Consider the following 144,179-nt stretch of genomic DNA (forward strand, 5'->3'; position numbering starts at 1 on the left):
CTACGCACTGTTGCGGTAATCTAGCCAAACTGTGCCTCTCTGTTCCGTAGCTGCTCCTTTTCCACACTAAAGTCTTTACTGATGCGCAACTCTTTTTAAACTCATATCTTTAATTCACGAATACGATGCATAGGGATAGAAACAAAATATGGTAGGTATATTTCCCTACCCGATCTCCATAGCAACACTCTGTTATCGTTTCCGCGAGAGATGCATGTTGATGACGTTTATAGGGAAATATCATTTCCGTCGCCATTGATCGCATTTGGGACCTGGCCCCACTTGTATAAAATATCTCAATTTCAGATTTCCTCAAGCCCAGATTTTCCTCAGTTAATATCTCCTTGAAAATATCTTGTATGAAAATTCCACAAGGAATTTCAGGACATCCTAGCCGATGACTTCCTCCTGTTCCTTGAGAAAATTTTATACAAGCCGTTTTTGAGGAGATATCAGCTGAGGGAAATCTCGACTTGAGGAAATCTCAAGTTGAGATGTTTTATACAAGTGGGGCCAGGTCGTATAAGGTTCTGAGTTCAGCGTGTTCCGTGCTCGTAAGTAGGCCTGGTGGTTTCCTCTTTACTGATAACCTTGTTATCACTTCGTTGTAGTCTATTAGTACATCTATCAACACCTAACAATGTGAGTTTTAAATGCAGTACCTTTGATGTATATTTAATATCGAAAAAATATCTTTACACAGTCCCAAAGTCAAGGTCAGGATTGGATCGTGTATGTTAAAATATTAAGTTGTTCCTGCACAAATTGTCTACAATCACGACATGATCGTAATGTGGCGAAGGTTGTCGTGGATTGGAATGTATTGATATGTTTGTGTTTTAGCTGAAGTCTATATTCAGTTTAATAGCCCGTGTACTCCAGTGTATAATTTGTACTGGCAAATGTATAATATTAAACCCAAACTTGAACGTCAGTCATTCCACAAACACCAACCTGGGTGGGAAGGTAGCTTTTAGTTCATTTAAAAAATCAATGGTTATTTGTTAATATTGCCGAAATATTCCTATAAACCATTAAGCCTGTTCAATCAATTTGACACAGCTGTATTTGTCCAATGCATCATGCCTTCAACAGTCTAGAACAATATCATCGCTTTTGTGTGTCTTTAGCAGGTGCCTAATGTCAATGCCTTATCAGTGTTTAATGTCCGATGACATTTTGCCATGTCAGAGATTAAAATTAGAAGACAAAACTTTTTACTAGACCCCGTTCGGCATCAGAGTATATATGATTTTTAAAATCAATCGACACCTCCGTCAGTAGGAATGATAATCTGACAAATTTTAATCCGTTTTATCAAAATAATTTGGTATTTCAGAGTAACGCACATCAAAAACATGTCTTTACATCTCATCTTGGGAATTTGATTTCACTTTGAGTCAAATATTGAAGGAACCGGTCATGATTTCGGGTCGGTATACCATTCACAAGTGTCAAAGGGTCATCGACTCATTCTTTTTTACACGGTTCGTTGTTAGTGATCCGAGAATTCACAAGTTTTGTTACGATATTACAGATTCAATGTTGCAATGGTTTTTCCTGTCGTTTTTTAAAGAGTCCGGAACATGCAGGATCTCGAGAACACATGCGGGAGGTATTCAAAGGGAAGTAACTCTAGAAAGCTAGGGGTTCAGGTACTTGCTGAATGAGTGTAGTTCTGATGAAATTTCATAGTTATAAACTGTGGAGTTATCCTATTAATAACATAACTTTTGGTTTAATGTAATATCTTACAGAGAAGAACTTGATGACAGAAACCAGATGAACAGGACTTTGTTAGGAATCGGGAATAGTTTTTGCCAGGATTTTGGATACTGTATGGCATAACAGTGTATTAAAAGATCACAAACTTGTGCATTTCCATCAGATATCAAACAATTTTCACACGAAGCAATAATTCGAAAATAGAATTATTCAGCTAGGATATAAGTTTGGACATCAAATTGGCTTGGTAAGGTGTTCCTGAATATGCTAATTAAATTATCATCCTGAATATGCAAATCAAATTATCGTCCTGAATATGCAAATTAAATTCTCATCCTGAATATGCAAATATACACCTCTTGAATATGTCTGTTTCAAATTAAAATAAAATGTCCACAAAGATAACATAGCAGCTTTTTATATTTTTTATTGTAGAAATTAGCATACATATATACACAATGCCATAGCAACCATGTAGAGGTCAAAGGTCAGGGCATGTCTGGGGTCACTCAGTGCTTGTGAGCAAAGCAATTATAATCATAAGGATATTGATTTTTGTGGAATAAGCTTTGAAATTTTCATAATATATTACTGATGAAATATGCCTACATGTATGTTTCATGATTACCTTTCTGCATCAATATTAGTCCATGTCTATGTCAGTTATATATGGTATGAAACACGTACCATCTGACTGTAAATAAAGTTTCAAGGTAACACATATTTCTATAATCATAAATATATAATTGTCGTGAAGAAAAGAGGTAGAGAGTGAGGCGACTCCTTGAGAAGGACAGGACAAGCAAGACCTGGAATCACAATATAACCTCAATGCTTCAATTATTAAGATGACACTTAAATTATGTTTAATATAACATGGTAGTGATATATGAGATTTCTATCCTAACACCCCTAAACATCCATATTGGTATAAACCGCATGATTATAATATATGTGATTTATATCCTGACACCCCTTAACATCCATATTGGTACAGACCTCCCATTACTGATGGTTCTTAATTTAAGATTATAAGGGGCTGAAATGATTGGAGAATCCAATTATCACGGAATAATCATCACACGTTGGGATTTTTGAAGTGGGAATATGGGTCAACAAACATCGTAACATTCCTCTTCTATATATGTAAACTTAAAAAAAAAATATCTGTAAAATATTTAATATAAAGTATCAGGATTGAGATTGTGTAAATATATATATATATATTTATATACATAAAACCATGTTTATATGGTTGTATACAAGTAGTAGTTATTTCTAATAAAAACAGTTTGTGCATAGTCATTATATATATCAAGCAAAAAAGTCCACTTCGAAAAGCAAAGTCAAATCTTTATTTCGTACTTCATCATTCATTCGCATATAATATAATTTATTGATAATAATACCCTTCTGCGAAGGTCTATAATATAAGATTTCAAACACAAGATTAAATAGTTAGAACTGATAGCTATACAACCAATTTTCTCTCTCGCAATCCAAGAGAATAAAACTATAGAGATGTGTATTTTACTAGTTACAAGACATGTGTCATGAGAAGAGTTCAAATTAACAAACACCTTTTTTGTGACATTGATCAGCCAATATTTAGAAAATATAAAACTTGCTATGGTAACTTAATGATTCTAAACTTACCACATTAATTTTTTTTTTTGTACATTTCTGCTCGATCAAATTATTCCACAAAGTCAAAATATTTTCTACACCCTCACTTCTCATAATTGGAAGAAAGTCCACATTCTTCACCAACTAAACAAAGCACCATTTGTAAATGTACTGGACAAAAGAACAGTATTTAAACTTCATAATAAAATCTCTCAAAAAGCTTTAATAAAAATCTACAATTAAATTGGTTATTTCTAGCAATAACAACACATATCAACTAATGATGCAGATATTTATACAGAGAAATTGTACTATGGCAAGAGAAAGTGTTGCACTATTGTTCAACAATATTCCGAATGTCAACCCTCAGTATGATGTTGTACAATGTTGTATCATGTTGGATAGTATCATAAATCAACAAGGAACCTGTTCCCCCTTAATTTCTACAGTTGACAATTCCATCTTGTGATCTTGAAAGGTCTATGTGGTCCAAGAGGGGAGGAACTTTTCTCCTCACTGATATTTCATACATAAGCACACATTATTTGTTCAATGAGCATATTTCCTGGAGAAAACATCTATTTTTTTTTGGCATTCAGATGTTTAATCCAAATTGTGTAAAGCATATTATTGCACTTCAAAATCTAAAATATCTAAATGCTGAGGCTGGCAATAGAGATACATGTTTGGTAGAAATATTCAACAACAGAACTCCACACAAACATATTTTTCTATGCAGCTTGTTTTGGCTATGGTTAACAATAGGTCTATATCTGCTTCACGAAAATCACTGCAATTCCTTTCCAACATTTCTTGATTAAAAACATCAACTGCTCGTCATCTCAGCACTTTTACCATATATACAATTTATGACTTTTTTTTTAAGCAAATAAACATTATTTTCAATGTTGTAAGCAAAATGTCATTATACTCTGACATATATTTTTAATGTCATAAGCACAATCATTTTTTTAATGATTTCCTTCTAGATGACCTTGTTACTAGTTGACCTTGACACAGAAGGGACTGCCTGGGATGTGATCCGGTCCCCACTTGACGACTAACATATACTCTCCCATTTCCTTGACGATGTAGTTAATTTTGTAGACGCCACTGCCCTGGTGTTTTACACACAATTCCTCGCAAGGCCCCTTCGGTCCAACCATACCCACATACAAGATGTTGACACCTGCAATCAACCGATAATGACACTTATAACTTGATAAAAACATCATAGATTTGACGTGATACTTTATCATCATTTTTAATATGTATGTATATTAAGACGATATAAATCAAATTTCCTAAATAGATAAGTACTCCTATACTTGGAAACATAACTGCACTAAATAGATGTTTCTGATAAAAAATTTCAATGTTCAAACAAATATGAATATTAACCATAAAATAAATTTGAAAAAAAAAAAAAAATCTCATACAGAAAATGATTTTTTTTTTTTTGTGGTAAGATTAAAAAAGGACATGGACCATGCCATTATACGTACCAGCCATCGTTGTGTCGACGGTGAATGTGGACTGTTTGCCACGGAAAGCTTTCTTCATTCCATTACCCTCACATGTGACATTCGCAGCCTCTGACTGAAATTTGGGAAGGTTGGTGAATCTGCTCATAATGCTTGTCTTTGTGACGGTTTCCACAAGGCACGTTGACAACTCCTGCATGCTTGATGCCTTTCCTTGTCCTAAATATAGCAACATAAAAATAGGTCAGCCATCATCATGTCAACAAAATATCTGGCATCAAAATTTGTCAAATTTGATATTGACCTTTAACCTGATGGCCTTGACCTACCATCAGGTGACATCTCACTTGATTTCAGCCAATCATGCTTCATCATGTCATTGTAAATATTAATCAGTAACCTTCAGATATATCCTTTATCTATTCTTTTTATTCCAATTTCTACTGATAGTAATGATGACCTTTGACCTCTGAACAGGAAAAGCAAATAAGATCAAGTAACTCCTGTAAAGAAGCAATGAAAAATTGTTGAATGTTATCAATCAAAAGGGAAGACAACGAGCCCTGATAATAAATGGTGTTCCAGCGAGTTTCTGTGCACATGCATTACGAATCTCCACGGAAATATGGTCCAGGTTTTATCACCTAGGAACTTTGGTATTCAGTACTGACCTGTAATTTTTGCCTTAAATGGACTACCGGCGACGTAAGAACCAGCATATCGGATAGAGATAAGGTAATCTCCAGGGGCGGTGGGTTTGTATGTGAACTCATAACCCTCCTCTGTTTCCTTACACTCGAGTTTGACCTTGGAGGGTCCTTCAACTGTCACAGCCAAAGCTCCACTTCCAGCGTTACACGTATTCACGAAGAATTTGGCTGGCTCACCTGTAAGAATAACCAACAAGAAAATGAGGTCAAAACTAAGAAGAAATCTGCAATCTATCAAATACACAAAGATATCGTGACTTAATTGTAATATGTTGTAATCACACCTGGTTGGTAGATATAATCCTGTGATCAATAGCCTCCCTTGGATTATGTAAAATTTAGAAAAAGTAACAGATGAATCAGTCATTATTTACATCAAGAGGCTGACTCTTTGTACAGAATTTCTAAAACTTATTGTGAGATGAGTTTTAGGATAACTTGGTTTTCAGACAAAACCTACCAGTTGTTCCCATCCTAAGTCCATCTCCTGATACGTTTACCATGCCTGGATCGGCATCAATCTTTCCAATCATGATACGGAATGGGCTCTCTGGGATCTGACATCCGTCATAGCTGACAAACACCATGTGGGGACCATTTTCTCTTGGGATGAACCGAACAGCATATTCACCTATTGTAAACAAAAAATATTGTATTTTCTATGGCTACATACACTAAAGTATAAACACTTCACACAAATCACTTGTCAAAAATTCTTTTTACCTTCATCAACTACACAATTCAATTTAACAGCCGCAAGTACATCATGGGTACATGCTGGGCACTGTTTTCTAGAACGCAGCCATAAAATTTACCATTGCTACTCATAAAAGATCTGAAATTTATGAATTTCAGTATTAATGATAATCTTTGGTTGCTATAGGGTTCTCACAAAAAAATATAATGTTGTGCGACGAAAATCTTCCTTTTTGTTTTGATTGTGAACTTACCCTCATCAATTTCCTGGATAAAGCCCTCCTCCTCAGCACCAGAGGGGGTCAGAACCATTGCCTTGATCTTGCCTGGTTGGGCACCATTGAAGTGAACTACGAATGAGCATGGCTTGCCAATCTGTAACACAGAATAGTTAAAAAAGAACTGAAACAACAAGCTATCTTTAAAATGTTGTTCTTGGCACACATCAAGATTGTTTTGTCACAAAAGTTGACCTACCTAAAATATTTGCTTTGGTTATCAACATAAATAAAATACGAAAAATATTATCTTTCAAGCTGAAGACCAATAAAAACTTTTTGTATATTCTTGCGACAACAAGAGTCATAGGAGGAATAATGTCCATCAAATTAACATTATCTTGTTTTGACAACTCTGACAAAACTGTTTCTTCATGCCAGCAATTTTTCTTCCATAGCTTATCAAACACTTACTTCTCCAAATAGAAAATTGAGATTTTGCCAATAAATGAGAAATAAAAAATGGAACTTTTTTTTTTTTTTATAAATGTGAAATGAATTCTGATAACATACTCCTTGTCCCTTTGACTGGAGTGCGGACACGGACAGCTTGCGGGCATCGCCTATGCTTGGGGTGACGTAGACTCTGTATGGTGACTGGGGTATGTGTTCATCATTAAACTTGATGGAAACCATGTACTCTCCAGGCTCTGTCACTGTGTAGCTGACACCACATGAGCCGTCCTTACGATCATCAAAGTCAAGCTCAGCCTTAGAAGGTCCTTCTACAGCAATTGACAAACCGCCAGCTCCAGCCTCACGTGTGTAGATGTTAAACTCACCTGAATGTCAAGGTTGGTCAAATTAGTATCCATTAATAGTAAAAAATCGTCCAGAAGATATGCTACAAATCATTTACAAGTTTTCATTGATATACAAACTGAGATCACAATATTATAATCCGAAAATGTGCGACTCGGACCGAAATGCAAGAGGTTCATCCAGCTCTATACAATCGTCCTGGAGTCTTTCAACTGTAACGTGTAACAGGTCATTACATGAAAATATTAACTTAATGAGTATCAGTCCTTTATAATATAATGAAACACTTACATGGTTGGTTGATTTCCCCCTTCTCCAGACCAGGACCAGCAGCGTGCACCTTGTGAGAACCTCCACCAGCAATAGGACCTACTGTAAACTCAAATGGACTACCTGTAACAGAAAGCAAGCATGCTTTTAGCTCAGCAACGACACTGCCATATCATGCAATCGGGTAAACCTTCCTTGTATGAACAAACTGACTCCCATCTGTGCTCAAGATCAATAAATGATAAAGGGGAGATAACTATGGTGAACTGGGAGTATTTCTGAAAAGGGGAATAAATGAGGAATGACTTACAATAAAGGAAATCATTATTATAATTATCATTATTGATAAAGGGGAGATAACTATGGTAAATTGGTAATATTTCTGATAAGGGGAGAGAAATGATACAATAAAAACAACAACTGGAATTAATGAAGATGACAAAGATAAAGCTTTAATGAAGTAAGTTGATCATTTGTGTTAAAGGGGTACCTTGATGACAAATGGGCAAAACTGTACCTGGAATATGCATATCCTTGTGTTTCACACAAACGGTGTGTACTCCCATTTCCTTTGGAACAAATTTAATACTATAGTGGCTGTCATCTAAACTAATGATGTCACACAACTCTGTAACACCTGTTGGACTGGTTACCGACGCTGTCATATCAAAAGGACTTGTCCCTACAAATGTAAACAAATTCAGACGTTGATCCAATGTAATTCTTGTTTGCTGGTATAATGACGTTTTGTTAATATTTTCATTTTCCATCCATTTCCGTGAAAAATTCAATAATACAGAAATTTGTTAATTTTATGAGTCGCAGTACTCCGTTTACAAATAGAAAAACAGCCACCGTATAATACATACCAGTTGTAATTAGAATGCACACATTTGCATACAATTTATAAGTTGACTCCAAACAATACATATGAAAAATGATTAGAATACTATAGTTAATTATATAATAAATGATATCCAAGCAAATGAAGTTTTACTGAAGATCAATCACAGCATGTTAAAAAAATTGAGAAAAAATGAACACTGAGAAAAAAAAGCTTAAAACAGGATCATGCTGATTTTTCTGGCTGTTTTGTGCAATACCAATCACATGAACAGCTGATGGTAAAAAAAAATTAATTCAGAACTCATGATAGGTCAAATCATACATGCTAATTTTGCTAAGAATTTAATAAAACAGCACATTTCTTTGGAACATAGTGAATTCCTACAGAAAACTTATGTTGGAAAAGTCACAAGTCAAAAGGTCATAGGTCAACAGATCCATGCTGACATAAGAATCAAAAGTTCTGATCAGAAAGGTTATTTGGGTCAAAAGATCAGAAATCACAGGTCATAGTTCATAAAAGTTGACAACCTTAGAGTAAAAGTAATAATACAAATTGAAGGGAATATTTACTGTAAATGAACTATCCTTCATGCATGATCTACTTTTGCTAATTTTAAGATTGAAACAAATTCATGAAATTGCTGCTAAGAATTTTAGCTGTTGAAGATATTAAGTTTGCAGTCTGAAATGTTTTAGAGGAAGTTTCCCAAAAACAAATCTTCAGTACTTTTTTAATATCAGATTTTTTTATCTTTTATCAGGTAAGGTTAAATCCAAGCTGGGGTCAAATCCAAGCAGGACTTGTTGACAAACAAAAACACATAGGTGTAACACAACCTTTCAATCATTAATTTTTCCAGATGAAATTGTCACCACATCGGCTGTTTGGTGGACAATATACACGTATTGTGGGGTTACCAGAAAGGGGACTCAGAGAAGGTTTCGGGAGGAGGAGGGATTCAAATTTACAACAACAATAACAAGGCCTTAAGTTCTTCACCTTCATGACTACCCTACCTTTGGAAACATGAGTTTCTAATATCCGAAAGGCACCAATTTTGGCTAAGTATTGAACTACAATAAAACAGCAAACTTGTAGTACTAATTACAACACACAGGTGTTCATTGTAACAAAGAATATGAAACAGTCGCAACAGTTTTAAACAGTTGCTATAGTTACCAAGTACAACAAATTTGGATCAGTGGCTATGGTCACAAAAAATGTAATACAGCTGTCATGGTCACAAAAATATCGGGAAATATGTGAAACAAATGAAAACAACAACCTTGATTACAATAAAATTTTGCAACATGGTGTTTAATCAAGTGGTCCTTCTTGAATATAATGTTCATCGTGAATAAGGAAAGTTTTGAAGCAGACAGAATTTTTGCTTGGAAAAGTGAATAATTGTGTTACGTTTAGCTTTGTTTCAGTGCCAACTGCTAGCATTAATGTGAGAGTATTTCCTGTGCGTTGTGTGTTTGATAGCCGAAGTCTACTTACTTCCCATCCACCAACTGCCTCCAAAATCTTCTCCATCACAAACAACACACTCAATTATTTTACAAACTATTTATCATTCTAACAGTGCCTACAACTGTAAATGTCTGACAGGTGATGTATGAAACACAAGTGTCCCTGTTTACGGCTAAATGTTTCCATAGTAACCAAATAATCTTGTTCTCCATTCCTTGGTATCAACATCACGTTAATGAGGAAATTCAAACTTGAAAGAGGGTGGGTGGTTACCATGGTTTAATAAAAGTCAAGATTTCCTTAGGAAAATGGTATTTTCAAAGTTATTAATAGTAACGTCTTCAGACCTGGAAGATTTTTCCGACAAAATTCTTCAATGCTATTGGAACTAAAACTAATGTTATGATTTATCACTGAATCTTTCTATATACCAAAATCCTTTAATGTAACCATGCAAACATCAATGTAAAAACATCCATCGAGCTCCCTCCTGTTATCTCCCAAATGTATTCACATGCGGTTATAAATACATTTAAAGTTATTTTTAGATTGAGTGTACTTAAAATAAAATTTTTCAGGTTGGTTGATGTTGATAATATACCTGATATGCGATCTTACATTCACATTAGATTCATGGAAAAGCGACTTCAGATATACAGAGAAGTTGTACCCTGGTCGTGCTTACACAGAACAGTGATGAAAAAGATGCAACTCGAGATAGTTATATATATACTGCTCCTAACAACAAACAGTATCGCCTCAACCCCATTTTTGAAATATTTTAGCAATATCTGAAAGCAAAACACTTGATGCAAGGAGACTGTAAAACCAAGAAAATAAAACCCATTAAACTTAACCTGGCAGTTTTACATACAAACCTGCTAACATGACTTCACAAAGATTTGAAGAGTGGATGGTGCTAACAGAGAATGTGTTTTTAATGAATGAAAATGATGTAAACTTCATTCATAAAAGACTGATTGTATTTACAAACTTTCAAGTTTTTAAACATCAAATGAGTAAGTAATTGGACAAGCCATACCATTACAAATTTAAACACACATCTGCTATTAAATATACAACATCCTTTACTACACATGACTTAACGGAATTTTAATGGGGTATATACAAAAATGTTTTAATTGATCTTTAATGGATCTTTAATTGGTGATTAATGAAACTTTATGGCACACTAAGAAACTACTTCCCCTAAACATGTGCACTAGACAGTATTTATGTAGCGTTTTTTCTTCTTTTTTCACAGCCAGAGGAAGCATGGATATCTGCCAAAATTTCAGGAATGTTTGTTTCACAATACCAACATTTTGCTAAGTGTCTATCATCAAAAAACACAAACTGTTGAAGAGCCTATCTTCAAACAGAAAACTGTGAAATCTTAGAATTTAAATTTCAGAACATCTCAGTTGTGATTAAGATGAAATGGCAAACCAAATTAAACCACATTCGTCATGAACAAAAAGCCGACTTTCACAGGAAATATCAGGAGTTTTTGGAATTTTTAAAATTTTACTTCAATTAGACATTTGTGAAATTTATGAAATCACTTCATTAATTAAGATTTTTATGTTTTAATCATTAATAACAGCATGCAAGTGAAAAAAATATATTGTTAACTTGTCTGTCAGCAAATTAAGAGTAAATATTGAAGAGCCTGGTTAATTAATTAGACAACTAATTAAGAAACATCTTGACCTGAAATACAGGTAATTAGTCGCAAAACAGTAATAAAAATGCAGGTTATTAGTTAATTAAATTAGTCGTCTAATCTACAGTTATCTTATTATCTAATTCATCATGTTGTTTGACAGAATTGGCAAGAGTTACCATATGACAGCATTACTGAAATGTTAGATCAGAGTTACACAGGTGAGATTAAATCCTTACCGGGGATTTTAAGACTGAGTTCACACTGACTGCCAATATGAGTGATATCTGCAGCCTCTCTGTGGCGTGTGATCCTCTCTGTAATTCTGGAAGAAGACTCTCCCCCAATCTTCACTGTGTATGGACTTCCTGTTCAAACAAAATCAAAAAGTTTTGTTGTAGTTTCATTCGATCCAGCTTTTTCTTTTGTAACATTGGTCATTGTTTAATATTTCAGTCAATGATTCCTCTCTACTGCTGTATACTTATCACTCGGAGATGAAATTTTTCCATTCTGACGAATCTGGTAGCCATTTTTTTGTTTAAGAAATATAGAAATATATGTTTGAACTACCTTAATGATATGAACATAAAACAAACAAACAACTTAACTGTCAACAGATATATCTACCAATTATAATGTAGTGATCATAACCTATATAGGGGAGGGGGAGGAAGGGGGGGGGGCGACGTCTCCATGTGTGTTTGATCGTTTTTTATCGGCTAAGAAAATTTATAGATTTCACAATTCAGTTTGTACATAATAACTAAAAGCTTCTTTGTTGGTACAAAATCTGTTCATAGTTAGACACACAAAAATGTTACTGGAACATACTCAAAACAAATCATGTTTACAGATGTTTGGAACAAGAAACAGAAATATTCAGTTCTAAGAGATAATGATTTCTGCCACGCCTTCCCCATCTGATATGAGCTAGATATTTGGAAGATCAAATAATTGCTGCAATGGTTCAATGCTAAATAGACCTTTATTTGATATATTAGAAGTAGATCTCAATGTTTATGTAAAAATCACATGTACATGAAAGTATATTCTTTTAAGCATCATAGTAACAATAACCCATCTCCAATATTTCTATTCTATAGCCTCCTCCCCTACAGAGATAAAAAATTACACCAACAGCAACCAATAAAATGTCAGAATAAATTAAGTCCTGAACTACATTTTTAAGATAAGCGCCCCCTGGTGTGTTTCTATGACATAAGTATAAAACTGACTACAGCCAGACTATTCCTCCCTCCACTAAACAAGCTGATACCAATCTTAGTACAACCCCCATCACCAGTTGAAGATTTATATCAATAAAGAACTCCATATTTCCTCTAAATTAACAAAAACTTCTCAATATTTCCATTGTGTCTCTCCTAAATTCAACCAAATACTTTTTCAACAACATCCCAGTATTTTCATTTCCCCCCACTCCCCCCCCCCCCCCCCAAATCTTTTTTGGCAAGTTTTCTTGCACTTAATAAGAGGTTTTTCTCCACTAATCTGATGAGCAACATCAACATCAAAACAAAACAAAAACAAAGCACATATATTTTTGAGCAGATGTATTTAAAATGCTATATTTTACATCCAATTCCAATGAACCACTGCTGGTGTTTTTAATTTTCATTTTCTCATTTGACGAGTTCAGAGGCCACTGAAAAAGTTTTTTCTTTTTGAAATGTTAAGATTTTCAGTATATAAAAAAAAAATTTGACGGGGGTGAAGGGATTTAATTTGTGACACCCATGACTTTAACATCCTTAATCAACACAAAGATCACTTTGATGATCAAATCCCTGATATATCTGACTAGTGACTTGGCAGACGACCGATGTGTTTATTAATATAAATATCTTAGCTGTCTGTCTCATCTCAGAAAAAATTTCAAAATCTCTGTTCATGGAAGAAATAATCATGGCACTAAACATTCTTGAAAATATATCTTTACATCTTCATACTTAATCAAAACTGATTGGATGTTTCACACAATAACTATCCTGAAATAGGGAAATGAAAAATACTTTAACTTTGTTTGCGTCTACATAGGAGTCTAGCTGAAGATATAACCATTTCTAACATCTGGTATGCCGTACCTGAACATTACGCAGTGATTTTATCACCCTATCACAATCTGTAGATAAACTAATAATGAATTAATAGGGTATTCAGCAATTGTGAAAATCTGCAAATACTTTTTACATTACAAGACACGTGGAAAATAAATTTACCGTTGGATGACTGAAATTAAGCAAAGGGTTCGGGTGCACTTTCTTATTTCAAATAACAGTAGGCACTTTGATATGCTCTGGAACGGTAAATAGTCTTGAAAACGTGGTTTCAAGTTTTTATTACAAGTTCACTAATTGGCCTTGACGATAACTGAAATGATAACCTGTCACTTAGATTTCAGCATAAAATCGTCTGTTTAGAAAAAAAAACCTAGCGGATGATCAAAGACAATCGAAAATGTCACAGTGTTTAGTTAGAATCTTTCAACAATTAACATTTACCTGGCACTTGCTCGTCGGCGAATTTGATGTTAATGACATAATTTCCAGGCTCAGTTGGTTTGTAAGTTACACGACAACTTCCATCTTCATTGTCCAGACATTCAATGTCAGCCTTGCTGGGGCCTTCAATGGACAGACTCAGACCACCGTAGCCTAGCAACAGATATATATGACAAGGATTATTGTAACCTTGCAACAAATTTTATGATAATAGAATGACAATAGTGACCTAACGACAATAAAACATGACATTCAGGACTGTAACCTTAGCAACAATCGTTTTGCCATAACATAAAAAATAGCAAAAAATAATATTGTAAATGTAAAACCAGATTTGATGAGATAAACTACTCACCTGCATCCCTAGTATCCACAGTGAATTCATTAATTTCATTGGCCATTCCTGTCTGCAGGCCTGGACCACTGACGCGGACCTTGCTGGCATTTCCGAGTTCACTCTCGCCCACGTAGATTTTGAAGGGGCTGCCAGTGATGTGTGTTCCATTCCTAAATACATTGACTAAATGCTCTCCAACTTCATGGGGAGTAAACGAGATTCCTGAAAACAGAGGAAAATACTAATTCAAATGAACTTTCCAAAACAATTTTTCGAAGAAATCAATGTGTTAAAATCTTTTGGTCCAATTAATACTTTTTGCATATCACAATGACCCATATATAGTCACTGAGCTTTTATTATATTCTTCCTTATATGGAAGTCCATAGCTCTAAAAAGTGACCATTATCATTGGACAATTGGACTGTTAAGATTGGATTCAATATTTACCTAAGTGACCATTGGCTAAACGTTTGAGCAGGCAGGGTTCCTCGTTGCCCGATGGCGTTCTAATAGTGGCCATCAGACTACCAATATCAGATTCAGTGACCTTGAGTGATACCTCACTACTACGACCGATCTGGGCACGTTTCTTCACCTCAGTAGAGGCTGAAAAATCCAATCAAATGAAATTGGTTATACATTTTGATAAAATCTTATATCCGATAAAACAGGTTTTTACACCAGTATCGTAAAAGGAACAAAAACAATAATTAGTATGTGAGTAAGTTCTTAACTTTCTCTTACTGCATTGAAACTAAATATTTCATTTTACAATTAAGCAACATATAAGATTATAAGTTTTAATCACTTACGAGTGATTTTGGCGGTGAAAGGCGAACCAGAGATGTGTTGATCTGCGAATTTACAGGTAATGTTATACTCCCCAGGGGCTGTTGGTATGTAAGATACTGTGCAAGTGCCATTTCCGTTATCCTGGCATTTAATCTCAGTCTTGGATGGACCTTCAATGGCCAGGGACAGACCACCTGTAAAACAAACATAGAAATGATCAAGTTTGATACAAAGAATATCAGATGTGATCAATATCTTCAAAATGCTTTTTTATCATTTAAAATCATATTGAGTAAACAAGAGTCTTTCTAACAGAGAATTACAAAGAAATTTATCAAAATTTTGCATGAATACCTTAGAGTATTAAAAAAATCCATGGAAAGTATACAACACAGGAAAATATTCACTACAAAACCATCCAGGCATGCATTCCCACCATCAGATCATAGTGTAGTCCAGAACTTCAGACAGATCTAACTTAGACAGCCACTGTACATTACTGTATATAACAAAATAGCCAGCAGCATACACCCAGAAATATCCTTGCCCCATGGACATTTGTAATCAGTATCATTTGGCTAACTTCACAAAAACTCTTATTTGTTGGCTGGAAGGTATGTTTTCTTTACAAAGTATATCTCCAAACTAGTTCCTTCATATCTTCTGTGGGTTAATACACATGTATGTAGGTTTTCACTTATCTATTTCCAAAAACTAAATTAACCTGATTCCACTGTACAATTTTCTGAAGTAAGAACAGCTATTTGGGTCAAGAGATAATCTGTAAGATGGAAAAAACAAATTTGTTGCTTTTATCCTGAAATAAACACTCTACCCTGAGGTAAAAATTCTACCCTGAGGTAATTACTCTACCCTGAGGTAATTACTCTACCCTGAGGTAATTACTCTACCCTGAGGTAATTACTCTACCCTGAGGTAATTACTCTACCCTGAGGTAAACACTCTACCCTGAGGTAATTACTCTACCCTGAAGTAATCAATCTACCCTGAAGTAAACACTCTACCCTGAGGTAACACTCTACCCTGAGATAAAAATTCTACCCTGAGGTAATTACTCTACCCTGAGGTAAAAATTCTACCCTGAGGTAAAAATTCTACCCTGAGGTAATTACTCTACCCTGAGGTAATTACTCTACCCTGAGGTAAACACTCTACCCTGAGGTAATTACTCTACCCTGAAGTAATCAATCTACCCTGAAGTAAACACTCTACCCTGAGGTAACACTCTACCCTGAGGTAAAAATTCTACCCTGAGGTAATTACTCTACCCTGAAGTAAACACTCTACCCTGAGGTAAAAATTCTACCCTGAGGTAATTACTCTACCCTGAGGTAAAAATTCTACCCTGAGGTAATTACTCTACCCTGAGGTAAAAATTCTACCCTGAGGTAATTACTCTACCCTGAGGTAATTACTCTACCCTGAAGTAATCAATCTACCCTGAAGTAAACACTCTACCCTGAGGTAACACTCTACCCTGAGGTAAACACTCTACCCTGAGGTAAACACTCTACCCTGAAATAAACACTCTACCCTGAGGTAAACACTCTACCCTGAGGTAATTACTCTACCCTGAAGTAATCAATCTACCCTGAAGTAAACACTCTACCCTGAGGTAAACACTCTACCCTGAGGTAAACACTCTACTCTGAGGTAATTACTCTACCCTGAGGTAAACACTCTACCTTGAGGTAAACACTCTACCTTGAGGTAAACACTCTCCTCTGAGGTAATTACTCTACCTTTAGGTAAACACTCTACCCTGTAGTAAACACTTTTCCAAACTTAAAGAAAATATATTTAAACATCACTGAAAATGATGCAGCATTATGGTGTGTTATAGGGCTGGACAGGAATGGACAAGGTAAAGCAGTATACCCCAATGTTTGATTGTCATGAGACCACAGACTGTTATGACAACTACAGGAATCTTTTATCATTTTCACTTCCCTTTCTAGAGGGAACCTTTATCTATCAACCTACATTAGTCTTAGTTATCATCAATTCCAGTGTTCATTGAAATTTCCAGTTTTATTTTAGGCATATCTTTGTGAAAACTTAATAAAATTCCATCCTACGTTAATGTCTATTCCATCAACCATGTTGCCACCCTCTGTTCTAACATAATATCCATTCCATCAACCATGTTGCCACCCTCTGTTCTAACATAATATCAATTCCATCAACCATGTTGCCACCCTCTGTTCTAGTATAATATCCATTCCATCAACTATGTTGCCACCCTCTGTTCTAACATAATATCAATTCCATCAACCATGTTGCCACCCTCTGTTCTAGTGTAATATCAATTCCATCAACCATGTTGCCACCCTCTGTTCTAATAAAATATCCATTCCATCAACCATGTTGCCACCCTCTATTTTGATATACAATGTGAAGTTGCACTGTTCAAACTGTTACTTCAGTCATTTCAGATATAAATATCCAATATACTGTTTTCCGTTCCTGTTTTTTTTATTGCAGAAAAGTTTTGATATACCGATCATCAGACCCCCTTTCCCTCCCCTTCCCCCCTTCCAAAACCCATTAGCATTGTATAATAGAAGGTTCATTATAAAACTCTACATCAATGGGTTCACCAACCTATTAAGACTTCTGGTAAATTGCCCAGAAGTCAGAAATTGTAAACTCATAACATTATCTCATGCAGATTGCCTTTCTTGATACGGAAAATGAAATGCAAGGATTTGAATGAAAACTTGGGCTAACAAAGATAACGTTCATTAGCATAGGCTATGTATAGAACAAAACCTGAAATGATGATAATCATAATGTAGAATTATTTCCTGAACGAGATAAAAGATACAAAAGGCGGTTCCTTACAGAATCAAGAAGACTTAAGGGTGTATGCTATATTATACAAACTACATCCCTGATCTAACTAGAAACATTTTGTGTAATTGATATCCATTTTTGACAAAAAATTTCTATAAAATGAAAACACTAAGACATTAAGGCTAAGGGTATTAAAATTGTTGCTATCACAAAATGACTATATGTTTGAGCCAATAGGTAAAAATTGTGTAAAATGGAAATCATGTGGCTTTCATTTCCAGGGAGAAGTTTATAATCCACTACGTAACCTAAATCTTTAATCTGATGAATTTACACGAGAACCACAAGTAAAATGCCAGTGGATTCGTTTCTTATCACGTCTCTCCTCACGAATTTAACACTTGAGCTAGATTACAGACATACTGTGTGAAAAGTTTACCACACTTCTGTCAAAACTTTTAGTGTCCACCGAGATAAACAGAAAAAACATTTACCAATAAATGAAAAACCGCACCCCCCCTCCCCCTCCATATCTGAAGGAGAAATCACGCAGTACACCTCTGTTACTGTAACCATGGTGATGAGAGACTAGGAGAAGATAACTGCAGTTTTCTAAAGGTAATACAGTGCACATGTTAAAACCTCATTTCTAATAATCCTTGAGGTTACAACAATGGATAAGAAGTTGGCTCAGCCATAAAATAACCTCTGAAATGGTACTAACTTTAAACCTTCTAACACACGACTACCGAAGCTGCTTTATTCATATTTCCCCAATAGTAACCATTCACTCCATTTCATTTTCATTTTGTTTTTATATCATGTTCTATTACAAGACACACCTGCACCAGTATCCTTGGTTACAAGTTGGTGTAATGTTTGATATGACATACCTGCACCAGTATCCTTGGTTACAAGTTGGTGTAATGTTTGATATGACATACCTGCACCAGTATCCTTGGTTAAAGGTCTTTGTAATGTTTGATATGACATACAATGTACCTGCACCAGTATCCTTGGTTACAAGTTTGTGTAATGTTTGATATGACATACCTGCACCAGCATCCTTGGTTACTATGGTGAACTCTGCAGGTTCGTTAACCACTCCATGACACAGGCCAGGACCATAGGCAGTCACATGACCACTGTTTACTGCATCTACGTGGAACTGGAACGGACTTCCTGGATAAGTAGAAAATAGCCCGGTCACTAAATTAGAAATTGACATGTGATTGTAAATAACAATTTGTTGAAAACTGTTTGTATAAGTTAAAAAAAGGAGAAGGGAGGGAGGGGGCAGGCTGATTTTGCAGTGCAGTTTGATGACGGCAACTTTTAAACATAGGGGCGTGGATGACAATGACTATTGCTTGTTTGTTGACATGACCAACACAAGGAGGAAGATAAATCCTATATATACCTTAACCAATTAGATTTCTTGGCCACCCACACATTATAAAATATTCAGCACTTATTTTAGGCCACATTTAAGGACAACTCTGTATATTTGTTACAGTAATAAACATGTCTATTAAAGAGGATTAAACAGGTAAAGCTGTCAATTCCATAAAGTTAGGAACTTTTATTACAAATTGAGAACAATGTCTGCTATATATTAACATCAAAGAGTCCGGGATCCACAATATACATCTGCTAACTTTATAAGAAGGAAGGGGAGACCAGGAAATGCCATCCCACTTTTCCATACTATTACCATCAGGAGCCCCCACACTTCCTTCAAAAACAGCCAAAACAAACTCTCCCCTGTATCTTATAAAATAAATCCATCGACTCCTATATAACAAACATGTTTTAAAAGCCATCTTTACCTTCAGAAGACATGCCGTTAAATACCCAGTTGAACCTGCACTACATACCAGAAATTACAAAGCAGGATATGTTTGATAAGGGTTGATTTTGATATGACATGAACATTAACCATACTGCATTTGTTTAAAATTGACATTTCCAATTACTGTTAAAGATCTCCTGACAAGTCTGAGCAATCGTTGGCCTCCAGGAAATACCATTTCTTTCAAATTCAATCAAGACCCGATTAGCTGATTGCAAGAAATGTTACATCATTTGGCGTAATGAGAGGCCATACATGTACTACCTACCAAACCTGCTGCCAACGGAGGCGTCTCATAGGCCAGAAATGTTTTGGAAATACAGAAAAAGTCTCACAGAAACATCCTTGAGCTAATTTTGAACAGATATATCTCGTTTTCTACACATCATTTCATCCACTGACAGCTGCAGATGATTTTAGTGTGCGTTAACAAGTAAACAGTATGTAATGGCTTAACCACTGTTGAAAATATTCAACATTGCTGAACCTTATATTGGATTTAAGCTAAATGACCCAAACCATGTTTTTCGGTGTAATGATAACAACCCATTACATCATTATTCTTTCATCAGAATTATCGATAAGAAAATATTACATAATCTATTTACACAAACAAAGACTTAACTCATTTACAGCTTTTCTTACATTTGACTTCTCTTAAACAATCAGATATCTTTTTCTTTTAAGCAGTCTCAAAAAAAACCTGGACAAAATCAATATTTTTTTTCTTCCGAGAAAATAACTGATACATCAGAATATTTTCTCAACCAATAAATTAACAAAAAAAATAACTTAATATAATCTTGTAACACTTGTCCAGTGAAATCAGTCTTACCAGATATGGGCACACTGTTGTAGTTGACATGAAGTTCATGAAGTCCAGTATCCGTAGGTTGGTACCTAACTGTGACAGTGCCATCCTTGTTGTCCTCGATCTTTGGGTAGGCCTTTTCTCCCGATGGCATTATAACATACGCTGTAAACAACAAAAAGGGACATTGCATATATCGATTCTCCAACACGAATATTTTAAAATTCAAAAATTTCACTGAAAACTACATGTATGAACTGGAGTATGAAAATACACTGGGTTAAACTTAATTTTCATATGCCATAATATTACATCACTGTGACAACTTACCGTCTACAAAATTGAAGATCGGTCCTACGGGGATACAGAAATCTACGGGCTGGAAAAGACCTTGACACGGAAGAGATGCTTGAACGTTATCTACGGTATCTGCGCTCAAAAGCTGCTCTTCTACCGCACCAACCTGTCAACGAAGCACGATCATTTTACTATTGTCAACAAACAGTGGATCATGTAACCATAGCAACTGCTATCAATGTATCCTATTTTGTCAACATAATCAGATTCCAAATTTTCGCTCTCAAAAATTGCTACCATAGCAGTAACGATCAACATAGTGACTGTATGTTTATAGTCTGTGTCTAACGGTGAAAGTCACCACAATAGTTACCATGGTGACACTGATTCAAACTAAAATCATTTTCGATTTGCTACCCTAACAAGGTAAATAATCATTATTTGTTCAACCTGACATAAGCACAGCTTTGTCAGAACTGATTGAAATTCAAAAATTTTTAACCTCCTAAAAAATGAACTTTGACTTCGGCTTAAGGTTAAGGTACATTAATATTCATGTACACTTGTCAAAACACACATACTGTCATTGACAATCAGTGAGCATGCAAATCAATTACAACAAGGTATTTGGTATTAACTTTTTTTCAAAGTTAGTTAATTTACACAATGCACACATGTGATCAATGCAGTTATGTAACCTTGTCTACCAGACTCAACCGCAGACTTAGTGACTGGACAAAAAAGCCCAAATAAGCAAACAGCATTCCATGTATTCTAGTCAAATTTCATGCAAACATACGTGTGATATTTCAGGAAGCAATTATGAATAATGCACTATATGAATCCATGTTAATTTGACTTCAACGTTTACCAAGTCAAATTTTCATTTACCAACACTGTAAGGTTTACATTTGTATCAGTTCTTTGAGTGAAAATTTATATTTTGTCGTGCAAGCAACTTATTTCAGCGACTTGTATTCTACTTTAGAGCCAAACACTATACCATAGCGTATATATGCACACAGTGTTCTACAATTAAAATGTTGTGGCCACTATTTGGTAATCTACAAACACTACCAGCCAATGTTGGTTAGTTATCTACATAGCTTCTTGTAAGTTTGTCTTTAAAATCTTAAATATTAAATTAATAAGCTTTACACTGAATATTACAACCTTGACCTTGGTCGATCGAAATATCATTCAAAATTAGATATCTAAGTACATTTCTTCGAACTAGCATGGTCAAATTAGACAATTAAATCTAGCAGCGTTTTATCCTAAAATTAGATACAAGTAAATCTAGTGACTTAGTATCATTAATTGCGACATAAACAAACTATATATAGATCTATATATATATATATATTCTATTGCTATGCCATACATATTCTATAGCTATGCCATACCCTAACAATATATTCTATTCATGCTCTCTGTGACATCAGCATTGACACGTGTTCAGTTAAATACATACAAGTCATTATGTTAAATTATGAAAACACTACCAAAAAGTAAATACTGTTTAATTGACAATGGGAGAGAAATTTCTTTTTTCTTTTTCCGCTTCACCACCCAACGATAAGATATACAGATGACCGTAAAAACATCATTTGCAAAATAACTATTTATAAATATATATATTAAACAAAACAAAAATATTAGCAGGAAATTTAGAAACTTCATAGTATTTTATATGAAACAAACATTAAATTTCATAGGGTGACATTATCGACAAAAGTTTTAACGCAGAAGACTTGTATGTATAAAACAGACGTGATTGGTGGAGAGTTTTGCCGATGTTTAGACCTTACCTGCTGCTGTTGCTGGAGATATTCTTCATAGTCGTCAGGTTCTACAGCCTAGAGGGAAACACGCAAACAGATCTCCGTAAGTTTACAGAGACATGCACAACATGCAGGTGAGGTTAAATGCTTTGCTATCTCATAACAATGCTTTTTGATATTACACCAAAGACAATTTCATACGTCCAAAAATATTTTGTCCAAATTTTCAATATTGTAATCTTTTTATATTTCCATTGTAAATATTCAATATTGTACAATACATTACAAAGTTTTTTCACTTTTAATTTCTTAATATTTATTAATTTTGCCTCAGATTTTGATGTCTCCTTAAAATAAAATTCTATAATACAAATTGTACCCACTATACATTTTTCTTGAAAAAAGAAAAAAAAACCTCTCAACGCTTTGTAATGAGATATCTAAAGCATGTGTAAGCAAAACAATTTTTCTTTCTTTTTTTCTTTTTTTTTAATCTTTTAAAAAATAACTGGTTTTAACTGGATCATAATATAACCCATCACAAACATGTCAACAAGGATTAAACTCATTATTTATTTTGCCACTTCAGATACATTCAAAGGATGGGAAACATGCACACTTCAAAAAGTTGGGGGGAGATGGGTTTAGGAAATGAGAATGGTGGGTGAAATTACTGGAAAACATCAAATATTCAAGAAATCACTTCAGGAATTAAAAAACAAATTAAAAAAAAACTAATATCAACTAATCTACACAAAAATAAATCACCATCAAGCAAAAAGAATTTTTCAGCAATGTTCCATCTATATTCCTGGCAGGTTTTAATTGTCACCGTTTACATCCATTGTTTATGTGCATATCCATAGCAACGAGTAAAGTCCAAGTGACCTTATTTTCACTAACGACATGAAAACCTTGAGACCAGTATCAAGTAATCTGTAGCCATCTCCAGTTATTCCAGTTATTACAACATCCATTCAGCTCCGAAAAAAATCATTTTGATTCCTGAATTACATAACCTCAAAAAGTCACCATGACCTCTCGAATGACGTTCCCAAATATAACCACGACTTTGTGCACTTACTTGATTCTTCATTTTACCTTGACCTCCTAAATAACCAGATCTTCAAAAACTGACCTTGAACTTTAAAAAGTTGCAACACTACGATTCCAACATTCATTACTTGTATTTCATGACTTTGGCAGACAAAAATATTACCAAGAAATTCCTGAAATTCTCGCACATTTTAAACTGTATGATGGATTAAACAGATGTTTAATTAAACAAAGGATGAGCTAACTGTGAAACTAATGGAGTTGATAGATTAATTCACTGAAGTATCTTATCAAGTCTTACAGCCCAAACAACACATTTCATCTAAACTTGGCACTGTTGCTACTTCAGTACTGACTGACCCCTTCTATCCAATCAACCAATGTCTAAATTTGTATTGAAAGGTGCTATTCACATTAGCGTGTCTTTTGTACAATTTTCGAAAGTATCTTTACGCTAATTCTTTGGAAGCAGATCACAAGGTTTCAGTACAATTGTAAACAACAAACATTGCTATCTTGGGTCACACTAGTTATTTGTCAGACGAAGGTGACAGCGTAGCCATAAACATATCATACCTAATTTTGTTTGTGATATAATAATTATATTCAATTTGTGTTACTGTAACAGAGGTCATTATTTATTCCAATCTGCTAGGATTCGAAGCCGGAACCTCTGGCTCGCTAGTCTGACACTCAACTGAGAGTTCTCTCTGAGTGGTATATCACAACTTGTATTTTACTAAGGGTATGTTACCAACATGAAGAAATATTCCGAGATAACATTGCTAACTCGTGTGCATTACTTGGAATTTTGCCGGAACATGTAGAAATAGCTAAAATTAGCGAGGATGTTTATTTTTGTTTTTGCATAAAAATGCTGCATGAGCATGTCACCTAAAATAGAAAGCATATCTAAAGGAGGCTTCTTTGGAAGTTTGCCTTCAAAGATTTCACTTATTTTTAGTCTTTTGTCACGATTTCAATATCTTTATTCATTGAAATAGAAACAATTTTGTTTTTTATTTGGCTGTTGGCCTTAAAATTGTCAGTCTCTCTTTTAAAAGTTTTTGATTTAAGTCCACTAAGGTCACAAACTAAATTGTGCTGTAGGCATGCTTAATTTGAATTTTTTTTTTAGTAGAATTTGACAAGAAACTGAGAGAAAACAAAAATTCACAAGCTTACAAGAAATAGTTTCTGGTTCATATCATATATTTTAACCTGAATCACTCAAAACATATGTCTGTCACTTAGGCTTTAACAACAGTTAAATGAACATAAAATTTCAATCCCAAATAACCTTAACATACGCCAAAATTTTATCAATGATAATGGGGGAGCTTCCAGGTGTATTTACATCCTAATTCTGTCTACAAATTAGAAATTTCTCAAAATGAATATACAGAAAATATCAAAGTAAATCGTATTTTAGAAACAAATGGTACCAGTTACCTACAACTGAGTAAATTTCAGTAACATCCTCAAGCTACGTCTCCTGTTTTATATTTCCTGCAATCTTTCAACACTCCATTAAAACTGTTTGTCTTTTTCTGATGAAAAGCAGCCCACAGTTGATAAACAATCCTTCACAACTGGTTTGATAAAATTCCATAACACCTGCATAGAACTGAAACCTTCATCCAGAGCTTTTAATACCAGAGGGAAAAATAGCTGCAACACCTGCTCTCATAATAGGGTGAAGAAATAGACAATGCACCTGTCGCTGATGTTATCAGTATAGTATATAGTAATCCAGCCTCTTTACTTTCAAATTGCTTTTTTCATAACATCAAAATTCTATCATTAAGGACAAAAGACATCATCCAAATTCTTCTATTTTGCCAAAATGGCCAATAATTATTTCATTTGGTCAGTTTGGACATGAAATTAGTTTAAATCAATTCTTTGTAACAATGACAGCTTTTATTTTTAGAAAAGAGGTCAATCTTCTATGCCAATTACGAATGCTGAAAGTTCATCACCACATAAATGACATAGTAAAATAAAGGATTTTGAGAGAGAGAAGATTTTACTTCAAAGTTCATAACACTTCCTCTTCATCTACAACAGTTACTAAATAAATACTTTTCAATCTCAATAAGTTGTGTAATGCAACAAGACTTCTCCCAGCTTGTCGATCTGTCTGTATGTTATCGCTATTACACCACGATTTTCTGTGTACTTGCTGAAATGCCTCCCTGAAATGTTATCATTCAACCCCACGTTTTGGCCACACTTCATGAGATTGTGCTAAATTTAAGAACATTATACCGTGCACTGCTCTCTGTATTGTACGTGTAAATGTGTTTTGGCCCAAAACTTTCAATATTTTCCGAAGTGTGATAAAAAGTTTGTTCCATCAATCTTTCGCCAATTTGTCAAATCAATGTATCAACTTCTGTGAGGGTGGGTCTGTAAAGTACATTTGGTAATTAACGTAAATCAAAAAATGCTATGTGGATCTTGGTGATTAAGATAAGTCAATTTTGTAAACAGCATCTTGGAATATTCATTGGTATTCTGTAACATTTGACCCTGTACCTGGGGCTCAGGAAATCAGCATCCCACATCTACACCCAGCAAATCTCTTCATTATGTTTCTAATTTTAGTTATCATACCTCCATCTTTTGAAACTTCTCAACAAAAGTGCAAATGATGTATATTTATAAAATAAGGTCACATCTAACAGAGCTGCAACAAAACATGAAATAACGCTGGAATTATTTACCACGAATCTCCAACCAATCACTGACACCATCAACAAAATTAAAGACTGTCAGGAAATGACATCTTTTGTCTGGTAATATTCTGCAATAAGTCCATTAAATTGAATTATCAAGTAAGTGATGGACTTATTGTGGGGCAATAAGCATTTCCATTGAGCAATAGATACAGATTGGTTATGATGTAGTATAACTTGGTTATGATGTAGTATAACTTTTTGACAGATAAACACCAGATCACAATAATCATGTAACAAAGTATTTCATGGAGCAATGGTTTCACTGTCTTATAACAATCTTAGTTTTAATATTCATTTTCGTCTTTGCATTGATAACATACAGCTTAGGACAAAAATGGCAGCTATACTTTGGTCATAAGATTATCTTTTGATAGTAAGAAATTCAAAGCTGTTCCTACTGCATCTTTCTGTAAGTCATACTGAATCATACATAGTCTAAGATCTAGATTACATGAGCAGTACCGGGAAGGAAAGCCGAGTACTATGAGAGACTTCAGTGCCTGAAGGGTCCAGAGTGATGACCCCTCCCCATCCTACTGTTTACACTGGAGTTTGTTTTGGTAGTGTCGGGGATCAGGTTGGGTGGTATTTAATGATGTACAAATGTTTATGTTATTAAATAAATGGTTCTGGGAGCAGTGTTCCAGGACATTCTACACCCCACTTAGCATTACCAGGCCCCCAGGCTCTGTTGGTCCTACAGGGCAGAATTTAGGGGCTTGTTAATCCCTTCCATCACCTGTCAAGCACCGTGATTTGGTAGCAGGAGTAGGGGGAAGGAATAAGGAAAAAGAAATGGTGGTTTCAGAACTATTACCTCCTCTCCTCAAATAGTCGTAACTCGTGTTCCTATTAAAATTCTTACAGCGAGATGAAAGACTTTTTTATGAAGAAGAATACATCTAGCTTATGTGTCTGTTTGAAGAATGGCTACATCTGGGCTCAACATGGTTTTGGTGGAGTCTTCACATCTGAAATTTTTCACTCCCACCTTCCTGATTTGTTGTTATTTGATATTTTTTATCCTAAAATAACACTTTATGACAATAATCTCCCCCACCTTCTCCCAATGTCTTGCCAACCCAATTTTAACTTTCCCAAAAGTTGTTCTGTTAATTCAGTATTGTTCTGCATTGTGTTCTTACTCTCCTGATCATAATCTTATAATCTAATCATTTATTTATCAAATTCATTCATTTTAGTATCTAGACTTTCTGAAACAAGATTTTCCCTCATAATGCAGAAAACCAGACTCTGAATATCACCCCTAAAAATCAACACTTCCTTGCAAACTACAATCTATCAACTTCTATATATACAATAATCTGGACACCAACAGAACATTAAGGCTTAGTCCTGCTTCTGCTTCTTGGCTTCAGCAAGCCATTTAACTTCAAAACTTGCAGAAAAAATATCTCCCAGCAGGATTTTGCAGCCATACGATCCGAACTCCTTCAGAAGCACCATATACTAAATCTGCAAATATCGGCACAATTTATTCTGATGATCATAAAAATATCTGCCCTGATAAGAAATCAGTGTCTGATACAATCTATTGGCATTCTATCAATAACAGAGGGTAGTCAGTAGAATCAGTAGGAATATACCCTCAGTTTACACATAACAAACCTAAGTGTTGATTTCCATATTCAAGATAAAATTTCTATCTACTACATCCATTGGGATTTACAGCAGAAGATATTTCAGTTCATACACACATACGCCAAAACACTTAAGTGTACTGAGAAAATACGAATGAAACTTTTTGTTATAAATATCTGCAAAATTGTATCTGTGAAATTAATCACGACATTATTGTTGGTTGTTTTTGCTGGTAATGCAGCCTCCGAGACTAAAACAAAAAGCAGATAGGAATGGAGTTAACAACAAATCTGTCTTTCCAATATCTGATCTACACAACATGTATCACAAACAACAAAAACAACAACAACAACAGAACTGTGTATCAGAAGTCTGACTTAAACTTGTTAATTTCATCATTCTATACAATTCTGCAGATGAGCATGATAAAATAATGACTTCCCCCTGATGTACACTTTACAAAATAACAAACTCTCCCTGTAGATTAAATAAAATATGGCCTTCAAATTTTTTGTTGAATATGAACCTCTTAAAACTAAGGAAAAAACCATTATGATATATCAAATGTACCTTTAAACCAAGAAGAAGAACCAAAGGCCAACAAAGTTTGATGAAAAAACTGCTGAAGCCATAATATACAGAAAAACCTTTGAGAACATCTGCCAATTTGAGGGTATGATGTTATGCAGTAAGTAGTCTGCTGTGATGAGTTGTATTGATAGGAGGTACCCCCAACCTCTCTACTCCAGAGCATGTTTCTGCCTCTGTCTACATGATAAAACAAGGGGTCCCCCATACAGATCCTCAGATAACCAACTTACAGAGCTCACTCTAAGTGCTGTCAGCTTATTCAATATTTCAAAAATTTAAATCTTTTTCATGTAGTTTTAAATTCCCCAAATGCTTTTTAACGCTTGTTTTCTTTAAAATGTAAGAAAGGTTTTTGTATGCTGAAATCAATACTTATGTGCTGAGGAGAGTGACTTCTGGCTTTTACAAGCATGTTTTGGGTGAGAGCCTGGATCACTTTCAGATGTCAATATCTTGTTTGTTGTAATGTATATTTCAATCCATTACATAACAAGCATTATTTAATTAAATATTTAAAAAAAACATTATTGCCTTTTCATGATAAATCTTAATTCTGTATGTTCAGATTTGAACTTGTTATCACTATTGCAGAGACAACACATATAATAAAAAGACATTTGTATCTATCTGACCATTAAGTTTATTCCATCATCAACCACATGCATGACTGATAGAGAAGAGTTTCTTTAAGGAACAATAAATCATGCTGAAACTTAATAAGATGAATGTGAAATGTAATATTTATCTGAAAAATTGTGAGCAGTTTCGATAGATACCCACAAAGGTGGCGTTGATGTACTACATATCCCAGGAAGTGCCAAAAAACCTACATTTACCAGATTTGTGTAAATCACCATAGCAACGTATGCGTGGCATTTGAAATATAAACGAACCAATCCTGAAGTTTGTACACTGTTCAGCAAGATCCCATATAATTCTCCTTAAGTTCGTAAACTTTTACAAAACTAAAACATCTTACAAAATAAACCACACTTGAAAAGTCCTCTATTCTCAGTTTGTTTTACCTTTTCCCCCAATGCCATCAGACACTCACTACATCTTGCTTTTCAAGTTCAAATATTCCGGGTTTAAAGGATACTGTTGATAGTAATCACATCTTCTAAATATCATTCAGAATACCAGTATATTTTAAGTTAAACAGTTTACTTATGTCCTACCTTAGAGTTCAATATCACAGACACACTAATAATTATGATGAGAATAGCAGAATCTGTTTCTCCTAGACAACACAAATCACTACCACAGGGTTGGAGGTTACAACAATCTCAGAGAATGAAGTCTTCAGGGTGAAGGATTTGAGATTTCTTCATCTCCAGGTTAATTTTCCTATACTTTAAACAAATAGCATTTCTGTGACTCAAAAGCTTCCAGAATAACACGGTGACTGTTTCTTGCTCTAACGTTAAGCCTTATTTCCCAGTCTCTATTTTACAGTAACCTTGACCTAATTACTCCAAAAAATTGACCTATCACCTTTAACATTGACAGTTATCAGATACCATAGATCACCACCAGAAACATACAATTGTTGGCTTTTAATAAGGTCAACAGCTGTTACTCTGACTTCACCTCAGAAACTGTTCACCAGCTTTGTTAAGAATGATTTCTACCATAACGAAAATTCAGTTTTTAACCAAAAGATCCACATAAAGCTGGATAATTTCATCTATATCTGTAACTAGAATATATATATAAAATATGAAGGGACCAACTAGTTTTTTAAACATTTTATCATAGAAAAAAAGGTGGAAACACGTTCAATAAATCAACTTTACATCTGCAATGAATTACACAAGTTCAGATAAAAAGACAGAAGGGGGTAGGGGTTTTCAGTATTAGTGGTAAGAACCTACTGCCTATCACTATTTTTCCCTGCCTGTATTACATATACAGAGATGTTGTAATGCAGGATCAGTGTAAATAGGTCTTATCATCACACTAAAACTTTTCTCTGGAGGCAGCCTGGATGAGACTGAGGTTGTATCAATTCCTTGAGAGCAAGAAATTATTTACTTGCACGTCTTAACGCATGATTCATTGTACTGGAATATCAAACCAGCACCAAGGCTTTTTAAGTTTTATTAGTCACTTCGGTAAAACCCTAAAATTTATTTCCGGAGATGACTATCATTCCATCCCTGAAAAAAGTCATGAGACATTCACAAAATATGTGTGATTAATTTGATCTATGAATAAGTGATCTATATGATAAAAAATTTCCAAAAATGAGGTCTTTTGACTCAGCAAGTATCTTAAGATCTGGACCAACTTTTCCTTTTGGTACTTATTACATCAATGGGAAGGCAAGGTGTTTGAATACATGTTATTTATCATGGTAGGACTATAAAATGAATTCTTCATTTTTTTATCAGGAATATTGCTTATGACTCCGCTGTTTGTAATATTGGAAAAGTGTCAGCATTTTTTTTACAAATGTGAGGCAGAACAATCATTATTCAGATTTAAATATTGTTAAAATCTAATAATTTCATCAGAAAAAGAAAAAGAATTTCTTGAATAACATTTATCCTTCCACAGGAATTCAAGCAATAATTATCTTGATTTCTAAATAATGCGGTTATCTACAGTAAAGACTAGTACTTCTACAAGCTGTGTGAATGATGATTATTCATTACCGTGTATCAAATGACCAGACCGCCCAGACTCTGACCATACGCTACTGGCCAAATTTCAAGGGAAATTGTCTGGAGCTATGTAAAACATGTAAAATGTCCCTATCTTATCTCACCTGACTAAAACTACATCTACCACAATCATTAGAGTTAATCAGACAGTCCAGCTTGAACTTTTGACCCTTGCCCTGGTCAGTTTGACCATCCTAATATCATTTCCCCATTCATTCTGCTACCAAGATAATATTTACACATCTTCATAGACAAATCAACATTCCTGGTTGTCTACAGCTCTTACATACTACCTTACAACTTTATATTGTTTCAAGCACTTCAATGACCCAGATAATAGTTTCAAACACACAGAAAATTGAGTGCAAATACCAACAGAGCACACATGAAGACGTTTGTGATCCCTGGGCGCATATTCTCCTTAAGGTAGAATCCTGTTTAGAACAATTTTGATAAAAGCAGATACACATGTTACAGAGATTCCCTACCCCCATATTAAGACATAGCAGTGCACTGCAGAAGTTCCAAGTTGGCTGTGGTTCAATACATAGGAGACTCATTTACAAAAATCTGCTACCTGTAACATACTGTGTGATTGATGGTCTGGGTTACAACCCTGGATAAGGGTTAGAGAATGTATACACTTCATTTTATCCATGAGCTTTAAACAAACAGGTTCAGGAAATAATGTAATATTTTGTTTTCTTTACTATTTAGAAATATAGGTCACAAAGATGTATCAACAACAAACATGAAAACTCTGACAATGGAGAACATTTCTTTGATAATTTACTCATTTAGTATTTATTTTTATTAAACTTTTAGACGATTAATAAACACAACAAAAATTTAGAAAAAAATTATCTCAACAGGTATAAATGAAAATTAAAATATTTATCTTGTGTAAACGACTGCTCAACTCTAACAGAAAATCTGAAAAAGATTTCATTGTTCCAAAATCGAACTAAAATTTCATTGGTCCATAAATATGAACAAGATTTCATTGGTATGGAAATCTGAAAGATTTCACTCTGCGAGATGAAATTGGTCAAGAAATCTGTAAGATTGAATCGGTCTGATTTCACTGATCCATAAATCTGACCAGGATTTCATCAGTCAGACAGACTGACCGAAAGGACAGTGTCCAATGTTACAACCAGAAATGTTGTTACTACAATGCTGGTCTATGTCAGTCTGATGGCAGTTCTGATTGTGGTCCTAACTACTACACAACAACTGCTGGTGAATGAAAGGATAATACTGTACACTGACCATTCAAACGCAAGTCTTGGTATCAGATTGCTACTGATTGTAAGACATTTTAGATAGATAAGCCGATGGAGTAGTGTGTTCTGTTGGTTATCAATGGAATACGGCCCTGAGATATGTTAGTGTTAATCTACCCTGACCATTAGAACCAGACTCCTAAACAGCCTACGTCATCAGGGTCCTGGACATCCAGCCCCAAGGAATCAGAGATGTTATACTACAGATTATGGTGTCCAAGTATGGTGTGTTTGCAGAATTGTATGTAACTCATGGATAGGATAACAGAATCAAATTAGCCTACAACACAAGTATGTAGATTAAGGTGAAGAAAATCAGGTGATGATCAGGGACACAATGTTTCAATGATGCAGGGAACTACGGACTCCAAAATTCGTCTGTATTTATCAGAGAAACATCACTGATGCTGGGAACTAAAAAGAGCACATAATTGAACAACGATAAGATCACTTGCTGTGTTTTTAAAAACTATTTTACATTGTTTTTTGTATCCAATGGTTACTACAAAACTCTCAAGAATAAGTTATTATCAGGTTTCCTTAACACACAGTATATGGTTTACTGCTGATACAGATCTATAAACTGTAGAGACGGAATACCCTCCTTCATCCAAAACCATACGACTCAACATTTACCAAAATACCAACAATGTTAACTGGCTAGATCCCTGTCTTCATCTGACAGATCTTGCCCCTGATGTCCGTCATAGGCATCCCAAAATTCTCAAAAAACATGACACAAACTGTTGGACTATGCTTCACTTTGTTACAACCGTTTACTGTTAACACCTAAGAAAAGTTCCATTTGGCTGCCAACATGCGTTTCTTTAGTGCCCAAAACACTTCTAGCCTCACAAATGTCACATTTCTATAGAACAAGATCTGACACCTCATGCTATCAAACCGACTACCACAGTAAGCAGATTCAGACATTTTGTTGCGAATTCTATATATACTTGTAGTGACAACAGCACTCTTTGCTACATCATTTGGTCTACTAGTACAGTTTCCAGGAATAACGTTTTGATCAAGGCTAATGCCAGGTCTACAGTACGTTGCATGTTTTGAGGTTTTGTTTTATATGATTATATGCCAAGTAGTGTTTTCTGTGACATTAGTAGACATGGATACATTCTACTGAAAAGTACTTTTCCCCATCAAAAGATTGACACCAGAACCCTTAGGCTTTCAGCACCACAGGTTAACACTAAAACCCTGAAGATTTTCAGCCCCTCAGATCAACACTAAAACCCTGGGACTTCCAGCCCCTCAGATTAACACTAAAACCCTGAGACTTCCAGCCCCTCAGATTAACACTAAAACCCTGAAGATTTTCAGACCCTCAGATTAACACTAAAACCCTGAGACTTCCAGCCCCTCAGATTAACACTAAAACCCTGAAGATTTTCAGCCCCTCAGATTAACACCAAAACCCTGAAGATTTTCAGCCCCTCAGATTAACACTAAAACCCTGGGACTTTCAGCCCCTCAGATTAACACTAAAACCCTGAAGATTTTCAGCCCCTCAGATTAACACTAAAACCCTGAGACTTCCAGCCCCTCAGATTAACACTAAAACCCTGAGACTTCCAGCCCCTCAGATTAACACTAAAACCCTGGGACTTTCAGCCCCTCAGATTAACACTAAAACCCTGAAGACTTCCAGCCCCTCAGATTAACACTAAAACCCTGGGACTTCCAGCCCCTCAGATTAACACTAAAACCCTGAAGATTTTCAGCCCCTCAGATTAACACTAAAACCCTGGGACTTCCAGCCTCTCAGATTAACACTAAAACCCTGAAGACTTCCAGCCCCTCAGATCAACACTAAAACCCTGAAGATTTTCAGCCCCTCAGATTAACACTAAAACCCTGAGACTTCCAGCCCCTCAGATTAACACTAAAACCCTGGGACTTCCAGCCCCTCAGATTAACACTAAAACCCTGGGACTTCCAGCCCCTCAGATTAACACTAAAACCCTGAGACTTCCAGCCCCTCAGATTAACACTAAAACCCTGAAGACTTCCAGCCCCTCAGATTAACACTAAAACCCTGAAGACTTCCAGCCCCTCAGATTAACACTAAAACCCTGGGACTTTCAGTCCCTCAGATTAACACTAAAACCCTGAGACTTCCAGCCCCTCAGATTAACACTAAAACCCTGAAGACTTCCAGCCCCTCAGATTAACACTAAAACCCTGGGACTTCCAGCCCCTCAGATTAACACTAAAACCCTGAGACTTCCAGCCCCTCAGATTAACACTAAAACCCTGGGACTTCCAGCCCCTCAGATTAACACTAAAACCCTGAAGATTTTCAGCCCCTCAGATTAACACTAAAACCCTGAGACTTTCAGACCCTCAGATTAACACTAAAACCCTGAGACTTTCAGCCCCTCAGATTAACACTAAAACCCTGGGACTTTCAGCCCCTCAGATTAACACTAAAACCCTGGGACTTTCAGACCCTCAGATTAACACTAAAACCCTGAGACTTCCAGCCCCTCAGATTAACACTAAAACCCTGAGACTTCCAGTCCCTCAGATTAACACCAAAATCCTGAGACTTTCAGCACACATACACTACATACATATGTCATCGACAGACAAAGAATATAATAAGATCTCCATTAAAACCAACACAGAAAACTCCACAGTGTTACAGAAGGGGATCCTAAGATCAACACCTGCACTTATCTACACCAAAATAAAATCCAGCATGTTGTTGGAAGTCGAACATATTTTCACTTCCCAAATTGACTGGCTAATCTAACAGTACCAGGTGTGTTCCTAAACCCCTGTGATTGGATGTTACCCTTGGTGACTGTTTCACCTCTACGTTATGGTGTTTCAGACAAGTCAAGGCCATTGGATTGATATCAAAACATGGCATCTGTTTTTAACTTTTCACCATGTGTAAACTACACTAAGCTTAACAATTAACAATGGGTTGCAACAAAAATGACCTTGACCTTTTTTAGTCTGTCCATCACAGGAAAACGAAACAAAGAAATTCAACCTTATATGACAAAGGCTTGTTCTTGAAAATCAATAACTGACTAATATCAAACACAGAGGTACTCTTGGTTGAAGAAAAAGATCAAAAGACTGTCATTTTAAGAAAGCAATGCTTAGCATAAGTAAAGAAATTAATTCCAAACACACTGAATCCACATTCTTTACCTGAATCCACATTACACACCCATATCCTCATTCTATACCTGAATCCACATTACACACCCATATCCACATTCTATACCTGAATCCACATTACACACCCATATCCACATTCTATACCTGAATCCACATTACACACCCATATCCTCATGCTATACCTGAATCCACATTACACACTCATATCCACATTCTATACCTGAATCCACATTACACACCCATATCCTCATTATATACCTGAATCCACATTGCCTTTCTGAACACACATTGCCTTCTCATATCCACATTACATTTCTGTACCTACTCAGCCTTGTCTGTGGTGGATAGAGCTGGGCACTTACCTAAAGGTTCAGTGTAACCTACCTAAATCACTTCATCAAAGGTAAAATTTAATAAAATCTCCATTTTGTAGTTAAGTTTTATTTGAAGGAACAGCCAGCAGCACTGGAAGCATTAATTTGTCATAATCTGCATTTTATAGATCCATAAACCTATCAGATTCTCATTTACAGAAGAAAAACTGCCATTTAACATACACCACCAGGTCATAATTAGTGTTGCAAGGTTTTCAAACTTGAGGTCTGCACAGTGGAGCCATTTAACTCCAGGCACATCTTCCCTTAGATGTGAAAACAAACTCCACAAGGGGATACTAAACCTTTCATATTAATATACACAGGTTCTTTGATAAACAATCTGCGGATGTTTCAATTCCTCCGATGTCTTTCAAAGAGAAAAAAGAAAGAATGAACAATTGGGTTCATTAGCAACACTTGTGTAGGACACCCAGATCTGAACTTGAGTGTATCATTAGTCAACAACACTTGTGTAGGACACCCAGATCTGACCTTGAGTGTATCATTAGTCAACAACACTTGTGTAGGACACCCAGATCTGACCTTGAGTGTATCATTAGTCAACAACACTTGTGTAGGACACCCAGATCTGACCTTGAGTGTATCATTAGTCAACAACACTTGTGTAGGACACCCAGATCTGACCTTGAGTGTATCATTAGACTACATCAATTGTGTAGGACACCCAGATCTGACCTTGAGTGTATCATTAGACTACATCAATTGTGTAGGACACCCAGATCTGACCTTGAGTGTATCATTAGTCAACAACACTTGTGTAGGACACCCAGATCTGACCTTGAGTGTATCATTTGACTACAACACTTGTGTAGGACACCCAGATCTGACCTTCAGTGTATCATTCGACTACAACACTTGTGTAGGACACCCAGATCTGACCTTGAGTGTATCATTAGTCAACAACACTTGTGTAGGACACCCAGATCTGACCTTGAGTGTATCATTAGTCAACAACACTTGTGTAGGACACCCAGATCTGACCTTCAGTGTATCATTCGACTACAACACTTGTGTAGGACACCCAGATCTGACCTTGAGTGTATCATTAGACTACAACACTTGTGTAGGACACCCAGATCTGACCTTGAGTGTATCATTCGACTACAACACTTGTGTAGGACACCCAGATCTGACCTTGAGTGTATCATTCGACTACAACACTTGTATAGGACATCCAGATCTGACCTTGAGTGTATCATTCGACTACAACACTTGTGTAGGACACCCAGATCTGACCTTGAGTGTATCATTAGACTACAACACTTGTGTAGGACACCCAGATCTGACCTTGAGTGTATCATTAGTCAACAACACTTGTGTAGGACACTCAGATCTGACCTTCAGTGTATCATTCGACTACAACACTTGTGTAGGACACCCAGATCTGACCTTCAGTGTATCATTCGACTACAACACTTGTGTAGGACACCCAGATCTGACCTTGAGTGTATCATTAGACTACAACACTTGTGTAGGACACCCAGATCTGACCTTCAGTGTATCATTAGTCAACAACACTTGTGTAGGACACCCAGATCTGACCTTCAGTGTATCATTAGACTACAACACTTGTGTAGGACACCCAGATCTGACCTTGAGTGTATCATTAGACTACAACACTTGTGAAGGACACCCAGATCTGACCTTGAGTGTATCATTAGACTACAACACTTGTATAGGACATCCAGATCTGACCTTGACTAAACTTTTACACATGTATGGGACACATAACACAATGAATACTTATAGAGCACTTTTCAAGCAACAGATTTTTTCCAAAAAAGCGGATTTAAAATTCTTCAAGTTTTAACGATCAAACTTTGTATTAACATTACTTTTGTTTCCATACACTGAATTTTAGTCAGATAAAATAATCTACTTTGTCACTTAGGAAACATTCTGACGGCTCATAATCCGAACAAGTTTTCAAGTGAAGCTATTCAGTGCCTTCAGATTGACAAGTCAATTAGGTTTCACCATTTACTGCTGTGATGCATGACACAAGCTTTACTGAACAAAGCTGTCAATTAATTAACAACACATGGTACATCACTGACTTACCTAAACTTGCAATAAATTAACACACGGTAGGTAGAATGAGATAATGGAATCCCAAGTCTGTATCCTGCTGTTGCCTTTAACCTTTAACAAACTCCCTTTGCAAAATCATCCAACCATAGACCTTGGTACAGCAATGTCCAGGAATAAAGCAGAAAAATGACAGAACCCTTTTCACCAGGAAATTTTACACAAACACCTGACCTGAAGTTTGGTATGGCCAGAAAAATCTACATTGCTGTTGGTCCAATAACTCCAATAACAGTTTATATTCCAAAGTTTTCTCCCCAAACAATCACAGTGGGGAACTTGGTGGGATCGAAAGCTCCAAATAACATAGAACCAATCTGTACAACCGACTGACCTTGGCCTGTAATTGATGGGCCTGATAGGAGCACTGGGATGCTGTGATGTTTGTTTTTACAAAGATTGTCAATTGAAACAGGTGAAAGCAACATCATTTTAACATGATAGATAAAACATCTTTTAGGCATGGTAATGACAGACACCTCCACACAAACTCTGGCCATAATTTCTTACGGAGTTACAATCCGATATTAAATTTAAACAACATATAACATAAATATGACAGCTTGATTACACATTTAAAGAAAATTCAATATTATAAAGCTATTTTTTCCATCAGCACTCACAAACCATATTCCATTGAAGAATCAGGAAAAAAAATCAAAATTTGAAAATAAAATTGATGTAATTTCATAAATAGAAATGAAAAGAATGAAATTAATTGTAAACAAGAACAAAATAAAACGATTGTATAAATAATGTATAGACATAAAAGTAAATTTTACCTTAAAGATTTTACAACACTGTTAACACATCCAAAAGCCTGTAACACTGGTAACACACAACGTAGTAAAATATTTCAGGTCCAGAAAGTTAGCAGTGTACCTGAGGATAGTAACTTTACAATAATTGTACTTTGCACAGGAAATTTCTGTTTCCCCTGTCTTACCCAGTAAGAGAGAAGCTCTATCAGAGAGGTGTGCCCTTGGAGCTTTCTGATTGGAGGAGTTTCTGTTTATCTCATAACTTCAAAATTGTTGTCCATTTTAGTCAGTAAGAATTTCTTATCAGCAGTGTAATCTATCCATGGGGCCTAGTGCTGATGCCTTCAGTCAGACTGAGGGGAGGCAACTTGAGGAGGAGGAGGGTATAGGGAGGAGGGGGGTAAACAGTTAAATGGGGAATGAAAACAGTTGAATTCGGCAGTAGGGAGTGCAGCAAAAGCAGGGGGCAGAAAGTGATGATTTAGTGGGGGAGCAGTGATTATCTGGAATACATCTACACCAGGATCTGCGTAGCTCCCTCTACTATTCTTATCAGTCTATACAGCACTAACATCAACCATGGTGATGATTTTTACGAGCAAGAGGAATGTTATGATGCAGGACAGTTATAGCAAAACAGACAAATGAGGGGATGAAAAGGCAGATGAAAGTTTTTGTTTTTGTTACTGACAGATGAGTTGTTGATTCTACTCATCGAAAATTCAACCAACGCATATTGGGATGACAATGTTGCCATAACAATCTGCAGTCACTTTACAAGTATACAGTAAACACACTGATTAGCTGAACACATCTCAATCTTGTCAACATTTCACCTCACATAGTAACCATTCAAAAATTAAAATTTTCTTCATTAAATGATAACAATCTATGAAATAACCGATGCCACTGGATTTATCTTTTCTTTGTTTACATCTGATCGGAAGTAAAAGACGAAAGGAAAAAGTAACCGACACAACCAACAGTACAATCTGTAGACAATAAAAACCCTGCAACACCAAAACTGAAAACTTCATCTTTTTGTACGTACCAGAACAAAACACAAACCAAAAGATACCAGTGTAGTTTCAACTAATGGGCTGTTTCATCCTTAAACAGTTATTATATCACAGATCTGCTTTCTGCATTGCCGTCTGACCGAATTATTTTTATTTCTGTAATTTGTGTCATAAAGGCTGGCTGAGAGTTAGGTATCATATCAAACCATTCTTGATCCCTGTGATGGGCTCTCAGACACTGGCGCTCACTCCTACACTGGTGCTACAGTAAAGTAGCTAGAAACACACAGGTATAAGATAAAGCACTGCCTGGTGGCGAAGAGGCATCCCAATGTAACATAGACCTGTGATATATAGGTATATAGACCTGTGATATATAGGTATATAACCCCCAATATCATAAAGAAATGCATTATCCCAACTTACACTGCCAATACTATATAGGAATATCATACGCTTACTAATCATGACCCCTAAAATATTTTTGAACCTTAATTATTTCAGTGTTATTGTCTGTTTTGGTTTCCGAGATGTTCATTATCAATGAGAACCGGTCAGTATGTGATAAATTTGTTTAATTATAATTTCAATACTTTTATGAAGGTCAATTTAAACAGGTATCAAAAGTTTGAAAATTATTTTGACAACAGCCGTGTACCCTTTTCATGATTAACCTATTTCAGGGTGAATATTTGTATCCTTCTGAACTACATTTCTCTGTGGTAGATCACTCACCGATATTCCTGATAACATTAAGTAATAGAGTTTGGTAAGAGACTAACCCAGTAGAGAGGATTTACAAAGGATGAACTTCATCAGCAGTCAAAATACTTTTGCCTATATAATATCTACCATCACGATTAGTGAAAATATTTCCTTTGAAGAGCAGGTATTCATATTCATGGTTACACTGCTACATTTACAGCGTGATATCAAACTACGTATTTAAGAATGAAATATGCGGAGATTTCATACAAATGAGCTATATGAGGGTCTATCTATCATTATGAATTAAGTCACTGATTGGTGATTGATTTTACATATTTACCTGTATTTATGAGATACGAGGGATCATTCCGAGGAGAGATAAAGGAAATTTTACCCGTCTTGAAAATCCTTAGAACGTGCCATATTACGTTGGAAAATCCCATTCACTTTCTCACAAACCTTAAAATTCTAGCATAAAACTTCAACAACCTATAATAGAATTATCCCTGTATGCATATAAGAATTGTTACAATTTCTTTATAAATTAATTTCAGAGAAGAGCAGTCAAAAAGACAGTTTTAAAGATATACATATATACACATTCCTCTCCCCCCCTCCCCTCCCCCCCTCCACCTTATTGGCACATGTATACATTCTTTACACTAAAATTGACAATATCACTTCTACTAGCAAATTTGCACATGATTTGGATTAGATAAAAAACAATTTAGTATCTAATTAGGTTTACATAAATCAATTTTGACAGCGAATTTGAAATATTGTAGTTTTCATTATTAATTAACCATAAATCATTTATATTTGCCGGGCGAATCTGGGACGGAGAAATTTGGGCACTACATATTACATGTGTGAAGTAACTCTATCATTATCATTACAAAAAATGCTAGGTGTGTTGATCCTTGTATCAGAAAACGGACCTCCAATTGTTGTCCATTCTCTGTGTTAAATGCACTGCTTTATTTTCTGTAGATAACAGTAACACAAATTGCTTTATTCTAAATCAAATCAAGGAATACAGACAGATGCTGTTTAATTCAACAGTGATTTTGTGTGTTTGATCTATGGGGCACAGACCAAGTGAAGACCATCTTGAGTAGATCTCTTCTAACAAAACCGTTCACTTAAAGACAAACTTCTGATGACTATTTACAAAGTTAGCCTTTTGTTTGTAATTGCAGATGAGTCAATTAGATAATGTTCATAGATTCAACATTACATAACACTGCAGGAAAGACTACCGTGTTCCTTTTGTTCGTTTTCAAACAAATAAAAAAAATGAATGATCAAGAAAAAAGTGCACGCCAACGCAATATAATAACTTTGACAAAGGCCAGAATTGATATCCTAAGTCTGTTTAATACAAAAGCTACGGGAGATTGCTACATAAATCGGTAAATTGCATCAGAAAACGAACATAACTTTACAAGAAACAACAGTATAATCGGATATGCGAATCCAAGTGAACCCTTCATAGTTTAAATATTAACGAATCTGGGATATATTATCCCCGGAATTTGTTAATTATATCTGTTATTAAATTTACATATTGGTTACAACAACAACAACATTTAAAGCTCCCATGTGGAGGCTGCTGTTCTGTTTAAATAGCATCCCTAATCCTCGGTAATGTACTTTTCAATTTCTCCCAAACATAACTTTTTCTCCTCTATCATGTTTGGGTTTTTTTTTTACATTCGAAGTCTGCTCCAGGAGGCTCAAATTGTAATTTCTAGACATAAGGTTATGATCAAAACTCGCTGTAAATTCAAGATGAGCTCGATATTGCCTTGAAGTGGAAGCATATTAGGTTGGACAGTTATGCCATGAAGCTGTGGTACCTGTCTAATTGAAGGTCCCTAATCTACCTGAAAACGCTGAATCTACCAGTGAGCTCCTAAGTTAACTCTGCGGCACACTTCATTTCTAATCTGCATTTACAAATGTTTGGTGGTCTTCAACTAGACAGACAAACCTGCCTCATGTCTGCTTTGAACTAAAAACGATTTTATGGAGAATTGAATCTGGTACCTACTGAAGGGGGAAGGGCTCAATTGAATCTGGTACCTACTGAAGGGGGAAGGGCTCGGGTAAAGGGGGAAATAAAGGGTATCAAATGATATCAAACCTGTAACCCATCTAAAGTGAAATATTTCACAACCTTTCATCTCTATAGCAGGTTATACAACTTATTGCTACAGCATGGTATTGGTAAATACGTCTCCTCACCTTGATACTATTTTACTGGCAATGTATGTGGATTTTAATATACTTTATGTATCTGATAATAATCAAACCATTCAGCCAATTTTAGCGGGACTTTGGAGGTTGCTGGGATCAAATATAATATGACCTTGATATTTCTCCTCTCTGGGAATAAAATCATTTTCACTGCCTTTTTTCATGTTTAGTTGGCAGAAACCACAATTACTTAGATATTCCAATCACTTCTTGTTACAAGGTCTTTATGACCTCTGTATCACCTTGGTTACCGGGGTCAACTCCATGGTGATATTACCACTACGTCAGATATTACGAACTACTCCACTTATGATCAGACTTATAAAGAAGCAACGGGGAAAAAAATAAAAGAAAAGTTGAAATAAGGATTTTATATATTCACAAAAAAGTGTAACTAATGGTAGGAAAAAAAGGGGGAATTTTTTTAAAATTCTGAAATGGCAAAACCTTGAAAGTAAAAAAAAAAGTAGGGGGAGGGGAGTTACTTTATTTCTTTCTCATGCAGTTTTTTTTACTACTATTGGAACTTCTCTTCAGATAAAAATGAACCCAAATTTGCAACTAATGTTTTTATCCGACATCCCTGATACTGAAAATTCTAACCAATTTTCCCTTTTTAATACTTATCAAAATCACATCTTGAAAGTTTCAATTTTGAAATAAATGACCCAAATATTGAAAAGTTTGAGATTTCTTTACAGAAAAAAATATCAGTTAGTTTGCATCAATTGACACTGATTTTGAAAAGCTAGTATTTTTGGCATGCAACTAATCACATAATTAACTAAAAGATACTGTATCTCTAAGTTACATTGTAATACTTATTTCTAGTAGACGTGACAGCAGTGATGGCATGTCGCACACAAACTGTGACATATATAAGCAGATGTGATTGGTTATAGACCTAATTAAGTATTATATCCAGTTTTTTTATTGAAATCTACAAAATAAAGAAAAACGAATCCTTACCATATTCCGCCAATCACATGAATTGGTTGTGACCTTTTTTGGGGGAAAAAGAGAAAAATATAAAAAGTGTACCAGGTAAAATCCATTTAATTACTTAGAAACCATTACTCTTATAGATAGAGCTAGGCACTGAGGATATATAGGTTTATATGATATGCAGAATATAGGCAATGTTTGCATGCTGAAAGTCTCCTTGTTTGTACTTTCATGCTGAGATGGTCCCTGAGTTTGTATTTCCATGCTGAGATGGTCCCTTGCCAGTCTATGTCTTCACACTGACCAATATTTCCTGATATATAAAACATGCTGCCTTGTCATTGAAATCATTCTCTCTTTTTTTTGTATTTTTCATGATATAAGATAATATTTCCCATCAACATGCAGATAGCTTTTGGCATTGAAATACAATTTACCTCATTCATAAATCAACTATGACAGCCATTTTGAACCTGTTGCCATAGCAACAATAATGATGATAGTGATATTTGTTTGAAAATGCAAAGTTTACCTCAATACCAGAGGTGCAGACATTATAATGTAATAAAAGATAAATTCAGATGAAACAGCATGAGTCTAGAGCCATTGTAAATTACTTGGCAGAAAAAACAGACTTTTTAATAGACACACTTCAGACGAAAAACAGACTCAAATTTCCATCGTCTCTAACTTAAAATTCTCAGCCACACCTTTCTATAGATAATCAACCATCTTTAGTATTTTACGTAATACTGTGTGTCTTTTAATGAATTTGCCCTATAATTGTATTAATAGAACAACATGTTCAAAACTCCAGATCATAAACCATCCAATTTTCACTTGAACAGGGAGATGTATACAACCATCTTAAACCAGCTGATAAGAAAATGTAATATTTATAAGCAGGAAGAATATAGCGTAGTTGTAAATTTATCAAGTTTATCTTCCCAGTGAAGACAATATCGGACAAGTACAGGATATGATCCATGTTAGGCAATCAGACCAGATAGCAGCTCTACACGCCAGAGCAGCTTTCAGAAACATCCTCTGTTTAGTTGTGTTTAATACAGTATCTCAATCACCTCTTTTGACTGAAGAGCTCACATCAGTAGCCGTGGCAGCAGCTGCCAAGCATCATCTCTATCTGAACAAAAAATTAACATATTTGCTGACAGACAATGTCTTTTGCTGAAAGATCTAGACATTGAATTTGAGATGAAAATGTTGCAAGAAAAAAGGAGAGAGACAGAAATAATAAAAAAATACAGAAATTCTGGTGCATAAGTTTTGGCAATTTTACTCTGTACGTAATTAGATCGGTATCAAAGTTTGAAATTTCTACATTTATAAGACAAAAATTCCTCTCGTGTACCGAAGTTATCTCCTCCTATTTCTGATTATGAAGATAGCTGAGGTGTAATAGTAACTAATATTTGTGTGCACAACTAGATGGAAAATTGGCACAACATTCGCTAATCACTAATGGTACAGAGTATGATTTAATATTACAGAGAGCGTGCTACAGCTTCTAATGAAACGTAACATACTTGGAGAATTCTGATGTATCTGACTAAATCATATTTGTTCCTTACTTACAAAATTATCCTGTTGTCTGCTGATTACGGAATGCTATTAAACAGAAAATCTTTAGGATTGTTGAAATACATTTTCTTACTGATATTCTTCAAAAGAATTTGTTTCTATTTTAAATGATCGCAATTAATTATGCAGTGTGTAATCAGTTTATTGGAATCTTTGTAACAAAATGAATTTTTAACTGTTGTAATGAAATCCCGTGAAACTAAATCACACTTAATTACTAAAAGTACTCAAGCCTTCCATACAGTTATTCGGAAAATTTTCTCAACATCTTAAAATTTCAGCTTAGCAGTTGAAGGTTTTTGAAGGTATATATCTTATGTATTAGTGGGTTTGGCAAATCCAGGTGGTTTGGGAGGGAGGAGGTGAGGTGAGGTGAGGTCAGGGGTATTGTGAGTAACGGAAGCACAGTAACAGTAATGGAATTTTGTAATCGTATGAAGTATACTGTAAAAAGACAGCCAAAGAAGGGGGATAATTCCCCATACATGTTTTAATCATTAATCTCCCTGAAATCTTTTATCATATGTTGGCATCTAAGAAGAGAAGTCTGTTCTGTAGATAAGTGGATAAGACTCAAATCTATAGAATATCCCAATAACTTATATATAACATAGCTGATACACTGAAATGTTGAATTAATGCATCCATCTTTTTTTTACCCTATTTTTTGTTTAAATATTTAAATGAAGTGGAACAATTTTTGATAATATTACAATTTATATATGTCTCGTTTATGTTTTTTTTTTTTATAAATAAACAATTTTCCAGATTTGTAAACAAGATAAACAAAATTTGTTGGCTTTAAATCCAATGTTTCATTTCTGTTTTACATATTTTTGATAAAATTCACAAACACTACAGTAAATCCAAATTTTGCTTTTGTAAAAGGTTAGAAGATACATCAACTGAAGCCTCTGATATTTCAAGAATCTTTAAAATCCTTCAGATTCACTCCTAGACAAGTATCCACTTGAAATAAGTGAAACAGTACACTATAAAATCTACACAGTCTTCAATCATTCGTTCTATTTCCTCACACAAGCTTTTTCATCCATTTTTTAAACAAATAGTTCTGGACATAGAAGTGCGTTTCTTTCGCTTATTCATTCATTTTACAAATAGAATCTCATTTTGTGAAATTTTCTTTAAAATTCCTCAGATAACATTCTTGGCTTCCCAAATTGAGCCGATATTTCGGTGAATATTTGTAACTAAATTACATCACACCTGACTCAACGTGCGCACTGCCAAAACGATGTCTGCAGAAGCTTTTTACAGACCGAGATGAGAATCGACAGGAAAGTTGGCTTGTTCCCTTCATCTCATCCTGGGATAAATCAAAAAATGTTTACAAACTCCACAATAACTACACAAGACAATTTCAATTCATCTCATCCCTGTACCTCTCCTATCCTACAGCAGTTGTCAAAACATATTTAGGAACCATTGCAATTAGATTATAATGCTTTCTGAAGACAAACTTCTCCAACCTTCCCTCATAAAATAAAAACAGTTATGTTTTTTTTTTCTAACTACAGATTTAAGGAAAAATAAATTGACACAGAAAACACATAGTCACATATTTTATCTTTTGACATTTTTATTGCAATATCACCTTTTTTTTCTGTTAATTTCCTCCGATGTCAAGAAAAAAAATATGGTACTTCCTCTAGTGTTTGAAGGTTATGGCTTTAAACGAAGAGGGCTTTTTATGATAATCTTTTCTAAATCTGTACAGAACTAACCAGAATCAGCTTCACCAATAAGTTGGATACAGAATTTTTTTTCTGAAAATGCTTTAACAGTTAACAAATTAAACCAAAATGCTGTAATGCAGTAGGTTAACTATAATGTGTCCAAGATGTTTGATGGTGGAAACTGATAGCATGTGAATTATTTATTGAAAATTTAACCAATGTTGTATCCGGAAACTCATTTACTTCTTACATAACAGGGTGGGCTTATTACAAGACAATGAAAAGGCCTTTATAACGTTAATTCTACTAAAAAAATTTCACCATGAACATTCACTATTTACTATGAGTTCTCAAAAAAATTAGTAACTTCCATCTAGCTCCCACTGTAAAACTACTTCTTGAATAATAAAGATATTTTTTTTTTTATAAAAATCACTAAACTTTTAGTAAACAACCAAAGATTATCTTAATCGGGAATTCTCCAAATACTGATTTATTTCCAGAGAAATATTCCTCTAGTAAAATAAAGTCAGCTTGCCCTCATCAGTAACAGGAAGTCAATGTCTTTGTTCCTGTGGTAAAGATGATTCAAACCAATCAAAGCTGTATGTTTTCCCTCCATTTTCCATTACATTTTTTCTCCCCAACCATCTATCTCACCATATTGACATGTAATTTAAACGCTGAGGCGATGTTCACACCTACCCTTTACCAAACCATCTGAAACAGCTGTTCCCATATCTCTACAAACACATGATGAAATTTCCCCCAAACATCTAACATCATTGTCTTTAAAGGAAAAATACAGCAAGGTTAAAAAATTGTTTCTCCACAGATCTGCACGATTGAATGATATTTCAGAGAGTTATTGATCCTTTAATCAACTTCCAAGTTGCTTTGGTTGATCAAACAAATAGATGTTGGTTTCCCAAAGCAATTTCAGATACAAACATTCTGTAACCATGTCTACCACAAAAGGAAAAGAATAAAAAAAAATTTCTATTTAATATTTGTATAAATTGTGTCAACTTTTCTTTTTCAAGACCAATATTAAAACAAATTCCTTTATAATTAATCATATTGCATTATTTTGGAATTTTTAAAATCCACCCATCTTCTAATATATATACTCTGTAAGTAAGGTAAGTAGTAAACTTAAGTTTGGTATGTTAAACATACAAGTGACATTGATTTTTGTTTCACTTGTACATGTTCCCAGTAAAAAACGGTTCAACAACATTCAAAGGTTAATTACTGTAGAAGAAGAGAGTTTTCCAAGATTACCGCTCGAGCTGAGTGAAAGTGCCTTCTATTTACCAACCATACCTAAGAATTTGCGAGAAGAATGTCTGGAATCTATCAGAAAATAGAGGCATGTACCCAAACTTCAGAAATTGTTTGGACCTCAGTCAAACGGCAGACTTGTGGGGGTATTGATCTAGGTTGTATAAAAATAGAACAACTAGCTCTAACTTGGACAAGAATTCTCGATACAATATAATAGATGGCCCCCCGCTTCTCAGTATCACAACTGGTGCCAAGTGTCGCTGTTAAACATAAACTTGGTATGTTTTTATGTATTTTACTCTTAATGCGTTTTCTACCAAAATGTGTTTTACAAATCCTTATTTATCTGAAAGTAGTTTCAGACAAAGAAGTGCTTCACAATTCCTTCACGTAATTTTAGAATTAAACAGACCCAGAAATGCTCTGAATTTGAAAGACAATTGTTTTTAGGAAAGTTTTACCAATTCATCATCATGACTTTTAGGAAAACTTTTTTTCAGGCAAAGCTTTATCTTCCCTGAATATCGTTATTAAAGCAAAACATTTTAAGACCAAAATTTTATGAAGAAACAGTTTAAGGCAACAGTCAACCATATTTAATATGGAAAATGAATGAACTATGATAATCATCATTTTTCCCTGCCCCTTTTAATTTGCAATGGACCAGACCGCAAATATAATCTAGACGGTAATACCATCTGAGAACCCTGGATTTCCCACACAATTCAATTGTAATACAAACATACGCAAATTTGAAGAGTTATTGCCCCTTGAAAATGACACAAGCACCACTTACACTTTCCAATATTTTACATACTAAACTCCTTATATTCTGCAATGAATGAAAATGGACTCAAAAACCCTGAGCAAATTCTCATCAATGAGTGAAAATAAAGTGAAAATCCAAGAGTGATGTTTAGGCATAAATATACAATAAATGTAAAACAGATATTTACTCTAAACTGCTGGCATTTATAGCCATTTTGTTACCGGGGCAACAAATTTCATAGCAATTCAACCAACTTTAAAACAACTACAAATACTTTCTTTGAGTAACAACTGCAGAAAATTGATGGTTACATCAGAATATGTCAAGCCAGTACAGTTTTCAAAATAATTAACAAATACATTTATTCATCCTTATTAAACTGTTTGATTTTGAAATGGTGTATTAAAATATTAAATTGTTTTATCTGAAAAATTACTTATATATAAGTTTTCCTTTGATTATCAAGCAAGTACTTGGAAAACAGCACAATTTTCTTTCAAAGTTTATGTTCTTGAGCATATGGACTAGGTTTCTTTTTAATTTTACAAAGCTAAAATTTAGAACTTTTGATCAATCAAGTTATCCTTATTGTCAAAATGTTGATAAAACTTGACTCCTAACCTGAAGTTTTACAAATAGTTTTGATGAAATATGCAGGTACTGAAGAGAACATGTGACTAGACAGTGGTAAATCATTGGGTACTTCCAGTGATTATATAATGCTCTCTGTATCGGATGTGAATTCATCCCTTTACTTTAAGCGTAACTCACTCAGGATCTGGTTAACAGGAATGCAGGAAGCTGCATAAGCCTTTATGCTGCGAGATCATATATCACTATAGAAAAACTACACCTTTGTATAATCAGGTACACATGTTACTTCAAAAGAAAATCAATTAAAAAAAAGACATAAACCAAGGTCAGGTTAGAATTTTGTAAAAGAAAAAATGCATTAACAGCTACTTGTAAATGGCTTTCTTTGTGTAAAAATGCTGAGCTAAACTGTTTTTTTCCACCAAGAGTTCAATACGGCTATTGTTTCAACATTCATACCCATAAAGAAAAATCCTTCACCTCCTACCTCCCTCATTATGTGTCTTTTTGAACAGAATAAAAACACTGGAACTAGCCCATCCTTCTCACAATGAAATGATTAAATCAACAAACAGGTAAATCCAAGAGAAAGGCTAGACAAGATTTAATCAAGAGAAGAGAATTCTAATCACTAGCACTCTCGTTTGTAGCCAGAGTGTTTGTAACACTCTCCATCTTATATGTAACCAGTAACCTTGACATAGGATTCAAATCTACTGTAATACACCCAGTAGCAATACTCGGTAGAAGACAGAGTATCGACATAGTGAATGAGGAACTTTCCTCCCAACCAGACAAATAGCTGATAACATCAACGATGATGTTTTATCTGGCACTTCAATGCAGAAACTTCCTAGTTGTGCTAAATACAGACTGGACCCAATCTGTTCTGTAGCTATGTATTGTAGTAGTCTGTATGTCTGACCACAGGATTCCAGCCAATTACAAATCAATCCTGTTTTCTGTTACTCAGACACAAAGATGAAGGTGAACAGAGTAAGACTGATGACATCTGACAGACTAAGATTTGTGTAGGAGTGAAAATGGAATTCTGCGTATGCTACCATCAAAACAACAACACAAACATACCTCCACGACAAAAGAGTTCTCATTATTTTCTTACACTCTTGTGCCCTCACCAAATCTACAGCCATAACATTAACCATCAACACCAACACAGACAAATTTGTTGATCTTTTCTTATTTAATGAACAGAATAACATAAACATCTTGACACTTTCCTTCTGAACGTGATAAATAACCGCTGACAATATCCAACACTGCAGTGGCTCCCCCTGCCATGCGCTATCTACCGCTATCTATCAGAAACACTTTGACTCGTAATAATCACTGGAAAATTCGCCCCAGACAACCGCAGTGTTGTTTGCAGTTTAACTGCGACGCATGCTACAGACATCAGAGTGCATGACAAGCTACAACTAACATCCATCATTCCAACATAAATATATTTACAGCGAAAACATGCATCTAAACTTTGTATTACTATCACAGAAATCATGTGTAGTTAGGAATATTTTCTGCACAAGTTTCAAACAGAAATAACCTTATATAGTATGAAAAAGGGGCCAAAATAGATGGACTTTCTAGGGGATGAAATTGTCGGTCACTGACTGAAAAATATGGACTTTAAAATCTTTTTTTCAAATTAAAAAGACAATTCAGTGATCCAGATAACGTATCAGCAAAATAGCAGTAAGATTACAAGGCAAAGCTATCTATATCTGTATAATGTGAAGATTAATGATAGCTAGATCAGCAACACAGGACTTCTAATTTGGGTAAAACTTGTGCAAAGCATTATCCCACTAAAATCATGCTGACAGACACTCAAGACAAAATAACAAAACATAAGTTACAGCACCGTAATAAGCAAAATAAAATTTTGAAAAAAATAATAATAATAACAACAGTTGAAAACTTCACAATCAAATTGATTAACAAAACCTTCAAATAAATGAGCATTCTTTACAACAAAATAAAACTGTAGTTTTTAAAGCCATTTTCCTCGAAAAATAATTGATCAACACATTTAAAAATCTAAACAAATTACCCATCATGCCTCTTACCTCGATTTTGTAATCACCACCTGGGATGGGCTGACCACCAAACTTGATGTTGATTGTGTAGGCACCAGCGACTTGAGGGGTAAATAGAAGGCTGAAAGTACCATCAGGATTCTCCACGATGTCAATGTCAATGTCATTTCCACTTTGGCTGCGGATGCGACAGGTGACCTTACCGTCTCCTGCCTGTGAGGCGTCCACAGTGATCACAGTCTCCTTGTTGATTGGAACAAATTTGTTGTCCAGTCCCTCTGTAGCATTAGAAATTAATATCCATAAGTTGACCCATTAATTCTTCTTAATCACCTTTTCAGATTGTATTCAGGACAAGAGAAAGCTCAAAGTACGTTAACAGATATGGTAGTATATCAGAGGAGGTCTCCCACAAAGGTGGTGATCCCTAAACAGTGGTGTTTTCTTGATAATGGAGGTTTCTTCACAAAGATGGTCTCTTAACAGAGGTAGTACCTTGACAGAGGTTGTCTCTTAACAGAGGTGGTACCTTAACAGAGGTGGTCTCTAAACAGAGGTAGTACCTTGACAGAGGTGGTCTCTAAACAGAGGTGGTACATTGAAAGAGGTGGTCTCTAAACAGAGGTGGTACATTGAAAGAGATGGTCTCTTGATAAAGATGTCCATTAGATCTCAATGATAATATTTCTCTGAAGTAATATTTTTCACACTCATAGTTTAACATACCTGTGATTCTACATTTGCTGGCATCACAAGCAGGAGACATGGCCTTGACTTTGAAAGGTGAGTTGGGTACGTTTTTGCCACCAAACTTGACATTGATTTTGTATTGTCCAAGATCATCTGGGATGTAGGACACGGTGAAGGTGCCGTCGCCATTGTCCTGGACTACTGGGCTAATGTAGGAGTTATCTGGTCTCTGAGGAATCAAACAATATCAGTCAACTTATCAAACAATTACAACCCATGACAAAGAAATAATTTAAAATTATTATTATTATTAACTTGTTTGATCAATATGAAGACTTATGCGGTGTAATTAAGCCAATAAGAACAAGTGGTACCTCAAGCTAAATCTGTTAAAGCAGAATTAACATTAAAAATCATGGAATAAATTGGCAAACTTGTCAAATTTTTGGGTTTCAATTGATATCTTTCCATTTAGTTTCTATTCCTGTAACACTAGCTTATTTATTTACTGTTCCTCTGTGTTAAGATATCCCATCTGGACCTTATCACCACAGCATTCAAGTACAATTACATCTACACTGATGGCGCCAACAAATATTACAATGGTACATTATATTCAGTATAATGTTCGTGTCTTTTAACACGTTTTATACAATCAGTTTAAACGTTGGTGGATCTATGTCTAGGAGGCTGAAAAATCGCAACATTCTACAACTTTTTTGTAATTCCACCTTTGCACTGTAGCTACACAAAACATCAACATTATTCAAAACTTGAGACAAAAAACAGAAATCTTTTAACACACTTAAAATAATGTGTTTTTTATATGAGAATAGAATTTTCACAATGTTTATAATCAGATTTCCAATAAACGGATGTCCTTATTTGTTGATTCAACATTTTACCTGCATTTTATCAAGTGTATATTAAAGTAATTTCTGAAACAAGGGCATTTAGTAATATAAATTGAAACCAAAATCCTGTATAGCAGCTATTTTTATAAATACAATCTAGATCCTTTTGCTATACAAGGTAACCAAGTACTTCAGGCTTAGAGCAGTCTGCCAGACAATGTAGCAAAATGTTCCAAACATTTACATTTTCAAGAAATATTACAAGAAAAAACATTGACCAAAGTTTAAGACAACTGGGAATCAGAGCGCACATGACTTTATATGTCAACTTAACACCCCATAGTGTTAAAAATAGGTAAATGATACAAATAAAAACAAAACAAAAAAGTGTATCAAAACCCCAAGAAGCAATATAGTTTATAAAATAGTGTCTAATAGTATATGACCTATATATACTTATATGAAAAAAAAATCTCAGGTCATTTTTTTTATTATTATTATTATCAATTTCTTTCCATCAGTAGAAACAATCATAACTGAAGGCAGCACGATAGTGTTGTCTTAATAGTAAATCCACACCAAACCTTATCTTTCCTACTTCATAACTCTGGCATGGGGCCAACATTCTTAAAGTAATACCTAGTGTGTATACCATTCAACAGCTGGAGCTCCACGCCTCAGTTGTGATATCAGACTGACAGAGTCAGAAATCAGTTCTAGGTCTGCCAATGTTGGAAAGCTTTGTAATATTTCTAATTCTGGTATCTTTAAGTCATTATTACCCAAAAGTTTGACAAACACTTCCATGCATAATTACTTCAGAATTGGTCATGATTAATGACTGGTTTCTTTGAAAAAAACAGACAGTTAACCTTGGAGGAAAGATGAACCACTGATAGACAAACAAAACGCTGGTACTTCGCTTTACATCATCAATGTGATGGTAAAAGGTCAAGGAGGCCCATTAATCAATAGTGTTTGAATATGAGTAGACTTAATAAAGGGAAGCAACTCTGCTAAGTGTTTGCATATTTCAAAATTATGAATCGAAGGGAGACAACTCTTTAAAGCAATACTGAATTTTGATCATAAAAAATAGTCATGGGAATTTTCAATGAACAACCATTCTTCATAAACCAATTATAAAACCTGAATATGTTAGCAAAATAATTCTATCACAATTCTTAATAACAAAATTGAAGAAAACAATGTATAAAACCTGGATTTCAGTGACCGACCCATTTAGCATAAAACTAATATAATACTGACCATTACTGTGACTTCAAGGTCACCAACTCCGGCCTGGCTGGTGTCAATGGTGAAAGAGACAGGCTTGCTGGCATGGACGTTAGGTCCTACTCCAGACCCCGTGACAAGAACACGGCTGGGATCACAGGTAGGTTGTACTTGCATAGCAAATGGACTGAAGACAAAAAAGCACATTATTTTATAAACGATGATAAATTGGTGTTGGTTGAAAATAAGAAATCAAAATGTAACTATTAAGACACTGATATGAGAGAATATGTTTTTGTAATGATTGTATTGAAATTATCAGTAAATAACCAAGTTAAATACATATAACAGCTATAACTTAATATATTGGTCAGTGTATGTATTTGGTTCCAACTGGACAAATTGGAACTGTAGTTGCTGTTCACTAAATATATCTGTGGTTGCTACTGATTGTTATTATGTCTGTCGGATCTTACCTGCCTGGCACCTGTTGGTCAGCATACTTGACTTCAACTTTGCACTTGCCTTCCTCCTGTGGATAGTAGGTGGCGTTGACCTTACCCTCGCTGACAGGCTGTAATTCTGCTGGACGTTTGTTTCCTATAACCACAATTATGCATTAATCACATGTAAAATATCAGAATTTTTAATGAAAATGAATAAAAAAAAATCTTCTACAAAACTTGAATATAGATCTGGAAATCTTTTTTTACAAAAAGGTTTGAAAATTAGAAAAATAGGAATGACCAGTGGTCATTCTGACCTTGGTTGTCTGTGTAAGTGACCTCCAGGGGAGCCTCTCCGGCCTCAGTAGTGTCCACTGTGAAGGTAGCGGGAGAGCCTTCGCGAACATTCTTGCTGTCCAGTCCAGGGCCGTAGCACTGGACCTTGGCAGGATTCACTGGGTTTTTGATCGCTACGTTGAATGGCGACCCTAGAAAAAGGGAGTAAAAATTATAGTAATAATCAGGAAATGGTACTTTCTCATTAGTTGGTGTAAGGGAGATAAATCAAGCAAACCAAATAAAACAAAATGTGAATCTGAATATTACGCATAATGATATTTCTTCATTATTGTTAAAATCCTGAATGTTTCTGATAGAAAACTTCTTGGCTTGTAAGGTCCATATAAAACATGTAATGTTTTATCCACAGTCAGAATCAACTCTACCTGGGATGGGTTGGTCAGCAAAGCTGATGTTTACATCATAGTCTCCGGGCTTTGTGGGCAGATAGTCAACAGTGAGAGTTCCATCACGGTTGTCATTACAGTTAATCTGGGCTTCCACGGGTCCGTTGATAGCAAGACCAATGCCTCCCTGGCCAGCATTCTTAACATCAACAGTAAACTGCTGGGTATCACACGAGTATCCACCTTCCAATCCTGGCCCGTAAGCACTGACTCGGCTGGCATCGTTCCCTGGAACAGTGTTCACCTTGAAGGGGCTCTTTGGGATAGGCATGCTGTCGTAAGTAACATCAATGGTTGTGGGACCTGTCAATCAAAATAATCATCTGATCAGTCAATACATACAGGACCAAAAATCAATATTCATTTTTGATTTTTGAATTGATTTTTGAAAATAAAATTTAATGAAATAAACAAATTGATTTATTACTGCAACTATTGAAATAACAACAGTGTTCACAAAATACCATATAATATATGATTTGTGCATAATTTTTGAAAGAAATCTTCCTCATATAATAAAAATGTTCTGGAATTATTCAGCAAGGACATCAGCATTAGTATCATTTTACAAACAGTATATAAGTTAAACATTAGACCAGATTTACAGAATAACCGGAGATGATTCATTTTGGAAACAGGTTTATGCCTTGAAATGGTATGTTATTTATCAAATATGAAGACTGTGAACCTTGTTCCTCTGGAGTGTAGAGAACATTGTAGGTGCCATCCTTTTTGTTTGTGACGATGCTGTCATGCTTGGTTCCACTTGGGCTGGTGATGATAGCACGGATGTTGCCTTCACCAACAGGTGTGACGGACTTGGCATCAACAGTGAACTCCGAAAGGGATTCCAAAAATACACCTACAGAAGAAAGATGTCTTAATCATTAAAAAAAATTAATTAATTTAATTTAATTAAAATGAATATTATTTCAATACATATATACTTAATTGATTTATTTTATTAAATGAAAATTTTATTATGGAGGTCTTTTTTTATTTCTAATATTCAACTTCCCTGGTTGTATATTTTAATTAAGAAGTAAATAAAAGTTGAAGAAAAAAGATTCAACAAACAAGAAAAGACACTGTAGCTTTCCATAGAACTTGATTTGATAACATTGCCTTGTAAATTGAACTTTAAAGAATCTAATAAGAAAAATAAAATTCAAATTTGCAGCAATACTGAAGCATTTATATATATTTTGTGTATGGTTATGCAATATATATGTACATGTTTGTTCAAGCAGTAAATTAAGATGATAAATGTCAGGTCTCTATAAATATTACTGAGAATGAAATAATGTTTGAATACCATTATCTTGACATCAATAAAATTGAAATTTATTAGTTGGACTCCTCAAAAAAAATAAAATTTAATCTAATTTATTAAATATATTGAGTCACATAGAGTAAAATATCTACTGATATCATTTTAAAATACTATTATATTTATTATTATAAAGCATAGAGTTAAAACATGAGGTTGGTAAATAAATGTATTTATACATTTTGTGAATAAACTATAAATTTGCTGAAGCAGCGAAAAGCTAAAATATGTAATGTCTCATATTATTCCTCCTACACAATTTTTTTCAAATCTTCCTTTTTCAAAATTTCAGATGTAAAATTCAAACTTTTTTGCCAAAAGAATCAATGACCCAATTTTTGCTGACCTAAAGTTTGAAGGGCATGCTTAAACTGGGTCAGCTAAGTTTTCAGTTGGCCAAATCTGTAAGGCTTTATATACCAGTCTACCAGTAAATACAAAAGTGTCAAAACCAGAAAAAAGTTTAAATGATCTATACTTGAAGTATAGGAAACTAAAGCTGCATGATAAAGCTGCAAAAAAAATATGAAATGTATAAAAATTGGTAGTACCAAGGTACACACAAGTAATTTAATTCACAGCAAACACAGTTACAAATACACATACAATAAAGCCCTGTTAATCTGGACACTTTTTTAACATAAAAAGGTTTGGTATAAACCCAGGAAAAAAAAACACTCTCAGAATATTGATTTTTTTTATGATTATTAACATTGTAATTTTGAGTCTAGCAAGACAAGGTGTTATCGTTGTATCATATCAAATGAACACATGGTTTCAAACAGCAGTCACAGTTAAAAGGAAAAGTTTATTATCACTTCAGTTTCTGGCAAACACAATCACAGTTAAATGGGAAATTTATTTTCACATCAACGTCAGGCAAACAGCACACAGTAAAAGTTAAATGGGAAATTCATTATAATATTAGCAGCAGGCAATTAGAGTGAGCAATACGGGAGAAGTGTTAGAGCTATAGACTTCTTTGTTCACTCGGTCTTTCTTGATCCCGTCAAATCCTTATATCAAAATAAATAGAGAAATCATACATCTAAAAAATAAACTAAATCCATGCAGGACTCCCCCGCCAAATTTCACTTACAAAAATATATGTAGCCTTATATGTTGTAATAAATCCTATTTCTTGTCAAGTCGTTGGTATCTTGATTACAGAAAACAATTACCAGGTATATATCTCATTCCAAATGAAAGTAATTTCCCAAACCTGCCAATCATGTAAAATTATATAGAATGCATATCTTCAATAATATATGAAACAAAATAAGCTAGGCATGCGGTCAGCTTAATTCTTTCAATTTCTTTATCCCTTCATCTCACATGCACTGTGAACTTTCTGAAAGTCTGTACATTAATTGTTAAGAAGGCAAATGCAACCTCGTCTATTATACCAAAAAGACAAGCTACAAATACAAAAAGAATTTCAAGCTAGCTACAGCATATTTTAATCTCCCACCCCTCATGGTAAACCAGTCCTTAAGACCATACCATTTAAACAAAGAAGAGGGGTGTTAGAGGTGATGAAAAATGCTTGGCTTTGCTTCATTATAATTATACAGGCACGCAGGGAGTATTATTTGAGTAAGGAAATTCATCCAAACAAATCCATGCAATGCAATGCATTATGGGTAGGCTGATTACCGGTGGGATTAAGACCAGGTCCGTAGGCTGTTACTCCGCTCAGATCCATCTTTGGTCCGGGCTCGATCCTGGCAGTGAATGGAGAGTTTTTGATTGGCTGGTCAGCATAAGTGATATTGACCTTGTAGTCTCCTTCCTCAACAGGCATATAGGTGAAGTTACAAGTTCCATCGCCATTGTCAACACAATCGATCTTGGCTTCCTTGGGTCCTTCAACGGTAACACCAAGACCTCCAGGGGTAGTTGCTTCTCTTGTGTCCACAGTAAAAGTGCATGGCTGATTAGACTTTCCTCCTTCCAAGCCAGGTCCATAAGCTTTGACCTTATCTGCGACCTCTGGCTGGACATCAACTGTGAATGGTGACTTCGGTACCTCCTTTCCGTTATAAGCGACATTAACCTTGTGTGGTCCGGGTTCTAACATGGTTACTGCAGCTGTGTAACCCTGGGGGGTTTCCTTCACTGGAACCTCCTTTGTGGTTCCAGAGGGGGACAATACAGAAAGCTTGGCTGGTGTATCTGATTTACCGGCAGCAGTGGTTACTATATCAACCTGTCGTGGTTCTTTGACTTTCATCGCTAAAGCGTAAAGAAAATTAAAATGATCACATAAAGAATTTATCTTAATAAAAATTTGTTGTTATCAAAACAGATTTTTATTTATCTTCAGTTTCATGCAGTTTCAAAATAAAAATCAAACTTTATGTTGTTATGGTTTTCGTAGAAATCAATTTGCTATCATCGTCTGTTGGACACTTACGTTTGTCCAGTCCAAGTACGTTGACTTTACTGACATCGATCTTTGGTCCAGGATTAATCTTGACCTTGAAGGGAGAGTTGGGGATTGCCTGTTCAGCATATGTCACATTGACACTGTACTCGCCTTCCACCTCAGGGAAGTAAGTGAAATTACAGGTGCCATCGCCATTGTCTACACATTCGATCTTGGCCTCCTTTGGACCTTCCACAGTAACACCAAGACCTCCTGGGGCAGTTGCCTCCCTTGTGTCTACAGTAAAGGTACAAGGCTGGTGAGCCTTTCCTCCCTTGAGACCGGGTCCATAGGCCTTGACCTTGCTGGACAGGTCAGGCACAGCGTTGACAGTGAATGGGGACTTAGGGACCTCCTTGGAATCATAGGTCACTGTGACCTTGTGTGGGCCTGGTTCCTGTACACTAAACTGACAAGTGTATCCCTGAGGTGTTTCTTTTACGGGAACATCCTTCTTCTTGCCAGTTGGAGAGAGAACAGAAAGCTTTGCAGGCTGGTCTGATTTACCAGCAGCAGTTGTTATAATGTCAACTGGCCTAACTTCACCAACTTTGATTGCTATGGAAATGAAATCAGACAAACATTCTCATTAAGTAATCAATATAAAATTTCAGAAAGTGAAGAGAAAATGAAGTAAACAGACAGAATTTGAGAAAAGATGAGTTTAATAATATCCCTTCCTTTTTTTCATTTTTATAAATAGCTAAGCACTCCACACAGACAAACTTACGTTTGTCCAAACCAACGACCTTGACTTTGGTGGCATCAACCTTAGGTCCAGGCAGGATCTTGGCCTTGAATGGTGAGTTTGGAATAGGTTGTTCGGCATATGTGATGTTGACACGATATTCTCCCTCAACTTCAGGCACGTAAGTGAAGTTACATGTGCCATCACCGTTATCAACACAATCAATCTTCGCCTCTTTAGGTCCATCAATCGTAACGCCAAGACCTCCTGGGGCAGTTGCTTCTCTTGTGTCTACAGTGAAAGTACAAGGCTGATGTGCCTTTCCGCCCTTAAGGCCGGGTCCATAGGCTTTGACCTTTGCAGACAAGTCTGGGGTGACATTGACATTGAATGGAGATTTAGGGACTTCTTTTCCGGCGTATGTGACTGTGGCCTTGTGGAGGCCAGGTTCCAACATTGTGACTGAGGCAGTGTATCCCTGTGGGGTTTCCTTTACGGGAATGTCCCGCTTCTTTTTGGTAGGGGAGAGAACTGTGAGAGTGGCAGGTGTAGGAGATTTCCCACAATCCTTTGTAATAATATCAACCTGTCGTGGTTCATTGACTTTCATTGCTAAAGTAAGATAGAGTCAGAAAAGTAAAGAAAACAGAAAACAGGGAGAGAAAGTATTTTTAAAAAATCATTATTAAAATTTGTGCATCATATAAATAAACAGTGAAAGCATACAACATCAAAATTTAAAACCCCAACCAATTAATGTGTTGTTATCTTGCCCGACAACCTCGTCCTGTTAAGTCATTACTGAATGAAAAGTAAAATTGAAATCTACCACCCACGACATTTTGTTATGTGCATGTTTTTTCAGTCATAAATAAACTCGTAACCAACTGTATAAAATTTTAAATGTGCATGTATCACAACCTTGACCCAAAAGCTGATTTTAAACAAAAATACTTACGTGTATCTAATCCTACGACCTTGACCTTGCTGAGATCAATACTGGACTCAACGTTAACTTTAATGGGACTTTTCGGAATCTCACTGTTTGCAAAGTACACCTGTACAACATAAGTTCCAGGTGTCTTTGGCTCGTATTCAATTCTGAATGTGCCATCTTTGTTGTCCACGGTTTTGACGGGGACATCTTTTCCACGCTCGTCAGTCAAAGCAATGCTGATATCACCTGTAAGATATTGATTCTAATTTGAAATTTTACACATCTCCCTCATCATGATTTATCACATGTTGACCACTGAAATACCTGCTGTAGAATTCCACATAAGATCTTAAATGCTTTCAAGTGAGTTTTCAATACAAAAAAAAACTATTAAAACACTACATACAGATTTCTCTCTCACAGAGAACAGTACCAATTCTCACCGATATCAGGTGTCTTATAGGCAATATCAAAACAAGTTCTCAGAACAATCTTTATAAAAGTGGTCTACGATGTAGTAATAAGACTTATTCTCACCTGGACCAGCTGTCTTACAGTCGACAACGAAATGAGTTTTTACTCCTGTCTTCACTCCCTTCTCCACGCCTGGACCGTAAACCTTGACATTTCCGGGTTTGGACTGCTCTCCAACCATCACCTGTTGATATACATTACAAGGAATATGACACCATCCCTCTGGATCAAACAATCATGATACTAAAAAATTCCTTCTTTCTAGATCTGAATAGACTGTCAGGGATCTGTATACAGCCCCAGGTGAAGATTTGTTTCATTAATTACTGGTTGTGTGCCATGAACGGACTGTTGAGGATCTGTACACCACCCCAGGTGATGGTGATGGTGTGTTTTACGGGACCTGTGCTTACCCTGAATGGACTGTTGAGGATCTGTACATCGCCCAAGGTGATGGTGATGGTGTGTTTTACGGGACCTGTACTTACCCTGAATGGACTGTTGGGGATCTGTACACCATCCCAGGTGACAGTAATGGTGTGTTTTACGGGACTTGTACTTACCCTGAATGGACTGTTGGGGATCTGTACACCGCCCCAGGTGATGGTGATGGTGTGTTTTACGGCACGCTTGGTCATGTATTTACAGGAGTATGTTCCATCCTTATTGTCTTTAATCTGGACCTCGACAGGTTTGAGGTCAACATCTAAACATGAAATCTTCAGCGGAGCTTTGCCAGCCTTCTTGGCATCCACAGTGAACTCAGCCCAGGTGCTAACCTTGACTCCTGTCTTCTCCAGACCAGGGCCTTTAGCAATGACCTACATACAAAAGATTATAGCATCACTTGTAAATTCTGACAACAAGAATATAATGTACCTTATTTACTCAAGTATGCTACACATACTATTGTCAGAGTTATCTCCCTTCCTACAATTTACTTATTTATTTTTTTTTATTTTATTCATCTTATGAAATTTCCTAAACCGATTATAACCTTATGTTTCTGTCCTATGAAACATTTTGGGATATGTGGTGTGTTTTTGACTAAGATAGCATGATACAACAGAACAAAATACCAATGTTTTAAAAACTTTTTTTGTACCTTTGTGGCATCAAATTCCTTGGTTGCGGGTTTGATGGGCACCATGAAGGGAGACTGTGGGATATCCTCTTTGTTACAGAGCACATGTACGGCATATTCACCCTCGGCCTTGGGATAGTAGGTTACGTCAGCAGAGCCATCGTTGTTGTCTTTACAATCGATCTTACATTGTGATGGACCCTCAATGGAGAATCCTACAAATCACAGAACACACTTCTCTATGACTTTTACAGAACATTCAAATTCATTTAAATGAAACCAATTACTGAATTCTAATATATCAAGGATAGTTTTCCCATCCATCGCTGATGTACTATTAACATTATGTTAACATCACTGTCTTTATCCAGTGATAAGCCCTTGCCTGGTAATAAGCCCAGCCATATCTCATGACATTTTGAAAGAAAGACTGCCTTATCATTGCTCTGTAATAAACCAACACCCCGCCCCCTCCCCAATTTCAACCCCGTTTCCAACTTTGACTCAGAGTTCCATTATAAATGGTGTATAAAACAATAATTTTACCGAGAGCTCCAGTTTCGCCGTTGGTTTCCACGGTGAAGACAGCTGGTTGATTAACAACGCCTCCTTCCAATCCTGGTCCGTAGGCCTTGATCTTAGATACCTTGGTGGGGCCAACCTCGACCTTGAAGGGACTCTTTGTGATATGTTGTTCACCGTAGGTGATGTTGATGATGTACTGTCCCTTGACAGAAGGAACATAGACACACTCCCAGACTCCGTCCTCAGTCTTAGACTTCACTGATGTACACTTTAACTCAGCACCTCCTGGTGAACACAAAGACAAAGCTGTTAGTATTATACACGGCTGGAATGAAACCACTGACATATCAGTAAGATTATAATCCTTTATCTATCAAATCGTTCATTTTGTAACCAAATAATGATTTAACAGTGAAATTTGTTTATTTATCACTGAAATCAATATTTATTCTTTAAACAAAATACATTTATTTTTACAAACCACACACATTCTCTAATAAAACCTACCATTTAATGACCAACTCCAACAATTGTTGAAGACCATAACAATTCATCATAATTCCGTCTATGTATATGTTGAATAGAATATGTTAAATACAATATGTTAAATAGAAGAAAAAAGTCCAATCATTGATGACATGCCTGGTTGTATTATCTGTATTTTGAGCTCTGCGGTTCCTGCTCCTTTGGTGTGTACTTTGAATGTGGCTTGATCTTTAACACGGACTCCAGTAGGCTGGACACCACGTCCAGTGGCATAGCACATCTTGGCGTTAGAGGCTAAAATATATTTAAATTGACAATCTTAGAGTTTGATAAAGGAAATTGGTTTACAAAAATATATAATTGCAAAATTCTGCAAAATTCACAAATAACAAATAAACAAGTTACAATGATTATTCTCTGAAAAACGATAAACAAACCTACAGATGAAACTTAACATACAAGTAGACAGACAACACTGAAGTAATTTTTTATGTTATTAAGCACAGAAATGGTACACAACATCAAGAAATAAATAACAAAAAATGACTTGTTTCTTTGATGGTTCATGTGTTAAATCCACAAAGCCTATGTCAACAGGAAGATGGTGTAGTTACCATAGCAACAGTTTATTAAGAACATTTTTTTCACTTTTTTTTTTATGTGACATGCTTTTTTTCCATTTAGGAAGATTATGAACATGCTGTAAGAAGTGTTAACTTTACATCATTTTGTTTTTTTATCTAAAGATTAGTTATTTTTGATAACACTAATAACTTGGAAATAATTTCTCCTAGCACTTGTCCTAAATTAATGGTAGTCACTTGTAACTGCTACAGATGTATAAAATAAACACTACATGCTACCTATACCAAACATTCACGTGATTTGTTTTCCTACAAAGTTATCTAACAGAGTTTTCTATTCAATAAACAGGATACTGTCGTTTTTATGAATATAACGCACTCTGTGATGTAGCAAACCACACACATTCTCTAATCAAAGCATTGACATGCCGTGAAATGGCAGTTATTTGATATTATAAATGTCACTCCCATCAGAATTCTATATATACTGTCATCAATTTCCTAAAGTAGTATCCTGAAATTGATCTCATTCAGTACATCATGCTTGTATGAGGTCAAAAGGCATTCTGCGATAACCTACGTCAATCAAAATATTCTATGATATCCTGAAAAAAAATCCAAACCAATTTAAAACTGGAAATAAAAAATAAATAAATAAAACCACACAGTATAATAATGAACTCACACTTTGCTAACAATATAACAGAAACAAAATTACATAAAACAAAAATAATGTGTCAAATCATTCATTCACAGCTAATTACATTCTGTAACTTTCATCCATACCCCCAGTCATTTGCTCACTAATAACCCCCAATCTTTACTCATAAAAATCAGAATTTCAACCAGAAACAAATATTAGCCCATGTACATTACTGAATTAATTCCAACAAGAAAAAAAAAAAAAAAAAAAAACACCAAAAATTGCTCTCTAATAACCCCCCTCAACCCCCCCCCCCCCACAAATTGCTCTCTAATAACCCCCCTCAACCCCTCCCCCACTTATTCCCCACCCAATCTTTACATGTAAAATTCAAAATTTCAACCAGAAATAAATATTAGCCCATGTACGTTACTGAAATAATTCCAAAAATCTATACCAGCCAATATGTTGTCTTAAATTTACTTAATGAAGACCATATATTTTTTTTATTTATTTATTTCTGTGTTCAATAATAATTACAGAATGTACACCAAAAAAAACAGAACTAAACATGAATGCTAAAACATAAATAGGATGGAACATTTTATTACACTAACAAATCCAGAAAGGCATACATGTGTGAAAATTCAACTGCAACTTCTTTTTTAAGACACGACATAAATTCAGACAAGAATTCGTTGGTCAATCACTGTTACTTGATCCTATAAAATGAATATCACAGAGGTGAACAGTGTTCTTTACAACTGAAACTTTTGAAACATATTGAAACATATTTTTTCTTCAATTTAAGACAAAATGCAAAATAAACTTAATCATTTTCAATTGTTTTCAATCCTGAAAACAAAAAAGCTTTGAAATCACAAATATGCCTTTATCATAATAACCTGACACAACGTGAATGGCTTGCAAACTTTCACATTGTTCATCATTAAAGCAGATTTGATCACACTAGCAACTTGTATAGTTACCAGGGGCGGGCTGTTTACCCGGGGGCTGTTTAGCGGCAGGCCCTTTTCCAACTGTGAATTTAATATTTATTGCGAAACTATAACACAATTTCTCGTAAAGTTATGAAATCAATATTTTTAATGAAACTATAAACAGAACATCTTCTGCTCAATGAAAATGAAATGAACTTAAAATTTATAAATAGACTACTTCTAAATTTATATGATGAAAATGGACAACAAAACATCTCTGAGAGAATTAAAATATGAAGAATGAAGGATGTAGTGAATAAAGAACAATTACTCTTCTAACTCAATGCAGTAGTTTGAAAATTGTTCAATATTAACTAGAAAAGGTAAGATAATATCATCTTGAAAAGGATGAAACAAAAAATTAAAATTTCTTGTTGTAAATACTGATCAAGTATTGTGAGAGTGTTTAGTCAAGAAAAAAAAATTAACAGACATTTACTCTGTTAGATATGGTGTACAAAAACAAAAGAAAAATATATAAAAAGAAAATATATAAATATTTTGAACAAAAACAAAAACAATTTCAATATGTTAATAAGGAATTGAAAGCAGGACATGGAACATTTGTTACAATGTGTGTATGATCCAGGGGAGATAACCTCTGATACATACACAAAAGTAACGATTTTCAGAAGAAATAGTCTGAAACTGAACCTGACTTGGTCACCTTTCCCCGTCAATGTTAACATGGTGTCTCAGCTTTTTAATTCATTCACAAACCTAATTCTCTAACATAAGTCCATGAGTTTACTTCATGTTACCTTAATCAAAAGACCATGTCTTGAGAATTTTAACGAAAGCTTCTTAATTTCATATATAAATATTTCTCATTTCTAATTTATACAAGGACTCAAACATCCTTGTTAAAAGAGGTAGTTTATTTACCTGACTGGTGTTTTACTGGAACTTTTACAAGAAAAAATCATTTTGGAATCTTAATATCGTATTCACAATAAAAAAAAAAACCCAATTTATAAATTTACTATTTTTGGAACATAGTACACTAAAGTATTATAAGAGTTTAAAAGATGAGGGCTAAGTGTAGAGGAAAGTCTAAATGATTTACTTTAAAAGTTGTAATAAATCTGTTTCTATATCTTATCATAAAATGACACCCCACCCATCCCCACCCAACCCTACTCTCCCAATGCAAGGAAGGAGCTCAAAAGAGCAGGGCGGGCTTATCACAGAGAATGGGCATAGTGGCTAACAAATACTTTTTTTTTGTGAAAACCATCTTGAATTTGATTTCTTCCGTTTAAGTTTGCTATATGTTTTTCCTTATTACATCATCAACATATCAGAAAAAAAATATTGACGTATTAGCTAAAATATTACTATGGTATTTGATAAATTTAATTCATTAACCAGGTAGTTTTATTACATATGTTGATCATTAGATTTCAAAACGAGAGATCAAGATGGAAATCCTGTATTTCTGTGACAGTTTCAGACTAAATATCTTGTACACTGTTTCACAAGAAACTGACCAATCACCACACGTTATACTACACAGCAGTTTGGCATCATCATATTGTGACATCATAATCAAACAGTCTTTTCTAATTATAACTTCACAAATGAAATGATTGATGACACTTCTTTTTCACGTTTTTGTCGGAAAGACGTATGGTGATCTGTCAATTTGCGATCAAACCAACAACTAATATTTACCGGGTGCTTTGCCTGTCAATCAGGTTTTAAACAAAATTAGTGAACACATTCTGAACTTTAACAAGTTTTGAACAATCACAATATTCAAAATTAAACTTTTACTTAAAAAAGATATATATTTATGACCTAATATCCTGTTTAAAATAATTCCAAACTGATTCAAGAACAAAAACAATTTGTAATATTTAAAGAGATTCTTTTCATAATTTTCATTTTAAAATGTGTTAATGAATTAATAACAGTGAGAGATAATATTGAACAGAGCAACATTGGAGAACCAGGAAAATCCTGGACAAATTCTCCGCAACAACGAACAGGATTGAACTAGAAATGAACTAGAACAACACAGGGTAAATCATATTTACCAAGAGGTGCCGCACCAGGAGCGGCCTTGCTGCCAGCTGTGGATTGGTATTTCAAACACAAATAATGATTGATTCTAAAACCATGAACATGCAACAGGGACAGAGAAATAATAACTGATTCAGAGGCACAGACACTGAAACTGAAGTCTCCAGGATACTGGTACTAATTCATTCCTCTCCATATCAAATGATAAATCTGACAGAATGAAAAACTTTGGATGATTTTTAGCATTGAAATGTTGATTAACCTTATTGGTGCTGTGTTCTTGTTAACATCAATTACATCAGTAACAACTTATATGTTGTACTTTAACATAATTTTCTCTTAATTAATGAGTCTATCAATTACTTTGATTTCTAATTTTTCATAAAGCTTGACAATCATTTAAGTCAGGACTAATTCTCCAGAGAAAAAAAATGAAACACAAGGTCTTGATGTAACTGTTTCTGACTGGAACCTTGTTTCATAATTCTCTCTGCAAATAAGACATCATTTTTTGTATGACAAGGAAGGATCACACTAAGGGTTATCTCCCTTCCCGCAAGCTGGATAGAAAGGATAAAACTCCTTCACATGGAATAATCAGGATATTTGATATTGAGGTAAATAACAACAAGCCTGGAAAAAAAAACATTGATAAAAAAAGAAACATGTGTTTGGAGATGAAAAAGATATACCCTACAGGTACAATAATACAACTATAGTTTTCGGGAGAAAATGAAGAACCATAAACCATAAAACGATATAAAATTATAATTATGATAAATACATAATATCATAATAATTATAATAAATTGTAATAAAATCCATTGATGAATTCTCAATATCCACTGTAATTCTAAATGATATCTTAACATGAGATATCTGTTCTTGTGATTTTTATTTTCTTTTTTTTTCTTTACTTCTCACTTTGACAAATGGCTTAGGGTCCTTGATTGTCTCCCTTTGAAAGCCCTTTCCCTTGCTCATACCTGGGGCAACACCAACGCCATATGGACTGTTTGGAATCTGGTGTCCAGCAAAGTAGATGTTGACAGAGTGCTGTCCAGGCTCTAAAGGCACATATTCCACCATGTAGGTAGCTTCCTTTCCAGCAACAGCTGTAATACTGGCTCGGACAGTGTCCTTGCGACCGTGGCTGTCCAAGATGACTACATCAACGTTGCCTTTGCCAGCATCTGTAACACAGAAAAACTAGGTCATCAGCAATAAGGTCATCAAAAAGTAGGTCAAGACCACTTCAGTTGAGCTGTTTTAAGGTTAATAAATTGTAAATGAATATATGTTTACTCATTTCAACTTCTTTCATACAGATTTAGTCACTATACTTTGACTATATTATCATATCAGATACACCAAAATCATCAATTAACATGGATTACAAACCAAAATATATTTAAATATTTGATAATAATCTGTGAAAAGCTCCAATATTTTTAAGGAAATTATAACAAAAGATTTCATGTTCTCAACTCCAAGGCATAACAAGTTGAAGTAGGCCACAGTTTTTATATTGTGACTATTTCTCATCAATGATTCAAATTTCATCTTCAGCTTAATTTTACACGGTTACGAATCCAGGTATTTCGTTTTAACTGTCAATATCTTTAATTAATTTTAAAACAGAATTTTTTGTTGGATCAAAAATAAACAATTATATGCTTTCTGTAGTACTGTTAATTAAAATTTGTTATCAAAATCAAAGCACATGTTAACATATATATCACCATTTGTTCCCAGTTAAAATCAATATATCAATATTCTTGAAGAAAGAAAATGTCTACAATAAAAACACAGATTAGCTTATGTAAACACAATATTAGTACCCAAACACCAAGACAGCAATTTACATACATATGTACTTACAACATTTTACACAACATAAATACGCCTGTCATGTCTTGATATTTAGCAAACTTCAAATTTATTGTTAAATTTTCTTTCATTTCTATTTTTAAATGTTTTGATGGAACAAATAGCAATCTTAATTTGATTTTTTTCAAATTTTTTCAATTTTTTTCTTTTAATTTTATTTAATTCAATATATAAATATATATACAGTCTGAAAGAAAGAATGATTAATCCAATTATGAAATGAAAAAAATAATAACTAAATGCGTGTATGATAAAAAAAAAAGAAACAAAAAGAAAATATGAAATGAAATGAAAATTGAACGATGAATCGAGCAAAAATTAACAGTGATCCAACATATCATCTGAGAAATTTGATAAGATAATTTATTACCAGAATACGTCAGAGCTTTGTGAAAGGTGACATAACACTGATTTGAATCTATACTTTGAAGCATTTTGAAGTCTCTACAGATAACTACAGGCTGCATGAAGACAGCAATCAACGATTTTCTAACTGTTAGGATTATGGAAATGGGGAATGTTTATAAAAACACAACCACATGGCAAATAACATAACCAAAGATGCAGAGGAGGATATTTTTTATAGTGGTATGGAAATGTTTGGCATCTGTTTACCATAAAATCATATGGTACTTAAGGTGGCATCTCAGCTTCATGAGGTTATTCAAGGGGAGATAACTTCTTTTTTAAAATAACAACCAATAAGGTGATAATTGTGGGAAGAAAAGGCTACTGAACATGACAAGTGGTTTGGACAATAAATGGACATTTGAGCGGACAATCTGACTTCATACAGGACAATCACAAAACTTATGACATGATGTTACCGTGAAAACAATGACTGAAATGTGAAAAGCAAAACAAAAACATAAAATGCATTCAAAGCCTCCTGTCATCATGGTGAATTCATGCATCTTTTTTTTATTTATTCATTCATTTATTTATTTATTTATTCATTTATCTAATTTCAAATGTAAATTCTAACCCCTGATCAGGAGGCTTTGATGAGTGATGACAGATTACAACACTGATGGATGGAACAGCTCACTGAGACTTCTTTGTGCCTACAAAGTTACTCCTAATTTCCACCCAACCATTTTTTTTATTTAAGCTAATATATATGAATATATATATATATATTTTCTTCACCATTAACCTTATCTTGTTTTAAAGTCTGACAAATATTTCTGAGCAATCTAGGAATAAAAGATTATGAAACTCTTAAATTTCTCGAGATCAAAAAAAAACTTATATATAGAAATCTCAGTGACCATATATGATATTAGATGCACTACAAAGAAAATTTCAATGAAATACATATGAATATTATACATATTTACACATATGATGAAAGAGCAAGCCCCAGTACCCAGTATTACACATGGAGGAAAGGAAACGGATACAAACTGCTGTGAATGGTCACAGGTGCTCCAAGTGCACAAGTTCACTTACCTTTTCCTACCAATTTGGAGCCCCCTGCATCTGTTCATTGAAAGTGAGGAAAAAAGCAAAGGTGTGCTGAGAGCTAAATCATACTACGTACTAAATTAAGCCAATCACCATTAATCTGACAAAACTAAACATAAGATACGAAAGTCTGGGTCTACGAGGAAAGACAGGAGGAAAAAAAGTTCTGTTTCGTCAATTCTGGAACTTGGAAATTCTTTTATTTCAATAAACGTTAGGCTTTCCAATATATCAGTCCTAGAATCAGCAATAACACATAAGGTCTTGTCTTATCTAAATATGCCTAACATAAGGTCTTGTCTTATCCAAATATGACTAACATAAGGTCTTGTCTTATCTTAATACCACTAACATAAGGTCTTGTCTTATCTAAATATGACTAACATAAGGTCTTGTCTTATCTAAATATGACTAACATAAGGTCTTGTCTTATCTAAATATGACTAACATAAGGTCTTGTCTTATCTAAATATGACTAACATAAGGTCTTGTCTTATCTTAATACGACTATATGATAATGCTTACAATGTTTTCCATATTAACGAGATGTAAATGCTTTCACTATTCGTGTCGCAAGTATTCTCTGTTCTGTTTTTTTTTTCGTGTAAATTGTTCAAGATTTATAGAAAACTATAAGGACTTTTACAAAGCGGGGACATGTAAACAGAACATAATATTTAAGTGGATAGAACATTTTAGGATGAAGGAAGAATAACAGAACGAAAAAAATGTAAAATGAAACAGAAATGTCATCGTAAATCTTCAATATTAATAATATCGCAACTTTTAATAGTAAACACACTTCACAACAAACAACAAACTCTAGCAAGCTGTCCCTCAAATATCTAGAGGAATACAGTTAGTATCTTATCATATCAATGCCTAACTAAACAATACCTAAAAAGGTGCATTTAAAATTCAGCAACCTACAAGTAATCAAGTCTATTGTTTGAATCTTTACTATAAATATTATCTATAAATAGATCAAAGGTACTGCCTCATTCTATAAATATTGTCTATAAATAGATCAAAGGTATTGCCTCATTCTATAAATACATCAATATCAGTATAGCAACATTAATTAATCTATAAATAGATCAAACATACGTTATCCAATTCATCCAACAATATATCAAAATCATTGCATCATCAAATTTTGATCTATAAATAGTTCAGTATTATTGCATCAACGATTAATCTATAAATAGATCTACCTAATACAGCAGAGTCTAATCGTATTATGACTAAGAAAGCCACAAGGTTAGCTATTGAGTTTTCTAAAATTTGTCTTTATGAAATCACAAAATTCTGAGACGCTGACACTCAATACTATACTCACAAACCTGCACTAGCATTCTATAAATAGCAACTCATCATAACACATTCAGTCCTACACTACACATAACTGGACACTTACTCTTGGTGAAAACTTCGAAATGTGTCCTCTTTCCAGCAACAACTCCGGTTTTCTGGATTCCAGGTCCAGAAGCTGTTACCTTGGAAGCATCGCCAGCAGCGCCCTCTACCTTCACACAGAATGGACTCTTTGGGATCTCCTTATCTCCGAACTTGATGATTACCTATTGGAGAAATATATTTTACAGGTCAATCATCAAATTAACACAAAGCTGTATGTCCACACGAGAACAAGTTCTTACGACCATTCCTACCATGCTTACACATCATCAATCATTTCAATTATGACGAAAACTAAAAAACACTCAAAAATGTTAACACAAAAAAAGAATATTTAAACAGAAAGAATTCCAAAGGACTTTTTATACTCTAACTGTCCACCTTAAAATTATACAAATTCTCCCTGTCCTCTGGCATGTTATTTCCTCAATTGTCCATCAATAAATTTAAGAATAGATAAACTTGTCCAGCAATCACTAATAACACTTGTATACATTCAGTACTATAAAACTGGGTGGTCAACAGGACAAGATTTATTATGTTCTCCAGTCATCACTGTGAACCTAACAGTGTCTCAACAAAGGTCAAGGATACTGATACACCTAAATATCTACACAATGATATTTTATCTATGGTACTTTGGCTGGATCATGCTGGTCTTATTCTATAATTTTTTTATTATTTCCCAAGTCTTTTTTTATTTTTGATAACGGAGACAAAAAATTCTTATCTCAAATGTACATGTTTTCAAAATGCATTATGGCTATGTCATGAAAAATCTTTTATGATAGGTTGTTTCTAGAATAAACAAACTTGCTTTTTCTTCTTCTAGGTGGCATTATCAGTTGTCCAAAGAGTATTTATAAATGGAAGGGAGACAACTTACCCTGTACTCTCCCTCCATCTTTGGAGTATATACACATGAGTAGGTCAGGTTCCTGTCATTGTTGAAGACACACTCACACTGTTGAAAACAAAGAGCATTTATAAAACTTTACAATCAAAATACAAAAATTATCAATATAAAAATTTTATTCCAGTAATGATAATAAACATTCTTTTTCAAATATGAAATATTTCTTTTTGCAGAAAATCAATCATTTACAAATAAGAATCCTGAAAAGGATACCAACAAACAATTTTTGAATAATACTTTCTACATGACACAAAAAATACACTGTGACTTACGGTCTCCTTCTGACCCTTAGGGTTAATGAGGGTAACCTCCAATGTTCCTTTGCCAGCACTGAAAGTTTCTACGGTGAAACGTGCTGGGGCACCGACCTGGTTACCAGTGGCCTCGAGACCTGGGCCGTAGGCGCGAACCCTGTTTGGGTTGAGTCTGGGACGCAGAGGTGCACCAGGCTTGAGCTGGGCTTTGGGGAACTGGGACAGATATGTCATCATTGACAGCTCATCAACCTTGGGGTTGATCATATCTTTCGGCTCAAGCAGCTGTAAACAACAAATTTCATAAAACATGTAATTTCGTAATTTAGCGGCACACTTGTTCCAAAAAAACTATCTGCACACTTTCCCTAAAATGAAATGCACGATTTGATTAATACTCACACAATCCATGTGATCATTCACACCTGCCATTTTAAAATCTCTATTTTGTCACAAATTTATAAATTTCCGAGGAAAACTAATTACATTTATACACATTTGAATCATTACTATAAAACTCTGAATCGTCGTGACAGCTGCAAAGAAGGCAGAGACAGAAACTTTTGGAGAGATTTAACACTGATACAACTCCAGTAGGCCAATCTTAACATCAACGAAAAATTCTATACAAATACAGGTTTGTATTGTAGGTGCTTCATTACCCAAACGTAACAAAACTACTGTCATTGAAAGCCTAGTATACTTAAAACAAAATGTCAAGGTTTGTCTTTCCTGTACTTTTTTTTCACTGATAGAAAATGTCATTATCATATCAATTATGTTAATGACCCATGAACTTTTTATTTATTATTATTATTACATTCTTAACGTCCCATAAACACATAAAAGGTCGTTAGGGCCATCATACAGCAAAACACACAGCGAACTTTTTATTTAGTTTGAGAGAAAGATAAAATATTTTTGGTAAGTTAACCATACATTTTTAAATCCAGGCCAGAAGCCATTCAGTGGACAACTTGAAGTTTATTTGAATAGAGATCAAGTTTGGCACACTTATTTATATTACTTGTTTGTTATCCTTTCAGTTTTTCTAGAGTTGGTGAATGACACAAAAAAAATGTCTAATCTGTTCATTGATCAGTAAAACAATCATTGAACTAAGGTATTAAGTGAAATCAACACCCTGAACACAGCAGACAGGTATATGTACAGATTTCTGGAATCTGATAAGGACTGTTCACTCTAATCTTGTTTTACAATAATCACTCTGACTTCTTTTCAGAAGGAAAACATTTTCTTTTATTCCTATAATCATTGGATGTTGGTAAATGAAATATTCTTATTCAGATGGTAACACATTCAGGTAAGTTTTAAAAAAAACTCGGAATTACTCGGAATTATTCAATATTAACTGAAACAGGAAAATGACATCTAAAAATTCTTTTCTGATCTTACTTTTCCAAAACAGTTTGAACAGTTTAGAAAAAAAACAAAAAAACACCTTTTTTTCATGAAAAAGCAGTAATTAAAATTATCAATTAAGTTCCAAGATCAAACCTTTTTTTCTGTAGGTTTTACCTACATTTGTACACTATGAGTTATTTTTACTAACCTGAGGGACACACTATGATTTTATTTTTACTAACCTGAGGGACACCCAACCATTTTTCGGCTGCATCCATAGCTTCTTTTGCATTATCCTTCTTCTTCTTGGGATCCCAGTTGTCCCAGTCAGGGCAGAGACCTAGCAACATCAAGAAATATTTGTTAACCTTGCTGGGCAAACAATGGAATTAAGATGATAGTAATTTGGTGCCATTTAAGAAATTGAAAAAACTTCTTTTTTTTCATAGTCTGTGTATTTGCTTTTTTTGAATGCAGAGCAACAAAATTTCCCAGTGAAACAAAAAACCAAAACATGGCCTAGGGGAGATAACTACAGCTGATTTTTTTCCCTTCTTTTTTATTTTGTAAAGGGAGACGACTCTGGCAACTTTATCAGATATCTTTATGTTGGAGCATAAAAATTATCCTTTCTACAAACATAGATTTTGTTCAACATCTTTTATCTTCTTTTAAAACATTGCTTTTTTTGGTTTTTGGTTTTTTGTAGTCATCCACCTTATCAACCCACAAACCTGTGCACATTGTAAATTGCACATAAACTAAAATTTTATCCTCAAAAAACTAACCAACCAAAATGGTGTGCAGTCAAATTGATTGATAGACCCAGGTTTTGTGGCGTGTTAAACATTAAGAGTTGCTCAACAACATAAGACTGTTTCTGCTCAGGTGAAGTAATGGCTAGATCCTGCTGGTATGAAACAACAATTAACAGTCGCGCCAAAAGATGGAAAAGATAGACCACAAGCCAGGAGAGGGGATATATGTATAACTTTATATATACTCTTCTCCAGCTCTAAAATCCATGTACTCAAATTCTGTGTTCTTATTTGTAAAATATCTCCTCAACTTATCTTACTGAGAATATCAATATTTTTTTTTTAATTAAAATCTCAATTAGTTATCGTTTTCTGCAAAACATCCTCACCATTATTATAAGTAAAATGATGTAGTGATTACCCCAAAAATATCCTTTTCTGTATAACCACAGACTCTAAATTCTATCTATATGTAATATCATGTATTGTTACAAAGGGCCAGACAGGATTCATTATTTGCTGACACTGCAAGATCTCTTAACCTACAATAATTGGTACACATTTTTAGAGCTTGGCAGACTGGAACAAAAGTCAATTTTATCATCGAGTGGACAAACATTGTACCAGCATCAAAATATTAAATCGTAATTTTTCATCAAGTTCATGATATACAATATATTCAGACAAAATTTTAAAGTTACATACCGGGTCCAACAGCATCAACCAAAGCTCCGATGGCCTTTCCATCGTTCCAGTCGGTGGTGAAGTTCCGAATTGGCAGATCGGGTACCTTGCCCTGTACCCAGTTGAGAAGCCTCTGTTTGGGTGTGGGTCCGCCCTCTGATGGTCCTGGTTCCTCGCCCTCCCACATGGGCATTGAAATAGAGTAGTGGAGAATGAGGGTCCATATCAAACCGAGGATCAATTTCAGCTTATGGTCCACAATATCTGTACTGTCTGTAACAAACAAACAAAACTACTGTTTAGACACATCAATTAACATCAAACAGAAAAAAAATACATTGAGTAGATAAAGAAATTCATATCACCTTCACACTTCCCAAGTACATGATAATCAGAAAAATTCCCAATTCAGTTTTATATTTATTAAATTCATAATTATAGATACTTTGACTGGTATAAATCATTCAAACATGGACTGTCATCCCAAGTCTGCTTTTCTTGAAAATATATCTGATGATAATGTATTTCAATTTTACAATTCTCAACAATTCCCAAGAGAAAATTGCCACTACGGTATATGTATTTGAAACAGTTGATATTCAATGTAAAATAATTATCTTTAACAACATTTACTCTGAAAATGAGTCTGAATGTTGATTATAACTCCAGAACATTAATTATCAACATTCAACAACTTTATCAGGTATATCTACCAACTAGAAAAGCTTCCATATTTGGGTATTAATAGTTAGGTAACCCCACCCACTCACCCACTCAACCTCATTCCACTGACTGTACATCTAACCTACAAAGCAAGTAGATTCCTACATATCAGAGGTATGAGTCAAATGGTACCTAATGCCTTACAAGTGAAAAATACTTTCTTTAGGCAAATAAAAATTTTAGCATGAAAATTGAACAGGTAGTTCATGACGTAATGCCAAAGACGGACCGACAGGCATGTAAGAACAAATAGGTGCATAATTTCTTAACGAGAAAATATGGATTCACACAGGTATGTGGTTAGTGTTGAGTATGATCCTTGCTGTATGTGTAAGCAGTACACAAGTTATACACAACATCAGTGTATTGTAATCCACAGGCTGCCTCTCAGCACCGTCAGCTAAATTTTTGCCAGCATAAACATATACCTATATACATCTAGATATCGTTGTCTGGTCATGATCCTGATGTGACAATATTAAAATACAAATTCATAGTACACTACATGAATACACATTAAAGTTTCTCTTTAGCTATTTATACTTATAATTACACTTAAGAGTGGAGCTGTCTATACAGGTATATAGTACCAGCAGAGGAGGTGCAGGTATCTCTAGACAGGTATGTAGTACGAGCAGAAGGGATGGTTCCTCTAGACAAGTATGTAGTACGAGTAAAAGGAATGGTCTCTCTAGACAGGTATGTAGTATGAGCAAAAGGGATGGTCCCTCTAAACAGGTATGTAGTACGAGTAAAAGGGATGGTCCCTCTAGACAGGTATGTAGTATGAGCAGAACGAATGGTCCCTCTAGACAGGTATGTAGTACGAGTAAAAGGGATGGTCCCTCTAGACAGGTATGTAGTATGAGCAGAACGAATGGTCCCTCTAGACAGGTTTATAATACCAGCAGAGGAGGTGATAGTAACTCTAGACATGGCACCAGCAGAAAGGATGGTCCCTATAGACAGGTATGTAGTAGAAGAGGTGGTCCTAGACAGAGGGAATTGTCCCTCCTGACTGTAGGGTTAGTCATTTGAATACGTTAACCAACAAAAGTGTTCATAGTGTCTGTTGGTTGTGTTGACATAGGTCTCATCTCTAAAGATAAACAGTTTCTCTGGTGTATCAAAACACCTCAAAGCGAGCTTTATGTGAACACCTGTGACTGGACATGGTCAAGTCGGACATCAAGTAGATGATAATGTACATTACGTAGGTCAGGTGTAATTTCAAACAATGCCTTTTGTGTCACAGCAATGTACTCTAGGGTGAAACCCAATCCGAGTTTGTCTGACAGTCTGAAGATTTTAGAATATCAAGGATAATGGTGTATCAAATATCACCAGGAACGCTTGATCCAGATTTACATACTACATACAGACAGTGAGCAGACGACACCATGGCTTCCTCTACTGTACTCTCAAGGTCATTGTCTCTCCCACCTGTTACAATCATTGTGTAATTAGCATCTCTCTTCCAGTCACTTTCATGTACCTTATCAATACACAGGTGAATTATTAGGTAGGTAAATTATATACGTCTGGTACATAACTTTCTATAGTATTAACTATGGTGACTCATTCAGAAAACAGAAGGCGGTTTTGTCACCGAATTCCTACATTTGTTAAATAAGCGTACTTTTAATACCGTAAAATCACTCAAGTTACATTAGTATAATAAATAGTTGTTTATTATGTAGTGGTCATGCATGAACCCACACAGACAGATCACTTTTATAACTGATGTCTAAAAAAACTTACATTCGTTTTAAAAAAGTTTTTTAAACAGCAAAATGTATGTGTATCATAGTAATGTGTGTGGAATATCATAAACTGTTGCTTTTCATGTCTAAATTCTCGATGAAATATCTGTATTTACTAAATAAACTTGATCAAAACACTGAAGAAAATCTGTTTACTTGTAACAAACAGTATGAATCACAGTTATAGTCGAATCTTACCTATCATTTTACCTTAGAGAGATATGGACCGCCCACTCTTACAAGCAAATTAACAGGTGTTCCTCAAGAGTTGAGGGGGTGGAATAGATCTCGATGATTAAGTTTTAAAAACACAGTATCATTTCAGGATACTCCTTATGATGTCAGTCACAAGTAGCCCTTGCACCTCAAAACAATTATCACTACCATAACACACGACACATTGTTACCAAATTTGGTCATTTTTCTATGTTTCTTCTACTATGACTAGCTCTCGTAATATATTTACAATATTTAGTACCATAACAACAAGCACGTGTCTTCGTAGTTATCATCATCATCATATTAATTCAGTTGAACCCGATGACTACCATCTAATAATACTATAATAATTTCTGTCAAAACTATTTCCTTAAATGTATACAGAAATTCCATCTACAGCTTTCTTTTTTCACTGTCCTACAATAAGCCCACCCCATAAAATTTGTAAAAAAAACCCTACTAATCATCCAACCAGAACTTAAACATTTTCATTAGTGTATGAACTAATGGCTGTTAACAATACAAAAAACAAACAAATTTGCTGAAACAAAAACATTCTGCTTCCTCAAACTGACAGAAATTTGGCACTAAATAGAAGCTTTTTACAGCAATTTCACGATTAGCTTGTCTTCTGATACACTCAGCCTAGAAAAAACGTGAGTCATAATTAGGACCAATTGTTTCGTACTTATGTTACTGATAATGGTATATGGATCACAAGAATATGACCGCTTTGAGTCGGAATCAACCATTTAAGTATACACACAGGTAACTACACTAAAGTGAAGTTATTCGCAGAAGATTATTTCCACTTCATCTTCAATCATAAATCTCTTTATCATTAACAAACATGTAAGAAAATTATGAATTTAATGTTTAGACTCAAAGCGTCCTTGCTCTCCTATGTTTACCTTCTTCCTGTACTTCATGTAAAACTCGTTTCATTTTTGTTGTTACAAAAAGAAACACACTTTCTCATGTTTTAAAGATACTTAACTAAGGCCAAACCAAGTATTTTTCTGTTTAAATCCCTGTAGAGAAATGCGTCATCTAAATCTGTTTTTTTTTTCTAATTTTTTATTATACGAGACAAAATTACCATAGTGGAGGATTCAGACAGTGGGAGGGATGCAGTTCTTTTGTTTTGTCCACAAATCCTGGATCAACCACTTACACTGTCAAACCTTCCTAAATGTGGATAATGACTACCAAGTTTTGGCCCCACTTTAAGACCAAACTTTTCCCATAAACCCCTGCAGTTGTCTGTATACATCAGCAAACCAAGTTTTAAAACATCTTTTGTAGAGTTATCAATTTGACAGAAGCCCATCTTATTTGAACAAGCACAATTTCTCTGATGGAAATTCAAAACAATTCCAAATAAGGTATGTATAACAGAAACATAATTCAGTTTGCCCTAATGTGATACAGGGACAATGATCTTTGAAGTGAAATTTCAGGTTTATATGATACATCTGAAGGAAGTATGGCTGGAAACAGCAGTCAATAGGTTGATGTGACATCACAAGGAATCATGTTATCTTCACAACAAATCTTTCACTGAAAGCTGACTGCTTTATACAACTGAATAGAATTTTCAAATGTTACATTGAATTGATAAAAATATACAAACTTTAGCCAAGCCTTCATGTTTTTTTTCAATATTTTTTTTTGTACAGGAAATGCTGTAATTTGCATTTAAACTTAAGTACTTAAATGTTTGTACAGGACTCAAATTTAAAAACCTAACACCAAAGGCACAGAAGAAAACCAAACAGCGATTTTAAAGGGACATCTGTCATTTTGAGCTACTTCCAACTAAAACCTTTAAATCTCATTTATCATGAAAACTAGGATTCGGAAAGTTCGATGTTCTCAAATACACTAATTATATATACATCGAGAATAATTACTTTTTCCAACTTTAGAAGAAATGCATGACGAAAATAGGTTTTGCATCTCTACTGTCCCGACTTTCAACGAACCATACTGGCACAAAGACATCTGACAGTGAACCCTCAGTCGTAACATTGAATGAATTATGGATCAATGCCAAGAGCTAACTCCAAAATTTTGATAAAAGGACCTCCACATTTCTAATCTCCACACAGCAATGCTTCAAAATTGTGAAATCATCTATCTTCTGGCAGGCTATGAAATACCTTTCATACAAACACAGCTATCTGCCTGATTTAGCCTGAAACTCGAATCAAGTTAATTTCACTTCATAGGTGAAAGGGTCTGATAAATATCAAGTTCAGAAACTGGAATGTTGCTATATAAATGAAATGTGATGCTCACAGAAATCTTTGACAAGCCGAATATGTCGTCTTTAGCATGACACTTATAAGATCAAATACTCACATAACAAGTAATTGAATAACTGCAAGTTTAGTTTACACCAGCAAACCACTTATCTTATCTGAAGTTACCTTGAACTGCAGCCTTTTTAAAATTATAATGTTTTTGCCCAAGGTTGTTTATATAACCACCATATTTTGGGAGTTTGGGTGTGTCCTCTGTAGTTAACGGCCACTTCAACATGAAATAGACGGTGCAAAGTAGTTGGTGGGGGTGGGAGGGGGGGAGGAATGATGGAGAAAACCTGTCACTGAAACCAGTCTCTTTACTATTGTACATGTGTTTCCCATACAGATCTGAGTAGACAGAAACAAATGTGAAATTGTCTGTTTATTCAGAAACAAAATGGCTTCCTCAGATTCCGACTTGAACAATTTCACACCTGCGTTCCATCAACACAATCCTCAAGCATCTCTCATCACCGTTTTCGACATACATTTGTTGTTGTGCAGGTCAGACGGTCAGGATGAATATCACATTAGAGAGGCAATAGTAGGTAAGGCTTGATTAAATGCAGACTTTGGTTAGTTTAGCCATGCCCCCTTCACAGATAATACATTGTCGACCAGACAATCCCAATATTTATACAGCATATAACATAACACACATCAACATATAAAACAATTACATCTAATATATGTTGTAATTTTCCCATTAACAGTGTCCCATTATAAATTTCAGTTCTACCATATTTTTAATGTTCAGTTCCTACTTACATCACCAGACTGTCTTGTTACTCTGTGAATATATTTATAATATATTTGCATATTACACATGTGTTATATTACCCAATGAATATTGTACATGTGACATCCCTACCCCTGCCATCCCTGGATATTGTCTTGCACATGTTAGTAGCTACATAAATCTAGCAACAAGGCAGGTTATATTCATGTCAAATATTTACACAGTACATCACCAGTAACCACTAACCACCTCCACATGTGGTTCCGATTCTGCACCATTTGAGGTACTAGAGCTAGAACTAACAAATGAAATACTGGCTAGACTAAGCCATTTTCTATGATGCACACACTAAGCCCATCCTCATGCAAAAACCATATAACCAAATACTTGTGCATTGTTCTGTAATGAATACTTAGGATACCGTTGTATAACGTAAGACATATATCTACTTCCTCACCCACAGTAATCCATAATACTGTGACAATGATAAGAAAAATAGCGATTAAGTAATCAGCAAGCTATGTGTAAGGCTATTTCCCTACACACAGAACAGTGCATATTGGATTCAGCAGTTAAACTTGTACTACAAAAACCTTAGGCATTCCTATATATCAAAATATTAGACAAGAATGTGTACTATATAATCACTTAAGTATTCTAAAATTTCATCTGGTGGTAAACACAAATTACAAACAGGTGGAACTCTCTACAGTGAAGGTTTTAAAGGAGTTGAAATATTCTCAGGTAAGAAATGCTATGTCAAGGTCACATGTATGTTTCTCATCATCAAAGTCACAAATATGTTTGATTTTTTTGAAATAAAGGTTACATTTTTTATTCTTCCTTTTAAAAAAAATCCCAAAATCAAGATGCTACAAGGGAAGTGAATAAAAAAATAGAATCATATAAATATTTGTGAGAAAAGTATTTAGGTCAGCTACAAAAATGTAAATTAATGAATATATGACTTGGTGATAAATACTTCACACTGATAACTGAATGTTAGGTATGTAAAGAATGTTGATACATGCTGATGTAAGAGTGTGATTAACATTACTGTTATGATAAATCAATTATCAGACATCAGATTTTCATCAAATGATTGATAAACCTTAAGTATTAGTTTTTTAGAGAGATATCACATCGTCCATACTACTATCCCCTCTACCTCCCCTATTTCCAATTTCTGTAACTTGCGCCAATTAACATACAAATTCACTACGAATATCTTCTCAACATTATTTACAAACATACTGAATCAACAAAACCCTTGTTCGTATTTTTCAATGGCATTCATTAAAATTCTCCACATTTTTGTCAACTCAGCAATTTTTCTCTCAAAAAAAAACATGTTTATCTTCTAACAAAACATGCTCTCTCCAAGGTCAAATCTGAACAAACTTGTGCTTTGTGATAATATTGCCAAGGAAATGTTTGTAATAGCCAGTTTACTACTATCGACAAGACACAGTAGTCTGGGTCAAAATGTTGTCAAGCATTTATTCCGCACTCGTAATACGTGTGGTTAATTTACACCAGAGCGACCACTGTTTTGCCCACAAGTTTGGTAAGACATCGTCAAGTGATCGGAAGTTTGACCGCAAACAATGCATGGTCAGTGTTAGCAGACAACAACAGCAAACGCCTCATCAGCTACCACCAACAGGAAACCACTCAGCAGTTCTTAAGTGTGGTTTGGTGGGAAAGTTCATAGTGTCTAACACAATCTGTGTCTGACATTTTGTACACAAATAATGGTTTCTATGTTAGAATAAAACAATAAGTTTTCAAATTCTTTTAATTGATATTTTTTGCATTATTTTGACTATAGAAGATACTTTTGACAGATTGATTGGGAAACCTGCGACAAAAGCTAGAATGACAACTACCACAAATACTAATGACCTTATTTAAATTCTAACTTGCAAAATAAATGACAAAACTTTGACAGATTTAACAAACTCTAGTTCTAAATCTTTAAACCAAGTTTAAGTAGAACACAACCACACATAATGTAACGATAATTTGTGCATGCAATGTAATTTCCATATTATGGATGTAAACAGGAAAAGCACGGCATGATAAGCTTTACATACATACTGCATGTAGGTTTTCATATTTCTGTGTGAAAACTTATCTCTTTAATCTATTTGGAATGTCAGATGCACCGACTATGGCACGATTGCATCTGATAACATGTGGATAAAATTTGCATTCCTGAACAGTAAATTGTGGATGTACAGTTTGGCTGCAGATTTCACATACACAACAGCCAGGATTTTACATCATACAACCCATCATTGCTATCAAAATCGTACAATGAATTTGCATTCTGTAAAGGTATGTATACCAAGGTACAACAATGGATTCAAACCCAAGTCCTGAGTGTAACGGTCTTTCTTTCATGGTTATACCAGGCGAAAGCAGTGAAAAAATGAGGTACTTCATTCACAAGAATAATGAGATCTGACAAGGTTATTTATAGGCAATTGTAGAAGTGAAATGAATCTTTACGACAAAATCCCACAGAAAACACAAAGCCAGGCATTAACAACATAAAAATCAACAGTTCCCTTCTAGTTTCTGAAAGGCTTCACACAGGATATGACAAATGCAACTTCCTTTCTAACCTTTTTTGGGGAGGTGGGGGAGACTGAGAGCAAAAATCATCCTAGGAATCCTGAAAATGTTTGATGAGTTATCAACTGTAAGATACATACTGATGGTTTGAACAGTCAACATCGCATCATTTTCAATAACTGTTACCTACAATCATTTGTGTGGTCTAAATATAGTGTATCACACTGATACTGATCTTCCAGTAACCATAAATACCGAGGTTTCCTGGAGGTTTGGTGTGTGGGTCAGGTCACCCTATATTCTTTTATAAATGAATATTCCTTCAAGTAAACTGTCAAACCAAAAGTTGTGAGCATTTGTCGGTTTTTCAGAAGATTAACTGCAAAAATCAAAACTCTTGAGTTGTCTAAAACTTAAACCAGTTAAACTGCAGTTATCTGGAATACGTTCAAGGGGTACAAGTGTAAAAACACAGTATAAAAGACCTTTCACAGAGTCTACATCTGTAGGGGCTTCACCAAAATCAAACAAGTCCTTCTACTTTTAGATGTCCCAAATGACCCATCCTGACACCACACGGGTTCATACAGTTTGAACATCAGACATGAATTCAACTTTGAATTGACCCAACAGACCACACACTGTCGTTGCCAAATACCACAAATGATGCACTTGTATACCACATGTGCCTTTTTTCCTGCATTAAATTGCATATGTTGTATGCATTGGATGTGCAGTATAACTCCAAAAGATAAACTTGACTCTCTATGGGGTTGACTTGTGACTACAATAAATTGCAGTTGCATGAGCGTATGTATATTCGTCACTGATACGCACATCTTGTTTTACGAATTTAATATCATCTTCATGATGATAGTAGAAACACATTTTCATGCACAATTTCAACTCAATTATACTGAAAGTTGAACTTGATATATTAAGCCAAGATAAGACTTGGATGATTAAATGAATAGGATAACAGCTATCAGTGAATGTTAGCAGACACCTGCAAATACAATATTTCATGTTCTTTTGTGTTCCCAAAGTAGGCATAATCGAATAATCTCGTAATGCAAAAAATGACATATCATTCTACAATCACACAAATCATGAAAAACTCAAAACGCCATGGATATGATCTATTTCATAAAACACTGTAAACAAGAAATCAATTTTTATAAAAAGAAATGTTTAATCTTGTTTTTATATAAAAAAGTTTCATGTTTTTACAATGACAGATTAAAGTGGCACATGGGTATGTTGTGAGGGAGTGCTTGGTCTAATGAAAGCACGGCAGACGCTTCTGTTCCAAGGTATCTCCCTACTTGAGAACACACTACAGTCGCAGCTTTCTGAATGTCTCGACTCTCCTCATAGTGGGAGGTATACATAAAGTAAACTGCAAACAGTCTGTTAAAATCAAGGTTTTATGCACACCTGTATACTGTATCTGACATTTATATCGTAGCAGAAACATGCAAGCATGCATGCTATAACAATCTTCCTACGATGTTTTTTCGCTTATACAACGCCCCCACAAACATTAATTCAGGTGGGTGGCAGTTAGTTAGGCACTAACCATCAAATAGCATTCTACTCATTGTGGCATTTTAAATCATGAATCATACAAATCAAAACTACAGGAGGTTGTGTTTTTTTCACTTAAACATTAAACATTGTTTGCAGCAACCTTGTAACACTCATATTTCCATGTTTATTTATAGTTCAAAGGTGGGTGAGTGCAGAAATTTGGATTCCATTAAAAATAATAAGGACACCTTATGTCAATATTAGAAATAACTTACATAAGTAACATAAGTTCTCATTCATTTCACTTTTACTTGCTGACAAATTATATAAGCTGATATAGCTGAAAATGAAAAATGAGGAAACTGAAATACTATCACATACTGACTGAAGAAAAAGCATCTATACCATGCTTATCCTGAACTATAGAATTTACACCCCAAGCAATTCACAAAAATTGCAAAAATTACCAGAAATTTGATCAATTTCTTCTCAAACCTTGTAAGACCAGACTATTATTTATCCATTCAAAACATCCTCGGGACCATGATAACATCAGAAACCAATCGTCCATACCATCCCTGAGGGGAATACTTGATAAATACAGATAGGTTTGATACTAGGATTACTGACAGTCGCCATCAGACTGTCACTTACCAGTGTCATAAATACCAGTCAACTTTTGATGTCATCTAACTAACTAATGTTTAAGATCTAATAAGTTTATGTCAGTTACAAATGTATACGAAAGAAAGTGTCAATTACACATGGAATTCATTATAAGAAATGGGACTAACCTGAATTAAGTCAAATGTAAATGAAACACAGAGGTCAAATACGTCTTGTATTCTTGTCATCAAAATCTGCTCCATTTCAGATGCTAGCTAACAAAACATGCTCATAGGAAAAATTTACTTCTCTGAAAATCTTTTAAGAAATAACAATATAATAGTGAAAATGTTTCCTAATTATGTTAACATTCCTTTTCTTACGTTTTCCTCCCTATAAATTCAAATGGATTCTTCCATATCTTTACTCAATATAATTACACGAGCTGGTTCCATTTCATTTTCACAAGGGTAGATAACTGTTGAAAGTAGTAAAAATTGCTAATGATATACACATGACAGAATTATTGACTGTTGGAATAAATTACAAAACTTCATTGGCCTTAATACATTCTAGTAATGTCTGACATATGTAATGGGGATAATTCATAGGTGAAAAAAAACTGAATACTTGGAAAATCTGTAAACATTATTTAATCCTAAACAGATGTGCTGATATTAAATAGATTATATTCTAACACCCAATTACTTGTATAGTAAATCATATCCAGATAGTTTGACAACCCGTGGAACATCTTTAACATTTACAACACAGAATGAAAATTACTGTTATCATATGCATATTATGCAAGATTGCCGACCAATTCATGTAGCTTATCCATGTGAAAATTAGTATTACAAGTTCTATAAGCAAATATTGTGATTGACATTACAGATAATAAGCCCCTGCCATCAGTATCTATATCAGTTTCGTTTCAGAAGAAACGATAATAAATAATTTCACTGTCCGGTAATAAGCCCATCCAATGAATATAGGTCATCAGTAAATATATATGTTGCTTTCAGGGTTAATAGCAGCAAACAATCAACACGAAACATGTTTTCTACATTATTCCAGTAATTCATTTATCAGAATTGAATTTCAATATTTATGAAATATCATAAAATTGACCAGAATGTACAGATCACAACCAAGCACCCACAGAATTAAGTGAAATCACAACCAACATTGGAAAAGACAATAACTAATGACATATGAGTGATACCAGTTTGATAGGATGAACTCTGGAAAGACAGAACAAGAGGTCTGAAAGACTATCTAAGTTTTTGTACCGAATGAACCCCTTATCATACCATAATCAAAAACACTGAATCATGTCCATCTCCAAAATATGTTTATCTATTTACAGTCATTTGTCAGCAATGTTTTCAAGAGTAAAAGTGAACAACTTTACTCTCTTGAAGTGTCTGTTACATTCTTCTATCAGGCCTAATAATCAAAGTAGTTAAAATAGTAAATGGGGTGTTTTTAAAAACTGTTGTTTATTTACACACCAGGTGACCAGGAAGCACTGATGTAGCTATCAGAAGTCGTTACATTTCAGGTTGGAAGTCAATTTGAAATCAATTTAGGAGGTCGGAGGTCGGAGATTGGAGGTTGTGATGCACAGACAGTTTCAAGGCTTGCTGATCTTGCCTAAAAGTTTGGCATGTGCAAGCCAGCATGTTAAAAGAAAAATACCCATTATACGAGTGTCTAACGTATTTTACCTTGTAAGATTACCATCGACGCAGGAGTGAAATGTTCCTGAATATAGGTACCAAGCTGGGACACATAAAATCAGATTTAACTGACGGCAGGACATGAATTTTTATCTGATAAACAATAGTCTTAACTTTAGTTGTTTTAATAGTAGTCTCTCCATCAATACATGTAATAGTAGTCTCTCCATCAATACATGTAATAGTAGTCTCTCCATCAATACATTTAATAGTAGTCTCTCCATCAATACATTTAATAGTAGTCTCTCCATCAATACATTTAATAGTCTCCATAAATACATTTAATAGTAGTCTCTCCATCAATACATTTAGAGAATTTTCTTTATGTTATTGCAAAACAAAAAATTGTGGATTTAATGTAAATAAGAAACCATACCCGGTGAAAACCCATGTAGTCCGGCAGGTGAACCCACCCCATCCCCCATCCCCCATACCTTTTCACATCCATTCCAGGAATCGAACCCCGGACGGCTAGGTCAAACGTAAGCATGTTATCACTGCACCACCTGACCACCCAATTTCAAATGATGGGTTTGTTTTTATACTTATGACAGCTAAAGCAGAATTATATTTTTTTTGTTAGAAAACATTGAAGTTTGGGTACAGGCATTATTATTCCCATAGATTTATTCTGGAAACTCAATTCTGTACATTTTTTACTCAGAAATGTATAGTTGTATTGAGTATTTTCAAGAAATTGATGTATGATGGGTAATTTCAATGTTTCCTATCCCAGGTACTGCTCCCTCACATATAAAACACAAATATGAGCTGCTCCCGGTTCAGGTATAATCAGGCCAAAAAATGAACTCCCCCCACATAATACATATCAAATAAGGACAGCTCCCTGATGCTTTGTTAGCGGTGATGTACAGCTACATGGACATGTCTGCCCCTGGGGTGGTCAGTCTTATCAGGACATACCTGGTCACTTATCAATAAAGCCACACACTCAGTGACAGCCAACAGCATTACATATCCAATAAATTGGCTATTATCTCACCTTGGAAGGATATTCCATCAATCTAACTTTTAATACAAAATTGTTCAGAAATGAAAAGGGATTAAAAAGAATTTAGCAACATCAGCATTTTTTACTTTCCATTTAACCAATCCAAATCTACAGGCACTAAATTTTTCTTCATTTGAGCAAGATGCTACCTAAGTATATTGCTCAGGTATAACACAGGTTCTGTTTCCACATAACTAGTTCTGATGTAAACACATCTGTGATAAAGGAAACATGATATTCAAGCCAAACCTGTTTGACATCTAGTTAACTCTTAACACAAATTTGCTTCATCTAAATCTGCGATCACTGACCCATCAATGCTTTTATCGCCAGTAGAGTAGATATCAGCTACACAAGTCTGATTTAACACAAAAGAGTTACATCTCTTTTCATCTGACTATTTTTATAAACATCCAACATTGTAATATAGCGTGTTTGAAATTTCAACTTTGAAAAAAATTGAAACTGATTTTTAATTCAATATCTGTGTGTGAATGTAGTTAAAACTCACCATGAAACACTAATGAATATTACACTGTATTCTGAATAATGCTATTTAACCAAACATGGTGACAATTTCACAAAGTTTACACTGAATTAGCTACAGCTTACATATAAACCTTGTTAAACTTCGAATCTATGTGCCATTTATAGTGTAACACAGACATCAGTAAGCATAGTGTGAGGAGACCATGCTGTTCTGGTATTTACTGACAACAATTTATATAATATTATGAATCATCTTTTCAACGACACATAAGATATTCCCGTCTAATAACCAAGATACCTATTGATAAGCTTGTCGTCATATAAGATTGGATTAAAAACTTCACCAATACGTCATTATTCACTCATATTAAAAAAAGCCACTTCCAATCTGTCACAGATGAGCTTCAGTAACTTTACAGACATAATATTGACAACTTTACCAAGGTGTATTTCAGTTTTCATATAAGGAAGAAGACAAATGACGCTGATCAAGTTTCCGACTAAGAAATGCGTTTGAAGAAAGCAGATAAGCTATGAAATGATATTGCGCATATTATTCATATCTTGGTAACACCTTATTTCATTGACACCAGAAAATCTCGTAAAATCCACTTGGAAATCCATTTTTTTTTTCTTTTCCCAATTATAGATTTAAGTTTGACCATACACTTGTCAGCAATCAATCAGTGATCAATAATTCTATCCTGAACCATGTCATAAAAACACTAGATACAAGATCATCCATTGTCAAATATCTGACTTCCTTAGTATAAAAATGATGATGACAAGATCAGTACTTTCCTTACTTGGTTGCTAGAGAGGATAAATCACCTTGAATATTGGAAAATGAAGTAATATGTTTCAATTTATTGAAGACATCAACTTTTAACCATCCAAATGCAGAGGAAGCAGAGCTGTAAATATCTCCAGGTGAAAGGTAATTCAGGGGTGTGGTGTTGTGAGGAAAGTCAGCATTCAGCAGTCACAGTGGCAGAGGACATCGTAAACCCACAAACATGTCAAACCTTTCTTTGCTTGACCTAGCTTAAGTTATCTGAAACTTCTGACACATACTAAAATCTGCCAGTCACTTGAAATCTTCATATTATCCAAACAGTACCTATATAATAGATACCTCCAGACTTTCTATGGTTCAGATCTTGTTTCGGAATTTTGAACTTTCACCCATAATTTTCATAAAAGTTTTTTCGTCAACAGGAAATTCCTTGCCTTTCCTCTTTAATTTGATGATAATATTGTTTTATTTTTTCTTTCCATCAAAACATCTCTTTTCAAAATATTTTCGATGATTATACAACATCTGTAAACAGCCTATTGAGATCTCTAGCATAAACAGAGGTATGGTTCTGAATTTAAGACTAATAAAAAAATACAGATTTATTGACTTTACCTTAAAGCTATGTATGTAGATGTCACAAGCTAATCACCGATCTGGAACCTGATATAGGTAATAAAATCATGAATTGGTATGCGTGTGCTGAGAAGCTCCTTGTCACCTCGTGGGTGTAATGTTTTCTCAAAAACTGCTGTTTTGCAGTTTCATTCATAACTTAAGATGTTTCTTTCAAAATGTCGCTCATACCCTAATAATAAAATTCATACATAATTCAAAAGCTTTAAGTCTGAACAGAATTGTTTAACATCAGGTTTCCTCCATGGTCACATTTCAAAGAAACGTGTGAAAAAAACATCCTCGCAGTGATACTTTCCACTTCATTTCAGGTATAAACAAACAGGTATCACCAACATAGAAACCTATAGTTTATAACCATATAAACATTTCTTGTTTTGAAAATTTATTTCGGGGTAAAATAAAATTGATACAGGCAAATGTGCAATGTTTTTAAACGACCTGAATTATGTCCAAAACTCTTACAAGACAATGAAGAAAGAGGTGTTTTATAACTTAATACATAACCTTCCCAAAATAAACTTGATACAGTCATTCTAAAACCATGACATCAAAGAAGTTTTTAAAAATGTGACCCTGAAACTGAAGCCTGGAGTAGTGGGTATTTATCTGTAGTAGTAAGCTAGTTACCATAATTAAGACATAAAATTAAAGTATTGAAAACACCACGGTATGAAAAAATAACCAAAGACTGGCTAAATTCCAAGGTCGAAGAGTATTTAAGGTGAAGGTCATTTGTCAGGTCAGTTGGCGCGCTGTCTGTATATATAAAAGGGTTTGCCACTAAGATAATGTGTATTGACTCAAGCTAAAGGGATAAAGCAGACTATATGCTTTAAACTGGTACCAACCGTTTAAAAATTCATGTGTTAGCAGACTGAATGATTATTGTGTACATTACTTTGTATACATGTTTAAATGAATTATCTAAGGAAGATTTAAGTGGGGGGGGGGGACATTGCCACTCCTTCATTTATCTGTTTGTAGGAGGTAACATTACGAGACACTGAGAAATGGACTGGTGTCTGCTGACATAGTTGTGTCCTTTATTGCTGTAATTTGTGTGTGATGGGCCTCTCCTATGGTGTTCAGTGAGGTAGCAAGCAGTGCTGCCATTTATCATGACAATATATGCCAAAACAAGAAAGTTCAATGCTTCAAACAATAATAAACAATGAAAAACTTGGCAAAATATTAAATTTTTTGATAAGGGAAAAATTCTTGGTTGTTGCACCCTTAGTTTATTTTCAAAAGAATTGCAAAAATTTGGAAGTATATAGATATAAACGTAGCTATTTGTTATAGGAAATTTTCATATCCTGTAACCAACACACCTAGATTCTCTGCATAAACTGATTCTACATATCGTGTAAGAAGGTGTGTCGATGATAATCAACTCTATTTAATCAAAGTAAGAAGATAAATTTAAGATATTTTTGTAAAAAACAGGGAAAAGATATTGACTCTGGTGTGGCAATTCCTTGTGTAGCTGTCAAAACTTCAAAGTTAGACAGGGTGGAGTAAGGTAGCAAAAGTTACTGTACCCATGAGGTCGAGATCTTCCAGCCACAGGAGTGCATTAATTAGCAGTGGTTAAATGATACTGGAGGGCGAGAGGGGGTGGAGGGAATCTTCAATGGCAAAAACAGAAAACAGCCATGAATTCTCATCGTCCATGATAGCATCCAATTGCTCTTTGGGATAAATATAGAGAACATATTGATGGGTATTGTGTTGATTTCTGATAAATAATTGATGAGGACAAGTTTTCTATAAGCTGATGTTCCAGAGTTTTGATATAAAAGTGACAGGTTTACAATTTCTATAGAGTAAGTAACAGCAGCTGGTAGTGTATTCATCATATCTAAAATTTGTACTGTTATCTGATATAATAAAACACACAGCTGATAAACACTGACTGCAGCATCTCTGTATCCTCATTCTGCCACTGTAGACATAGCCACCAGATGGCTTTTCATACAATAACATAGACAGATTTAGAAACAAAGTATTTTAACCTGAATATAATCCCCTTCTACTTTCCTTTGCAACTCACCTGCCTTCTCCCCCACCACCCTCCCGCCCTCTCTCCAACTCCTTCTTGTTTTTTCCTACCTCTTTTTCCTCTTATTACATCCCCCCTTTTTTTCCTACCCTTTCATAATCTGCCTTATCTAACCATCTTCTTTCACCTTCCTGCCTCTTCCTACACCCTACTAAAATTTACAAACACAAGGATAAATTTTTAAATTCAACTTCCTCTCCCCATATCGTTTTTGCAATGGACTCTCGGGGTAATTTATGTCTGATATGGAAGATGTCAATTTGTGCTTGAGGGGTCGAAGGTTGTTGATGTCAGATTGACACAATATGTCTGCTGAAGAAAATTCTTCTAGGTTAAAGGTCATACGAAAGTCATGGCCGTTCTATGATAAACTCTTACTGCTTATGATAGTGTTTTTGTAAAAGATCCTTCATTTTTTCATCAGAATATGGACCTACTGAAGATGAGTACAGTAAAAACATATGAATCAACCAATAAGATTTAACTTTCCACATCACTATGACAACCAAAGTAATGAAATGTGCCCCTTTACATTCTAAAGTTTTAAACAGCTGCCTGGTAAATGTCTCCCCTATCTGATTATGGTGCAGACATTATGTCACTTTTTAACAAATCTGGATAAGGTCTTTAGGAGAAACTGATTTTCATCAAAACAATCTGCTGATACAAGACCATACACTGATAGCCTCTTACTGGTCACTGACTATGTACAGGAATGCCATGTGTAAAGTATGGCATGACATCAAACCATGATGACATTTTAATCAAACTTTGTGAATTTCCAAGGTGGGGATAAGACAGCTAGCACATTGAACTTCCTTTTCCATGTTTTATACCTTATAGCATTTTAAGCACTTCTTTCAATTGAAATTGTCAAATGGATTTTTGAGAATAGAAACAGTTTAGAAATATTACAGATGACTTTTGTCTTAAACTGGGACCAAAACCCAAAAGCATTCCTGCCAAAAAAAAACGTATGTAAAGAAACCAAACGAAAAGAAAATAGTATTAAAATGACTAGGAGTGTAATAGACTCAGTTTCATTGAAAAATTTATTTCCAACAAGGCTCAGCCAGACAAAATAGTTGTGATGCCTAGTTTTCACATTAAGCACACTTATCTGGAATGTAAGACTATCTATTTCTTTAGTGTTACTCCACAGGGTGTCCTAAATTGTCACCTAAAAAATACACGATATTGATATGTTTTTCCCTATAAATGTCACTTCCTGTGAGCCTGTAATCAATTTACAGAGCGTGGTTACATTCGATACACACCTGTCGGTCATGGTACCATAGAAATAATGAATCTGGCCATATATAACTACAACAGGCAGCCATTTATCACCATGTGCTGTCCAGACTTGTCAATGAACACAAGAGAAATTAACATCTTTATCTTGCAGTGATAGAAAAAACACATTTTAATCAATTAGATAATTAACCCGAGGAAAATAAGGTTTCCCCGAAATGATAGCAAAATTGGAATTTCTATCCCATAATTTCTTTATCAGCAAATATACTGACGTTTTATAAGGTGTTATTCCAACCCCGGCATGCAATTTTCCTTTGAGGTTACAGATGTCACGAAATTTATATTCCTAATAAAATGTTTCAATACAATGTATTCTTTCACTAAAATGTTTCTGTGACAGAAAATTTTGATTGGAATCTTTGTTGATTCTGAAGGTTTGCTTTTGTAATTATAGATCAAACATTTTCCTATCCTACTGTATGACATGAGGGTGAGGACCTTTGATGGGTGAATCATGTCTGGGGTCAACGAAAATTATTTTTATCTTGTATATCACATACTCTCAAAACTAAACAGCTTCTTCACACTTTAGTCATTTGGTTGTCTGGGTAACACGGGTGTTCAAATTCCTGTTCTCAGGGCAAGCTGGTTAGCAACAAAAGTGATGTCGGATCAGTGTCTCGGGACAGGTGAGAAATGATATGTCAGCCAGGTACATGATAGGTTAGGTGAGATATAGACAGATCACAATGACCAACAGTCATATAGCCAGGTGTCCAGGTAAGTGGACAGTGGTCAGTGATGTAAAATATTGATAGCTTATCACAAGCTCTAGTGCCAAAGGACTAAGTATTAATTATTCTATATTGAGGCAAGGAAGGCTTATGTGTCTTTAATAAAAAAAAACATTATCACTTTGAAATTATATATCAGGTTAAATCAATATTCCATAATAACAACAAATATTTTGGTTTTACAGAATCATGATTACCACAAATGTTTCACAATGTCACCAAACAGAATGCATATATTTGGCAAAAAAGAAAGAAGCACGCCAATGTCTGAATCCACTATTCTTTAATGAAACATCATTTTACAAGATATGGAAAAATTAATGTTCCTGACGAAAGCTATTTTCCTTGTGACAAGCAAAAAATTCACTCCATTAGGGAAACATTAAGTTTTCTAGATGAAGTGTATTTAAATAGCTAGTCTCTACAATCATCTCCCTTTACTGAACTAACAGCCATATATTTAAAAGGGACTTTTTTCACCGAGACATCACCGAGACAATTTCCACTCGTTTAGGCTACCGACTCACACTAATTGTGTCTGTCCATTGTAGATTATCATTTCATCATAACTGCATGGTATTGAGGGGTAAAAACCGAGAAATTTTTTAACTACAATATCGGATTGGGTTTCAGTATAGCTAGGAGTGTGGCTTTAACTCGAGTATACAATACTTTGTCAGTTCAAAAGTCTACCTGTATCTACTAAGATACAGGTAGATTTAATGTCTAACAGATTACACACAGATATTTGGCATTGCCAGACAAGCACACGTTTGTGCAGCCTGAATGTGAAATGGACTTTCTCTTCAATTTGAAGAACTTAAGCCTTAATATTTAAACATTCTGGTAGGAGGTTTACCGGAATGATGTACAGCTGATCGGTAATTGAATCTTCACAAAGACTAGATCATCAATCATCTTCTGGCACCGCCCATACAATGACCTTGACTCTATCAAGTGACCTTGATTTTACGGGCATTCAAACCAGACTGCACCCATATAACAAATACTATTTACATTCAAAATTTCCTACAACTTGCTATCCCCATGCTTTTAAACTTCAAAACAATACACCAAAGATTTAGATTTCATTCTTTTGTTTTTTCAGCTCAAAAAAGGCCAACTTAAACCTGAATCAAATGCATTCAGCAAGGGACATAACTCTACCTGCACATCCCTATTAAGACAAGAAAAGACGTTCGAGATGCGGGCTTTCTCAGCAGAACAATAATTATACAATGAAATCAGCGTGTGTATCTGAAGAATGTCTGTTCACCATGTTCATAACAGATTTAATTAGTACAAATGAAATTAACACCACTGTAACTTAATGTCTAACTAGATTTTACACGAAATTAACATGATGTAATATACAACACACAAATGTTTGTTTCATCTCTGGAAACATACAGATATAAACAATGGATGTCTTCCAAGGAAAATTTATTTGACTTTCAGTTAACTCTAAATAAATCTTTCAGTCAAAGGTTCACTTATATTTCTGACATTCAGTAAGTTTTTACTAGAAATATATAAAATTCAGTTTAAATATAAGATTTAACTACCCTACCCATATTAGCAAAATTGTCACTCTGGTTATTGCTGACAGTCAGAAAACTAATACACTGTCATATATATCCCTTGTACTCAATTTCTCCATGAATCCGTTTCCTTTATTTGTTTACAACTTATATTAAGTGTCTCTCAGGTACTTAACGTTGTAGTTAAATCCATTAACATTGCCAATATACCTGGCCAGGTAAACAACCACAGGTAGTTCATTACACTTGAAGTGGTACAGGTGGGCGGTACAATGAGAAGTGATACTTCTAACATCTGAATGCAATCTGTATATATCTGCTGATAATTTTAATATCTAAGTAGTGAGATCTTAGACACTTTCTAATCATATTCAATCAACTTTTCTCTTTCAGAAATAAATCCTAGTCTAGTACAATGTATTTACAAATGTAATCATGTATCTATAAAGATTAAATCTATTGGTTAGTCTTAAATTTTACCCCTTTTTGTAGTCTATTGTCCCATAAACAACCTTGATAGTTCAATTGAATACATTATTTTTCATTATAAAATTATCACCAGTTTTCTTGTTTAATGGGTGCCTACGGGTCTGTAACACAGTATTAACAGTGATGTCCTACCTTCTAACTTGAGTAAGAAGACCCTAAGTTTATCTACAGCTGTTTTCAGTCTATAAGTGGATTACATGATTTACAAAATGCACATGGCCTCTGGATCCCAGACATATTTTTCTTCTTGGATGTTTAATATTCAGTATTCCTTAAAATATATTCACATGAATAGGGAACAAAGAATCATATTTTTTATTATCAAAAAGGGCAGTATGCATTTCACATACAGAAAAACACTATAACAAAATATAAGGCTGCATTATTTGTTCAGAGTAGGATAAAAGTTTATCTGACCCCTGGTCAGTGACTGCAGGCAGTCCACAAGTTAGCCCAGCCTAATCTGTCTACTTATCTACGATTTTCTAGTACTCATTATATAATCACCTCCAAACAATTCCTACAGGTAGAGTGGTCAGTCTACCTCCAGTGACCATTACACTATCTAGTGTACTACTCTAATTAACTGGCCAGGTAAATATGTCCTGCAGTGTCCAGAAGACCACTGACAAATCAATTCCTACAGGTATAGTGAATACTAAGGTGTACTGCTTTTATGAACTGTCAAGGTATACACCTCCTTGCTGTGTCCAGGTGACCACTGACTGACCAATTCATACATGATGGAGTCAACCAGGAGTGGACAGTGCCCTAATGTCATGCTAAATGGTGTCTGACCAATCTCCTCCAATAGTACAACATTGTTTGTTGTATATCTATTCAAAGATGAATTTCAAGGTATTTTATTCACCTTGTTTCTTAAAAACAATTTAAAAATTTGGCAAATGATGTTTTCATAAATGTATATCAAGAATAGACATAATGCATTATGTGTCTCTGGTGCGATTCATAAGCAAGAGACAGTAATTGGTAATAAACTTATACACAACCTACCGCAACGTAATATTGAAAGAGTAACAACCAGTGAAAACTACTTCCTATACCTTTGTGAAAAATATTCATCCTATATCTTAAATTTATACAGGTGCAGACAGGGTTACTATCATATGTTATAGACCTTGTAATGAATAATTATAGACCTGTAAAAGAGGAGACCCACACACAAAACTTTGATGTGCCGACAATAAAACAGAGCCTATCGTAGGAAACCTGCTTCTTCTCACCGCCCTACCAAACATCTTGGGAATATAAACAAAATTCAGATAAACCTGGAAACGAATTTCTTGTTACACAGCACATAAATCTTCCTAATTCCTTTTGAAAAAAAGTCAACTTGGTTTCTCTGGGAAAAGTAGACCTCAATTAATATGTTCAGTTTGCATCCTAAAGTTTCAAAACAATTGTTAATCTTTCTTCTGTAGATTGAAATAAAAACTATAACTTTTGATTTGGTTTTACTGGATTTATCACTCTGATGACAACTAGGATTATCAAGAGGTAGTTATCTTATTGAACATCATGCTGGAGGCCCACTTTGTACAATCAACAATACACGAGTTTGCAGTCTCTATTACCAGTAGTTCCCTCCTCTAAACAAAGACTAATTTCAAGCAAACTAACAAAATTTTGAAAAAAGAATGATGAAATGAAATTTATTGACTTAATGAATTGGTCTATATAGACCTTGATCTAATTAATTAATTATTCTGAGTCAATCAGCAGGATATAAAGCATGGTCAAGTACCTGACATAGTGTGGGGAGATATTGATCAGTACATCTATAGAGCAATAGCTGTTAGGATAGATTCCTCCTGATGTCTGGAACTAACAGCACCAGCTGGCAAAATGAGAGCTTGAATCTACCTAGTCATTAATTAATAATTGTAGAGAGAGAATCTATGTGTTGCAGTTCGATCCAAATCAATCCAGTTGTAATACTCTGAAATATTTCCCTTATATCATGCTACGTTTCATTGGTGTTGGTAAAGTTATCAAAGCTCAAACGTTACAAACGAAACTCCTTCTGTACTTAAATTTTGAACTTTACCCCGTGTTTAATGTGTTGACAGATGAAACATGCTTACGCATAAAGGTGTAAATTTTTCAGGTGTGTCGTTTCATTCATGTTGGAATCTAAAAGTCACCAATTGGAATAAATTACAACCATTCCCTCACCTCTATGAATAATTATGACTTTTTTTATACATGATCTGTGATTTATAACAACTAGATCCACACAGGATCTAAAACACTGTTAGCCAAATTAAGATGTATGAGATAACATTTGGTTACCTAGAAATGTATACATGTCGAGTGCCAGAAAGTAACCTACACAGGTTCACATAGAAATTTATGCAGTAAGACCCTCATGATGGTCTGGTTTATTCAGGTGTCCATATTATACAGGGACACAAAGAAATTTATACAATAATACCTAGTTATAGATCTGGTTTATACAGATGTACATATTATACAGGGTTATATAGAAATGTGCTAAGGGTGACCAAGTTGAAAGATTTGGTTTATACAGGTGTCCAGACTTTACAGGTTTATACACAATGTATCAAGTCTATACATGGGTCTGTTTATAACTGACAAGAATTTATACAACGTACAAGTTCTATATGAAATACAAGTAAAACCTGTTGAGTATATTGTGCTAACACCATGTATAATGTTTACTTGTATTGTGCAGCTTATCATTGTACAAATGACACAATCTATCATCTACTTTACTATAGAGCTAACTATGTATGAAATGCCCAAGTTTCAAGTTGCATGACTCAAGCACTGACATACAAGGCTTAAAGAAAGGAAATGACAGATTTCACTTCAAGTAGTTAACATAGTTCACATTACAGACTTCAAACAATGGTCGAGTGTTTACATAAATAATGCAATATCAGAAACATGGATATAGGGTTTGGTAAAAACTACAGGGAGGTTTGAAACAACAAACGCTATCTTTTGTCTAAGGAAAAATAGAAAAAAACTATTTAAAACCTCAAGCCACCTTTAAAATCATTAGAATTTGTCGAAACATGTTTTAAATACAATCTCCTTGTCGAACCATGATGGCTTTTTCTCCCTCAAATGTTTCAAATCAAGGCACTACTGTTCGTTTTTCTTGGTTTTTATTTTTTAATATGTCAAATGAAGTGAAAACTGTGGTTAATCTATTAGAATTGCATGAAAGTCTGTGACTACAGAGTACGTACACCATAGTACACCAGCCATGTCTACGTATCAGAGTCGCCGACAGAAAAAAAAACACACACACACACAATCAAATAACTTCATAAAGACACATTAACTTTTAAGGATATTACCTGTAATATAAACATGACTAATTTATTGAAAATATAATAACCTGAGGGTCAATCTGTTAAACTGATGAGCTGATACCATAATGTGTACGTTATTTCCATAAATAGATATATGTATTAAACAGAAGAGAACCATTATCTGATATTAAAATTTATGCAAAAACAATGCTTGATTTGAGACTGATCAATAAATAAACGAAGTTTTTTATTAGAAACATATGTTCCTTATAACCATGTAGGTAAACTATGGTACAACTACTGTGTATCAAGGTATGGGTGTGGAATAGGTATACAGGTAAACCAGGCATACCCGACAAACAGGTGAGACAAGTAGTGAGGGTCATATATTCAGGTACCTGTATTACACTCACAATAAACTAGACAGGGGCAAATTAAAAGGTCATTGTGAGTGGACAAAGGTCAACAGAACAATACACTAATTGGTGATTTGTTAGTCTGAAGCTCCAGCTATCTTCTAACTTCTTTGTGAATGTCACCAGTAAATTTCCCACAGGTTACTTACCAACAGATAACAACAATTTTATTGAATTTAAAGTACAGGTATAAAATGTGTTACAGGTAGCAAACCAAGACATCGTCTGCCTTGGATTATAAAAGTTCATTCATGGCAAGGGACATAAATATTTAGATAAAAATACAGGTAAAAAAATTAATCTGCTGTTATTACACAAAGGTGTTGTACGTAATGACTCTTTGTGAATTGGAGACTTGGGTGAAGGTGTATCATTGATCTTGTGAACAGAACATTGTAGAGGAATTTGAAGGTGCTATAAACAAACTTTAACGTTTAACTGACAATGATGGCCGGAATATAATTTTTTTTAAACATTTCTACGAGATGTCCTGTCCGTGTTGTATACATGTGACTATAAGAAAAACCGACGAAATTTACATTAGACCTATATATGTGCTCATCATGAAAATACAAAGCGATGACATACAGGTAAACCTCGTTAATCACCTGTAGCACGTTGACATGTATACAATACATGTCCGCAGCCAACATACATTTAACACATTATCCTTTACAAGTTCTAAACCAGTGATGTGTCACTCTACAGATTTAATTATAATCCTGATATTGGTTAAATTTTCTTTGATGACACCAAAACACGATATTATCAAAAAGCTATAATAGTTAAATACATAGATTGAAAATGTGGATTTTAGAAACATGTTCTCTGTGCTCCTACTAACAACTACACAAACTTCATCTTCCTAACCCTAAATGTCACAAATTAAGCAATTTGTTGTTTCACTTTCAACTTTGACATTTTATTTGTGTAAAGTGAAAACTTTAAATATAGCTTTGTTTCATGGTATACTTTACATTTAGATTCTGATACTAGTATCTGTATATATATGTACTTTTGTTTACAATCAGGCTTGGATTATTGCCAACAGTGTAACAACAATTTCAAATTAGTGCTGACTTTCTTATTGGTATAAGTATTTGAACACTGAAATATTTTTTGTTCTGATCTAGAAGGTCCAGCAGGCATATGCCATAAATTTATCACTAAATACAACTGACAAGTCCTAGCACACATTCTGCTATATCCAAGCAACTTTATGTAATTATCAACTGCTTTGAACAATTTTGTGTGGAGTGAAGTGTTAGTGACTCTAAATCCGCCCCCACACTGCATCAACCTCAAGATAAAATTTAATCCAAGATCTAACTCACATGGACACACCCATTTTAGATCTGACCTCATTTCTAATGCAGTGATATTTATTTAACCTCTTGCAAGTTTGAAGCAGAGAAACAAGTTTTATCATAGCAACTAACGGACAAGTGATCATGATAATATTTTTCAAAATATGTAATTAGACCAAAAAATGAAGTATTTATCTTTCACTATAATTTTGAAATTCTATGATGGAAATATTGCAATAAGTAATTAATATTAACATGAAATGGTAAAACATTTTATCATTGGCAGTTTAACTGAATTTTAGAGAATCTTGAATAAACGGAGCTAAAGAAGACAGCCTTGCGTTTGTACACAGCACATTCGCCAGCAATTGCCAAGTTATTTCCAACATTAAAAAACTCTCTGCCAATTCTTCTAATGAATAGCTTATCTATTATTCATATGAACTTGCTCCTTGACGGTTTCAATACACACGTGTATTGACTACTGAAGTGTTGGATGTCACTGTAAAAATGGGTCAGTAATACACAACATTCCAAAATATCCAACACATGTTCTTGCCTGAAGTCACGAGGAATTTTTAATATTTTGTTATGAGCAAAACAAAAAATCCTAGTTTTTAATGCAAGCAATATGTAAATGAGTGCCGATCGATAGTCTTACACCGCTGAATACACGTTAGGCTGGAAGCCATGTTTGTTTATACTTGGCCACACGTGTGTATTGCAACAGGTAAGATGGAAAATAACGAACGACTCCATTACAAAAACTATAAATAGACACACGTTAAAAACGGGTTTTTCGAAATAAACCGAATCAAAGTTAGGAGGTCTTATATCCCTGCTGGACCGGGATAGACAAGCTCACCTGAGCCAGGTGAATTATGCAAAGGTATTTCACTAAAACGTCGTGACCTCGTCACGCCCGAATACTGACGTGTGTGTACTCATCTGTCATAAATAATATCAAAAAATATTAAGCACACTTACCGATATTAACAATTCTGATTCCCTCATCCCTCTCCAGGAACTCCAAAACCATAGTAACATTTTCGAGTTTCTGGGTTCTGAAGTTGGGCCTCTTGTTGATCTTTTTAAAGCTCTTGCCGGATAGTACTTCAACTAGCGCAATTAAACGTAATCCATCGCTTAGATCGGTTTCCAAATCATTTAAGAGCTTGTTCACCGTTTTCAGGTGTTCATTAGCCCACCTGGAGAAGGTGTTCTTCTGAATGATTTTCCATTGAGCGTCGTCCGCTAAGTCTCTCTCCGTTGCCGGCATCTCTTCCTCGTCCTCGTCATAGAACTGTGCCTCGCTTTCATCCATGGTTGGTTTATATATACCGCCGTTGACAAAAATGGGATCTCACGCTTGAGTGAGTACGGTGAATCACCTATGAGGAGACCAGGCCTTAGCCCCTTCCGATACAAGTAGTGTGTTCCCACAGGGAGTGTCCGAACAGAGAAATATCAAATTCCTTTATGTATTTGTTTATTGTTTCGTTGTGTTTATAAAACTTTTATTTTTGTAGTAGTTCACTCACAAGTCCCCCGTGAAGTCTGTTTCCGTTCGTCTGAAAAGACACAATACATGTTGTTTATAATAAAATGTGTAACATTCATAATATTTGTTCGATGGATATGATACATCTAGGATGTTATGAACTCTGGTATGCAAATAGTTTGTTTCTTACATAATTAAGTGCTCTAAATCAGTGATTCATAAATATATATTTTATCATTTGGATAGTCACGTTCAGATATAGTAAACCGCTTATTAGTTTTTCTCCATGATAATTTCATAAATTCAACATTAAAAGTTATCAAATATCTCAAAATGAACATTGATTTTTTTTCATACATAGTTTCTGAATTTTATTTCAGATGCCCAGAGCGCATTACCATTAGATTAGCAGCATACTTTTTATTACACCATGAGGGTAGGCATTATGCTATATCACCCTTATAACGATACTTAGTGATGATAAATCACTTTTTCTTGTGTGTTAATAGCGGAGAATGTGTGCTCATGTTTTACTTTGCGATGAGAGGACCAGCATGTTTTATCATCATTGTTTCTAATTAAATGTCAGACCCTTCCTAACAGCCCGAATCAGTGATATAATTCTGTTAAACTTCAAAATATTAAGTCGAGCATGTCCAATATGTTCCTGATTCTAAAAGACATTGATATACAACCGCAAAGACTTATGTGTTGAAAAAAGTTTAAATTTCTTCAAGTGTTAATAATAATCAACCTTTGAAAATTAGCTGATTACTTTTAAAATGTTAACCAGCTGAGGCAATGCAAGTACAAATCCACAACTCCTTGTAGATATTGTTTAAAATAAATATTCTTTTAAAAATGTGAAATGATGAGAGATTGCGGTATGGTCACCCAAGTAATTCTCTCTCAAAAAAAACCCCGAACAAATGACATGTAACGACTTCCAGGTGCTGAATGGTTTAACATCCATGTCTACTTCACTCAAGATGAATGTTCTAGTAACAAATTATACCCACTTGTGATAAATATGTGAGTTTTACGACTCCATTTGATGATATGAAGAGGCGGAACCACAAGAAACATCCCGCGCCGCAGAACAAAGTTGTATTCCTGAATTCATGAAGAATTTCAACGCCAAAATGATATTTCAGCATGCTACCTCTGCAATGAACCCATCCCACGAGCTTATATTCTTAAAGATACTTCACACATACTTTAAAGGAACGTGGTGTTCATTTCATAATTTGTTAGTTCCACGAAAATAGAGTTTGTAGAAATTCTCGAGAGAAAATCGAAAATCTCTAGTTTAGAGATTTCACATGCGCCAAGTTCTCTTGTTGCGTAATTTTTTTAAAGATATTGCAGGAATATTAGTTTCAAATGTTTCAACAATTCAAATGTGTTAAACCTTATATTTGGTTTATGTCAATTAGCGAAAGAAAGTTTCTCTTCTAAAGAGAACCCATGACCTTTCACAAATATCGAAATCTCGGGTACTCAAGACTTTGTAATAGTGTATGAGAATTCTTCTCGACGATGCTAGTCGGGAAATTCATTATTCTTGCTAATTGGTAATTATGCTGGTTCAATATTGGTGTCTCTGGAATGTTTACATGACATGCTGGGATCCTGACATGTTGACCAGATTATGACCATCTGGATTCATCGGACATTAGGATGGTCAGTTCCAGACCTCTTGTGACGTTTCCAGTAATTATAACAGTAAAGTTGAATCCCGGGGGTGTGGTTAGGTGTACTTGAGCCCCACCCCCTACTGAGACACGTGTGCCCAATGGAGGCGTCGACTCAGGGGTTCTCTGAAGAGATTATCGGAGTTTGTGACGTCATCGTTATCTTTACATCAATGGATCATGTTCTAGGTTTTGTTAATCGGAGAAACTTGATTCCCGAGATATCTTGTGTAGGTAATTAGTTCTGTATCACAATCATTCGAATACAGATCTATATAATCTTCTCGGGGATTACAGGGAGTAGTTTATCTAGAGAGAATAAAAAAACTGCTCGTATTACAAAAAAATTCAAACGCGACTTTAAAAGCAATCGTAATGTCCATCTTCTGATATGTGAGAAAAAAAAACAGAATCCAGATTTCAATTAAAGGACACAAGTACCACCAGTTTCCATGAAATATTTCATAATGTACAGCAAGGTTAAATACACCCTTAACATAACTTTTGATGTTTATATCTTTTAGTTGAAAGCAGGAACATGCTACAATTCGGTAATATTAAGGGCTTAAAATCTAACTAAGTTCGTGGCGAACCACGCAACGAAAAGATGTGTCGGCGATCTCACAAAGCCATTGTCACCGAGATAAGGGAGACAACCTGTGTGTCAGTACGACAACATATCGTGTATAACATTGCACGATTTATAGAACAATGTTTTCATACGAAATAGAGAGATGGCTGGTATTAAGACCAAATAACTTGTTGAAAATGAAAACAAAAAGTTACGAAAGATGCTTTTCAATGCACTTTAAGAAAGAAAAGATAGCAAAGTCACATACTTTTCATGGTTGAATTAAATTTACAAATTACATAATTTCATTTACAAATTTCAGTCGACATAGAAAACATCTTTCCTTAGTAAATTATATAGGACAAACGATAATAATATAGTATCATGGATCGGATACAAATATGTAATAAATGACGCAACCGTATTATGTGCTAGGCGGAATATGTAGTGTATTACATTTGTTAACTTGCAATGATGTAGATATGAAAGATTAATATCCATGGTTAGTAAATAACCCCAAAGCCATTTGATAATTTTTACTTTAAGACATGATCGGGGATGGAGGGGAGGGGAGGCGGGACAAAAAAGTATTTACATTTTGTCATGAAAAGCACTTCTCCATGTGTAGTTGATTATGGTGTGTGACGACTTGTACTGATATCGTGTACATGTTGCAGGGCCGCGTAGTTTGTGGTATGAGATAAGCTGATGAGAGCCACATGTTTTGATCTTTAACCTGGGACTGATAATAATTCATATGTCGTCTGGAATGTTAAGGAAGAGGGCACGTGCGACAGAGGGATTACTTTTCAAGTGTTGCCGAAAATCAACGAATTCTTCCTGATTTCAATACCGTCGTGTGGAGTTTATTTACATAGTAAACTATACAACAGATGTGTCTAGGATATAGTCAGTGGTGAAGTGGGAGGGGGGGGGAGGGGGGAGGAGAGAGGGGCGCGCACAGGGAGGAGGAACTTAGCGAATATGACTCCGTGTAAATCTTCAAGGATCGCAAAGTTGAAAGAGTCACAAGTTAACAATATACTAGATAGGCTGTTAACGACATCATCATTGTGACGCCATTAAAAATAATGAACCTAGCTCAATACTCGTTATTTATTTGTAAGTGACAGGACGGACTTAATGGTATTTGAATTATCTTCAAGTAGTTCGTTCGGCCTTATCGAACCCACGACACAGGAATACACGTGTTTTACACGGAAATGATTAAGTTGCAGTCACCGATAAACAAAACGGTTTAAGTGCATGTATAAGACCTAACACAATGTATGAAACCTAACACAACACCTCTATTGTTATGTACGGCAGACAAGGGAATACTTTGTTGGGGAGGACTTACAATGTCCATTTAACAGTCAATATGACAACAAAAATTCTAAAAGTGAAATTTTGTAGACCATCATCACTAATTTTTTAAACAACTTTTGATCCTGTCAAAAAGTGGGATACTAGACTAGTTTGTGGAACACATGTAACCCAGCCGTGAACCATTGGGAAGTAAGGAACCCGAAAGACGATGTTATATATTTTTTCCCATGAATTAAAATATGATTTCACAGATTAAATAATATATGGGTTGAGCAAAAGAAACAAACGAAATGATAATAATGATAATAATTTGATCGGAACCAGGAACGTACACCGAGGCAATATCATAACACGTCACTACAGGTCTTCTCCGTACTAATTCAAAATAAGTGAGCGGAAAGCAAAATTATGACGGAAACAAGGAGTGAAGGAATGACAGACATTTTGGCAAGATCGAAAAATAGTTAGGACGTTTAAGAGTATTTCGAAAAAGACCGATACCATACATTCGTTTACAGAAGAGTCTCCCCTTATCCTCAAAAACTGTTTTGTCTCCTTAGATTAACCAAGGACACCCAAAATTGATTCATTTTGCTCCATCTCATTAATAATGTGAGTCTCCGGACTCCTTTTAATTCATAAATTTGAGAACAGAAAACAGAAAGATTAAGTTGAAGTCTAAGACTACAGTTTGTGATTCCAACATACAAATGAGTTTTTTAATATCGATAACGTAACGAGCCCTATGAGAAGACCCTTGTACCGCATAGATGAAATCACGTGCAAATACTTATAAAAAAAACCCGTTAGTTTTCCCATATTTGGAAAATACTTCAATAGTGTGATATCCTTACAAAAATTTTTTAAAAAATTGAAAAGATCAAAAAGTCACAAAGCTTCCCAAAATACAAAGGATTGCGCTAACGTGAAGGACATGAAAACTAAGCTTCTAACGGCGAGTAACAGACAGTTACGAGGACGCATGCTTAACGTCTTCAGCAATACAGGATACAATTGGAAACATCGGAGACAGAATTAATTTATTTGGCCAGTTATAGATCAGTCATCGGAATATACGGACATCCTGTTGTAGAACTTTCCTGATCTGAGCTCGTTTGATGTTTTCGCTGCAAGACTCGCACAAAGACAACGTCGGCGACATGATTACCGTTTACTGTGAAATGATCCTATATGGCCTTGTTACGCCCATGGGCTGTACTAGCATCACAAACAAAGTCATATGATAAATTATTATCGTCGGAAAATTGTTGGTTACTATAGAAACATGCACCGTGTCTGCACCGTTACAATGTGGCAAAGACGTATTATCTCGAGTTACAGGAAATACCATCATATCACTTCAACTTCTGATGTAGGTGAGATGTAGTCCGACAAACTGTACACATGTACTTATATCTCTCATTTCAAATATTGATACAATCAAATCAATCCCGGATAAAATTTCACGTTCTACAGCTAATACACCCCACCTGATTTCTAGTTGGAGTTCATTCTGATCTCTGAGTTACTGCCCTTCGTTTCACTCCGTATTAATGATATAGCAATATTAAGATTGACAGACGATGTGGATGAATGCTATTTAAGCCGCAAGTACTTAGTTCAAGTCCACATAGTGGTATAAATGGTCAGCTTCACATACTTCCCTTATCTAAATCCTATTCTATATTCCAATGGGATTCTCTTCTGTATTATCAGATAATAAACGGGACATAACTGGAGCTATCGTCTATAGCTTAATTTTATAAAGGGGACATAACTGGAGCTATCGTCTATAGCTTAATTTTATAAAGGGGACATAACTGGAGCTCTCGTCTATAGCTTAATTTTATAAAGGGGACATAACTGGAGCTCTCGTCTATAGCTTAATTTTATAAAGGGGACATAACTGGAGCTATCGTCTATAGCTTAATTTTATAAAGTGGACATAACTTAAGTTATCATCTAGAGTTTTTTTCAGAAAGGGGACATAACCGGAGCTTTCGTCTGTAGTTGCAGTTTCATAATTGGACATAACCGGGGTTCTCCTCTGTGTCGAAAGCCTATTAAAGGGGGAGCAACCGAAACTCTCTTATGTAACTCCATTTTATATAGCGGGGTTTTCACCTATATGTTTAAATTAACTTGTATGTATTTTCTGTATATTTTCGCTGTGTGATCAGCTTATAACGGGACATAAGAAATACCGTTATTAAAAAGATAGTAACATATTTTTCTTCTGTGTCTTTGTTTTCTTGGGGACATGGAACGTATCATCGCCTACGATCTATTTCTCCATTCACTGCTACAAAACAGTGTATAATTAAACTCTACAGATGATATTATCTCAAGGAGAGTTAGGAGAGAGATTGCTTTACAATAGGTAAAAGTGCACCTGCAGCTGTTTCGGCTGTAAAGCGATGGTCGGGTTTTATTTACCGACAAGTATACAAGTTGGAATAACTGATAGCAACTATGTCACTGACCTTGTTGACGTTTTCAGTTTTTAAATGCTATATTTATCTGGATCTCTGTTGCTGCTAAGTGCAAGTGAGGCTTAAGTAAATTAATGTTTTCATCCTAGGTAGATAGCAGTTCACAATTAAGGTAAATCACAACATCAATCACAGGTAAATCACTACACCAATCACAGGTACATCACTCAATTAATCACAGGTAAATTCCCCAATTAATCACAGGTTAATCACTCAGTTAATCACTGGTTAATCACTCAATCAAACATTGGTGAATCATTTAATCAATCACAGGTAAATCGCTACATCAATCACAGGTAAATCACTCTATTAATCACAGGTAAATCACTACATCAATCACAGGTAAATCACTACACCAATCACCCAAACACTCGATTACGGGTAAATCACCCAAACACCCAATCACAGGTAAATCACTCAATTAATCAACGGTAATTTTCAGATTCATCACTAAATCAATCACAGGTAAATCCCCCAAACACACAATCACAGGTAAGTCACCCAAACACTCAATCACAGGTAAATCACCTAAACACACAATCACAGGTAAATCATTACATCAATCACAGGTAAATCACCCAAACACACAACCACAGGTAAATCACCCAAACACACAATCACAGGTAAATTACCCAAACACACAATCACAGGTAAATTACACAAACACACAATCACAGGTAAATCACCCAAACACACAATCACAGGTAAATCATCCTAACACACAATCACAGGTAAATCACCCAAACACTCAGTCACAGGTAAATCACCCAAACACACAATCACAGGCAAATCACCCAAACACACGATCACAGGTAAATTACCCAAACACACAATCACAGGTAAATCACCCAAACACACAATCACAGGTAAATCATCCTAACACACAATCACAGGTAAATCACCCAAACACTCAATCACAGGTAAATCACCCAAACACACAATCACAGGTAAATCACCCAAACACACGATCACAGGTAAATCTCAGGTTATCACTTCACCATTCACAGGGTATATCACCACATCAATCACATGTAAATTTCTGAATTAATCACAGGTAAATCTCTGTATTAATCACAGGTAAATTTCTACATCAAGCACAGACAAATCATTCAATCTATCTCAGGTTCATCACTTCATCACTTACACTTACATTGTTCACTTATATCAAAATAAAAATAACATAGATGGCAGGTTTAACACTATATTGATTTGAGACTTATCACTATATTGATCACGAGTCAATCACTATATTGATTACGAGGTGATCAATATATCTATTACAGATCAATCACTACATTGACCAAGACTTCGTCTATTGTGATATTTTCACCAGTAAATGAACACAGACACGGTAAATATAGAAACCACATCTATGACTCAGACCGTGTACGATGTTGTGCGGGCAGAAATAGTCACTTAGAAGTTGTTACACATGAACTAACAGGTTACGGAGTCTGATCATATCTGGTAATTCCATATCGAGTTAGCAGCTGCTGAATTACACGCGAAAAACAACAAACAACCACCCCTCCTCTCAGACCAGCTTCATCAGCAGTTTCCTATGGTTTTTACGTATCTTATAGCACATGATTCGTATCCTAGCCCTATGGCGGTGGACCCAAGAGAAGTATATTGGGACTACACCAAATTTTAACACAAAATGTGTGTCGCCTAATTTTATTACTATTTTGAAAAAAATAGACGGGAAAATATCGATATGTTCTTTAAATGCGTATATTTTCTCTATAAAATATCACAGCCAAAATTTTAGGTTTATAAAAAAAGATGTTCAGTTAACTAACTTGGACTAATTTCAAGATTGTTATTATCCAAACAACAAGAAACACGGTGAAACCAAAACGAAAGAGAGAACTATAAAAAAAGGGGGGAATTAGAGATAACATTATACAAACGTCGACAGGCGGTAGCTAGGTCTTACATCTCAAAGTGAAAGAAAAAAACGAAAGTAATGAGCAAAGAAAAAAAAACCACCATGAAAAGAGTCACATAAAATAACACCATAGAAAAAATACCATGGTATAAAAGCAAATACATTATCAATTGATCAAAACAGGGTAACCAAAGAAAAAAGAGAGCAACATCACGACTACTTCAGAGATGGAATGAAGACGGCGAACCAAAAGAAGAAAAAGATAGTGTGGCTACTACTTCATAAAGGTTAAACAACCTTACGATGATAATTAACATCCGGAAGTTCTAGAACAAATAACAGGGACAATTTTATCACAAATACTTCAAGTTTAATAAGGAACCAAAACAAAGTTAAAAAAAACGCAAAATAAACACCAAACCAGCAAACGCTATCAACAACGAGAGGAAATGGTGGAGGAAACCGGCATTAACAGCAACGATTAAAACAGAAGTACTGAAACACCAAACTGAAAGGGAAAGCAACGTTATTCACAACAAGAGGAAGCACTGAAGGAAACAATAAACTAACAGGGACAACAACGGTATAAACAGTAAGAGTATTCACTGAAGGAAACACCAAACTAACAGACAACAACTGTATAAACAGCAAGAGGATTCACTGAAGGAAACACCAAACTAACAGACAACAACGGTATAAACAGCAAGAGGATTCACTGAAGGAAACACCAAACTAACAGACAACAACGGTATAAACAGCAAGTGGATTCACTGAAGGAAACAAGAAACTAATCACAGGTAAATCACCCAAACACACAATCACAGGTAAAACAGCAAGAGTATTCAATGAAGGTAAATCACCCAAACACACAATCACAGGTAAATCACCCAAACACCCAACCTCAGGTTATCACTTCACCATTCAAAAGAAACTAACAGGGACAACAACGGTATAAACAGCAAGAGGATTCACTGAAGGAAACACCAAACTAACAGACAACAACGGTATAAACAGCAAGAGTATTCACTGAAGGAAACACCAAACTAACAGACAACAACGGTATAAACAGCAAGAGGATTCACTGAAGGAAACACCAAACTAACAGACAACAACGGTATAAACAGCAAGAGGATTCACTGAAGGAAACACCAAACTAACAGACAACAACGGTATAAACAGCAAGAGTATTCACTGAAGGAAACACCACTGTAACAGACAACAACGGTATAAACAGCAAGAGTATTCACTGAAGGAAACACCAAACTAACAGACAACAACGGTATAAACAGCAAGAGTATTCACTGAAGGAAACACCACTGTAACAGACAACAACTGTATAAACAGCAAGAGTATTCAGTGAAGGAAACACCAAACTAACAGACAACAACGGTATAAACAGCAAGAGTATTCACTGAAGGAAACACCAAACTAACAGACAACAACGGTATAAACAGCAAGAGTATTCACTGAAGGAAACACCACTGTAACAGACAACAACGGTATAAACAGCAAGAGGATTCACTGAATGAATCACCAAACTAACAGACAACAACGGTATAAACAGCAAGAGGATTCACTGAAGGAAACACCACTGTAACAGACAACAACTGTATAAACAGCAAGAGTATTCACTGAAGGAAACACCAAATTAACAGGGTCACCAACTTATACAAAACAAGAGGAAGTTCTGAAGGAAACAACAAACCAACGTGAACAACAACGATATAAACGCTCACCCAACCAACAAAACAATGTTGTTTAACAAAGCTAGTAAGCACTAGACCTCAAACCAAAGAAGAAACATCGGCTTAAACACTCCAGGAAGCAACGCCGAAAACGCCAAATAGACATCAGCTTAAAAACTACAGGAAGCAACGCCGAAAACGCCAAATAGACATCAGCTTAAAAACTTCAGGAAGCAACGCCGAAAACGCCAAATAGACATCAGCTTAAAAACTTCAGGAAGCAACGCCGAAAACGCCAAATAAACATCAGGAAGCCAAAGAACAAAGCCAAAACCAGAGCAAAACGAAGAAAAAACGATTTAACTAACAACTAGCACAATCCCCAAAAGAAACAAGGGAAACATTAAGTAACTCCTCATATCAGAAACAAACTGGTATAGCAAGGCACTGGAAGGCAGGTCTAATTTTCAAACAGTTGAACACTCATTTTCCGTACTTGTCACGATGCATGTCCACGTTAAGTAATAAATGTATCACTGACAAATGATTCAAAGCAAAAATTAAAATTATTCGTCTAAAAATGGTCAGAATCGTTTATAGATTGAGGTGTGGTAGGATGAGGGTTTGATTTTTTATGGAGGTGGGGGGAGGTCGTTTAGGGGTGGGGATATATGTATTATTTCTTCTAAAATTCTAAAAATGTGACGTACAAATATTTGACCTACACGATGCATTTCAGACATCTTAATATTGCCCTGCTACGCGAGTCTATAATACTCCAGAGAAAAATGGAGAAAAATGGCAGGTGCTGGCTGTCATATGTTTATCAAGACAATCTGTCAGAACAATAACTACTATTCAAGTTTGGCACCACGGGAAGTCATCCCGCAGCAAATGAAATCGACGCCAACTTCCTCACATACATGGAGACTTCCGGGTAGTATCGGTTAACAGGTGACCGTACCTCACAGTGTCAGTTAAAGTACTACTGCCACTGCGACAAACAGTAAGCGGCATGTCTGGATCATCTTCGGTAGACCAACACGTAAATTATAAGTATAATTTTTAATAAAAGAAAGGCTCATTCAAAACAGTAAACAGTAGAATATAACCGGAAGTGAAAATGTTAGTCCAAGTAGGCGAAAAAGTGTTTTGATTTGATTACTATAACCCACGTTACAAGATATAAGACCTTTTGCAAAATTCAATTGCTCCTATCCTGTTTTTAGTCTCGGTGACCTTCACCCTTGAACGCAAAACACGTTAAAATAGTTCCGGCTGGAGGTAGCTACCGAAGGTTAACCAGTACAGCCATTATAACAACAAACAGATGGTCACTTCATTGGCTGGACAATGGTCAGACAAAACAACTCTCAAGATGTCATTATATCATTTTAAGGTAATTACAATCTTATACAAGTGCTATGATTTCCCATCACAGACAGTGTAGATATAAATAGTCCATGCACTCCCCTCTTTAAATTGTAGTCATACGCCAATGTATTAAAATATAATTACAAACAGTTAAAGTATTATAATAACATTTTGCTTACTTTTAAATAGATGTCAGTCTTCCGAAGCAAACAAAAATGGTGGAAGGTCCGTGTTTCCGGAATTCTTTAACACAAGCAGATCCCAAGTATCCTTCACTACTCCAAGGTGTATCGGAAAAGAGGTATTTTCTAAGACACTCTGTGGCTAACCTCTCCTGAACATCACGCTTTCAACCATGTGTATTTCACCGGTAGTCCAAACAGGGGCTGTTTTATAAATAATCACGATTCAGATTGGTTGTTCGGGAAAACCCGAGAGTCTGGACGACCAGTTGATAGTGCTGATAAACCGGACCACGTGCTACCACCATCTCTCGTTGCGCATCCTCGTTTCCATATTTGGGGTGGGAATGTAAGATGAGCTGTTCTCGTTCTTACTTATATTCTGTAGAGTGTGTGTGTTTGTGTATGTACCGTATTACGGTTCTGTCTGTCTCATCAACATATCCTCATCGTACGTTCCTCCGCCCTTACTATACGGCACAAGCACGCGAGCACGCGCGCGTACATGATCCAGTTGTTGTTTTCTTTGGTCTCGGGTCTGATTGACAAACTTACATCTGCACATGGTGTTTCATCACATAGTATGATTATAGTGGAACATTTCATGTCGATGACTCGTTTACCTTGTAATTTTTCAAACAACAGATGAAATTTCAGGGAGTGGTTCAGTCATCGCCTTCTTGGATTAATTATGACGGCTTTAAGCGCATGGACATTTCATTTTAAACATTTGTTTTGTAAGTGACTTACAAATTGTATCCTAATTATTTACATGTAATCGCACGCACTTTTAAAGGATACAAAAAAAACTTAAAACACAACTACAAGTAGCGCATTAACAGCTTCCGTTGTATAACGAGAGCGACTACAAACAGTTCTCGGCCTGACTGGAATAAACAGGTTAATATGCCATCTACATTTAAGTTTTTTTTTTTTTCGTTCTTGTTTCCAAGTTTCTCGAAGCTCTGACTTCAGACGACGCAATGTTTGCACAACCACGTTCCAGCGTCCATATTTTTATTCTCTTAAAACTTCATGTTGGGTCATAACACCGTCGTGAATGTCACTGTAAAAAGGAGGTAGTTATTTCTCCACAACTGTGTGGAGTTTTTAAGATGTTTTGATAAAAATCTGTGAATTAATCGCCCAGCACTTGAGATGCTTGATGCCACACGTGTGTATATTTACGTAAATACTCTAGAATGATTCACGTAGTCCCGAATCGCCAAGAAAAGGTCCCTACAGTTCAATTTCTACAAGGCTCCTTTATTACACAAACTGTGACATGAACTATCAAAATATATTACATAAAGAACACATTAGTATCCTCCTCACCTCACTTAAGTTATGTTGCTTTTTCAAACACCAGTTTTTAACAACTCTCTCATATGATGTACACGTGTTGATTGTGTGAAAGCGTGATAATGCATTTCAATATGACATCTTGAGTTTTGCTAATATGTAAAGATGTTTGTAGGGAAAGATATACAACAACAACAATAGTAACAGTGACAACAATAGCGTCAACAACAACAACAATAAGGGGCAACTGTTGAAGCGGCCTTATTATAAATCTTAATTTTGATAGCTTTTATGTCTACGTGAGTCGAAAAATGCTCCTCAGTAGGGAGAAATCTCAAGATTACAGGCTACAAAACCACACCTAATTTCAGATAATTTATTTCGTTAAAATCGGAAATTGCCGGATTGAATTGCGATTCTGTCGCTAATTTAATGAGGTTGTGACGTATGACCGAGACATTTAACATTTTATTCTGCAAGGTCAGGTCACAGTGAGTGTCCATCGATAGGTCACTTATATCCGGTCTGTATTCCGAGGTCACGTGCCGGTCAGTACGATTTCACAGTCTGAGGTAAAAACAAATCTATGTTTGTCTAGATGTTATATAGTTCAATGCGGAAAAGGAACTCTAGAGTAAATAAACTTAAATATAAAGCTGGAATATTACTGAGACCACTTTGTCAGTTATCGCTGTGTTCAAATGCATATTTGTATTCGTTATCCTTTAAGTGTGGACATCAATTTGCATTGATTGCATTGCATTACTGTGGGGTATAAATTCATGGTAATTCTAACTTCAAATACTATTATACAGAATTATAAAAACTGTCCATTTGCCTACATTATACCGAGAGTTTTGGTGGGAAGGTAAGGTGGAGGTGCATGTGGGTTGGGGCATCAGATAGTTTGGGTGGGAAGGTAAGGGGAGGTGACGGTGGGGTGGGGCATCAGATAGTTTGGGTGGGAAGGTAAGGGGAGGTGACGGTGGGGTGGGGCATCAGTTAGTTTTGGTGGGAAGGTAAGGGGAGGTGACAGTGGGATAGGGAACAGAGAGTTTTGACAAAATATACCAGCAATAAAACGATAGGACAAACAACATCAACATTTTTAAAGTTGAATATATCATAAGTAGAAAAATCGATTATAAAAAAAATCGGATCATTTTACATTTAAGCGAAAACAAAAATATTTCAAAATTAGCATATAGTTCTCATCCTATTTCCTCGCGACTAATAAAAGCAGATTTGTCTTCATTTTGACAGCTGGCGAACTCTCCAGATGTGCCAATGGGAGGTGCACCTTATCCGACGGCCAGTTATATCATATGGACCATGCTCAACTGATTACGAGAGCTAATTAAGATTTTGGCAGACAACATGTGCGGATAGAATGTTTAAAGTGATCCTCAGACCTTAGCGGCAATGTAGGGGGTTCTGCAAGCCGCATGTAAGTCTATGAAAATCCAATTATAGCCGCGCGTGCCTTGTATTAGCACTTATCAACAAATGACATGAATCTCCTTGACTAGATAAGGTTAAACATCATCATTGATAATAAGGTAGCATGTCTTTCTCAACAACAACAACAACAACAACAACAACAAAAAAAAAAAAACACTGGATATTTCGTCGGTATGCATTTCAGTCCGATTCCATGATTCCATGAGTTAAAACAATTGACTCTAGCAGCAGACAGGGTCAAATAAAGATTTCATCATATCATTATACAGAAATATCATAACCTAGTCACGGTAGGATGACACTGACAAAGTGACCTGATCCCAATAACAACAGACCAGTCACTGCGCTTTTGTCCACAGAAAAGGAAAACGTTAAATGTTAATAATTTTCATGAAACTTTAACATGTTATCGGTACGTTTGTTCATCGCTAGATCTTTGCAACACTATCCATGTTTACAGATATATGACATTTGTCAGACTTTCCTTGGTCACAGATATATGATATATGACACACTGTCCTTGGTTACAGATAGGTCTTTGCCACACTTTCCTTGGTTACAGGTATATGATCTTTGCCACACTGTCCTTGGTTACAGATATATGATCATTGTCACACTGTCCTTGGTAACAGAAATATGATCCTTGTCACAGTGTCCTTGGTCACAAATATATGATCTTTGCCACACTATCCATGTTTACAGATATATGACTTTTGCCACACTTTCCATGGTTACAGATATATGATCTATGCCACACTGTCCTTGGTTACAGATATATCATCTTTGCCACACTTTCCATGGTTACAGATATATGATCATTGTCACACTGTCCATGTTTACAGATATATGACTTTTGCCACACTTTCCATGGTTACAGATATATGATCATTGTCACGCTATCCATGTTTACAGATATATGACTTTTGCCACACTTTCCATGGTTACAGATATATGATCTATGCCACACTGTCCTTGGGTACAGATATATGATAATTGCCACACTATCCATGGTTACAGATATATGATATTTGCCACACTCTCCTTGGTTACAGATATATGATCTTTGCCACACTTTCCATGGTTACAGATATACGATAATTGCCACATTGCCAGATTTGTAATGTTCTCCATACCGTACTTAGTATAGAGATAAAGATATGCGCTCATGACCTCTCTTTTTCTGATTCCTTATGCCATCCAAAGGGCAAAAAATTCCAGACACTACTACGACAAAACTATCTGAGCTTCCTATGAACCATTATTCTCTAGATGGTTCATTTTTTTCAAATCGTAATTCAATATCTCGATCTATGTTAGTATTTCATTTCAAATTGTGTAGTTTGAGATTTGTACCAATGTACAGTTTCATGTCTATACCCAACGTTATCTATCCCATATGTAAACTTTTTCCATGGAGACACAAAAGTTTAGATTAAATGTTAAAAGTCTTTCCATATCCTTGACACAGTAACATAGTGTTGAAAACTTTCACGCTGGGAGCTGTATTAGTATGGAAATACTCAATTGTGTTATCCATATCTAGCACGAGACCTATCCCGCTGAGTTTTTTTTTCAGATTGCTCAACGTTGCTCATATATCTGCATTAATCCACAAGTATCAAATTCGACCTTTTCTCGTATATTCAAGTTTTTATTCAACCTGAAGATAAAACTTATTTTCTATGTCTTCCAATGACGTCATTCGACAGATTTTAAAAAACTCAATGTAATTTAACAAGATGATGGTCGACATATTTATCAAAAATATTTGGATCACGCCTTTTTGAGGTCAAGTTTCCTGGATCCAAATATTTATCAGGAAACAACTTCGGACAACTGCGCATGCGTGTTGTAGTAGAAAGATAATGGGAGCGATTTTGATATTATACGTAAACAGATATTCCGTATTGATTGGCATATTTTCGCGCAGACTGATCAACATCTATGTAGAATTTGAAAAGTGCATACCACTGCAAGATTTCATCTTTTGCACGGTAGCTTGTATGCACGATGTTACAAATTTGCCCCCCATCTCAACATCATAGACGATAAAGCAGATATGTTGGTTCTAAGGAAGAAAATCCAACTATGAATAACCTGGCGCTCATTCCATCTTTTGAATAATGTCGAAAGTAATTATATCTGGACATTTAGAAAAGAGCGGTTTTAGACGGAAAGGTAATTTTGGTAGAGGTAAGATGATAATCTTTACCTGCCGGTTTCCCATCACCGACCAATTCTCTAAGTATGCGGATACTGTTTGTTTAACTCTTACCAGATGCAGTAAGCATCAACATCGTTATGGAAAATTCATGTTTGAGAAGTTGTTCTTGTAAACTCAATGAGGGAAAAACAATGGCGGATTTGTTTGGTACTAGAAGCTCTAAGACACTTTAAGTACTGACATAAACTTAAGTGCGATATGATAGTGTTCCTGTGGAGATTTTAAACATTTTTTAAACCCAGTGTTAAACATCATAGTTAACGATTTTTATAGTAAATAATGTATCAAGTAACTTTCCCTTGTCATGAAGAGTGTCCACAAAGGCCTCCGTTCGTGCTCAATCATTTGTGCCACATTTTCCATGGTTACAACCTTGACGATCCTTGCCACATTTTCCTTAGTTACAGATATATGTTTGCCACGTTTGCCTGGACTACACTTCCCATGGTTAAATATAAATTATCTTTGCCACACTGTCCTTGGTTACAGATATATCTTTGCCACACTGTCCTTGTTTACAGATATATGATCGGTGCCACACTGTCCTTGTTTACAGATATATGATCGGTGCCACACTGTCTTTGTTTACAGATGTATGATCTTTTCCACACTTTCCTTGGTTACAGATATATGATCTATGCCACACTTTCCTTGGTTACAGATATATGATCTTCGTCACACTTTCCTTGGTTACAGATAGATCTTTGCCACACTTTCCTTGGTTACAGATATATGATCTTCGTCACACTTCGTTAAACTATCTATTTCAGATTTTGTCCCACTTTCCTTGGTTACAGATATATTATCTTTGCCACACTTCGTCAAACTATCGATTTCAGATTTTGTCACATTGTCCTTGGTTACGGATATAATTTCTTTGTCACTTTCCATGTTTACAAATATATTATCTTTGTCATACTTTTCATTCTTTCAGATATATAATATTTGCTACACTTTCCTCGGTTACATATAAACTATCTTTGCCATAAATGCTTGGCTTACAGTTGAGCGTTCGCACCTGTCTTAAGGGATTTGGGTTCTGCTCACTGGCCGAGAAATACTTACTTAATAGTGTTGTTTTGGGAGTAGGACGACCAGTTTGCCTGTTGTCACTATAATGTGACCGTGTGCTGTGTCCTACTAGGCGTCTTCGAGAGTATATTTCAGTGAGGTAGCACTATAAAGTCGGCATGAGTTCTGCACTAACCACAAGGAGGTAAACACGAAAATACCACAACATCTCAAATCTAACACAAATTCACCACACCACGCAAGTAGCACGCACAAAAGGGAGCTGTCCTTTAATGACTCTAGCTGTCGAAGGACATTCGACATCATAAACCAAAACATGGTTTTACAAAATGTATTTTATTATATGACATGTCAACAATTCTTACCGATCAATCAATCAATCAATCAATCAATCAATCAATCAATCAATCAATCAATCAATCAATCAATCAATCAAATCTATCGCGAAATTCGAAATCACATTTGAGTATACGTTTTTGGTCTAATCACGGTGGTTTCTGTAGAATATCCTGTTTTGTCACAATTTAATTCAGTTAACAGTGAAACATTCCCCCAATACCGGTAGCGAGCTGATCAGTGTGAGTCTGATTTCTTTATAGTCCGGATATAGCACTTGAGGCATTTACATAAAGTATATGGCATTAATCTTTCCGAAGCCACGAGTTTTCCGGATTAAAAGTTCGGATTAATACTTTTTTTTTTTTGCTCACGACAAGTGAAATCACGAGGCACATGAAGGGATTGGGGTAAAACCGACTTAAATGTTTGAATATTTGTATTTACAAAAGAAGTTTGTAATTTGTCATTTTGATAGAACGAGCATGTTAACACATTTCTTTCCGTTTTTCGAGGTTAAATCCACAATTGAACATGTTCATTGTATGACATCAATTGTCACAGTGTAACCTAACCGAAGCCTGTTGTGTGTGTAGGAATACTGAAAGTCATGCGAACAAATTCAGATGGTCTTCCCTTATGACACGTTGAACTGCTTTCAGATGGCGTTCATGGCCTTAACAAGGGCCAATGAATGCAAGCTGAGAACAATTAATATCTTCAATATATAGTACCTACTCGGTATACAAGTTTTCCAGCTGAATGACATTATATCGAACCTATGGAAACACGGGCCCATTAGAGACATCTATATAATATGGTATAGTTGCATGCCCATGTCACAGTGGGATACAGTGGGTACGGGGATTCAAACACCTGTGTGATCACATGACATCATATTATACTGTTTTACTACATATATTGTAATGTTATACTGGATTGTACATTATTGTTTTTACTTCTTATCATTACTTTTCTGTCGTAAATAAGGAATCTCGATTCTGCAGCATACCAGCTAAAGAAAAAAAAATACAGAACGGATGTCCGAACAGTTCACCTTTTGTTAAAGCAAGCAGTTAATTTAAAAGAAATCCAGGAAAAATACGTTAAATTACACATAGATATCAATACTAATATATATGTTAAGTTCTAATCAGTTGTGTTTATAAATTAGCACTCACCCTTCTGTCGGTATCAGCCGCGAAATGGAGGCAGTGTTACAATATGAGAGCTATTTATTCAATGTTTCCTATATACCTACGCACGTGTATCATCCGGATGGTATGTTATACATGCGGGATTGTTGGCTTATTATTGTTGTAGTAATACTGTCGCAATTCACCACCCACCAGAGCAACGTATTTAACTTGTTCTTTGCCACCAGTACATATAAAATTTTTAGTTTTTGTTTCCGGTAATTTGCTAAATCTGGTATTCTTTTTAAATGATTGAACTGGGGCTTGTGATATGCATTTCCACTTTATTTGTATACTGTTTCGTTGTAAGTAAAATGTCACTTCCGGGTTTATAAAATAAAGCATAGTGAAGAACCGATGAAGTATTATCCTAATAATTTAGACGTCGATATGACGTCACTTCCGGTTTACAGAACTAGTTGTTTGCGGCAGTTGCGGAATTCTGACAAGATAAGACTGACAGGTATTTGAAATCAATGTCATTAGCTATACATCATGACTTCCCTATAACATTTAATGTTGGTATCAAGTGCGAAAAGTTCACCACACGCACGCGATTCCGGGAGAGCTTTTTGAGGGGGATTTTGCAATGGAGGTGCCTGTCAAATGTCTTGAAATACGCAAATAGTATAGTGACAAGGGTCAGTGCAGTCCGCATATGTCGACTCCTCTGTGTGAATTCTTGTGGGTAGTGGTGATGGAAGAGGCTAGAAATGTCGAGATGTTGAAGGTATCTGTACACGCTATGAGTAAGGTATGCAAGACGTGTTAAGGTGATGTAGATAACGATAGCCAGCAGTGGTACTGTCTCTCGGAGATTCGAACCTTTTCACTCTAACTCAAGATGATGTGTGGGCGTCGTTTTTCTTGCAAAACTTTGAGAAAATGAAATGTCAAGCAAGGATTTTTTTTCAATATGCGGAATATCATTACCTAAAGTTGCCGTCATAAATCTCGACAAAACAGAACCCTGTTCAATTAAAATATTTCGCTATACCTATGAATATGTGTTCCTGATACACAGCACAGTCACAAAATATATAATTATTACATCTCCAGATTAGAGCTATTTCAATTTTTCGTTTGTCGTTTTCATGTAGTGTACAGCAATCTGTGATCAAGAATCATATATCGTCAGGGTATTGTTTAAATTCGCTTGAAGATAAAAAGAGACTAAATATGAGTTAGACTGTATGTTGGTTGAGTTTCGAACTCACAAAGTGTTCTGGTTTGGTTTGCTTGGGGTGCTGAGCTATCATTTGTACAGTGTATATGTGCAACATTAACAAGCGGTAGGGGGGGGGGGTGTTAGAGGGGTTACATAGGTCACCCTTGGGCCTAAACCTCTTATCACATAATTCAGGAACCGCATTGACAGCCACAGCCGAGGTGGTCCGAGTGCGAAACAATTAGCAGATTTCTTAAGAGTGAAGACAGAGGTACTTCGGAATGACTCAATGCAGATTAATGTTGCCCGTCGTTGTTATTTTTTCCGCTCATGCGGTAGATAGGCCTGATTATCTGCAGAATCGAAATTCTTCAAGCACAACTGTTTGTGTTTATTTAAATTTCGTTCTTCTTCATGCACAACTGTTGATGTTTATTTAAAGTTCATCCATGTTGTTTTTTGATTAGATCAAACAATATTTTTTCTATCGATACACTGAACTAGATATGTCTTACACACTCAAACCTGTCTATAACGGCCACTCCGGGAAACAGGGAAAAGTGACCTTTATACAGAGCTTCCCCTTTGATAGGGATACAATCAGTGTAAGCTGCATAACATTGGAAACTAAAACCATCAGCACTTATAGACAGGTGTTTGTTAAATACATGTGGTGTTTTACGGCAGTTTAAAATTGTTGTTCCTTCAGCAACCCATTCAGTTAAATATATCTACCCGAAGGATGTATATTGACCGACAGTTGAAAGTACGAATAAATATTCTAGTTTTGGAATATTTGTATGGAACAAAGAATATGTCTGGCCATTGATGAAATGTTACAACACTGTTATTATTCGTGATATCTTTTTTCTAGACTTAGTGAAAAATACATCACAGACCATGATACCGCAGAACAAAAGTTTGTGGGGAAAATACTTTAGATAAATTTAATAACGTTTTACGTTGATATTTTAATTGTCAGATCTTTCCATTGTCTGATTGTAGTTCTTACTAGTTCAAACCATAAGAGCTCAGCAAGTTAGGCCAAAGGTCGGAATTTAACGATGTAGGCGAAGTGAAACGGCTAGCTCCGCCATGATTTAGTCAGTAATTTCAACCTAAAATAAATTATATTGTCTCGTAAAGCTTTAAGACATCTTTCGAACAAATTATGAATTTTCATTGTGTTGTGATACAATTGCATGGTTTTCTTATTTACTCTTCATTGTTACAGCCTAGTAGTCCGTCAGGACAGTGTGTTCCATATCTTTTCCGCTCGTCCGTGCAGGCAAACTGATCATTATCCAAAGTTGATAATATCAGGTGTAGCTGCGTCTAATCGTCCAAACGAAGACAACTTCTTCATTTAAAGCAAAGATCTAACGTTCGTATGAGAACCACCATTAGAGCTTATATAGTTGTCTGTTCGTCCGTATAAAAACTGCCGCTGGTCGTCCATATGACTCCGTTGACTTTTTCTTTCATAATGATGTCCTTTGATTCTAATACATTTGTGTTTGACTGTTCAAATGGATTCATAGCGATTGGAAAAGGTTTTTAAGAGATGTCTGATCGTCCGTATGCCGTTTAAGTTCTACTTTTACTGACTAACCTAAAACTTGTCCGTACCAAAGCAGTAACGGAATTCTACCACTCAGCTGTTTTCGACACCACGCAATGATAATTCGCCCAACATTAGATAAACATCTCATCTTCCGTCTCTGTGCCTCGTTTAGACAATGGAAGATGACGGCAAACATCGGAGCGATGCCAACCTATAACAACAGAATCACATGATTTTGACCTTCAGCAAAGTACTTGGTGAATAGAGAACATCTTTGCCAAGTCTTGGTAACGAGCGTGTGTAGAACCGATGAATTTAGTCGGAGCACTGGGATCAACATTATTTCTCTATTCACCTGTCTATCTAGTTACCTGTCTATTTACCTGTCTATCTATTTACAGATATATTTTATTATAACCGTTGCTAATTCAGCACTACAGAGATAGACTTTCTATAAAGTGCCATCTTCTTAAGATAACCACCGTGAAATTGCTGCGAAAAAATGTTTTGGAAAAGACCAGCTATGGAAACAATTGCAGTGTAGATAATTGTGTTGTTTAACATCTATTATATACTTATCAAATTAATTACCTTATGTTTGCTTAAATTCATCTTAAATTTTGATTTTAAACTTCGTTTTTCAATGACATCTCCGGAAACAGCCAAGACCACCAATCTTCATGGGTTATTTTATGTATGGGAGCTACACTGTTAGAATTGAAATTATTGACGATAATCAATATAAGAAAAAACGTTTATCAAAAAATAATTCACGAAAAAAATGGAAAAGAAGAATACGTTTATCTACGTATTGTATTCCATGGAACCGATCAAAACATTTTCCCTCAACATTCCATCTCATAGCCAGTGATCCGTAATAATCATATTTCTGAAATGTTTCACGTGCACTTGTTTTGTACACAAAGTACATTGTCACTATACAATTTTCTCTCTAGGCAAAGAAATCACACAAAACAAAACAGAATTTTCAATGAAGCGATATCGAGGAGAAATCACTACCGAAGTGTATCCGATACTCAGCCCCTACTCCTATTATCCGTAAGGATTCATCTATTAATAAAATATCTAAAGCCATTGTCTGTGAAAAATTGGACAAACGCATTTGAGTCACATCGAAAATCTCTTGGCAGATGAATTACAAAACTATGGGAGGCCACTTTTATCACCAAACAAACAAGTGCTACTAAACAATACGGAAAACAACATTCCCATAGTATGTGTCAATAACTCGCATGCTGTATCGAACAGGGATATCTACATCTGCACGTGTATGATCTACACTTTAGTTCCTACTTACGACTGCGCGTGCAGTACACGTATAGATTATGATTAATACATCAGAAACAAGCCGGTACTTGTTTATGACGTGCTATGATACAGTAAGACAGCTATGCTAAGGATGTGGATTAAAGCACACACTTGGGGTCCCTCCTGTTTGTACCCCCTCCTATTCCAACACCCAGCGCAGGTAACACGTAGTGTTAGGATTGTGACGTGCCATGACGGTTATGATAGAACTATGGATGAAGGTAGATGATGATGAGCGCTCCTCAAGTACTTTTTATGAGGTGAAGTGACGGTTATGTTTGAAACGGGGAGCCTTCCCTTTATTCGTTCCCTCCGAGAGAACGTTCCCTCTTGTCGTACGTAGTACATGCATTGCCTATAAGCTAATTATATATCTAGACTGTGATTCACTGCTACCAGTACCATACTATGTCCGTAAGTCCACGCAACTTTCTATAGAAGGATGAAATAACGTTTAACAACGTGATTATAAAGATTTTGCTTTCTCTTGTCCAGTAAAGAAATGGGTTGGTCAATACTTAAGATGAAAGTAGAACAAAGATATGACGATTATCAAGGAAAGACACGCAGCTTTGTTTCTTTACTGCTGTGTAAAGCTGATGATGCTGGAAACGAGTGGTCGCCCAGTACGTCACTCATGAAAAAAATCTGCGTTATTACATATGAGTGAGGTTTGGGGTGATGTGAGGTTAGGAATCAAGTAAGCATCAGAATTGATGGATTCCGTTGTGAAGAAGAAGAAGAAGAAGATTTAATCATTTCACTTTGTTGTGACTAAAGCAGTAACTTTCAACGAAATCCCGGGAGATTACAACGAGAGAAAAATGTATGCAGATGACCGTCATCTTGTATCGTCCGTAACCCACGGTAATGACACTCGTACTGTGTGAGCGTCAGAACCTTAGTTAACAGACAACGCAATCTTGTTGACAACCCGGCTGTGATTCCGCTGTGGAGAGAGAAACGAGATCTACCCAACTGACAAATGCAATTCTTGAAGTACTAAGAAATACTTCACGTTTGGCGCTCGCACAGCAGACAGATATGTTCTATGATAAATTAGCATAGAGCCAAACTATAGGTAGACGAAACATATCACTTGTCACATTTCATCATGTAAAAGGTTCATTGGGCCTGTAGAGCTCACAAATATTAAGAAGTTGGTCAAACCATATTTCATTTTGATAAAAATGAATTAGAACGAGAACTGAAGAATACAGGCAGAGACAGTTTTGTTCGTTAACCACCCCCTCCCCCCGCCCACAGATTGTTTGCAAAATTCTCTCTCGGGCAATCTGAACAGTGTAACTACCAATTACCACTTTTGACACTTAGCTCATTTTATCTTTTTACGGTGAAAGTAGACAAGGCACTTAATTCTGTCAATTTTTTGTGTGCTGTTATGTTATACTCTATATAATTAACATATAGGACAATTTCATATATTTCATATATTCAGAAGCGGTAAGGTCAACATATTTCATCTCTATGATTTTTAAAGATAACTCCCCTTCGATCTCCCCCTGGCACCTGTGCAGCCTTTGCAGCCTTTGCAGCATTAAAACACTCGAACACAGGTAGTTAGCTGTTAAATGTTATGAACTGGTGGCGCTTTTCCAGTTTCTGACAAACTGGAATCTAGTTACCTCGAATATCGGTCAATGTTATTTGTTTCGCAAACGATACGCGGTTCTGGGAAAGTATTCCAAGTTATCTATCCACTGTGAGGCAACCATACCTATATTATCAGCTCAGTCCTAACCAAACATGATTAATCAACAAATTGAATAAAGAACCGCGATAACTAAAAGCTCATAAAATCCATAGAACTCATAGTGTTGTTTTTGTCCCTCTCTCCCTAAAATTCCCCCTCTGTGATTTTATCAACATTATGAGGTGCAGAGTTGAGAGTATAGCTCAGGTTTTTTAGCCTCTGCTAGCGGGAATTTCCATTTAGTCGAATTAATTGTAGAGTGCCCGGCAAGAGACCGATCGGTTGATGGTTCGAACCCAAGTAGTGGCACGGTGTTTCTATGACTTCCTCCTATCACAGATTTTGTGCCGTTAACCACTCCAAGGGTTGAAGCTTTAGAAGATTGAGATGTTTTCTTGGAGATATTGAACCGGAGTTGTTGTTGTCTTCGGAGTCGAAGACTTTATGAAGGAGGGAGTAGTGTAGAAGTCAGGACTACAGTCTCCTTACTAGTCACGACTAGTGGCAATTTTCCTTCAGTCGAGCCGTGTGTCTAGCTAGGGATCAGAGGGTCGCTAGTTGAAACCCCGGCGGGTTCAGTGTGTTTTTCATTACTCCCTCCTTATACAGATCCACACCGGTACTTGTATCTAGTAAGGCTTGTTCAATCCGATCTTTGTATGTTTTAGTTTTACTGAATTGTACAACATGAATGTCTTAAGAAATGTTTTGTATCAAGACAAAGGATCTCAGAAAGCGCCAATCATAATTTCTTTGTTTCTTCGTGACACATAACGAGCATTGCTAAATTGTCCCCTTCCGGCAAGCTTTTACACTGTAATGATTTAAAATGATTGTTTGGTGTTTATGTGGAAAAAGAAAAGTATATATTTTGTTTTAACTGATTTTAATGTAACAATGCAAAAAATGAGTATGATAAATATGACTATAATTTCATCACCAATGTGTGATGATGTGTATTAGTTCACAGATGTGTGTCAAGTTTATACAGTTCCCGTCTGAAACGTGAAGCCGCGAGCAGTAACGATGACATTTTTCTTGACCCAACAACTCCGAAACTCGATCTTATCAAAGTATATTTCGATGCTTTATAAGTGTGTGAAGTTTGTTGTGAATTCCTCACGGAATGAAGCCACTAGAACGCCGAAAATAATTTTCTTAAAATAGAAACCGCGACCTTGACCATGACAACTCTGAAATTCGTTTAAGTAAAAGAAAATTTGACGCTTTTATAAGTGTGTGAGGTTTGTTGAGAATCACTCGAGGAATGAAGCCGTTAGAACGCTGTAAACGCTTCTCCTTCTGAAATCAGTTACAGTGACATTGACCTTGACCTTGACCAACGACCTTGAAACTCGAACTTGTCAATTAAGCCATGTTATCTAAAAAAAGAGATAAAAGAAAATGGCAGAAAAAGCAAAACGAGGTTATTTAAGAAAAAATAAATGATCAATTCCACATCCCGACTATACAACATCAGACTGACAGACACGACTTTGATAATCAGTTTCTCGTTAACCGCTATGTACACGCAACAGTTACAAGGTTCTTTGAAATGGGAAACGAGCGTAAAAATGCTACGGAAAACCTTAGGAAAATGCCAAGAATATGTTGATGTTGAATTGCACCCATACCGATCCGGTCGTGAAGTCTCATCTCGCGAGAGTTGTGATCGGTACTTGGATAGGACTGTAGTGTGTTTCGTTCAGTAGGTATCTGTGAGGTTTTTGACATTTTCTGGCTGGTTTGTGGAATATATTCACGTAAGAACTTGTTATAAAAGGCAGAGACAACGCATTAACAAAGATACAAGGAACATATGCAATGTATTACAACCATAAAGCGACTCCCAGCTCTGACAAGATGGTTTGTGTTGAAACGAACCTCAAGAAATACATGTGATACTGTTGTTGATAACACAACTTCAGTCTGTATCTTTTAACACGCCATTATGTAAGATAGACTTTCAATTAGCTTCTTTTCTTTCGTTACTTTCATATTTATAGCGAGACGCCTGTACTTTAGTTTTCGGCTGCTAGAGACGATTAACCCCTCCTGTTCTAGAAAGGTACACAGACCATCCAGTTCTACAAAAAGTCTGAAATTTTCAGTATTTCTGCATGGTTTTCATCAATCAATTTTCGAAAACATTTTGGAATAATACGACTTCGCCGCAAATAAGGTCACATACTAACATGATGCCAACGTCTATAGATAGTGAGGTCACACACAGTTTGGGTCTTATAGCGACGATGTCTACAGACGACGGGATCACACAACAGTCTATGTCATATAGCGACGATGTCAACAGGCGACAGGGTCACACAACAGTCAATGTCATATAGCGACGATGTCTACAGACGACGGGATCACACAACAGTCAATGTCATATAGCGACGATGTCAACAGACGACGGGATCACACAACAGTCAATGTCATATAGCGACGTCTACAGGCGACGGGATCACACAACAGCTAAAGTTATGTGACGTTGGTGTCTATATACGATGGGGTTACCCAATAGATAAGGTCATATGACCCCGGTGTCTACAGATAATAGAGTCACACAATAGAGAAGGTCATATGACCCCGGTGTCTACAGATGATGGGGTCACACAACAGATAAGGCCATATGACCCCGGTGTCTACAGATGATGGGGTCACACAACAGATAAGGCCATATGACCACGGTGTCTACAGATGATGAAGTTACACCAGAGATAAGGTCATATGACCCTGGTGTCTACAGATGATGAAGTTACACAAGAGATAAGGTCATATGACCCCGGTGTCTACAGATGATGGGGTCACACAACATATAAGGTCATATGACCCCGGTGTCTACAGATGATGGGGTCACACAATAGATAATGTCATATGACTCCGGTGTCGACAGACAATGGAGTCACACAACAGATAAGGTCATATGACCCCGGTGTCTACAGATGATGAAGTTACACAAGAGATAAGGTCATATGACCCTTGTGTCTACAGATAATAGAGTCACACAATAGAGGATGTCATATGACCCCGGTGTCTACAGATGATGGGGTCACACAACAGATAAGGCCATATGACCCCGGTGTCTACAGATGATAGAGTCACACAATAGATAAGGTCATATGACCCCGGTGTCTACAGATGGTGGAGTCACACAATAGAGAAGGTCATATGACCCCGGTGTCTACAGATGATGGGGTCACACAACAGATAAGGCCATATGACCCCGGTGTCTACAGATGATGGGGTCACACAACAGATAAGGCCATATGACCCCGGTGTCTACAGATGATAGAGTCACACAATAGATAAGGTCATATGACCCCGGTGTCTACAGATGATGGGGTCACACAACATATAAGGTCATATGACCCCGGTGTCTACAGATGATGGGGTCACACAATAGATAATGTTATATGACTCCGGTGTCGACAGATGATGAAGTTACACAAGAGATAAGGTCATATGACCCTTATGTCTACAGATAATAGAGTCAAACAATAGAGGATGTCATATGACCCCGGTGTCTACAGATGATAGAGTCACACAATAGATAAGGTCATATGACCCCGGTGTCTACAGATGGTGGAGTCACACAACAGATAAGGTCATATGACCCTGGTGTCTACAGATGATGGGGTCACACAACAGATAAGGTCAAATGACCCCGGTGTCTACAGATAATGGGGTTACCCAACAGATAAGGTCAGAAGACCCCGGTGTCTACAGATGATGGGGTCACAGGTCATATGACGCTATACTAGTGGAATCATCAACGAAAAATCATAAACTGCACACGGGAAAAATGCGAGCTATAAATATCATTCATTTACTAAAAAGCTATTAAGTACGAACGCTTTTGGTAGTTCATCTTGATCACCAAACAAGTGGTAGTTAATTTCATTCAAAAGAGAGGAGGAATACGTCACGATAATTGTTTCCCAACGTTATCTTTACATTCGAATGTGTCTACCTTACGAGATAAGAGGATGATAAAATACCACACTTCAGACCCCGATTCATAAACACAAAATATCAATTACAAAAAGCGAGGAACATCGGCTCAAAACGTTCGGGTGCATAAGAATAAAGATCAGTTGTCAAAGAAACAAGTTCAAAGCGTCGTACATGCTGCAGGCATTGTATAGGTACATGCATATTCTGGCGAGGGCACGGCGCGGTGGAGTTAGAGGGAATGGTTTATAGAAGTGCCTTGGCAAATCTGCAATACAACAGCATTTCCAGTCTTAGAAAAAAAACCCACCAGTGCTGGATACTCACAGAAAAGAGTTTTTAGTGGTTTCCCTCTGCCAGAACATCCGAGCAATGTCTACTGCAATGAAGTTCACAACCAGCAGCAAAACATGCACGATGCAGTTTTCAAGGACGAGTGGAGGTTAAAGTTACTTATTACTATTTAAAAGCCCATGTAATGTTCGCAACAATGTATATACCAAACATGAAAACGATGAATAGCATAGCTCACGAATTGTTCCGTCTCTGATGGTGAAATATCTATGACGTCATCGGCTGATAATTGGATGAGAATTTCCGTCACCAGATGTGTTGGTATTTCAAAGTCGACCAATCCCCGGAAACATCCCCTTGTCGCTTGGTTACCAGAACAGTTAGCGATGTCCCCGTCTCTTGACGCCCATTTGTTCTTTTAAATGATTAATTACAACAATAATTGTCGCTCTATAGAAACAGTCCCAGGTGATTAGTTCGTAATAGTTTGTCCCTGATTAGCTGACGTCTGTCGTTACCAGCCTGGTCTGTCCCCGGTAACGCGTTTGTGGGAGTATGTCCCTGATTTCCAGTCTGTGGTATTCACTCCCTGGGTTCCAGTCTACAGGAATCTATTCCAGGTAACCACTCTGAGAGTCTGTCTGTTCGAATCTATATCAGGTTAACGGACCTTTCTATTCTTTCCCACGTTAACGGACAGTTCGATTTTGTCCCAAGTTAACGGACTGTTCGATTTTGTCCCACGTTAACGGACTGTTCCATTCTGTCCCATGTTGACGGTCTGTTCGATTCTGACCCCGTTCACGGTCCGTTCGATTCTGTCAGAGGTTATCGGTCCGTGCGGTACTGTCTTAAGTAACCGGACTTTTGAATTGTATACCTACTTACTTGTGCCTGATAACTAGTTCGAAAGATTCTCTCCCTAATTACCGATTCTTTCCTTAGCGGTCCGTGAGATTCTGTCCCTGGTTTCTGGGTCATGCGATTCTGTCCATGGTTACTGGTTCTTCGGAATCTGTCTCAGATTAATGGTCCGTTCGATTATGTTCCATGTAAACGGTCCGCGGGTTCGATTCTGTCCCAGATTGACCGTCCGTTCGATTAGGTTCCATGTTAACGGTCCGCGGGTTCGATTCTGTCCCAGATTGACGGTCCGTTCGATTAGGTTCCATGTTAACGGTTTGCGGGTTCGATTCTGTCGCAGATTGACAGTTCGTTCGATTAGGTTCCATGTTAACGGTTTGCGGGTTCGATTCTGTCCCAAATTGACGGTCCGTTCGATTAGGTTCCATGTTAACGGTTTGCGGGTTCGATTATGTCCCAAATTGACGGTCCGTTCGATTATGTTCCATGTTAACGGTCCGCGGGTTCGATTCTGTCCAAGATTGACGGTCCGTTCGATTCTGTCCAAATACCTGTTTACTGGTCCCTGATTACTAGTTTGAAAGACTCTGTCCCTGGTTACCCATCCTTTCCTGGTTCTGTTTCTGATGACTCAGTCATGCTTTGCTGTCCATAATGTTTACCGGCCCGTTCGAATATGTCCCTGGTTACCACTTTGTTTATTGTCGTTTTACGTCCTATTAACAGCCAGGACGTGCCAGGTTTTATGGTGAAGAAAAGTCTGGTTACTGGTCACTCGGTACTGACCAGAAGGATCCTGCAAATGATTTCTGATTTGCAAAGGTATAATCTGTATGTATAAATAATTTTAGACAATTACTGCGGCACACCGTGGGCCAATATGTAAAATGGAACCACTGCATGGGTTCGTTACAATAAACAGAAATAAATGTAACTGCTGGAACACATATATTTGTATTTCAAGATTGGTACATTGTAAATTATACTGAATCACCGGTACTGTTTCAGTAAACAAATTAGGACGTTTTCATGGCTATTTTATCAAAACTTTGAACATAATTAAGATAACAGAGTTTCCGATTTCCGCTGAAATGCTTACAATTTTCTCTGTGCAAAGTTCTAGCTGTTTGACATGTAGAATCGGATCTTCAATTTATGATAGGATATCAGGTACGGCCTTGACGTCATAGAAAGGGAACACGAACCATACGTCAGTAACCTTGACCTTGAAATGACATTGTATAATAAACATCCCGATGTTGTAGATTGCAGTGGTTTTACTGTGGAATGAAATATGAACACAAAACGCGGTGCATTGACTGAAACAGATGACTGGATATCTAACCGAGACACCAGAGAGGAATAAAGAAAGTTGGGCAATAAATTATTTTAAATAAACGAGAGTCCTCATTGGACAGTTATTTGATGTTTATGGTATCACGTGTAAAAATTAACAACAATATTGCAATAGTTACAGATGATTTTTTGTTTCATTTTCTTTCTTGTTTATCAATTTATTTATTTGCTTACTTATTTACTTACCTAAACACACTATAGTATATCGCTTGCTATAAGCTTTCACTGTTACGATTGCTGAGAAAACGAATTCTGTCGGTGGTTCCGAAGGCGTAAAGATAGGTACAGTTATCTCCCTTCTTATGTATGTCTCCAATTTGTTTCTACTATTTAAATGTAAGTTTCTTCTTTTCCCGAGGAGACGTCGTGAAACTTTTGACTTGTTTGTCCATATGATGTGTTCGCATTTTTTGTCAAATTCCAATGAGAAATTTCGCAGGTGAAGTCATTTTAAGCTGAAGTTAATTGTGCGAAGAACCGACAACATATTACCAAGAAAATTAATGAAAAACAAATTTCATTCATCATACATTTCGTTCACCTCTCTCTCTCTCTCTCTCTCTCTCTCTCTCTCTCTCTCTCTCTCTCTCTCTCACTCTCTCTCTCTCTCTCTCTCTCTCTCTCTCTCTCTCTCACTCTCTCGCTCACTCTCTCTCTCTCCCTCTCTCCCCCTCTCTCTCTCCCCCCCTCTCTCTTTCTTAATTTCTTTCTAATTTATTTTTGATAAGATTGTCGAAACTGTATTTGTTTATCTAACTAAGGGACACGTACTGTTCGAACTTAATATTCAGTCCCCAATTTGCTAGTTTTCAATACACTGTTGATGTGTTGGTATCCTGTGGGATAATATACCTATTGTATATAGCATTACAATACGAGTGCCTGTTAAACCCGAGTCGTTAGGATGACTCAGGGTAATAAAGTCCATGTTCCCTCATAGTCCCTACAATACACACATACATAGTCGTCATCTAAACTCGTTCATTTAAACCACAACATTTCATTGATCGTTCCAATAACACTTAATGTCTAATTCTCAATAACATGTTTTATTAAACCACGAGCTTTATTTAGTGAACGCGTGACTAGCAGGGTGTTATGATGAATTCATGTTTGTTTCCTTCCATCTCCCTTCTTTCTTTCTTTCTTTTTCTTTCTTACTTTCTTTCATACTTTCTTTCTTTCTTTCTTTGTAATTGTTTTCCATGGAATAAAATAGAATGGTGTAAAGTGAGGTATTGCGGTTGGTATTTCATAAAAATTGTAAACGCGCATGATTTTTTTAATTTTGGGTGAAAAGTACCCGTGGACAAAATCTACCTGCGCATTAGAGCGGGTGTCACACCATTTTTTTTTTTTTTTTTACATCCAGTCAGGGATTCCAGCCCCAGCTCGTTTTCGTGCTAATATAACACTGTGTTTGTTTCTTACAGCTCGTACCGTAAAAATGAAAAAAATAACATATATTACGAGACGAAGACCGGTGTTGCCTCATGAAATGAAACCAAACTTTTCATCCAGCAGAGTTTAACAATAATTTAGGATCGATGTCTCATTTTCAGAAGGCTAAGCACACACGATCATTAAAAGATTTCCCAGAATTCCATGTATTCGTGTTAGATTTGTTTGATATTAGCCGTCATCTCCCTACGTTATGCGATCTTCTGTTTAATATCACGACCTGGTCATCTGTTGGACAACTGAAATATAAATATCCCAATGTGAAGTGGACAGTAGAAATCACTGAACAGACAATAAAGAAGCACGTGCTGATTATCGCATTGAACTCTGGGAAACATGAAATACCGAATTTTCTCTCCTTTCATTGGTTGTAATGAAAATAAGTTTGTTGTCGCGTTAATATAAAACCGGTTTACTCTAATGTGTACCTGTATACACATAAACGACCGAAATTTGTAATAGGAAGGTCTTACGTATAATACTGTGCTAAATAAAGATTTTTACCTGTCAAACTAGGCATTTACTTCTACAGAAATGTGATTATTACAAGCTTATACATCTCGGCCGATTCCGTCAAGAAAATGGGGCGGGGCGAAATTTCGACTGTGGGTGACATATTATACTTGACGTAATGGACATTAAACGTAAATGTCAAAATCTTTAATAAGATATCGTTACACGTCACCTTTAGAAAATCACTTAAACCTTCTATCAACCTTAACCACGTGTGTAAGATTTATCACAGACATTTTAACACAGAACAAACATTTCACATTACGAAAAAACCCAACACATCTAAGAAATGATTTTTGCAAGATAAAGAGAAAAAATGCGGCCAGCAGTATAAAAATGGGCGTTTACATGGACGAAACCACTTTTGTCGATTTAAAAAAAAATCTTACGATGAATCACGACGCAGAAACCTGTGACGTTGTGATCTGAACATATACGACACATATAGTCTCCACATGTGGGAAGGTGATAAGGTCAAATGGTAGCTTTGCCGCCTTGTTAGCTTATGACGGATTTGTAATAAAACACTAAGGTCAAAATATTCTTTTTAAAAATCAAAATAATCAAGAACGAAAAACCCGAGATATAATTGTGAGAGGACGACACTGAAATTTTGAAAGATGTATTTATCTTTTTGTGTAAAACACCATAAAGTTAAGTATTTTTTTCCATCCGGACGACTGGTTGATAGTTACATTAAGCGACTAACAAACGTCGTCCCTAGCACACAGCATGCAATGTGCAATTTGTCAAACCTTTTATAAAATAGTTGTACATCTAATCAGGATATGTTAAAAGGGTTTATATCAAGGATGTTATAAACGGGTTACAGTGATACAGCCTGCTAGCTTGATATCACAAACTTAAAAAAAACCCAGCACATTTGTATTTAGAAATTGTTTTAATTTTGAAAAAAATTTGAAGGTGAAATATTTCATGACAACATGTATATCAAGATGTACTGTGCATCGGTGTAGCTATTGAATTTGTCTGGATAGGAAAACTACTGAAACCCTAATTCAGCTAATTAAAAACTTAGTTGTCACAAAACATTACAAAGAGACTGTCTCATCTGAGTTATCTTGTTATGAAAATATGCATATTTATCCAGCTTATTACTGTCGTGGATACCAAAACCTGCCAGTAAACATGCAGAGGCCAGGAGAAAGTTTAATTAACAAAAAAAAAAATCTTGTTTGTTTGTTTGTCTTTCAAAGTTCCATAACATTTAATACTCTTTGAAAAGTTACGGAAATTCAAAAAGAAAAGTGTTTTTATAACATTTTTTTATTTCGAATTTGCAGTATGCGTAATTGAATTACCTGAGCTGAGTTGATATTTTTTTGTATTTTTTTCAGAATAACGATGCTGTTTGATATATTTTTACTTGATTTTTCTCCACTTTAAAAAAATTCCACACAAACTCGACAGAGGAAAAGTCTCTGCTCTATGATCCACTTATCAACGTTGAATTCTATTATATTTTATGTCTGTACTTGGCGGACAGTGTAAATTAGTTTCCTATTTTTTGTCTCTGTGATACACATTAAACAGCTCAGCGACTCTGTATAATTGTCCAACTACAGTATTTACTACACAAATATCTAATCTAGTGGGGCGATTTTGTGTATCTGTCTCGACATTCCTGTAATGATTGTGTTTAATAAAAGTGTATTGGAGACAAGGAGCTCTGACCGTGTAGCTCGTAGCTGCATTATGACAATATGACGTCATCAAATCTGGTGCATCCAATTGTTTGTTGGTAGTACAAACACTATGATCTCAATCCTTTCAACACGAACTTAGAATTAGATAGACTTTTCAGAATTAATCGAAAAAAAACGTCAACATCTAGTTGGAGAGATGAACTAGCCCAATTATTTAGTTCACATATCGGATAATTTCAAAATAACGTCAACTACATATGCATAAGTTAAAACGTGGCGCGCAGGTTACGACAAATCTCAGGGATTAAATGTCCTAGTCCATCAGCTAAAAAATAACCCATTCGCTCTGTCTTAAAGAACAATTGATCACACTTACTAATCATAAGGAATATAAACTTCAAAAGGATAATGAATTATAGGTTAAGCTCTGATGGCTTGTATTGAGGACTAATATATAAATCACATTCTATTATTTATCGTCATATTTATCTGGTACAAATCGATATTTCATCGGTGATATGTAAATGTACAAATCAACTGAACATTAATTGTGATACTTCAGGTGTCTCCTGTCCCCCAACTCCCTCCTCTTAATTCTATAGGAGTGCAAGTTAATGTCATATGATACAGAGATAAATAAATAGATAGATAAATAAATAAACAGATAAATAAATAAATAAATAACGTTTCTGTTGACGGAGCCATAGCCGCTGAGGTAACGTCGACAGGTTTGACAGGTGAGAGAGCCACAGAATAGACAATGTGTCGACAGCGTCCATTTCTGACAGAACCAACAGAACCGCTAAGGTCAAATATTACGGTACCAAAGGTCATATGACAATGATATCCCCATACGAATAGGCACCTTGATGAAACGTTCCGTTTAGATCTCTGGTCCACGAGTCGATCGGTAACCAGACAAATCTTCATCTCCTTCCATTTTTAATCACATTTGCACCAAAAAGGAATTCGAATTTGGAGTGAGAATTCCTCCCCACCCCCTCTTTCTTGTTAGGATTAATAGTGGTGATTAAAAAATGAAGCTTTATAGTGGATTTCGGTTCAAAGACACCAATACCTTCCTTAAATATTTTAAAATTCTAACTTTAAATAACCCAGTTTCTTGTTAACATATTTGTTTATCTTATTGGGGCGTGTCTGGTTTGCAATTAGTAACAATCTTTAAACAAAAGACAAATTATAGAAAGTACTTACTTTCAACTGCTGTTGTTTCATCCGTGCTAATACTGCAGAATTGTCAGCCTCCGAAGCAAAGAGCGCCAAATGTATAAACAAGCGGGTAGGAATAATCGACATCCCAGCGTTCAGCATCTCACGTCAGCAAGGTTACAAACCACTCGAAAGTAAACATAATTCCAGAAAAAGGGTAGTACATCATTCGAAACAAGAACTCTGGTAAATAAATCCACTGTCGAGTAGACAAACGATCGGCTGAAGCTGTAGATATCCTATACAAATCTTGTGTAGCGATCCGCGTGATACCTCAGCTATTTATATAATTCAAAGCATTCTTTGGAAGGTTTAAGATGACGGCGACACGGTCGAGCAGACACGAGTTACAAATATACAGGTATACCTGTGGCAATAAAGGTTTGATAATCAGTCGATGATCACTTAGCCCAAACACAATGCAACTTTTATTACTTTGCGGTGTATTTTGATGTTACTGAAGGACAGTCAGCTTATTATGGCTAAGATGCGATGTGTAATCCAGATTTTATACCAGACACACACATGTTGTCTGTCGATTAAGCTGACTATGTATGATTAAATCGTGTTGATTTTCAACAAATAAAATTTGAAACAGAAATCTTAATAGTTCTCTGTTGGAATATTTTACTGAAACGTCTCTCTATCTATTAAAAATAGTAGCGTCGTTTGAACCAACGTCATTCCTGGAACTGCCTCACGTCATCTAAATGTTTGCTTCGTAGGCTGTCTTGCACTACAGGTAATGCGCGAGAAGTGTCGTACTGATGTACACAATGGTGGCTGATCTGTGTCATTCGTTTTTTCGCCGTGAATAAAGAATTTAAGTTCTCGCTATTGCATCTTTTCGTCTCAAACAGACGACAATTAACAAACCTTAATTCTCGCCTTTTTCGCCCCGAATAGACAGACAATTAACAAAACTTAATGCTCGTCTTCTCCCCCTCCCCACCCAACCCCCGAACTGACGACAAGTAATAAACATTATTCTCGAAGGACGAAAAGACGAGAATTAAGATTGTTTATTGTCGTCTTTTCGTTGTGAAAAAACGAAAGAACGAAAATATAGATTTTTGATTCCCGACTTTTCGAAATAACGAAATGGCATAAATCATTCACTGTATAAATGGCATGCTAATGATTAAAACTAAACGAAACCAAAGGAGATAATGTCAGAAAACGTTCATACTGATCTTCTTCAATCTGCATCTTGCGGAACGATATGATGTGTATTTCTCTATGAGCAGTCGACAATATTTACAGATACAGTAGGTTTCTGGGCAGGCTTTTCGATCATAATTATTGAGAAAACGATGTTACTATTAAGAAAGGGAAAGTTAAAGTAAAGGAGAATCCAAATCGTCATTACCCATTGCGACACACGTTTAAACACTGCAGTCAAATAGTAAACTAATTTACGTGTACTATTTATTGTATTTCGTTAATATTCATTCCTAGTCTGATTAATAAGTATCATTATCACATTTGTCAAAACAAATGTTAGACAGGTTGCTATGTACCTTGTTCTTGAAGGTGTTTAGAGTCGGTTAAATACAGAATATTCGTTATCTTACAGACAAACCAATGTTTACAGAGATTTTCTGTGTGTCCTCTGATAGACAAAAGGTACACACAATTTTCAGTATTGACAATGACAATTTTTTTTTGTATTTTTCATAAATGTCCACTTTGTCCGCTCCAAGTGGTCAGTATTCGAGGGAGTTTGACATTCAAGATATTGAAGTTCCTCTTACTGACATTCTTTGGTAAATTTCCTACAACAGTCTTGAATTTTTAAGAGAAAGAGATTACACACTGGATCTATCTTCAAAGTACGGTTCCGCACCAGTGATTTCTATAGTGTTAAGAACGTGTTGTTTTATGGAGGTGAATTTCTATGAATAACACCAAGGTTCCACTTTTCATTATAACACTGGTATGTTGACATGTTCATGGAAGTCGAGACCGTTGTCAATGACAACACCAAGATCTTTCCCGTTGGATACTGGTGTCATGGGGGTGTTTGGAATAAGGTATATTAACCTTGATCATGGTGTCTCCAGCTTGGAGTTGGGGTCATGGTGTCTCCAGCTTGGAGTTGAGGTCATGGTGTCTCCAGCTTGGTGTTGTGGTCATGTTGTCTCCAGCTTGGAGTTGAGGTCATGGTGTCTCCAGCTTGGAGTTGAGGTCATGGTGTCTCCAGCTTGGAGTTGGTGTCGTGGTGTCGTGGTGTCTCCAGCTTGGAGTTGGGGCCATGGTGTCTCCAGCTTGGAGTTGAGGTCATGGTGTCTCCAGCTTGGAGTTGTGGTCATGGTGTCTCCAGCTTGGAGTTGTGGTCATGGTGTCTCCAGCTTGGAGTTGAGGTCATGGTGTCTCCAGCTTGGAGTTGAGGTCATGGTGTCTCCAGCTTGGAGTTGGGGTAATGGTGTCTCCAGCTTGGAGTTGTGGTCATGGTGTCTCCAGTTTGGAGTTGAGGTAATGGTGTCTCCAGTTTGGAGTTGTGGTCATGGTGTCTCCAGCTTGGAGTTGTGGTCATGGTGTCTTCAGCTTGGAGTTGTGGTCATGGTATCTCCAGCTTGGAGTTGGGGTAATGGTGTCTCCAGCTTGGAGTTGTGGTCATGGTGTCTCCAGCTTGGAGTTGGGGTCATGGTGTCTCCAGTTTGGAGTTGAGGTCATGGTGTCTCGGGCTTGGAGTTGGGGTCATGGTGTTTCCAGCTTGGAGTTGAGGTCATGGTGTCTCCAGTTTGGAGTTGAGGTCATGGTGTCTCCAGCTTGGAGTTGGGGTCATGGTGTCTCCAGCTTGGAGTTGAGGTCATGGTGTCTCCAGCTTGGAGTTGGGGTAATGGTGTCTCCAGCTTGGAGTTGTGGTCATGGTGTCTCCAGCTTGGAGTTGTGGTCATGGTGTCTCTAGCTTGGAGTTGTGGTCATCTTGTCTCCAGCTTGGAGTTGTGGTCATGGTCTTTCCAGTTTGGAGTTGAGGTCATGGTGTCTCCAGCTTGGAGTTGGTGTAATGGTGTCTCCAGCTTGGAGTTGAGGTAATGGTGTCTCCTGCTTGGATTTGAGGTCATGGTGTCTCCAGCTTGGAGTTGAGGTCATGGTGTCTCCAGCTTGGAGTTGGGGTCATGGTGTCTCCAGCTTGGAGTTGAGGTCATGGTGTCTCCAGCTTGGAGTTGAGGTTATGGTGTCTCCTGCTTGGAGTTGAGGTCATGGTGTCTCCAGCTTGGAGTTGAGGTTATGGTCTCTCCAGCTTGGAGTTGAGGTTATGGTGTTACCAGCTTTGAGTTGAGGTCATGTTGTCCTCAACTCGCAGATGGGGTTATGGTGTCTCCAGCTTCATCAGCCAGGTATATGTCCTTTTGCATACTGCATGGTGTTCTTAGGTTCTTTTCGGTTATGATAGAGTCATGCATGTTTCTTTGTAAAGTGCAGTGAAACAGATCATTGTTGTAAATTAGAACAAGAATGGCTACTAGAACGCCATCTTATGGTTACCGACTAGTTAAGTCTTTGTAC

At 35.7% G+C, this 144,179-nt stretch overlaps 1 protein-coding gene across 3 annotated transcripts; it reads right to left on the reverse strand.

Moving 5' to 3' along the window:
- Positions 1 to 3,066: 3,066 nt before the first annotated feature.
- Positions 3,067 to 116,104, reverse strand: LOC132559974 (filamin-B-like). 3 transcript variants are annotated; one of them, XM_060224618.1, is made up of 43 exons: positions 115,999 to 116,104; positions 104,270 to 104,853; positions 76,989 to 77,240; positions 75,768 to 75,865; positions 74,179 to 74,445; positions 73,877 to 73,954; positions 72,992 to 73,154; positions 71,560 to 71,589; positions 69,204 to 69,410; positions 66,181 to 66,231; positions 64,121 to 64,258; positions 63,500 to 63,763; positions 62,975 to 63,168; positions 62,433 to 62,690; positions 61,933 to 62,053; positions 61,417 to 61,641; positions 60,501 to 61,070; positions 59,759 to 60,328; positions 58,999 to 59,577; positions 56,701 to 56,874; positions 55,992 to 56,315; positions 55,584 to 55,754; positions 55,297 to 55,420; positions 54,854 to 55,007; positions 52,767 to 52,959; positions 52,071 to 52,318; positions 21,008 to 21,140; positions 20,702 to 20,842; positions 19,068 to 19,196; positions 15,218 to 15,391; positions 14,853 to 15,011; positions 14,421 to 14,624; positions 14,066 to 14,218; positions 11,783 to 11,911; positions 9,418 to 9,474; positions 8,069 to 8,233; positions 7,573 to 7,674; positions 7,033 to 7,301; positions 6,496 to 6,616; positions 6,006 to 6,176; positions 5,507 to 5,722; positions 4,857 to 5,054; positions 3,067 to 4,540 (listed from the first exon to the last, which is right to left on the reverse strand). In XM_060224618.1, the coding sequence occupies exons 2-43, from the start codon at positions 104,604 to 104,606 to the stop codon at positions 4,353 to 4,355; spliced, it is 8,499 nt and encodes a 2,832-aa protein (XP_060080601.1). In that variant the 5' UTR covers positions 104,607 to 104,853; positions 115,999 to 116,104; the 3' UTR covers positions 3,067 to 4,352. The 3 variants fall into 3 exon arrangements, with proteins under 3 accessions (XP_060080601.1, XP_060080602.1, XP_060080603.1); XM_060224619.1 differs by lacking the exon at positions 66,181 to 66,231; XM_060224620.1 differs by lacking the exon at positions 9,418 to 9,474.
- Positions 116,105 to 144,179: the final 28,075 nt, after the last annotated feature.

Source organism: Ylistrum balloti, unplaced genomic scaffold (assembly GCF_031769215.1).
Source record: "Ylistrum balloti isolate Yb309-2 unplaced genomic scaffold, AGI_CSIRO_Ybal_v1 Utg371000, whole genome shotgun sequence".
Lineage (NCBI taxonomy): Eukaryota > Metazoa > Mollusca > Bivalvia > Pectinida > Pectinidae > Ylistrum > Ylistrum balloti.

Bases quoted from the DNA above. Each gene is read 5' to 3' on its own strand.
- LOC132559974 (XM_060224618.1), bottom strand. From the start codon at position 104,606: ATGGATGAAAGCGAGGCACAGTTCTATGACGAGGACGAGGAAGAGATG. The intron at 56,875-58,998 runs GTAATCAGCCTA...TTTCTTCTGTAG, and splicing joins ACCTGGTCTTAATCCCACCG to GTGTATTTTTGGAATCCCTT. The intron at 21,141-52,070 runs GTAAGAGGCATG...CTTCGTTGACAG, and splicing joins GTGGTGATTACAAAATCGAG to GTTGGTGCGGTAGAAGAGCA.